The sequence below is a fragment of the Carya illinoinensis genome, chromosome 4, assembly GCF_018687715.1.
Source record: "Carya illinoinensis cultivar Pawnee chromosome 4, C.illinoinensisPawnee_v1, whole genome shotgun sequence".
NCBI classification, from domain to species: domain Eukaryota; kingdom Viridiplantae; phylum Streptophyta; class Magnoliopsida; order Fagales; family Juglandaceae; genus Carya; species Carya illinoinensis.
The window spans coordinates 9,907,269-10,051,447 of record NC_056755.1 but is presented as its reverse complement, the minus strand read 5'-3'; the positions used below and the strand labels follow the sequence as shown (position 1 = coordinate 10,051,447).

The window sequence follows — 144,179 nt, the reverse complement described above, 5'->3', positions numbered from 1 at the left end:
GAACATGCCTTGTTAATGGAAGACAAATGATCCATCATCAAAATTTGACATCATTGAGCCCCATTAGAAACGTCATAACATAAGTCTGATGATGATTTTGAGCAAAAATCTTTGAGGAATTGTAGTGCAACCATGATAATGACAAACATGTAATGGTTGATAATTCAAAAGCTCATCCCATAGTACCTTTAGATTTATGAAATATGTGCTAACATCATTCTTCTCTTGATGTAATGCAGAAATAACAGTATGCAATTCAAAGATCCGAGGTCCGTTACCTTGTGAAAAACGTTCCTTCAATTCGAACCACATTGCATGAGAGGAATCGATATAGATTACACTCTAAGCAATTTTCGAAGTCAAAGAATTAAGGAGACAAGACAACACAATGGTGTCGCACTTGCTCCAAGAAGGAAACAGAGCAGCAGCCTTGTTTGGAATAGGAAGGGATCCATCAATGAATCCAAGTTTATTTCGCGCCTTCAAGGATAAAAACATAGAATGAGACCACGGATGGTAATTACTGTTGCTCAATTTCTCACTCACCAAAAGCACTCCAGGATGATCGGCATTTGTGAGGAAATAGGGACTTCGTGGGTCAGACTTGACATTATCAGCGGAATTAGTGGAAGGTACATGATTAGTATCAGCCATGATTAAAAGAGGAAAGTTGATCGAAAAATGAAGGTTGATCGAAAGAGGAAAGTTGATCGAAAGAGGAAATTAGAAAGAAACCCTAATTTCTTCTTATACCATGTTAAGATATCTAATTTCTAGAGTAAAGAGGATATCCTGTGTTATTGATAAAATGTAATTACATGAGCTTTATATACAAAGGTGTTAAGCTATTCCCAAACCCACATTAGTCAATTAAATGCAATAATAGTAAGTTAACTCCTTCCTTTGTACACCTGTAAAAGTAGCAAACCAGAAAAACATGTGTATTGTAAAACTTATTAGCAGTACCACTTTTCAACTAATTCTACACACACACACACACACATAGCAGATTTTGTTTTCTGTCAAAGATAGAATTTATAAGGTCAACTAGGAACATGTACGTACGTCCAGATAGCTAGCTAGCTAGGTATATAATATATCTTGCATGCGTCCTTAATTTCGGGGAAAATGATAAAAGTCGACCTAGCTAGTTAGGTATCGAGTTATAATATATCTTGCATGCGTCCTGATCTTTATTAATTTCACAGGGTAAAAAATAATAATAATAATAATAATTTCACAGGAAAATTTCATTCTTCCTTAATTTGTTATAGTTATTATATTATAAGTAATTAATATTTAGGGGACTTCGGATTGCATGCGTCAGCTTCCACATTGCATGCGTCCTTATCAGCCATTCATGACTTCAACTGCAACAAGCACTCAATACCTGCTCGTCTCGCCCATAAATAAGCCTACATACATAGAACATCAAGGACTTGATGAAATTCCAGTGGATCATGCTCAGTTTCATCACTACCATTTCTTTGACACGAGTAGATAGAACCGCTCTTTCCTTATCCTCATTTTTCCCTGTACGTTCAGAATATATATGCATCTGTACTACTTTAAGACGTTGCGCGCATGTCCACTTTGCTCACTAAATTATGCAAATTAACACGACGTTATACCCTCAAACTAGTAAATACGAACACTTTACACCATTCAAACAGTTTGAATATAACGTATAATATTCTTCTTATATATATATATATATATATTAACAGTCCAAATTTGGCCTAAGAACATGTTAGTAAAGTGGATTTTTTTGTGTTTAAATTTGATTTGTGTTATATCAACACTTTGGGCCGTTAACGTGGATTACAAATTTGAAATTACATATAATATTATATATATATATGAGAAACTCTAACCACAAAAGTATTACATAAAAGTAAATCTATAAAATAACATAACTTGATAAAATATATCAAATTGTAAAGTTATATTTACCGTAAAGAAAATTTAACAAATCATATTAGCCGCCTCAGTTTATGAATTTATTTTTATAAAATATATTTATATCTATAGCACTTCTCTTTATATATTAAACATATATGTAATTAACTTACGGGGGTTAGTTGAAGATTTAATATGAACTTCTTGTTGAGAGATGCAATTAAATTGTGGAGTTAATTGAAGGTGTTTTGTGTTAAAAGAAGAATTACAGGAAGTCCCGATCATTTTCTAACTATCTACTCTACTAACAGCCATAAAGCCTTTCAGTCTATCTGGGCCATATCATCGGTATACTATGGCCCTCTCAGATAGTGGGCAATTAAGAAATTCACTCTGCCCAAATCAAAAGCCCAAAAGAACCACGGCCCGATATAAATGTACGTAACAAACAAACTAGGGAAACAGCAGTGCAACTTCATCCATGCGGGTTATTTTTTTTTTTCTTTTTAAAAACTTTTTAATTTCACATAACTTAAGCTAAAGTACCAGACGTCCAAAATTATAAGAGTTATTCTATTAATAAGTTGATATAGGTCACATTATTTACATCATTTAAATAGTAAGATTTGATTTATAATATTTAAATATTTACAGTATTCTATACACCGACTTGATAATAGAATTTTTAAACTGATCATATATTATCACTTTTTGAACAATTTAGATAATCAGTGACTCATATTATATCATGAAAATTAAAAAAAGAGTAATAATTTGGGGTGAAATTTGAAAAGAAAAACAAGAAGAAGTAGTAATTAAGGATACAAAATTTAATTTTTAATTTTTAATTTATTATTTTTTAAAAAGCTTTTTCTTTTTGGGGGGCTTAACCTTATCCGAATTCTCTATTCGAAACTCGTGTGAACAGTATGATCGAGTGACTTACTTGTACGAGAGTTTTGGATGAGGAACTCCAATAATTCAACATGGATGGCATGCATGTTGTAAATTAAGGTTTCCTATAAGCATGCAGCTGTATGTATGTTGACTTCTTCCGATATAAAAGCTTTGCCAGCTAGCAAAATACCCTCAATGTCGATGATGGAAGGAACAGCATATCAATTATATACATGCTCGACAACTACGTACCGTACGTAATCCATTTTGTTGATTATTCAAAATAAATAATAAATTTTAACTCCTGCCATCAACATTTTAGATCTGTACGTGGCTCATTCATCAAAACTTGGTCCTACCATAAATATTATACTAGAAAAATCATTATTTCAAATTTATGTTCAAACTTAAGGGATTTAAGTGGAATTATCTAGAGAGATAAATATTATATAAAATAAAAAATACTATAATATTATTTATTCAGGTGGATTTTTAATTTCGTGGTCAATATATATAAATGATGATTAAAAATTAACTTCACGTCTTCATGTCTTATAAGCTCTTAAGTTTCAATACAAATTCAAGAAAATCTTTTTTATCCAAATAATATATATATTAGAGAAATACTCTAATTAGAAAGTGATTATATAAAAATAATCTCATAAATTAATATAATTTGATGTAATTTGTCAGATTATAAAATTATTTTTATTATAAAATAAATTTAACAAATATCAAGTTAGTTCTTAAGATTAAACTTTTATAGAAACATGGCGGTCTGGCACAACCACACGATTTTTCAGATATAAACTTGGTATATGAGGTATATATGCAAGTGAGTCTTATTAAGTTCGGCCCACAATCAATGGGCCGTTGAAATATCTAATTGATCAATTTGCTTGTAAACTTTGTGCGTGTGTGTATATCTATATATATATATATATATATATATAAAGAGCATCTAATAACGTATAAATAAATAAATGTGTGGGCATGGATGTATGCATGCATGAACATCGTTTTCTTCCCCAATTTTTATCTGACCAAATGAAGACAACGGTGAAAGCATGCGTGTGATGAATATCTAGCAACGAGCATATATTTCACGTACGTACACACGTACTTGCATGAATTTGTTTATCAGCAAATTCGATAAATCCATGACACTAATGGGCAGGTCACAGGGGCACCTGATCTGCTTATAAATGGTTAAATATATATATATATATATGCATGTGTGTGTGTGCGCGCGCATTTCTTAATAAATTCCCTCACGTTTGGCCTCTTCTGTTCGATCTGTTTTCTTGAAATCAAACCTCGATGATCATTTCTATGCATGTTTGTAAGATTCTGAGGGATAATATATATTGATTATCTCCACTAGGGCTGAGCACCGACGAATCGGAGTCGGTATTGGAGCCATCCGACTCCGACTCCGATTTTATCGGAGGCCGAATCTGGCCTCCGACTCCGCCTCCGAAGGTGTTAGACTCCGCTCCGGCTCCGGCTCCAACTTGTCGGAGCGGAGTCGGGACGGAGTCGGTGAGAAATCCTCAAAAAACAAACCCAAACGACGGATTCGGCAATCGGCGCAGGGGGAGGGGAGGGAATCAAAACCAAAAAACGAAAATACAAATCAAAACCAAAACCAAATCCATAACAGAAAAGAGAAATCAAAGAGTGAGAGAGAGTGATTCGGCGCAGGGGGAGGGGAGGGAATCGGGGGGGGGGGGGAAGAGGGGGGGGCCGGGAAACCTAATAATAAGGTTTTGAGATGAGAGGTGAGAGAGATCGGGATGAGAGGTGAGAGGTGAGAGAGGCAGAGAATCGGGGAGGGGAGGGAATCGGGGGGGAGAGAGAATCTGAGATGAGAGGTGAGAGAGGCAGAGAGGGATTCGCTGCATTCGCATTCGGCGCAGGGGAACTCGAAGGGATCGGGGGGGAAGAAGAGAAAGGCCGGGGGGGGCAAAAAGACCTAATAGCAAACACTGAAACAGCGCCGTTTGGGGCTATTTTCACCCCAAACGGCGCCGTTTCAGTGACAAAAATCTGAAAAAAAATAAAGGGTTGCGTGAAACGGCGCCGTTTCACGCAACCCAGTTTCCAATAACGGCGCCGTTTAAGACTTTCTACTTCTAAATTCTACTTCTAAACAATAAAAATAAATTAATAAATAATAAGTGAGTAAAAATATATTTTAAGTTAGTAAAAATAAAATTAAGTAACAATTTAATGTGTATTATTTAATTAACTCACTAAAAAAATCACTAGTTAATTATTACTTTATTAATTATTACTAACTTAGAGAGTTATATATTAGAAATTTGACAAATTTTTTTTATTGTTGTTATATCCAAGGGAATATATTTAATAATTATGTAATTATATTGTGATATTAATTTAATATATATTAACTAATAGTATACTATTATATATTATATAAATATAGTTAATTAGTAAGTTAATATATAACTATATATATTATAGTATATAAGTATAACTATATATATTATATAAGTATAGTTAATTAGTAAGTTAATATATAACTATATATATTATAGTATATAAGTATAACTATATATATTATATAAATATAGTTAATTAGTAAGTTAATATATAACTATATATATTATATTATAGAAGTACTCCTCCAATATCTTATATAAATATAGTTAATTAGTAAGTTAATATATAACTATATATATTATAGTATATAAGTACTCCTCCAATATATTATATAAGTATAGTTAATTACTATACATAGTATAGTAACTATATACTATACAAGCCCTTAATATATATAGTATATATATAACTATATATTATATATTGACTTATAGTAAACTAGTAATGTAAAATATAAAATAAGCTATAGTAACTTATATAGTAACTTATAGTAAATTAGTAATGTAAATTAACTATATAAGGTATAGTAACTTATATAGTAACTTATAGTAAATTAGTAATGTAAATTAACTATATAAGGTATGGTAACTTATATAATAACTATATTAACTTATAGTAACTTATAGTAAATTAGTAATGTAAATTAACTATATAAGGTATAGTAATTAGTAACTTATAGTGTAACTAATAACTATATTAACTTATAGTAACTTACTAACTTATAGTAAATTAGTAATGTAAATTAATTTATAGTAACTATATTAACTTATATTATTCATTATAATGTTTATAGATTATTATTTATTAGATGTTAATATATTGATAACAAATATTTTTATAAAATATGCACAATATCGGAGTCGGAGTCGGAGTAGAAGTCGGAGTCGGAGTCGGATTGGAAGTCGGAGTCGGAGTCGGATTGTAAGTCGGAGTCGGAGTCGGAGTCGGTGTGTCGGAGTCGGTGTGTCGGAGTCGGAGTCGGATCGGATCGGAGTCGGGACACCTCTACCTCCGACTCCGACTCCGACTCCGACTTCCAGGGGGAAAAAAACTCCGACTCCGACTCCGACTTGTCGGAGTCGGAGCGGAGCCGGAGCGGAGTCGGAGTCGGAGTCGGATTTTCGGATTTCTGCTCAGCCCTAATCTCCACTGTACAGGTTTTCCTTGGACAAACTTGATCATCTGGTTCAGGAATCCTCGCAACATTGAAAGCGTGTGTGTATATATATATATATATATATATAGCCTGCAATATATGCCTTCGATTATAGCTACACATTCAGCTTCAACTTGGGTTAGGCCATCAAGGCAAATTGTCTAAGCCCCCAAGAGCAATATGTCCCAAAATATAGGATAAATCATGTTAATTATAAGTTTCTTATAATGTTCACGAAAGAAAGCTCGTTATTATCAAGTGATGTCATGTTAAAATCTAACACGCTCATTTTAAAGGGCTTTGCTACATACAGTCGACAAATACAGTCGGCGTGTAGTCGGCTGTACGGAATGAATAAAAAAAAATTATAAAAAAAAATTTTTATATTCAAAGGGACCTACATGAATAAAAAAAAGTTATAAAAATAATTTTTTTTTTCATATAGGTCCCGTATTAATTCACTTTTTTACAGCCGACTGCATCTGCCGACTGCAAAAAGTATTTCTCCATTTTAAATTATTATTTTAGCCTCAATTCACATACTTGAGCTGCCCTATACAATGCTGAGCTTGAGTTGAGTTTCATAACGTTTTACAGAATGAAAAATTTAATTATAAGTATATTTGTACACTAATTTATGTACTAATCTAATATGACTGATTAAAAAGTAGATTGTATTAAAAATAATATTAATTTAAATTTTAAATATAAATAAATTAATATTAATACGTAGATCAATACGCGACTTTACTTATATGTAACAAAACTCTTTATGAAAAGCAAACAAATAGAAGGAAAAAAAAGAGAATATGAGAATTTTAATCTCAAAATTAATTTTCAAAGTTTAAAACACGTTTTTAACATTATTTTGGACTTTATTATATATATAAAAATAGAATTATGTAATATATAGTCACTTTTATGTATTTAATTATTGTAATTAATAGAATAATTATTTTATATTAAAAAATATGAGTCAATTAATTATATTAATGAACTATGTAAAAATATATAAAAATATTAAACTTTTGATAAATATATAATCTTACCCAATGAACAATACCCTTATCCTTATATATCTCAATATTAGAGATCATTAGGATAGAAAAATGAAGGATCGTGACGTAAGGAAATTAAACACAAGCACGTGAGGTCTACTAATCTCTACGTTAATCTGACAAAACACACTTAACCATGCATAATATTAAAATCACATACTTCCAAAAATCCCAAGTTTCAATAAAAATATTAGAAGATATTAGGGAGAATACGTAAAAAGACGAGTCCATCGATCACGTAAAGCAGCAGCTATAAGAGCCCAAAAGTCAGGTCGACATGAGAGTTTCCTTCACCGCACGCCCCACGTTGTACCTTGTGACCCGCACGTTCAAACCCTCGTTTCAAGGTCTCATGACACTCATCTCCATCCATTTTGAAATAATATAAAATTATTTATATATGCATATTTATGTCGCGTAAGTTCCACGCTGGTTTTTTAAAAACTATTTCATATTTTTATTTTTTTTAAAAAATGCACGAAATTTATACGTTTTAAAGTTATATATATCTAAAATTATTCCTTAATTATCTTTAGCAATATTTTAGACGTCATAGCCGAATTCTGATTTTTTTTTTTTTTTGGGTTAAATGATGTTGTTTAGCTCACGAGTCTTTCGTTGATACTTGTCCATGAGCCTATTTTTTCTTCTGTTATGAGTTAGATTTACTTACAATGAAAACATTTAATTGTTATTATTAAATAAACAAATTTTATTTATTTATCATAATCAACTACCTTTTCCCTTTACTAGCATTAGTAATAGGTAACTAAAAATAAAGGAAAATTTTGACTAAAATCATATGTTTTGCTTTTGTCATTCTAGAGATATTTACTAGCATTAGAAATATTTCTTTAATAATAATAATTTTTTCTAATTTTTTATTATATTTTATAGTTATATTGACCATACGTTAATTAATAATTTAATCTTTAATTAAATTATTGTTTTGTCTTCTGTCAAGAGAGAGAGCAAGTGGGAGGAAAGAGAAATAAGTGATAAAATGATAACCTTATCCAAATATGTAGAGACACTGTAACTTGCGAGTAACAAATTTGTATTTAGCTCTTCTAATGGATTAGATTTAAGGGTTATTAACTAAATATTAGTTTATATTGGTGTTTGCCTACATTATTATTAGTGCTTTTAGGCGTGTTTGGATAATTGGAGTTTCAGAATTTTGTAAATAGTAATTAAATAGTTTGAGTAAAGGTATTTTATTAGATTTTGAAAAAAAATTAAATAAAAATTTTATAAAATTAAAATATTATTTTAATATAATTTTTATTTTACAATTTGTAAAAATTATATTTTATTTTAAAATTTGTAAAAATTATATTTTACTTTTAAGTTTGTAAACATTGTATTGATAATTATGTTTGAATAATGATTAGATAAAAAAATTAAAAATTTAATATTAAAAATTATTTTGTTTATGAGTGATATTCGAGAATGACATTTTGAGAAATTTTAAAAATTCTCATAGTATTTAGGTATTGTTTGGCCATTAGAAATTGTCATTTTAAATATAAAATTTTCATCTCATTATTATAATTTTTTCAAATTTTTATGTAAAATATAATAAATAATTCAACTTTTTTTTAACTTTTAAATTTAAATTTTAAAATAAAAATAATATTAAAATATAATATTTTAATATTTAATCTTAAAACTTAAAATTCTCCTTTCAAAATTCTAACTGGCCAAGCTAAACAGCATGCTCAACCTGACACATATGGCACATCTTTTTTCAATGGACATAAGTTACATTATTTTGTTTTAGGTTTAGATTTGGGAAAATGTTTGGTTTGCCCGTGACTTTGACCACTAGTACATTTTAATTTTTTATATTTTTTAAAAAAATTACTGCTAATAAATCTATATATTTTTTTAAAATATTTAAAAAATATTTTAATAAAATAAGATTACACTCGGGCACGATCAGCTGTAGTTGGGCACAGTAGAAAAGTCATTAGAACTATTATTTAATGAAGAAATTGCATAGTTATCCTAAGAAAAAATAGATGCGCAAGGTCCAGTTATTTAGGAAAAAATAAAATCATGTGTACAAGTTTAGACTACAAACATCTTTTTAAAAAAAATAAGATCCATGTTAAAAATATATATATATATTTAAATGAATTTCACATAAATTGCATCAGCACTGATATTATTTGTATATATGGACCTATGGCAATTATGGATCTTCACTGTGCTATCTCATGTCCAGTTGCCACCATACACTACCCGTTAGCTTGTCTGCTGCCCGAGCCTTATCCGGTCAAGTTTCCACGTGTGGTAGACTGTTAGTAGAGTTGGCATTGATGGCTGACTTCAAAAAGGATCGGTGTTTGTAAAACAGCAACCCGTTCCATTCAGAAATATCACTTTCTTAATTTTATTATTTATAGAAAAAATTTAATTTTATTTATATTTCTTTATAATATCATATACTATAATTTAACTTAAAAGATAATTTTAAAACTTGAATGTCATCAATCAAATTATATATAAAGAGATAAATGGTGTGTAGTGTAAAAATCTTTAAAAAATGACAGAAGTACCGAATTTTTGTATTCATATTTCGTATCGATTTCTTTTTAAATATTTTATTAAATGATCAATAAAATATTTTTTAATAAATTTATATATTTTATTTTATTTTTAAAAATATTTAAAGGAAAAAGAGAGATACAAAAAATATATATTAAAAGATTCGGTCTTTCACTAACACTTATTAATTAATATTAGTCATTAATTCTGTCCTTCATTAAGTTTAAAAGTCTTATAAAATAGAGTTTTACTACATACAAGCACAGTTGTGTACTAATATGTGTACCAATACTGTTTTATTCATACTTAAAATTTAAATTAACACTATTTTCAATTAAATCTATTTTTTGACCAATCACATCACATTGGTACACAGATTAGTGCATAACTATACTTGTAACTATATTTTTTCAATAAAATAATATGAGGTGAACAGTATTTGACAGATTTAAAAACAACTAGAGTTGAAGGTTGCCTGATTTGAGAGTTATCTCTAAAGGGGATCACACGGTGGGAAAGTCACTTTTGGAGGTCAATTTCATATAGGGGACCGGAAAGCGACGGCAGCGTAGTAGGAGAAGGCGACGCTGTAGGGTAACCCCTCCGACAGACCCACGTGGCCCGTAGCCCCACGTGTTACCCAGCCCACCCCTGCGTTCTTCTGTCTGCACGTGTTGGACTGAATGCTTCAGTACTAGGGGCTTACCCAGGCCAACCAACCCTGTTTCACGTGTACACACACCCAATTCTGCATATTTTCTGTTGCAAAAACAACTTTGCGTGACAGCAATGCATTAGTTACGGAAAAAATTACATGCCTGGACGTGGGTTGTTGCAGATATTGAAATCACTCTTAAATCAATTTATATTTTTTTTTTGAAAAATTAATTTATAAATTAATGTAATTTAATATTATATATATTAAATTTATTTATAATAAAATTAATTTATAATTTAAATATCCCGTCAAATCATATCGATTTTATCTCAATGAAATCTCTACAGCTTGCAAAAAATCTTAACTGATAGAAGAATGTAACTATAATTACTTTACATGGATTTGATCATTTTCAACCAATGTGGCTGGGCATAGATGGACAAGGTATATATTAATTGCTTGGTGTTAGATAAGTGTAAGTTATAATTGAGATACTTCAATACAGAGAGAGAGAGAGAGAATTAAATACGAATATAATATCTATATATTTTAAAGAAAAATTATATATAATATATTATCATTTCATTTTCATTAAATGATGACAAATGTAATACATTTTACATTTAGAGGAATACAGTCCGATCTAGTCAGTCCAAGAGAAGTTTTTGAGACCAGACCGAACCTTTCAATCCAAGATGTCCCACCTGGACCGGACGGAATAACTATATGGACCTAGTCAACTAGTCATCCCCCCATTACAACTAATCAATACGTTTGCATTCATACAATTTCAGCTTGGCAATTAATGAAAGGAAAATGATATTTGGCTTCATTAATATGCCCCTTCAAAGTTGCTGCTTAGATATTTTAATTTAAATAATGAAGAAAAAATGCAATTGCACTAATGGTATTTTGTGTGGACAAATTCATGTGGTTGAGTAGCAATACCCTTAATGAAAAGTGAAATACTCGCCACAGGCGAGGAAGGAATGATGGATGATTAATGATAGGGTTCAGTACACGCAATAGGCAAGGAAATGGTAACGGGTGTCAAAGGCACGATCACAAGAGATCCACGTGATATAAAGTGACGAAAAGTTAAACTAAATAAAACACACTTTAGGACCCTAAGATAAGGCTCTTAGGAGGCTATCGTAATGGATAAGAAACCTCGACTGGCGGAGACTTAACCATCGGAGGTATCTCCACTAGGTTTTCAAGGTTTGTTAGAAATAACATTAACGAGAAGAAAAGAAAAATGTATTTCTAACTCAAACTTCTTTATTATTAATATAAAAACTTTTTTGATTGTAAAAGAATTATAATTTATCATATACACAAATCTGTAAAGTAAATATTTTCTATATATAGACCAAACATTTCTCTAGTAAGAGACGAGTAATTAAGATTCATGGCGATGTTTTAACAATCTTATCACCTCCGAGACAGCATGTCGATTCCAAGACTCTTCCTAGAGACATAGTGACTTCAAAACAATGGCCTATGTCGAGTAATAAACATGAATTGCATTTATAGTGAACACCAAATTGGCCACATTGTGACAAGGGGGAGGAGTCAGCTACTGATGTCTATCAATGCCAAATTGTTCCTATCAATATAAATACCTTCAACATGATGTCTGTTCCTCCACTTTCTAAAACCATTTTTGTATCATAAAACCATTTCCTATTCCAGAAGAAATGGTGAGAGTAGCAGTAATTCAAGGGCCCAACCAATAAGGAAAAATGCCCTTTACTCACTAATTACAAAGTTCAGATTTTGGTACTTGATTTTGTTGTAGTAGGAGGAGTGATTAGATTCAATCTTATATGGCATTTTTAATTTTGTTTTTATTTAAAAAAAAAACAAAAAGAAAAACAAGTTGAGTAGTGACATCCAAGCAAGAACTCAGAATGTAAGAAATAAACAAATAAAATCTTAATGGTACAACCTGTACTTGTACCGTACATACACAGTAGCACTATTCTTTCTGTAATGGCGTCAGGTTAGTCAGCTGTAAAAACCTGGCCTCAAAATGAATCAAAAGGAGACAGGTTTTATTTTTAATTAAACCAATTTAATTATGAGAAAAAAAAATTTAATTGTAAATATAATTATGTATTAATATGTACATTAATTTATTATGATTGGTTAAAAAGTAAATTTTATTAAAAATAGTGTTAATTTAAATTTTAAGTATGAATGAATCAGTATTGGTACATAAATTAGTGGGCGACTTTGTTTGTATATAACAAAACTCTTATGAGAAATGTATTTGTAATTGTGAAGTACGTAAATATCGTATAATTTATTTAAAAAAATAAATAAATATGGGATTTATATATAAAAAAATGAATTTTTTTAATTGTGAAACTCACTATTTTTCAAAACGATTACACGATATTTGTGTACTTCACAATTATACATAACATTATTTAATTAATACGTGAGAACAGGTAATCCACCATCCTACACAAATAAAATAATTTTAAAGATACGAAGATCATTGGATACTTTGAAGTATAGAAGACGTACTACTTTCATGATATCATAAAATATCATGTAGTTAATATATTTATATAAGTATCAATTTTAATTACTTTCTCCTACAATGTCCACTAATTCAACCCTGGATTTCATGCATAACCGTGCTAACACCAACTTGACCCACCAATTTTAACTTTTCTCATCTAATCTTAAATCAAATCAATAATTTTAACCAATAATAAAGTTTATAAATTGGATTTTCTTTTCAGTAAAAAGAAATGATGTAACACAATGAGCTGCATTTGATTAAGTTAATCTCTAAACTATTTTTATGAACTAAATTATAATTTTGGTTTGGATAATGAGATAAGATGAAATATTTTTAGATCAAAGTTAAAAGTTGAATAAAATATTATTTTTTAATATTATTATTATTTTAAAATTTAAAAAAATTATAATGATGAGATGAGATGAGATATGAGACTCTCTGAATCCAAATCAACCATAATCTATACATTTGCTAGTTACTTTTTTTTTTTTTAAATATCTTTAGAATAATGACTATTTGGCATCATTTGCTACCTTCATTCAAAACTCCCAACATTTATATAATTTTCAATTTGATTATTTATATGCAAACGAGATAGTATTGGAGCAAGAGAATCCTTAATTAATATTTACACATTAATGTATAGGCTAAACCATGTGGGGGGGCTTGCCCTGCCCATGTGAGTCGTGATTTATAATTTGGAGCTCACTAAAAGTCAAGATCTGAAGCAACTGCACGTTGATAATGTTCATCGATGACAGCAAGTAAACAACTTTGTATACATTTGTTTTCGTGCTAAGTTAATGCATGCTTCTAAAAGAGGAAAAAATTATTACTTCCTAGGTCAAGCCCACGTGTGATCCACATTTTGTCGATCGAAAAGAGACAAGGTTTCTATTTTTAATTTGCTTTGTTTTTATAGAAAGGAGAGGAATATAAATATATATATATATATTTAAAAAAATTCCAAGATTGATTATTGACACTTGAGAGCATGCCAATTTTGTGCATAGGTTTTGGAGTTATTGAGATTTGGACTAAGGCTTTTTTTTTTTTTTATAGATGGTCCGGCCATAGATGCGAATGGCAGAAGAAATAGGGAAACCCCCAAGACTAGGGGTTTAAAGAGAAATGGTCCCTGCCTTGTCTTCTTAATTTGAATTAAAAATTAGACTTGGGCTGAATTCAGTTTTAGGGCATGTTTGGAGTTGCCTTAGAAGTTTTATAAGGTTCTTAAATAGTTTTAAAAATTCTTTGATGAAAAAATAGGTTGTCTAGATATTATTTATTAAAACATTTTTAATATCTAATAAATTAAAAAGTACATTTGAAGAATAACAAATTCTCAAATATGCTTTTTCTAATAATGAAAAACGTAATTCGAATTTTAAAAAAATTGTTGATGGACGAAAAAATCTGTACAATTTTAAAATAATTGCAACTTTCAAACTTTTAAGGATATGATTATAATTTTAAAAAAATTCAAATAATCTTCATTTTTACCTCAAAAATCACTTTGTTAATTTGTTTTTAAACAAATGTAATCTATTTGAAAGTATTTTAAACATATGGTTACCAAACGATAAATAAATTTTTAATAATGGAACTTATTACTTAAGTTATAAGTTATAAATCTTAAAATTATAAGTTATATTTCCCATCACAATCCTAAACATGCATTTAGAGTGCAAACGCAATGTATTCCATTTAAGAAAAAGTCAGATATATCATTAAAAAAATGATTCTTTCATATGAATCTTAAATTTATTTATACTTTTTTTTTCAAACCGAAAATTAGGGCTGTACATCGATGGGTTCAACGTCGGTTTTGTCATCAAACTGAGACACCACCGATCGAAATTGTGGGTTTGGGGAGAGAAAACTGGTCATATTGGTCTCGACATGCGTCGGTGTGGTCTTTGATTTACCGTCGGCGTCTTCTGTGAAGGAGGAGGAACTAAGGAAAAAGGCATCCATGTCGTGTCGTCATTTGCCATAGAAGAAGAAGAAAGTTGTAGAGAACAACTAAGAAAGAAGACGATGTGAGAAGAAGAAGAGGGGTTGTGGGGGGGTTATTAATTCATTTTTTAAACTTAAAAGCCAAACGGCATCGTTCTATTATATATATATATTTTTTAACTTCCAAGCCCTAAAATAACGTTGTTTCACTCATTTAATTAAAGCAGCGTCGTTTCTATATATGTATAAAAAGAAAAAATATATATATGAACCGATTGAAATTTTTCATACAGAAGAATTGAAACCGAATTGACCGACTTTGGTTCCTATATATTTCACTCGACCGTCGACCGATTCTTCGTCAGTGTCAGCCAATTCTAGCATCCTGCGATCAGTTTCCGTTGATGGAGGTTGATTTGGCGGCTTTATGTACATCCCTACCGAATATGTGGAACTCATATATTGTAAAATTATAGATATTGTTTCTCTAAAAAAACATGATTCATGAATGAATTTCAACAATAATCTTTTGTTAACGAATATTAATATAAATAATTAATAGATAAGCCACTTTAAATGCGAGATATATTAATATTAGAATTTATCTTTAAAATTAAATTATGGCTAATAATGGTGTGCCGTATAAGGGACTTATAATTATTCTTAACAAATTAAAAATAAAAAGATGGAAAACAGTACATGGGGGTTCCCACATTTATGCACTTGTCTTTGAACTTTTTGGATGTTCCTTGGAATGCAGAAAGCTTTCTACAGTTTCGAAGCTATTCATTTGACTACGAACATGGATAGAGAAAGATGAAGACGATATTAAATTCATAAATAAGATATCCGAATAGGAAAATTCTATATACAGTCATTTTTGTAGATTCTTTTGTGCACTCCAGTGATATGATTGATTGTGTATTAAAAAAAAATTAATCCAGCCAATCATATCAGTGAAGTGCGCAAAAATGACTATATGTAGCATTACTCATCCGAATATTGAATCAGTGAAGGTTTTGCAGACATGATCGAGTTATGAATCTCTGACTCCATTGGTGCGCCCTGATTGCAGAATATCTCAAGTTTTCAAAAATATTTAGCTACGACTAAAATCACTACAGATAAAGGACAATCGGTGAAGTATATTTTGCAGAACAAGGGGACATTTCTTGGCATTGATTTATATTATAAAAATCGAACAAAAGTTGGGTTATCACACAGAGAGAGAGAGAGAGAGAGAGAGAGAGAGAGAGAGAGAGAGAGAGAGTCAAGCAGCATGAGGAAAGGGCCAAAAGAACCCTCCACTTATAGTCACCATCACTGAGGTAAGTGTAACAGATGCAATGGCTACTTTTGAGGAGTACATGATCTGAATGACAAGTTCACTCGTGAAGAAAATCTAAGAACCAAAACAGAACAACTGAGACTGTTATATACAGGTTTTATAACAAGTTAAACAACCTTCTATGTATAAATAACAAGATTACATACATTAAATCACAGAGATACATGCAGATGCAGCAGCAGTTTTTATGCCACTGGAAGTACTAAAGAAGAGGGGGAAAATCTGGGGGACCTTAGAAATTCATCTCCACCTTTCATCTTTCTTGGTTCCAAAGAACGCTCTTGAAAATAGCTTGAAACTGTTGATCTACTGCTTGTTCAGTTCAGAGGCTTCTTTTATACTCATCTCTACCACTTCAGCTGAACTGAAAGCTCCATCTTCGGTGGCAATGGTAGATTGAGAGTCCATCCCAGACCCTGCTTGGATTTCCTTGAACATTGCCATCACTTGAATCATTGTGGGTCGTTTCATCGGCCGATCATTCAAGCAGGCACATGCAACCTCTAAGTGTCGTAAAAGCTCAATCTCAAGCCCGGGATCCTCTTTTATGAGCACCGGATCAAAAACATCACTTACTTTGACTTGCTGTTTCACCCACCCCACAAGATTGTTGTCACCAAAATCAGGCGAATCCGTAGATCGTTTCCCAGTTAGCAGTTCAAGCAAGACTACTCCATAACTGTAGACATCACCACTAGGAGTACATCTGAAGCTCTGATAGTATTCAGGAGGGACATAGCCAGGAGTTCCTGCTAGAGTGCTGACGCTTAAATGAGTATCCATTGAACTCAAAAGCCTGGCCATTCCAAAATCAGAGACTCTGGCTTCCAAGTTTTCATCAACCAGAACATTGCTCGATTTCATATCCCTGTGAAGGATGTGTGGTATGCAATTGTGATGCAGAAAAGCCAATCCCCTTGCAGCCCCAATGGCAATCTTTCTCCTTGCAGCCCAGTTCAGCTTTATCCCAACTTTCTTTTGGCCATGTAGAACGTCGTCTAAGCTTCCATACCTCATGTACTCATAGACCAAGAGCCTTTCTTCTCCTACCTTGCAGTAACCCAGAAGAGGGACAAGGTTCCTGTGCTTAATTTTTCCAATGGTTTTCATTTCAGCGGTGAATTCCCGATCACCCTGTCCGCTAATATATTTAAGTTTCTTAATGGCGACAATGCTCCCGCCTTTCAATCGCGCTTTGTACACGTCGCCAAAACCACCAGAACCAATAAGGCTGTCATTGTGAAAGTTGTTTGTTGCTTCCAGAAGATCCGCAAAAGTGAACTTCATAAGGGGTTTCTCAAATGCTGTAAGTTGAATGCTTACTGCTTCACGGGCACTGATTAACTTCCAATTGATATTGGCTATGCCCGAGTGGGAACGACTCTCATTATAATCATCGAGTGTCATTTCCTTCTTTTTCCTCCTTTTCTTGATTTCGATGGCAACTATGATCAAACCAAAGATACAGAAGAGGGAAAACAACAATCCCATTGCCACACTCCCAGCAAGGGATGCTTGCCTCTGATGGGACTTCTGGTGCCCGGAACTTGGACCCAACGCCGAATCACCCCCACATTTTGGAAGAGGATAACCACAGAGCCCAGAATTATTCTGAAACTTATACGCTGGAAAAGTGTCAAACTGCCCCATTTCGGGAATCACTCCAGTGAGATAGTTATTCGACACATCCATCTCCGTAAGCAAAGAAAGTCCAGTAATGGACTGTGGGATTGTCCCTTCAAGTCTATTCCTAGAAAGATCGAGAATGTTGAGATTCTTTAAGTACCCCAGCTCTTCTGGGATTGTTCCAGATATATTGTTATGGCCCAAATTCAATATATATAGATAGAACATTCTCCCCATTTCCTTTGGAATACTGCCGGACAACATGTTATACGAAATATCAAGAAAAATCATAGACCCATTGTGGTTAAATGTGGGCTGAATCTTACCTCCATATACTCTAGTGAAATTGCAAGGGTTCCTGGTTGAAATCCTATTCAGCAGGGTTTGGCTAATACCTGCAAACTCAAGCAAATTCCCAGCTCCATGGCATTCTTTACTCCCATCGTTCTTGATATACACATAAGTCTTCCCACTTATGAAATTTACCGCAATATTGCCAGATTGCCTGAAAAGAGCAGGCGGGATAGATCCAATCAAGTAATTGGTGTTAAGATCCAACCATATCAAGCTCTTACAGTCCCCGAGCTCCGGCGGAATCCTCCCATGGAATGAATTGTTACTCAGTTTGAGTATTGCAAGGTTCGACAACTGCCCAATCCACCCTGGAATCTCACCACTCAAACGATTGTTTGACAAGGAGATCCAATTCAGGTTGGTGCAGTTGCTCAACCCCGAAGGAATCGTCCCCGTCAATTCGTTGAAGTCCAGGATCAGATTCTCGAGCGTTTGGATGTACATGAGCTCTTGTGGGATTTCCCCGTGTAGCTGATTCAACCAGAGTATCATGTCCCGGAGTTTGGACAACGTTCCGAAACTCGAAGGGATCGTTCCCGAGAGAAAATTGAAGCTCAAATCCAGAGATACCAGCTGAGAACAGTTGCTCAAACTCGCAGGAATCCAACCGGAAAACTGATTGTTCTGTAAGAATAGCTCTTTCAAGCTATTATCAGGAGCTTCGCAGAGAGTGCTGGGAATAGAGCCAGACAGATTATTGGAACTAAGATCTAACGTCTCTAATCCCACTAGCTTCGACAAAGAATCCGGCAAAGCACCGAAGAAACTATTGAAAGACAGGTCCAACTTCTTTAAATTGCCCATTCTTGCGAATACTTCAATTGGTAATTTACCGGAGAGCTTGTTTGAACTTACATCAAATGACTCCAACGAAGAACAAACGCTCAAACCGGCCGGGACCGTACCGGAGAGGTTGTTGGTCGAAAGGTCGAGCTCCACGAGGACGCCGGAAGCACACGCGCCGGCAAGCCACGAGGGAATCACACCCTGGAAATGGTTACCGGAGAGAGAAAGGAGACTCAGCTTCTCTGCAGGGAGCGCCGGAATGAGACCCGAGAAATGGTTGTTAGAGAGGTTCAAGAACGCAAGATGACTGCACGAGGAGAGAGAGTGGCCGATGTCCCCTGAGAACTTGTTGACAGATAAGTCGAGGTGCTCCAGAGCCAAGCAATCGCCGAAAGAAGGAATATCCACAGAGAAATTGTTGGAGGAGAGGTCCAGATACTGCAGGGTGGCGCAGGTGGAGACGGCCGCTATGTCGCCCGTGAGCTTGTTTCCCTCTAAGGCCAAGCGTTGCATACCGTTGCAACCGGCTGAAAGCAGCCATGGGAAAACGGTTTCCCCGGAGAGCCTGTTGAAAGAGAGATCAAGAACCTCGAGACCGAGTTTCAGTGCATTTTTCGTGGAGGAAGGAGAGTCGAGGAGATTATTAGAGACATTGAGCGATTTCAAACCCGAGCACGAACCCAAGTTGGAGAGGTCGGAGAGAGAGCCGGAGAGGCTGTTGTGAGAGAGATCTACGGTGGATAAGACAGTGTTACATTTGGATCCGGGAGCGAAAGAAATGGTGCCGGAGAGATTGGTGGAATGTAGAGAAAGGGTTTCAAGGTGGTCAATGGACAGGAGGAAGGCAGAGACGAGGCTGAAGTTGGTACTTAGAAAGGTGGAGCTGAGGTCAATGGCGGAAACCCGGAAGGCTTTACAGGAAATGCCGGTGAAGGCACATGGGTCTCGGTTGGGGAGCCAGTCGGAGAGAAGGTTTGAGTTAGGGAGAGCGGCTTTGAAGTTGATGAGCTGCTGGGTATCTTTACCGGGTGAGGAAGAGAAAGAAGCTGGAGACGCTCGGAGGGAGGTGAGGAAAGCGAAGGAGATGAGAACAAGACAGAAGAGAGAGCTTGGGAGACAGAACGGTTTCATTTTGGATGCTGCAAGGTATTAGGTGCCTTAGGGTCTCAGGACTTCCATTAGAGAGAGAGAGAGCTTAGAGAAAACTCTGGTTTTTGAGAGAGAAATTACTACTGGGTTTATCAACCAAAGAAAGAGAGAGGAGTCAAAAGCGGGAGTGAGAAAGGGAAGAAGAAGTATTTATCAAGTGGAAGGAAGAGGGAAGAGTGGACAGAAGAAGGAACACAGCTGTGCCTCACATGACATGCCATGCCATGCCAGTGCCACGCCACCCTCTTTTCCTTCTGGTTTTTGCTGCCTTTTATTTGTTTATAATCTTTTTTTCTCTCTCATCTATTTTGCCTTTATATTTTAAAATTTCTTATAATTATAAAAAAATTAACATATTAAAATTTTTTTATATTAAATAACTTAGAAAACTTCCGTATCACAACAATAACTAATTGTGATAATAAATAAAATAATAAATAGATTTTTTTCTAATTCTTTTACCTAATTAATTTTTTCCAAATAAGCACAATAAATATTATATGAACTCAATATTAAAAATAATAATACATTTACAATGCTATTTAGATCATATTTATATATTATTAAAGGCATTAGGTTTGACCCCATGTCACTTAAATTGAACTCGTTACATATGAACACGGACGTTCACACGTCTATTTCGTCTAGTTTAAAAAAAAAAAAAAAAATTACCCAAACTTTCTTCTTAAATTATAATTATAAAATAAAAAATTGTTCGGTTTGGCCACTTAAAATTTTTACGTAAGAATTTTAAATTTTAAGATAGAATATTAAAATATTATATTTTAATATAATTATTATTTTAAAATCTAAAAAAATTAAAAAAATTTGAATTATTTATTATATTTTATATAGAAATTTGAAAAAATTATAATAATGAGATGAAAATTTTATATTTAAAATAAAAAATCTTAGTAGCCAAACCGAACCGTTAAGTCTCAAAAGTTTCGTATAAGTTTTTGTAAAGAAATAAACTTTATTTTTAAAAAAGTATAAAATTACTATTTTTTTATTAATGATATTTTTTTAATAACTAATTTGTATAGAGTTTATATACTTAAAATTTGTATATATCATTACTCAAATAGCTGATAAATATGAAGAGTATCCTTTGATAACTTAAGTTTAAAAAATAATATTTATGATAATAAAGTGTGTAAGTGTTATATAATTTTTTTTAAATAAATAAATATAAAATTTCTGTAAAAGAAATAAAATTTTAATAATAAGTTTTATATTTTTTTTAAATAATTACATAGCAATCACAAATTCGTAACATTATTAATTTTTTTCTCTCTGTTAGAACATTTGTATCTTTACTTTCGTGCTGTTCGACTCTCTCTCTCAAAAGGAAACTCTGTCTCTTGCTCTCTATTAGCTTTACGCGTACGTGCGATCAATGACGGGTCCCATTACTGTCAATGAGATTCGTTCCCTTGAGTTAATCCATCATTTTTAATTTACTCACGACCATTAATTTAAGGGCTTTGTTACATACAGTCGGGAAATGTAGTTGGTGTACAGTCGGCTGTACGAAATGAATAAAAAAAATTACAAAAAAATTATTTTATATTCAGGGGGACCTACATGAATTATAAAAAGTTATAAAAATAATTTTTTTTTTTTCATATAGGTCTCGTATTAATTTTTTTTTTACAGCCGACTGCACGCCGACTGCATTTTCCGACTGCACAAATCATTTCTGTTAATTTAAAGCCCTTCTTTTTTTGTCTTGGCTGTTTGTTGGAGTCCTGCTTTCTCAGTACTGGTCCACTGGAGCATCCTCTCTTATGAATCTTCAAGACTTTTATATGATTCCTAAGTGTTGGGCCTTTATGCACGGAAGTCTAGGATGTGTATGACTGATGAGATGATTTCAAAAGATACGAATTAATATGTAAATAATAGTATTTTATTAATTCTATTAAAATATATTTGGATATATAAAATAAGTTGATATGTATATAACGCTTAAATAGAAAGTCCAAATTATATGATCTATACTTCAAAAAGATTAGTCAATAATATAATTGGAGCCCTATTAGAACCTTATAAAGAGCAAGAACTTCTCTTTCGTAAGTAATGTGAGATCTCATACATCAACTACCATCATCTTATCATACGAGAGTATCACAATCTACCCCTCTTAAATCTCCAACGTCCTTGTCGAGCCTGTCTGTTGTAGGTGGCATGACTCAAGTCTCACATTTTTTATTGTGATAGACTCTAATACCATTTGTAATGTTCCAATAGAAAGTCCAAACCATATGGTCTATACTTCAAAAAGACTAATCAATGATATAATTGGAGTCCCATTAAAACCTTATAAAGAGTAAGAACTTCTCATTCTCAAGTAATGTGAGATCATATACACTACCTACCATCAATCTTATCATATAGGGATATCACATGTATGTTTAAATATATGAAATAAATTGAGATATGTTTAACTTTTTATAAAAAGTTGAATAAGTGGTAAATCCTATTAATTATTAATTTGAGATAAGTTCATATGGGTTTGACACTATTTATAGCTATCAGTCTGATGATTCGATCCCATAAATATATCTATTTGTGGTATTTTAGCAAGATTTCATAAAGATTGGGACGAATTTTTTGGTAAAACCTCTTGATCTACGTCCAAAAATACGATAGAAGTGATCGTCCTTTTATAATAAATGGAGATAAAAATGTTGAAATAGGAGGAAGTGGGCATCCTGTTTACACTGTACTATACCTAAATCCAAACTCTGAGATTCAGCCGTTCATTCATTTCCATCTCATCGGCCACGTTTTGTTTTTACTTGACAACATCATTACATTCGAGTACACGTGAGGTTTCAATATCCTAACTTTCATTCATGCTCATAATTAATAAAAGCTCAATCCACATTAATTCTCTTTCTTCCTAATGCTAACTCTTTTATATAATTGCATTAAATTATTTACCTACACTATACTAAATTTCATAAATATTATTTATAAATTATCTCTTTAAATTATTAAAAAAATTTATACGTACCCATGTAAATCTACTGTATTAGGATTCAGTTTGGCTATTAAAAATTCTCACCTCAAATTCAAAATTTTTATTTCATCATTATAATTTTTTTAAATTCTTATATAAAATATAATAAAATTTTCAAATTTTTTTAAATTTTTCAAATTTCAAAATAATAAAAATATTAAAATATTTAATATTTAATTTTAAAATTTAAAATTCTCACTTACCAAACCAAACCTATATCTAGCATTAGGGTTACCTAATTTTCCTAACCTAAACCCCTAATAAATAGTAAAAGTCATCCTAAATTGTTGGCAAGCTTTATGTAATGACACGTGCAATCTTTTTATGTAATAATATTTTTTAAAAAAGTATTTAAAAAAAGATATTATTTTTATAAACTATTTCGTAAAAATATTTTTTAATTTAAAATTTGTTATATAAAATATTATAAAAATAATTGTGTGTATCATTTTCCTTATCAAAAATTTTTAAAATAGCTTTGTTAACTTTTAGCACTATATTATTATTATTGGAACAACTGGATAAAAATTGTGAGTCTTATCATATTGTATTGTTATATGGGCGTGTATTTAAAATGATTAAATATTTAATAAATATCATATAATACGTTTATTTTTCTGAAAAATATACTAAGAATTTCTGAAAATAAAAACTTTGATATCATTGCAAAGGCTTTCTAAGTAGCAATGTATCTATTAACTAGCATTGGATGATGAAATACGTGGTGGTGCATGTTGTCATTTCTTGAGTGATTCTTTCCAAGCTGGTGTACCTTTGTTACTGCTCCAAAATTATTTCCTTTCTTCATTTGTTTCCTTTGTTGTTAGAATACACTAGAATCTTTGTAATTATTTAGATGGTTACTGCTTTCCTAGATTAGTCTATCACGATCCTTAACTTCAGGATCCTACCATGTACAGTGGCTATTTTATGCCAATGTTGAGAAGAGCAATACAAGTTTTTGAAGAAAACGTTATTTCTGATTTGGTATCAGAGCGATTTCGATCACCACTGAACTCTCTTTTTTCTTTTCTTTGCACCATGTCGAGTGACAAAACTGAACCCACACCAATTATTCATATTCAATTCAAAAACTCTAGTTTTACAACCAGCGTCATTCTTACTGAAGTTAACTACAATGTATGGTCCCAAATCATAGAGCTGCAAATTGCATGACGTGAGAAGCTTGAATACATTATGGGCAAAACAACACTTCCACAAGAGACTGATGCTTCCTATGTGAAGTGTTATGCTGAAAATCAAAAGGTCAAGGGGTGGTTGCTCACTTCTATGTTGCCGGATATTATGAAGCGCTATATTCGACTAAGTACCGCACATGAAATCTGGATTGCTTACCAAACCTTTCTATGATGGATCATATGAGTCACAACTTCTTGCACTGAATTAGAGAGCTTTCTCTATCAAACAAATTGGTTGCCCTCTATCAATCTATTATGGTGATCTTTTGGAAAATTTCCAAGAACTGGATCATCGTGATAAGGTTGTAATGAAAGATTCTAATGATGTTATTGCCTATAGAAAATCTATTGAAAGACTACGTGTACACATTTTCTTGAATGGATTAGATGCAAAATTTGAACAAGTCTGAGGTGAGATTCTCAGGATGGACCCAATACTGGATCTTGAAGAAGCCTATGCTTATGTATGTTGTGACTCTATTCGCAAAATCACACTAAATGGTGAAGCGGATCGTGTTGAGTCGTCTGCAATAGTGGCACGCCGAGCTAAGTTTAAACCAGATTGATCAACTGGTCCTACCATTGATCAAAATTGGTCATCGGGATCTCAGAATTGCAACTATGAGATTGGAACAACAAAATCAGACCACATTTGCACTCACTGTGGTGGAACTGGGCATACTAAGTCATGTTGTTATGAACTGATTAGGTATCCAGAATGGTGGGATCCTGCCAAGGCACCCCACAAACGGAACTCTAAACCAAATCATCATGCCTCAGTTGCAGTCGCAGAACCTTCCACCACCAACACGCCTGAGGATGCCTCAGCTTTAATTGCTACCTCTGGTAAGGTTCTTCATACTTCCGCTCCTAGTAGTAGTAGTGAATGGATAATTGATTCTGGTGCTATTGATCACATGACCTTTAACAATCATCATATTCAATCTATAAAACCATTTGAACAGCATATGGTATCTACAGCAAATGGTACTCCCTCTCCTGTTATTGGAGAAGGTTCTATCACACTCACTGAAAATATGAGTCTTGATTCAGTACTAGTTGTTCCAACCCTCAATCATAATTTATTGTCAGTTGCTCAAATAACCCTCACTCTACATTGTATTGTAATTTTTTGGCCTAACCTCTGTGTTTTTAAGGACATCTGAACTCAAGCTCTATTGCATTGATTTAATGCTGGCAAGTTCTCATCAGTTCGCTCGAGCATTCTCGGTGAATAAATCTGAAGATTCTGAAATTTGGTTGTGGCATAGACGTTTGGATCACGCATCCTTTGGATATTTAAAGAAATTGTTTCCAAAATTTTTTATTCAATTATGTGTTTCAGAATTTCAGTGTGATGTGTGTGAATTGGCTAAAAGCCATCGTGTTCCATTTCCACTAAGTAAGAATAAAAGTCCAACACCTTTCATGATTATTCACTCTGATGTTTGGGGTCCAGCAAATACTCCATCTCTTAGTGATAAACGGTGGTTTGTTTCCTTTATTGATGATTACACCTGTATGACTTTGATTTGCTTAATGAAATCAAAAAGTGAAGTTAGTTCATTGTTCAAACAATTTCATAAAATGATGGACACCTAGTATCAATCTAAAATACAAGTCCTCCGTAGTGACAATGGCGGAGAATTTGTTAATCAAGATTTGAAACAATATCTAGATGATCATGGCATTACTCATCAAACTACTTGCCCTTACACCCCTTAGCAAAATGGGGTTGCAGAGCGAAAGAACCGCCACCTTCTTGAAGTTGTTCGTGCATCCCTGTTTGAAGCTTATATGCCGACTAGTTACTGGGGTGAAGCCATCACAACTGCAGCTTATCTTATCAACCGAATACCCTTGAGTGCATTATAATTTTAGACCCCCTTGAGTGTTCTTCATGAAGCTGTGAGTTCCCCTACTGTGCCGAATCTGTCACCTAGAGTTTTTTGGTGTGTAACCTTTGTTCATCTTCATAAACCATTGAGAAATAAATTGAAACCTCGAGTTTTTAAGTGCGTCTTTGTTGGTTATGCTCAACATCATAAAGGCTATCGTTGCTATCATCCTCGCTCTCGCAAACTGTATGTCACTCTTGATGTTGTATTTCACGAGGACAACATGTATTATTCTACTCCCGAGTCTTCAATTTAGGGAGAGAACAGAGTTGAATTGCAGACCTTGGATATTATAAGTGGTGACAAATTGGATGAAAGAATTGAGTGTCCAAGTAAGGAACATCTAGATAACACAAATGAGCATCCTAATTTACAAGATGAAAGGAGTCAAGACTAGATGGAGATGGTGCAACTAGTTGATCAACCGACTATTTCCCCCCTTCATAATGTACCAGTTGATCAATTGCGTCCTGAGTCCAAGTCCATGTCTGAGCCTCAGGCAACCTCTGAAACTCACCTAGAGGTACTACCCCATCGAACCACAAGAGGAAAACCTAGAGTTAACTATGAACCCCTTCTTAATTCTAAGTCTCAATATCCCATGAATAATTTTGTATCTTACCATAAATTGTCAAAGGAAAGTGAAGCATTTGTGAATCAATTATCTGCTATATCTATTCCTAGTAGTGTGCAAGAGGCCTTGAAAGATTCTAAGTGGAGAGAAGCTATGAATGAAGAAATGAGATCTCTCCAAAAGAATTCAACATGGGAAGTGGTTGACTTGTAGGAAAGACACCAATCGGATGCAGGTGGGTATTCACCATTAAATACAAAGCCAATGGTACTATTGAAAGATACAAAGCAAGACTTGTCGCCAAAGGATATACTCAAACCTATGGGATTGATTACATGGAGACATTTGCACCCATGGCCAAGATCAATACAGTTTGTATTCTACTATCTCTGGCCGTGAATCTTGACTGACCCTTATATCAATTTGATGTAAAAAATGCATTGTTACACGGAGATCTCCAAGAAGAAGTATATATGGAATTACCTCCTGGATATATTATGGAAACCAAAAGAAGTACACAAGTGTGTAAACTGAGGAAGTCCCTATACGGTTTGAAGCAGTCCCCAAGGGCATGGTTCAGAAGGTTCACCAACTTTATGAAATCTATTGGATACAAGCAAAGCAACTAAGATCATACTCTCTTCTTGAAATCTGACAAAGAAACAATCACAGCTCTTATTGTGTACGTCGATGATATGATAGTAACTGGAAACGATCCTGAAAAGAATAAAGCATTCCTGAGTCATCTTGCTCGAGAGTTTGAAATGAAAGACCTCGGCTACTTAAAATACTTTCTTGGGATTGAAGTGTCAAGATCGAAGAAATGAATTTTTTTGTCTCAATGAAAATATGCTTTGGATTTGTTGAAAGAAATTGGTATGACAACATGTAGTCCAAGGGCTGTAATTGAGCCGAGCCGAGTCGAGTCGGTTTTTGGCTTGCCGAACTCGGCTAGACTCAAAATACTCGAGCTCGATATTTTTTTTTAAATCTTTGTTCGAGCTCGACTCGATAAGTTAAAATCTAAACTCGAGCTAGAACTCGAACTCGTCCCACAAACAAGTTCGAGTCGAGCCGAGCTAGAGCTCGAACTTGAATTGTTTTTTTTTAATAAGATTTAATAATTAATAAATTAAATAAATAAAGAAGAACTAATATTGAATTTATACAACTAACAAGTAGAACATCTATTAAATTATAAAATTTTAAAAAATTTACAAATAATTAATATCTAACTAGTTAATATTTATCCAAAATAACAATATATTATATGCCTACATATATTATTAATACATACACTTCATATGATAGCATATATCTATTTCATATATGGTTCCCACATATTAGTATATGAAATTATTAAATTTTATCGACTAATTATTATATAAATTATAAAATATACCTATGAAGTATATTCACTATATAGGCATAAGTAATTAGAATACATATTATATATTTAATTATAAAAGTGGTATGCTTATATTATTAGCCAATACATATATACATGCATAGGTGTATGTATATATTTATCAATATATGAATGAGTTTTAATCGAGTTGAGCTAACAAGTCGATTCGAACATAAACGAGCGAGCCTAAACGAGACTTAGCCGAGTCGAGTCGAGTTTTGTCGAGTATATGTCATTTACAAATCGTTCCCTTTCACGAACGAGCTTTTTTTTTTTTTTACAAGTAGAGTTCGATTCGAGTTTAACCGAGCGAATATCGAGCGGGCTATCGAACAGACTAGTTCATTTATAGCCCTAAGTCCAGTCAGTACCCCCATGGAAGAAAATATGAAACTAGGTACACATACAGATCAAGTTCATGCTAACAAGGAACGTTATCAAAGACTAGTTGAGAGGTTAATGTATCTTGCCCATACCAGACCTCATTTAGCTTATGTGCTAAGTGTGGTTAGTCAATTCATGCACTCTCTAAGTGAAGAACATATGAATGCTATCACCCGCATCTTGCGCTACTTGAAATCATCTCCAGGAAAGGGAATTTTGTTTAAAAAGGGAGGCAACTTGAATATTGAAGGTTATACCGATGTCGATTGGGTTGGGTCAATAAAGGATCGATGATCTACATATGGATACTTTACATTTGTAGGTGGAAATTTAGTTACTTGGAAAAGTAAGAAACAAGAAGTGGTGGCTAGATCGTCGGCTGAAGCTGAGTACAGGGGAATGAACAGGGCAGTACGTGAATTATTATGGATCAAGAATCTGATGCAAGAGCTACACATTGAGCAGACAAGTCCTATGAAATTATACTATGATAGCAAGGCAACATGTGATATTGCCCACAACCTAGTCCGACATGATTGAATGAAACACATGGAGGTTGATAGGCACTTTATCAAGGAAAAGCTGGAAGCAAAACTTATTGAAGTTCCCCACATTTGGTCTCAAGACCAGCTTGCTAATGTGCTGACCAAGGCAGTGTCCAACCAAGCTTTTAACAACAATCTCGACAAGTTAGGCATGAGTGATATCTATGCACCAACTTGAGGGGAAGTGTTGACATTTCTTGAGTGATTCTTTCCAAGCTAGTGTACCTCGATTAATGCTCCAAGATTATTTCCTTCCTTCATTTCTTTCCTTTGTTGTTAGAATAGACTAGAATCTCTGTAATTATTTAGATAGTTAATGCTTTCCTAGATTAGTCTATCACGATCCTTAACTTCAGGATCCTACCATGTACCGTGGCTATTTATGCCAATGTTGAGAAGAGCAATACAAGTTTTTGAAGAAAACCTTATTTCTGACTGTGCACTTGTGATACGTGGCAAGGAACAATTGAAGAAGGAAGAATTGACTTGTAGAGGCTTCTTGGGCTAAGCCCAAAGGCCCATATCTAGCACAAGTAACCCGGTGATCCAAGGGACCACAGTTAATAAAAAAGAAAAAATATAGTTGCAAGCACAACTGCATACTTATGTGCACTAATTTAATGTGATAGATCAAAAAGTAAATTTTATTAAAAATAATGTTAATTTAAATTTTAAATATGAATGAATCAGTATTGATATGCATATTAGTACACGACTTTGCTTGTACGTAACAAAACTCAATAAAGAAAAAAAGTTGTTCAAATGCTAACATGCGTTAACATTCTATAGCATGAACAAGGAAAGAAATCAAAACTCATAAGAAAGAGAAGTTAGAACAAAGAAAGCAACGAGAGAGGAAAGGAATGAAGGAATGAAACATTGCACGTGCACAAGCACGTGGATGGAATTATTGTAGGGTTTATGGGGTGCCCTTTTAATATTGTTGGGTTTTTATGCATAAGATGAAAAAGAAGTTCCATTTTTTGGTAAATATAAAATGACCGACATGGAATAATAAAGTGTTGCATGTCGATTCCTTATTGGTTCACACGTAAATGTTGCATCACATGATAAGTTTATTATAATTAGAAAAACAAATTAATTTGAAGATTAAAGGAATAATAGATATAAAATTAGTATTTTGTATGTAATGTTGATGGGATGGATTGAAAAAGATAAGATTTTTGGGTGACATAGAAAGTAGTAAAAAGAGGAAGATATTGGTAAGATTTGGAAGTTAATGAAGGGTTTATATGATTAAAGTTTGTGGGGGCACACTTGCATTTTGGTCCTTCTTTCTCTCTTTCTTTGTATGAAATGGGAAAAGTACCTTGGAAAATGAAAATGAAAATCAGTGCCACGAGAGAGATGGAGATGACATGAGACCAACCGACCCTACCAAATTATTTTGTGATTCTATGACATATGAATACGAGAGAGAGAACATAAATTTTTTTTTTAAAAAAATACAATAGTATTGTCTAAAAAACTTGTTTTTTGTTTTGTCCATTTCCGGTGAATACGTAATAATAAAATATTTATATGATATAATTTTATTTAAAAAATATTTTAAATTTTAAATTTTATAAATTAAATTTATTATTTAAATAAAAAAATAATATACGCTACACACTAACTTAAAAATAAAATAACTTTGATAAGTTATTAATATAAGCGACTCCCAATGGAATAACAATCAACAGGAAACTATTCTTCTTAAATTGAGATTATTTGTTATTATATAATATTATTTTAAACTTTGCTTTGCTAAAATAAAAAATATATATATTTTTTGGTATATTTTATAATTATAATATGTTCCACAATAAATTTTGTAATTACCAACTAATTTCTTTATGAGTTTATATTGATTCGAATTTATTTTTATTAAAAAGTAAACTAAAACTAATAGCTGGCAGTCGGATTGGTTACCGCTTAAGAACTTAAGAAGCAAAGGAACAAAAAAGCTGGGACCCAGAAAGCAGCTGTATTGAGCCAAACATTCGACAGGCCCAAACATTATTCTCAATTATTTTGCCACTCTCCGAAATTTCTGGTTTCAATATTAAAGTTCAACTCAATGGTCGTAATCAGTTTTTTCTTATCAAGCAGTAACATTAAATTGCCCATATCATTTATTGCTATTTATATAAATATTTTTATGATATTAAATAAATAATAAATATTATAAGACGCATTTTATATATTTTAAGACTTTTAAATTCGAATAAAAGCTTAAGAAAATCTATAACAAAAATAAAATCAATTGGGCAAAATAAATATACTAAACGTACGTTACAATAATTAATGTTGTTGGAAAAATCTATACAGTAAATATTGTAAAATTCTTAAGAATATCGACATGAATGCATTAATGTATACAGGATTCAATAAATACGGGTTGACATGAATGCATAGTTGTTCCCCATGGCTGAAACCTCCCCCATAGGTTTTTATTGTCTTTCAGTCTTTGGGGAACCGAAGAGGAGATTCAAAGTAGTTGAAACTTGAAGTTGTTAAATAGGCAGATCCTAGTTAGTACTTAGGAGTTAGGGCCACAATAAAGTGAACATAGAAGAAACTACTGTGTGTAATGCTGTAGATCTCAATTATTCAGGATCACAAATTTCAGACTTTTATCATGTATGGCGGCCTTTTCAGTTCGTTCTGGTGATGGCCCAGAAGAAAAAAAAAAATAACGAAGAGAAAATGCTGCCAGGCAGTGTGTTTCACTGCAGGTGTGTCTGTGTCAGTCTGTGTAGACGACTGTTGTTTAAAGCTGAATTACCTGTCGTTTATCCACAGAGCCATATAGGGCGTACTTCCATCAAAATAATTTTTGACACATGGCCTAGTTTTTCAGCCAATGAATCGGAAATGCACGTACATTCGAGGTCAAAGAAAATTATAATTTTATTAAATTTTTATATAAAATATAAAAAATAATTTATTTTTTTTAAATTTAAAATAATAATAATATTAAAAAATAATATTTTAAAAATATTTTATTCAATTTTTAAATTTCATTTTAATTCATCTCATCATCCAAACCTACCCTAAAGGATAAGTAGAATATCGTCTCCTATTAACCAAAAAAAAATACTCATCATAAATTTTATTCTCTGTGCTAGCTACTAAATTTTAAGAGACTTAAATAATGGACCAGTTTAAATTATAAGGACAAGTGATGGACCAGGAAAACAATGTAAACAACAACACAGAGAGAGAGAGAGAGAAGGTCGAAATCAAAGAAGGAATTGCAATGGACAATATTTGTACCAATAATTTTAATGGGGGAAATTGCAGCCCCTTCAACAGCATTCTTTTTACTTCAACAAGAATATGAACTGTGATGAGAATCTCTTATGGTAATCGAGGGATCTGCCTCCTATGTGTAAATAAACGCCTGCATGTACTTATAAAACGCTCAATTTAAATTCCTCCTCCCCCCAACCAACCTTTTTTTTCTCCCTTTCTTTTGAACTCTTTTCACTTGAGATTTAGACCTTGTCATCCAGGTCAGGGGACTCTGCTGTTACGCCATGTTTTTGTGATTTGTTGCTAGGAATGGAATGGGAACGCCGCTCCTTCCCCCCTGGCTTAGATGAGGCATTGCCATACCAGATCATTCCGGCAACGGCAATGATCATACCCAAAACTACTTGTTGATTGAGACCCTCTTTCCCAAAGAAAATGAATCCTAACACCAAGACAAGAATAGTCTTCATATGACCAAGCACTTGGAACGACACGGCTGTAAATCTTCCTATGCAGATGAATTGACTCAGATTGGTCCCTACCGCAATGGTGCAAGACAGTATTATGAATGACTGCAGACAAACAAAAACCAGTGGCCGAATCATTTACAGTACTCACAAAGAGCTGCAACCAAAGATGTATTGCACAGACATACAGACAAACACACGTTTGGCCTGTAACAAGTAGGACCATTCTACTACTGTCCCCCGTTTGAAAAACAGCAAGGGACTGAAAATGAAGTTAGTCTTGTTGATCTTTTTTTCTAAAGGTTCTCATGTCCAGCAATATTTGTGCATACATGTTATAAAAATAAGGAAACTCATGACCAATTATGTATGCCAAGCACGTCTACGTACATATATGCATAAAAGCATGCATGTGTGTGTTTGTGAGAACCAGCCGTACACACATCCAGTCCTTGACTCCTTTGGGCTAAGAGGCAGACATGTAAGGTTCATTCCTTCGTTGAGGACATTGCAAGGCTATTGGCCATGTCACTCAGGCTCTACAAGTAAAATGGTAAATGACCATTCGGAAGGACTCACTGGGGTGCTGTTGAATTGGATGCCAGGGCATTCGAAGATTGAAGTGCTGGCCTTATCTTGTTTTAGTTTTTATCTTTTAAATTCATGTCAGCGACATGACAAGATTAGGCCAAATATGGAAGAAAATCTATCGTTTTAAGAGATTGTAAGCCGTCACTAATGATGAAGAAGTAATATTACATATAATCATTTTTGCGTATTCTTTGTGCACTCTATTTATATAATTGGTTGGATTAATTTTTTTTAATATAAAATCAATCACATCACTTGAATACACAAAAAAATACTTAAAAATAATAATACATAAAATTTTTTATTTGAAAAATCTAATCTTGTTTTAGATTTTATCTTTTAAAAGTCATGTCAATGACATGACAAGGTTAGGCCAAATATGGAAGAAAACCTATCGTTTTAAGAGATTGTAAGCTGTCACCAATGACGAAAGAGGAGCAGAATTCACACAGATGCAATTTGGGAAACCCAAACTTGTTTTAGATTCTCTCCTTTAGAAGTCATGTCAGTGACATGACATTAGGCCAAATATGGAAGAAAGTCTATCGTTTTAAGAGATTGTAAGCTGTCACTAAAGATGAAAGAGGACGACAGAATTCACTCACAGGCAATTTGGTAAAAAAAAAACCTGTCATAATAAATGGTGATGAGAAGGAGAAGATCATGTTCATAAAAGATCAATCTTCAATGGGTTGGCGGAGGTGATATGAAAAATGATAAACGCAATATTTTTCACAATATATTTTACAATTATGTTTTAAAATGATGGATACAATTGTAAAATACCATATAAAATAACACCACTTTACAAAATATCCTCATTTTATATTATGTGTTGTAAAAAATATTGTGAAGAATATTATGTGTATGGAGAACTCCAAAAAGACAAATCAAGAAACAAACAAGTGATGGGATTACTTGGGAGAACTCCAAAAGACAAATCAAGAAACAAGTGATGGGATAACTATTATTACAGAAGCTCATAATTTTACTTTGAGCTATGCCTAGTTCATTCATATCAATATATTTTACTTCTTACGTATTAAAAAAAAAAAAATTGCTTTCTTTAGAAAATAATGATCATATTTTGCAATTTTAACAATGGTATAACTCTTAATTCCCAACCGAATTGATATTTGGCAAGTATGATGGATTGGGAGAAGAAATGTGTCTAACAATAAGCTTGTCAATATATTGATGTAATTGAAAGTTGCTACACAAAGATGAGCTTTCCCCCTCCCCTCCCCACCAACACCACCCCCCCCCCCCCCCCCCCCCCCCCCCCCAAAAAAAAAAAAAAAAAACCTCAACAAAAAAAAAAACTCTCTTAATCATGTCTTCCTCTTAAAGGCATGTTTAAGATACATATTATTTCTCAAAATTTTATGATAAAGAAAATCGAAGGGGGTTACTACATTCCCCCATAGTAGGTTAGCAGGCTAAGTCATTCCATGATCTTCTTGTATATGAATAAAACTACTCATATTTTACCTCAATATTCACTTATTAAAGTGACATTTTTGTGATGCTCAAGGAAGATTATAAATTACTTACGAGACATTTTTCTAGTGGCAAAATAGAGGCAACCTTTAGTTTTGTTTTTCTTTATATATTAAGGTAAGTATAACTCACACACCCATACAAGACTGATAGCTTCCATCCCTTATTTTTTGGACAAATTACAGTTCACTTTCAATTTGGATAATTGACCCCTAACTTGGGAAGAACTACCACCATGCCAAACCAAATGGCAAAAATAACTGGAATACCATGCAACCAATACGAGAATATGAGAGATTTTTGCCAACATAGTATTTAAATCCATGTGGTGTATACCACCACCTAGATTAACAGCTAACAAAAACTCAAATTTCTATTTCTCTTAGTTTTCTAATTAAATATCAGAATTTTTTTTCTCTTTCTCGCCTTCTGACTACTCATCTGTCCCATATAAATCCTAAACCTAACCCACAATTATTCCATCCTCACGATCTCCTTTCCCACCTTCACCACATATCAACATAGATGAAGAGACACGTTTACCCAAAAAAGTACATAACAGAGACCATAAAATAGTTTTAAGGAAGCATGATAACACTGCCTTTCTGTTCCTTGCAATTCGAGGTTAATGAAAAATTCATTGGTCCCAACTATATTTCAGATATGACATTCACATGACTTATGCTATATATGGATAAAAATAAGTGTATTGAGTATGGTACAAAGGGAGGCACCCATTCATGTAGCTGATAGGGATTCTCAAATAATTAAAAAGCACTTCATAGAGGAAGTAAAGAGAAGGCAAAATGGAAGAAGAAGAAGAAGAAGAAAGGCACTTCTACTTTGCAGATGACACCCTAATTTTCTGCGAGGCCAATCAACTCTAGGTTCGAGTATTGAAGGCACTTCTACTTTGCTTCGAGGTAGCTTCAGGTTTGAAAGTAAATCTGGACAAATCAGAGATGGTGCCTATTGGTGGTGTTCAGTGCTTAAGACAGTTAGCTAATACTCTGGGGTGTAAGATTGCTACTCTCTCCATGACATATCTAGGCCTTCCGTTGGGGGCCCCCTCGAAAGCAATTGCGCTCTGGGATACAATGATTGAGAAAGTAGAGCGACGCTTAGCATGTTGGAAGAAAATGTACCTATCAAAAGGGGGCCGGATTACGCTAACAAAGAGTACTCTTTCTAACCTCCCAACATATTTCCTATCCCAGCAAGGGTGGCACTTCGCATTGAGAAATTACAACGGGACTTCTTGTGGGGCAGAATAGGAGAGGAGTTCAAATTTCATCTAGTCAAGTGGGAACAGGTTTGTAGGCCTATCTCGAAGGGGGTTTGGGCATTAGAAAGCTGAAAATCTTTAATCAAGCGCTACTTGGAAAGTGGCTGTGGAGATATCATAGAGAACCAGAAGCTCTTTGGAAGTTGGAGATTGAAAGTAAGTATCGGGGATTATGGGGTGGTTGGTGTACTAAGGAATTGCGAGGGGCGTATGGTGTAGGATTGTGGAAATATATCAGACAAGGATGGGGGGTCTTCTCTCATTACACTAGGCTCCGTTTAGGAGAGGGAAACAGGATCAAATTTTGGTACGACACCTTGTGTGGTAATTGTGCGCTTAAAGATTTATTCCCAACATTATTCTCGGTTGTAAGTGACAAAGATAAATCAGTGGCGAAAGTCATGGTGGTAGTGAGGGAGCAAATCCAGTGGAACATCAATTTTAGCAGGGTAGCACAAGATTGGAAAATGGACACTTTTGAAGCCTTTTTCAGTCTTTTTTATTCAACCAAACCAAGTAACCAGTTTCTAGATTCGTTGTGGTGGGTACCATCGGGAAAAGGTTTGTTTTCGGTCCGTTTTATCTACAAGGCCCTAACACAAGAGCAACCCTCTCAGTTTCCTTGGAAAAATCTTTGGAAACACAAGGTGCCTCTCAAAGTGGCTTTTTTTGTGTGGACTGCTTCCCTGGACAAGATCCTCACAACGGACAATTTGAGAAAACGAAAGGTGATCATCGTAGATTGGTGTTATATGTGCAGGAAGGGGGTGAATGTGTGGGTTGGATTATGCCGGAAACAGTAGTGGCGGCTCTTGCTAGCTGGACATGTCTAAGAGGCAACAACCAGATTAAGTCTATTTAGAAAATGATTCCAATATGCATTATGTGGCGCGTGTGGCAGGAACGTAATGAACGGACATTTGAGGACAAAGAGAGATCAATGGAGGAGCTGAAAGTCTTATTTTTTAGAACACTTTGTACTTGAGCTATTGCTGTTAGTTTTAATGGCCAAAATCTACATGATTTTCTTATTTCTGTTGATCATACGTAGTTTAGGACATTCTTTGTATTGAACATGGCATTTTGCCTATTCTTTAATTAATAAACTTTCTTACTTTTCTCAAAAGAAGAAAGGCTCTATAACCTATTGCGTGTCACTTCAAAGAAAGAAACTGGTCTTGCCGGGGAGAGGTAACATGGCTTTGAGGCAATATGACATCATCCTGGTTAAACTTGTATAAATATTTTAAAGATAGTCAAATGTCTATCCTAAAAACACCCCAACTTGAGCCATGAACATGATTGAAGTGGGATAAAGAGTTATGAACATTTTACCTTTTGAGAAACCTTGTTTTGCAAGCACAAAATATAAGGTTATAGGATATGAGGCTAGCTCAGGAGAATCCCCGTTGAACCTATGTTCTATAACGAGAGATTTTATGAAGGCAACTAATCCTACTTTGCAATGAAAAAAAGGACAAATCCCAACCTTTCAGTGCAAAAAATATATAAAAGCAAGTCTTATCTTAATGTGCTACAGATGTTGGGAACTAATATGTTGCTATAGAGAACTGTATAAGTCACTCAGACCATAGTTAGCCCGTGATTCCAACTTCCGACAGTACCACACCTTGCAGAACTTACTATTAGACACTATTTGGGCTCTGCAGAAGATGTATGGTCTTTTTGGTTGGCCCTGCTAAGAGTCATTTTGGTACTATCTGAAAAGAAAAGGAAATTGGACATATATGTTAAAGATGATTCAATGGTCTGGTTTTGCTCCTAGATTGCTCTCTTAATTGGTCAAGCCTTGGCCACCTTTGACAAAGGGTCTATCCAGTTCGTTACTGTTCATCTATTGAGCATTTTCCAAGTAATTGCAGCCATTAGAATTTGGCTGCCGACAAGATATTTACACAATAGGCATTAAGGATATGATACGATTACAAGCAATTATATGTGAAAACCCTACCCATTGCATGCAACTAAGCATAAAAATATATAGATTTTCACATGTAAAGGTATACAAAGGTGCACAAGGTGACAGAGTGATGTGTGATGTTGGACAGTTACCCATCTATCATGTTTGTAGAGTAGAGAAATACACATCACTATGAGACTATTCCAACTGAGAATTATAGAATAATGATTAAATAAAGGGAAAGGAAACTTACCAGAGATGTGAGACTATAGCCATATGCATGAACTCTTTCACCAGTCAACCAATAGTCCAGAAAGGGTCCTACTACCAGCAAGGATGCTGCCTGTGCTGGAGCAGTATGTCCCAGTAAGTTGAAAGATCCAAGAGAATAATTCCGCTGGAGGAAGTGTACATACTGCAAAAGTATAATAATAAAGACAGCAATGTCATATTAGAAATCTGTGACCTTTAAAATGAACCAACTCTACTCAAACCATTCTTTAATTTGAAAATTACATTTTGAAACTGAAATCGTTCCTAAATAAAAATTTGAAAACCCCTACCCATACAGAGACCATATAATAAGATAGCTGGGGTTACACAATTACAAACTGGCAAATAATGTAAACTACACATATAGGCGGCAACGTGTGTATGTAGGCACATTTCTGTCTGCACTCACATATATGAAAGAAATAGTTGTAAAGAATGCAAACACCATAGACCTAATCCTATCACACAACTGACTGTACAACCTCTACACCTATCACACCTGATGCCATCTCTATAAAGGGTCATGGGTTGAGCAAAGAATACTTACATACTGCTGTAGCGAAGTGCTCCAAACTGCGACTAAAGCAGCTATAAAACCCTTAGCATTGACACTCACGTCGGTAACAGTACAGACTGCAACTCCGAGGAGTACTAATACTATGCTAAGTTTTGTGTCCCTCGAGTAACGCACCTTGTCCAAGACAACTTCCAGAAAACAAGATACTGGGATCATACTCAGCTTTGCAATCTGATGATAGATGTTGCAAAAGAAAGATATATTGTAATTTCTGAAAATTTCACCAAAAAGAAAGGAGCAAAAGAAAAGGTTAACCCAAACTGACCTGATAGAATCCCACAGAATTCCACATTAAACTCACATTCATCCCAACTATGGAAAAGTTTGCAAATAAAACAAATTTCAGAAGTTCAGAAAATGGTAGATGAGATGGCTGAATGTATCCCAGCCTCCTAAGAAGAACAGTCAACAATGTGGTTGTGGCAAAATGCAGACCAGTTAATGTTGTAGCTGCATGGAGTCATTATGTAAAATACAATGTCAGGCTCAATATATGGACTGAGGAGCAATTTGCTACAATTTTTTTTTATGAAAGAGGAGTTGATTGCTAAATAAGAACAAGTTATATTTTATTAAAACATAAGCAGTGAGAAACTGTTTGTTTGCTCAACATTGTCCTAATCTCTTGTATGATATATGAAAGTATCTATCGGATTCCACCTTCACAGAAACAAAAAGTCTCGATTGGTTATCCATTGTCAACTACAATGACATTTTCTGACATCTTCTTGACCAGAGGACCTTACTTCTAGCGTCATCTACCCCCCACCTAAAAAAAGGGTGCTGTATCCAACTCTTTCTTAGTGGTCATGGAAAGTATTGATCTATTGAACTGTATTTGTTTTAAGGATTCTCAACTATTTCATTCTTAGTTGTACTTTTACAAGGCGCTTCAGTTGTGTTTTAGTCGGATTGCAGAACTTGTTGGTAATGATCTAGCATATGACTTAGAAGGTCTCTATTAATTTGGACTTAATTTATAGGTGACCGATGTCAGGCTTTGAGCTGGTATAAAGTAATCTTTAATCCTAGTGGACTGTAATTGTGGTGGCTTAACTCCAATGGTTGACATAAGGCCTGATGGTGTTAACTGGAGATAAAGGACTCCCTGGAAAAGCTTCGGAAACCACTGCTAAGAGCATTCACATCCCATTCCCTATAAAATTCCCTATAATTTAACCAACAAGTACATTTCCTAAAATTTTTCCTAAATTTTACTCATCTTTCAAAAACCTCCTACATTCCATTCCCTATATTTTCTCTATTTTATTAAAATAATATTTCTTTATTACATTTGTCTCTCACCTCCTTTTATAAACTTAACTACAAATAATTTTATCAATATAAAAATGGTTTGGGGACAAACAGTAGATCCCCATATTTAGGGATTTACTGTAGCAACCCCATCCCTAAACCCCAAAATGGGGAATGGGATGGGGGGTGGTTTGGGATAAAATCCCTAAATATTTCCTCAAATTATAGGGAATTCGGTGTTTGGGGCACCGGATGGGGATGCTCTAAGGTGCCTAGATAGGTGAGACAATGGTCAATTATGTTTGAGCTTCCACATCTGACTTCACTGCCAGAGAAGGGAATAACTCATAAGGACTGGAATTTTTGCTGTGATAAATCACACTTCTGAGCAATACAAGAGTGCCTCAAGGAATAGCATGCAACATGGTGATCGCATCAAAACTAACTACTAATTAAGGCATGAAGCATGGAATTTATTAGTTAAGCAATGCAGAGGAGAAAATTTATTCAAATGTAGCGTACAAAAATAGTAATAAGCTACAACATACCAAAGGTAAAGCCATACTTAGCCATTAAGGCTTTGTTGACAAGGATTATTCCAACAGATGTGATGACATTAAACATCCATGAGGCAGTGTCAAGAGCTGCCTTCCTATCGGCCATCTTTGCTGAATTCATCTTTTTTATCATTGAATTTGTCCCCAGTATTTTTACTGCTCAGTCTTCATGAGAGCAAATACCACCCGTGAATGTCAAAAGCCAATAATTTTATCTGCATTAGGAGACAAGTTATCCCCAAAGTTAGAACAAGGCAAGGCCAAAGGATTCTCTTATCAGCTAACAAACAACTACCTTGTAGATTTTTTTTAAAGGGTCTTTTCTAGAACAATATCAACATATCCACATACACAAAATATTTAGTAAAAATCCTTAGAAATATTTTCTTTAACCTCTATTAAATTTAAAAGAGAGAGAGAGAGAGAGAGAAACTTAAACCACATGCACACAAATTTTAAAGAAGGAATAAAACAAAAAAAAATGATACAGCTATTGTTAACATGTTAGCTCAACAGTTGAACAAAAGCTTGAATATAATAGATGAGAAACAGCATGATAACATCCGCAACTAATTGATTATTATGTATATTCAAATGCATTCCGTGGGCAGACATTAGCAGTCCCACGACCACAGTACGGTCAATATGTTTTCAAAACCACATCTTTGTTTGTAAAAACTTCAAAATGGTTACAGGTTCCTCCTTTTTGCTACATTCAATTGTTCACAACAACTCCAAGAAATAGAGTTCGATTGGTATTCTCAAAATTTACATTTCAACTTAACAATGAAACGCGAACAAGCTCACATGAGCTCATATTATTCTGAAGCTGCGTTATAAATTTCCATAAAAATTTACTCCAGGTCAATTATTTGAAACCTGCAAGTGCTCAACATTTACTGACCAGCCGGCAAAACCGATCCAGTCTCCAAACGTATTTCCAGTCAGAATACCCTACTCTACCAAAATTCTTCAAATCCACGAACTTCACAACAGATAAAAATCGCAAAAAGGAAAATAAACATTTTCCACAGTTATAGAACACAAGAAATGCCAAAAACCCGAGCGGAATTTGTACAATTCCAAAACAGATCCACCAATCATAGAAAAAATTATTAAATAGATGAAAAGGAGAAAATCCATATGTCTCGACAGAGCACGATTCCCAGGACAAACAATTCTCATTTGAAAGCAGGAGACAAACAAAAGCTTAGAAAGAACTCTGAGAACCAAGAAGTTTTAAGATTCAATACCTTCGAGACGAGGAGAGAATCCGCCTCGAAAATGGCGCCGCAAATAGGAAGTGCAGAAATTGTTGAGAAAACTGAATTTTTAGCTGTTATGGAATTTTAGAGTTCCGTCCTCTCCATTAAAAAGAAAGAAAGGGAGGTCGACTGATACACACAACTCTACTACGTTTTATTTTCCTATTTTCTTTTACTTATTTATTTGTTGGTTGACTCTCTTTTTAATTCCTTCATGTGCCTTTAGTGACATGCTTTGATTTGTCCACTCCGGCATCTTCGGAGTTGAGTTCCGGGGAGAAATCAATCCCTATTCCGATATTCTAAAATTACAAAGATTAAAATAAGTCACGATTCTTGTAATAAAAATTTTACATACAGTTATTTTTAAATATTTTTTATATATTTAAATAATATAATTGACTGTATTATTTTTTTAATATAAATTATTATTATAACCAATCATATCGATAGAGTGTACAAGAAATAAATAAAAATAACTATACATAATTCATTTATGATTAAAATATTTCTATATCATTATTTCTCTAATTAGAATTTGGAAAAGTTATTAATATGTACCTATCGGGAATGGAAATAATTTTTATTAAAAAAGGGAATAACATGTTGTTACTGCAAGAATGTCATTTTCCTATTATTTCTCATTCTTCTTGAAATGATAATTTTGGTTACTGGAATTTCATGAGTCATGACACATGCATGATTTAGATTGCAAGATGGAGTAAATGTGGAGAGAGGGGATGAAGGTGTGTTTTCTGATCATAGCTACGAGTTCTTCCCTTTAAAGGAAAAAGAGATGTCATTTTTGTGAACTTGTGCGCATTAACATTAGAAAGATCAAACAATGGAAATAACTTTGATTGCTAAATAGACCATTAGAAGAATAGTCATATGGTTTAAAAAATGGAGATTAATATCTTGAATGTTTATCATCCCCTATACCATATACTAGCACTTGATTTGTCAATTTTACTATTTTATTTAAACACAAATATTAGTTTGTGGTGTGAGAACGATAAGTAACAATTTTTCTTATTTTTTTATTGCATGAAGAATTGGCACTTGTTTGCCAATTTCTTTGCTAGTCTTTCTCATGCGTCAACCAAGGCATGAACCTCGCCCACGCCGTAGCCTCACCAACCCATCTCTGTTAACATTGCCAAGCCCTCGTCTCCTCTACCACTCTCTCTTTCTTTTACCATTCCCCATCATTTTCGCCGAGTGAAACATGACTTATCTACCGTGGCGGGCCTGGCGGCTCCTTTCATTGCGCATTGTCGGCCGCCTAATTGGACTGCCCACCCTTCAATCCATCAAAACCGGGCTACCATGGATTTAACTGAAAAAAAAAATAACTCAACTTCTCCTTGCATCACCGGACTTTGACTTTTCTTTGCTAATTGAATGTGAAAAATGCTCATTTTTATTTTAAAAATAAATGTACAAAAAATTTATTTTTTTATTATCAGTTATTGTTATATTAAAAATTATTGAATTTAAATTTTTAAATAAAATTGACAAAATAAGAATTATACATAAAATTATAAGTACATGTAATGCTACTCATTAAATATTATTTAAGAGTATTTTATTTCTTGAGAGCAGTTATAATTTTAACATCTCGCCAATTGTAGAGATTGGTCGAAGGTTACATGGGTGGTAGAAATCTGCGGTCGTAATTTCTTTTCTAATTATCGTAATTTCTTCGACATAAGAATCACACATGACACACCACCTTAAAAATGTGTGGACGGCTTTTGCATCGTAAGTATTTGTTATTCAATTGTTTCTTCTCAAATTCTATAATTCATTTAGATCTAACTCAGCTTGTTCTATTGTGGCCCTTTTATCTTAGGATGGCTACTGTTGGGTACGAACATATATGTTGTTCACTATAACAAATACCTATTTTCCTGAGAGGGGCTGTGGTGGCAATAGACATGACCTCTATAAAAAAAACTCTTTACTCACCAATTTCAGTCGCGGCATTCTCGTGGAATAAAATTGGTGAAATAAAGTATCTTTTTCCACCAAAAGCAAAGTTCGGGGAAAAAAACTACTTTTTTACAGTGAAATAAATGGCGGAGAATGGCTTATGAGCTCCTGGCAATTTTGGTTTTGCTCATGAGAAATAATACATTTTGCCATGAATAGTGCCAGTGGTTTATAGTTTAACCAATGAAAATTTATTGTGGAAATAACTAGTTTCCCAACCAAACTTAGCCGTCAATAGAGGTGAGGGTTGTACCTTTTTCCCCCATAGGCTACTTTTTCCCATAAACAATACCAGCAGGAACTAGACTATTTTTTTCCCTGCAATTGTTGCTACAACTATCATAAATAATTAGAAGTTTTTCTTGTTAGGCCATTCTTGTATCCAAAATAATGAAGAGAACATGCAAGTGAAAATTACCATGGGAAAAAACATGTATACATATTTTTGGCTCTAGATGCACACAGCTTAAAAGAATTCCATGCTGCTGAGACAAGCTCCAATTCATCTCTCCAAAAATTCACCACATAGCCTCTTCATCCACACAGATTAGGGGCTAATAAGTTCCTGAAAAAATATTATAAACAAATCAATCATGGCTGATAACAAAGAGAATCTGGGACATTATCATGGCTTTATAAATCTGCCCCAAATCAAACTAACGATTTCATACACTTAGTCAAGTTTATCATAACATCCTTATGCAAAGACCCCCCCAAAAATCACATTTAGCTATAACATCCCACAAATTTGTTGTGATCATTGCCATGTGTTTATAAAATATGCTTAGGAGCCATTGAACAAGACTTGGAGTCCTTTAAATGATCACTCCAGTATCCTTATTCACATAAAGCATACAAGTCCACAATGATAAGCCATATAAAATCCACCATGTTTTATTTGAATAGACCCTTATGAAACACTACAAGCTTTCTGGCTTTATACATTTTTTATCCGACTATCTAAGCTGCAACATCAGTTTTTGAATCCAAACATACTCCAACCACTACTTGCATATCAACATATTTATATTATAACCAAACTATTTCGAAAATGATGACTTCCATATGCAAACATGATGAACTAGGTAAAGAAACCTAAATACATTTCAGAAATGACTAACATGAGAGTTTTCCTTGTTGGTAACTTACTCATGTCCAATGAAATTGGTATGAAATGGTTGGTGATTGTCAATTCTCTCCACCTCAGACATCTAGAATTTTATTTCTTTCTCATACTCATAAAAATATTTCCTCATAACTGCACAATCAACATACGAAAGCAAAGCACATCATGTTGCTTTCTTTCTAAGTGATGTATAGGGCTAATTCAGTCCAACCACATAAAGTTATAATTTAGAGTTTATGGATTTATATATTAAATATATAGCTATCACTAGCCCTTCTACATAGTTGTAGATCTCATGGGACATCTTGAAAAAGAGCTCTAGTTGCAGCACTTAGCATAAACTATTTTCCTAGACCAATAGATTTATATATTAAATCTATAGCATTTACATACTCAAACATTAAGTACACCTAAAGTCAAAGATTAAACATTAAATCTGTCCACATGCATACCATCCACTCCATCACAATCCAAACCAACACATCCAATACATGAAATCTGGCCATAAAATTTATACACATACACCACACATTCACAAAGCTTTATAAGTTACAATTCATGGCTCCACAAAACCACAACCATATATCACCTCAATAATATTGTACTAACTCACATCATCTCACTCCAATCTTTCATATAGACGAATTCATAAAGGGCTTTGCTAGATACAGTCGGCAAATGTAGTCGGCGTGCAGTCGGCTGTACGGAATGAATAAAAAAAATTATAAAAAAATTATTTTATATTCAGGGAGACCTACATGAATAAAAAAAGTTATAAAAATAATTTTTTTTTCATGTAAGTCCCGTATTAATTCACTTTTTTCTCCATAACTGCACGCCGACTGCATTTCCCAACTGCAAAAGTATTTCTCATTAATAAAACATACTAACGTACTTGTTGCCAATGTACATCAATCCAACAAAAACAACCTACCAATTTCTTGCATACTATCAATTTCTTGCACATATAAACTCAATATCCAACAACCCACCAATTTACAAAATTTTGCTAGCTCAACTACAAACTTCCTTAGTTTATGGAATCAACACCATATCATGAAACTACACACACATATAATTAAACTCATTATCCGTTTAAACTCAATATACAACAAAACAACACCAAAGAAACGTACTAAACCCATGACCCGTTCAAACTCCACACACAACAAACCAACAGAACCCCCTACTTCACAATCTCCAAACTTCTCCTATAACTCCAATTCAATCTCAACCCCACTTCACTTTTTCTAAGTCTACCACAATTGACACAATCAATATACATAGAAAATCTATCCAATTCAACACAACACCATTTTAGTTTCACAACGTAACATTTTCTAAATGTAAGGGATAGAAATATACCATATATCAAAGGGATGTCATGTGGGGGTTCTTGGTGGACTTGCACAGTTGAGATAGAGGATAGGTTTGGTGCATGACAATGTCGGGACTTGGTGGCCTATGATGGTGTTTAAAATAGAGGATGTGGTGGTGGAGGTCTTGGACTTCCATGACTAGAGCTGCTAATAGAGGGGCTGGGTGGTTTTTTATGGACATTCACGGCTGAGTAAGGGCTGTTTGGAGGAGGGTTACGGGGTTCACCACTATGTGCAATGATTATGGTCATGGGTGAAGGAGATGGTGGGGGGGGGGGGGGGAGCTGGAGGCATTAGTGTCGGTTACAGGCAATGGCAACGTCGGGTGTGAAGGAGTGGCCGGCACAAGGATGGCGACTGAGGGAGAAAACAAAGACGGAAACAAAAATAGAGAGAGATAAGGGTTGGGTGGTGTTCGATGGTGACTACGTGGAGGGTGGTTGGTCGTGCATGAGCCTTGTAGTGGTTGCTAGGGCTGAGCACCGACAAAGTCGGAGTTGGATTTGGCCTCCTCCGACTCCGACTCCGACTTTGTCGGAGGCCGAATCCGACCTCCGACTCCGACTCCGCTTAGACCCCACTTCGCTCCGACTCCGACTCCGACTTGTCGGAGCGGAGTCGAAGTTGGGCTTTTTGTTGAGCTTTTTTATTGGGTTTTTTTTTTAGACTTTTTTCTTTGACCCAATTAACATTTCAATTTTACAATTTGCAACTCTAATCGGATTTGAGCTTCCATATCAATTTTTTTTTAAATATAATTTGAGATTTCTAATTTATCTAACCAAAATTAATACATTAGAAAATAAAATTAAGTAACAATTTAATGTGTATTATTTAATTAACTCACTAAAAAAATCACTAGTTAATTATTACTTTATTAATTATTACTAACTTAGAGAGTTAGTTATATTTTAGAAATTTGACAAATTTTTTTTATTGTTTTTATATCCAAGGGAATATATTTAATAATTATGTAATTATATTGTGATATTAATTTAATATATATTAACTAATAGTATACTATTATATATATATTATATATTATTAATATACTAATACTAATACTAATACTATTAGTCTATTAATATATAGTAATATTTATTAACTTATTTACTATAGTCTATAACTAATAATAACTAGATGTAATAACTAGTAACTAATAATATGTAATAACACTAGTTACACTAGTTCTAATAGATAATAACTTAAAGATATTAATTTAATATATATTAACTAATACTATACTATTATAATTTTTATATATATTATATATTAGTAATACACTAATGCTAATACTATTAAATTAGTAAATTAGTAATATTTATTAACTTATTTACTATAGTCTAATAACTAGATAGCCTAGATGTAATAACTACTAACTAGTAACTAATAATATGTAATAACACTAGTTACACTAGTACTAATAGATAATAACTTTTTTTTTTTTGAAAAGAACCTCACTTCCTCGTTTCATTCACTATCACCATTCGTTACATGCTTATCAAAGAGAACATGAGAAAACACTTCTTCTGGACAATCCTCCATCCAAACTATTTCCTCATCTAAACCAATTGCTTTCTTGGCTAGGCTATGTGCTACCTTATTTCCTTCTCTATATATGTGTTTCAACTTCCAACTACTTACACCAAAAAATATACTCCTCAAATCATCTACTATTTGTCCATACCAAGCCTAGTTTTCATCTCTATTGTTTACATCATTAACTATGGTCAGGGCATCACCCTCAAACTCAACATTTAAAAACCTCAGTTCTGTACATACTTCGACAGCTCGCCATAATGCTTGTAGCTCAGCAACTATTGGACTGCAGATATTAGTTCTAGGCATACACAAACATGTAAGGACTTCACCTTCCTCATCCCTTATCACCACACCAGCTCCCATCTTTAGTGATTTCTGATCATAAGCTGCATCCCAGTTGATTTTCACTATATTTTCTCCAGGCCTCTTCCATTTCACTTCTTTGCCACCTGCTGTAACTGACTGCCTATTCACCTCTCCCACCCTTTGAGCTTCTCTGTATTCCTCCATGTCTTCAATAGCCTGACTAATCAAACCCTTTGGCCCTGTAAATTGTTCTTCAAAAATCAATTTGTTCCTTCTCAGCCAGATTTTTTGCATAGACACAGCTACCATTTCCACTTCCATTTTAGGCAACTTCTGAATTATTCTTTCCCATACTTCACTTAAGCTCTCATCACTGCAGGAACACTTCCTTAGAGGACTAGCATTTTCTGCCCATACATCCCTTGCAGCTTCACAACTCCATATAGCATGGCCCACAGTTTCAACTTCTCTATTGCAAATGGGACATGAGTCATCTTCCACCATCTTTCGTTTGACTAAATTCTGTTTAGTAGGAAGACAATCATCCAAAGCTCTCCACATGAAGTTTTTAACCATTGCTGGAACTTCCATTTTCCATAAAGCCTTCCATCTACCACTTCCATGATTCCTACTAGAGGATTCCCCTTTGTTTCTGTTTTTCAGTTCCATATCTAAATGATATGCACTTCTTACTGAGAAGATCCCATTTCTTGTGTAGCCCCAAATTTGCTTGTCATTGGCACCCTTTCTGCTTACAGGAATCATTTTCACAATATTAGCTTCTTCACTTCCCAACACAGCTTCCACTGCCTCCATCTTCCATTTACCTTCCTCCATCAACTCAGCAACCTTTGCATCCCTACTAAGAACCTGTACAGGAACTTGAGATGGTCTCCAAGAGGTCCATGAGGGTATCCATTTGTCTTTCCAAATGCCTATCTGTTTACCATTCCCCACCCTCCAAACTACTCCCTCTTTGAGTAATCTCAAAGCACCCCATAAGCTTCTCCATATAACTGAAGGGCTCCAACCAAGCTTCGATGACATCAAGTCCCTTCTTCTAAAGTATTTTTCTTTAAGAATTGTGGCTGACAAGGAAACTCTCCAGCATTGCTTGGCCAGCATTACTGAGTTGAAGCTGTCCATATCCCTAAAGCCTAAACCACCTGAGTGTTTTGCAACCCCCATTCTTTCCCAACTTCTCCAATGTGTTTTCCTGTCATTTTGTTTGTGGCCCCACCAAAATCTTGCCATTAGTGAAGATACTTCAGAACACAACCTCTTAGGAAAACGAAAAACACTCATGTGGTATGTCGGGATAGCTTGAATTACAGCTTTTAGAAGCACCTCTTTTCCAGCCTAAGATAGAAACTAATTTTTCCAGTTGTTTAGTCTCTGCCAAATCCTCTCCTTAATACCTCTAAAAGCATTTTATTTCGACCTTCCAACCATTGTAGGTAGGCCTAGATACTTTTCACTGTCACTATATAGCCTTGCCCCAATTACTGCCCTTAATTGCCTCCTCTCCTCCCTTCTTGTATTACCACTGAAAATAATTGAGGTTTTCTGATCATTGAGGCATTGACCTGAGGCTGCCTCATATATTTTCAGCAACTCCTTCAGTCTTCTCCATTCTCCCAAGTTGGCTTTACAAAATAAATGCATTCATCTGCAAACATTAGATGGGTTACAGCTGTTCCCCCTCTAGTTATAGTAGCCTCTTTCACCTCCCCCTTCTTCTCAGCTTTATTGATCAGACTACTCAGCCCCTCAGCACAAAGTATAAATAAAAAAGGAGACAATGGATCTCCTTGCCTGATCCCCCTTGAAGGCTCAAAATACTCACCAACTCTACCATTAACTAGTGTAGAATATGATACTGTTGAGACAGTTCTCATGATTAATTGCACCCACTGATCATAGAAGCCTAGCTTGTGCATCACTTCTTCCAAGTACCTCCACTCTACACGGTCATAGGCTTTGGACATGTCCAATTTGACCGCCATGCTCCCCTCCTTCGCCCTTTGCCTATTTCTCATGGAGTGCAACAACTCATAAGCTGTTAAAATATTATCTGAGATCAATCTTCCCCTAATAAATGCACTTTGTTGGTAAGAAATCACATTAGGCAATACCACTTTCAACCTATTTGCTAGTGTCTTAGCCATTATCTTATATAAGACATTACACAAGCTTATAGGTCTGAATTCTCCAACTGTAACAGGCTCTTTAACCTTAGGAATCAATGCTATAAGAGTCTAATTTATACTTTTCAGATCCCCTTTTCCTTTCATGAACTCCATCACAGCCATGCACACATCCTCCCCTACTACGTGCCAAATTTCTGGTAGAAGCAAGCACTAAGACCATCACTTCCCGGGGACTTATAAGGGCTCATCTGAAACACTGCATTTTTAATCTCCTCTCTAGTAACTTCTTTAGTTAGGAAATCATTCATACCCTTACTCACCTTAGCTTTAATAAATTTTGTACCAGCTTGGATCATCTCCAAAGTTGGTTCTCCTGATGATAAGACTTCTGCAAAATGCTTCTTAAAAGCCCATTCAATCCCTTCCTGGTCCTTCATCACTCTGCCATATGAATCAGACACTTGAAGGATTCTGTTTTTTTTCTTTCTTTGACTTGCACATTCATGAAAATACCTTGTGTTTCTATCCCCATGCTGAAACCAGTTTCTTTTGGCCCTTTGTTTCCACTTCACATCCTCTTTTTCCAACAACAAGCCAACTTCCCCCTTTAACCTTTTTATTTCCCCACTTATACTTCCATCCCCTACCTCCTGTAACTCCATTAATTTCTCAGTTTTTTCTCTCAACTCCTCTCCCTCTTTTTTATTTTTTACTCTGCCCCAATTCTGCAGGACAGCACCACATTTTTTTAAAGCTTTCTTCATTTTTTCAACATAAGAATCTCCCCCTTCATTCATCCTCCACTCCCCTTTTATTACCTCCTCACACTCCACATCCTTAGTCCAGCAGGCTTCAAACCGAAATATTTTTTTCCTTGGTCCATTTATCCTATTCATAGATAAATGCAACACAATTGGCTTGTGGTCTAAGCATCTAGCAGGTAACACCTCTACCATCACCTCCTTATACAGCTCATTCCACTTGCCATTTGCCAAGCATCTGTCCAACCTTTCTTTTACAAAAGTATCATCCATATGACCATTGCTCCAAGTGTATCTACCTTCACTATAGCTCAAATCAAACAGCTCATTCTCCTCCATAGCCTCCCTGAACATCCTCATCTGACTCTCTTCCCTTTGTCCACCTCCCCATTTCTCGGATTGGCATATGATCTCATTGAAATCACCTGTCACACACCAAGGAACTTCTGCTTCTGGTTTCAACATGTTCAGCAAATCCCAAGATAACTTCCTCTTAGCTGATTCAGGATGGCCATAGAAGCCAGTGAATAACCACCTCTTTCTCAAAACCACATCAAGAATCCATGCACTTATATGCCATCTAGAATAGCTAATAATCTCTACTTCCATCTCATCAAACCATAGTAGAGCCAACCCTCCTGCCTTTCCTATAGGATCCACAACAAAACTCTGCTCATACCCCACTCTTCTTCTAATTCCTTCAATCTTTTTTGTAACAATCGTTGTTTCAATTAGAAACATAATCTTGGGCCTCTTATCCTTTGCTAGGGAGCAAAGGTCCTGAACTGTCCGAGGGTTCCCAAGCCCTCGGCAGTTCCAACATAGGATATTCATTGTAATAGGTGGGGCTGCTTCACAGCCACCACCTCTACATTATAAGAGTCAATCTCCCCTAGCTCTTCTCCCTTCTTTACTCTTTTAGCTTTTGTTTCCTTTACCTCCCTCCCTTCTCTTTTTTTCTTGACAGTTTGGTCCCCCTCAATCCCTCCCTCTTTCTGTTTACCCCTTGCCCTTCTTTTCCACCTCCTCTCCCTTTCTAGCATATTTCCTCTTCCCTCACCCTCACTGATCACTTGTGCATCCCCCACAGTGTTCCTCTCCCCTCGGTCCCTTTCATCCCTCCCTTCATTCCCCTCCACAATAACTCCAACTTCCTTCATAATAATCTTCCCACTCTCCTATCTGATTACAACATCTTTTTTCACCTCCACTCCCTCTTCCTCACTCCTCTCCTTCTCCACTTCTTTCTCATTTTTTCCCTCTCTACACCCTTCACCTTCTGTATTCCCCTTCCACCCCTTAAAGTTCCCCCGAGAGCCTCCATTAGCTCTAAGCCAAGGGCCAAATTGAGTTTTCCTCTCCCCCTCTATAGCCTGTGACAGTTTACCCCCTGTACATCCCTCTTCTCCATGGACAATACAACCACACTGGAAACACAACTTAGGAAGTTTTTCATAAGTAAAAGGAACCCATAGCTTCTTCCCTTCCACCTCTATAGTTCTCCCTCTCGCCACAGCCTTTCTTAAATCCATCTCCACCTTTACTCTCAGGTAACTCCCCCACCCTTTGGTGCATCCACCTCTTCCACTTTCCCTATGATTCGCCAATTTCTTTCCCAACACTATACTCCATACACGACAGAGGCAAGTTGTGCATATGCACCCAAAGAGATGCCAGATCAAAGTTAATCTGAGATGGCTGGGTCAATCCATCAAACGGCTTCAGTGCAAACATTAGATTATCAAATAACCAAAGGCGACCTTCCAACACACGTCTCTTATCACCCTCAGTTGCAAAGGTAACTATAAAAATATTCGTACGAATCTCAATAAACACAGGAGATCGGCTTACCTTCCAAATCTTGGACATCGTAGCACTCACCACCTCCTTCCCCTTGGTGCGATTTGAACACACCTTCCCTATCAAGCTGCACTCTCCTCTGTTCTTCAATTTCATCGAGCCTCCAATCCGCACATTGATAGCCTCATTTTCCTCTTCATTCAGACTCAGCCTCTTCCAAATGCTTTCCAAATCCTCCATCAAAACCCGTTGTACCACGATCGTGAACAGCACTCGGAACCTCACCTTCTACGGTGAAGACTTTGAACTTCTCCTCCTTTCACGCCCTCAGGCCGTTATAGAGAGAGAAGACTGATTTATATGCTTAATTTAATAGATAATAACTTAATTATATTAATTTAATATATATTAACTAATGGTATACTATTATAATTTATATATATTAACTAATACTATACTATTATATATATAATATATATTAGTAATACACTAATACTAATACTAATACTATTAGTCTATTAATATATAGTAAATTAGTAATAATTATTAACTTATTTACTATAGTCTAGTAACTAGTAACTAATAATATGTGATAACACTAGTTACACTAGTAGTCTAGTACTAATAGATAATAACTTAAAGATATTAATTTAATATATATATAACTAATAGTATACTATTATATATATTAGTAATTTACTATATACTAATAGTCTAATACTATTAGTCTATTAGTATATAGTAAATTATTAATATTTATTAACTTATTTACTATAAGTTTATAACTAATAACTAGTGTGAATTACTAGTATATTATTGAATTTAACTAATGATGTTAATATATAAGATATAGTTATATAAAATCTATATAATCAATTTTAATTTTTATACATTAGTATTAAATGCTATTATAAATTTATTGCTTATATATTAGTGTTATATGTTATATTATACATTAGTATTATAATGTTACATGTTATTAAGCATTTTAGTATTTATACATTAATATTACTTGTTATTATATTTATATTTATATGATTAATATATAGAAAAACACATATATTATTTATAAAATATATACATTAGCGGAGTCGGAGTCGGTGGGAAGTCGGAGTCGGAATCGGAGGCGGAGTCGGAGTCGGAGTCGGAGTCGGAGTCGGAGTATTGGAGTTGGATCGGAGCGGAGTCGGAGTCAGATCCGCCTGGACTCCAACTCCGACTCTGAGTTCCCACCGGAAAAATCCTCCGACTCCGACTCCGACTCCGACTTGTCGGGGTTGAGGTTGGGTGGCTCTAAAAGATCACAGGTTGGGGAAAACATAGATCAGTGGATCACCTCGTTGTTGATGACACCTTAATTTTTTGTGAGCTGGAGTTTGACCATATTCATTTGTTGCAGGCCCTTTTGCTTTGTTTTGTTTCAGGCCTAAAGGTGAATTTTTTGAAGTCTAAAATGGTACCTGTTGGTTTGGTACATAATATACGGGGCTTGGTTGATATTTTGGGTTGTAAGGTGTCGTCTTTGCCAATGAAGTACTTTGGTTCTCCTTTGGGGGGCTCCTCACAGGTTTAAGGCAATGTGGGATGATGTTGTTGAAAAGATAGAGAGGAGATTGGCTGTGTGACGCCCCCAAATTCCGTTTGGGATCGGACGGACATAGAAGCGTCGAGACATGCAACACAAGGTTACCTGCCCCCGTTCATGACATATAAGATGCAATGTTCCTAACATGCATTTAACATTATGCAATATTCGCAGCGGATAATTTTTTTCTTTAGCAATACTATGCACCAAATTGAAAATATCACAAATGCTTAAAACATACTTCATACATAAAGACCAATTGAATAGATCACAACACTAGTCCAAAATGGTTATGATCCAAAAAGTACTAAAGATGCAACTCCATTGTACAAGTAGTAATTTACGTTAACTACTATATTAACATTGACGTCGCACCGTTGCTTAGTCAACTGTGTCTAGTTGATCAGCTCCTGATTCTCCTTCAGGTCCTGTAACAAGATCTACCATTCGGGGGGAACGGTAGTTGGGACTATCAAAGTGAGATTTGATTACAAATCTCAGTAAGTTAACAAAAAACTTCCACACAAGCTAATGATGTATGCATGACAGTAAAAGTATAAATACATAATCAAATTCATAAGTAATTAAAGCATAACTTGGCTTACAACATAGCATAATTAACATAACTTAAATTGAAATATGAACTGAACTTGACTTGACATGAACTTGATCTGAAACTTGACTTATCATGAACTTGTTCTGAAACTTGACTTAACATGAAAAATATATACTCCACAGTTGTTGTGGCCCCATGTATTTTACACAAACTTGACTTAACATGAAAAATACATACTCCACAGTTGTTGTGGCCCCATGTATTCTACGTGTAAATACATACTTCACAGTTGTTGTGGCCCCATGTATTATATGGAAACTTATTCTTTAACTGCTTAAATACATACTCCACAGTTGTTATGGCCCCATGTATTCTACGTGTCACAATTGCTGTGTCTCACGTAGTGTATGCGTCACAATTGTTGTGACCCCATACATAAGTAATCAAGATGAAACGTGACTGGAATACGAAAGGACTAAAGCCCTGACGTAACATAACTTGACTTGAACATAACTTGAAATACATGACCAACTTGAGATAGAAACATTTCGTAACATGGCATAACATATAATAGACAACATATTTAACATGACATACTTGCAATAGTGAATATTACATGACTTGACATACATGTAATAGATGGCATACTTAGCATAACGTACTTGTAATGTACAGTAATACATAACAGAATATATTATGTAACAGATAAAAATTGATGACAGAATACATTCTGTATAATAGACAATTATATGATAATTTGGCATGGCATGACATATATGATAACACACATACATACATTGTAGTTCCTTTACTTAGCACACATACACAGTAGACTGCTAGTAAGTTAAAATCTAACTTTCCTCGATTTCCGCGTTTCTTATAAAACTTCTAGTGCGACCACGAGGAACTGTAATTAGTGATTCTAAAAATTAGAACTAAATCACTAATAATTTGAAATATCGAAAATACTAACTTAAAGAGTAAAATTTTCATTTTACTCTCTACATGTGGGAAAATGACCGTTTTACCCATAACTTAAGGATTTTGCATACTAACTCCAAAAGTTTCCAAAATTTACATTCCTCATGTAAATTTTGTCCTAAACTTAAATATCAACTCAGAAAAATTTAAAACAAAACACAATTATGAAGAACACACTATGGCCGAAACATCCATAGGTCATTTCCCTTGATTTTTTGTTGCAATTCCTTCTAACTTCAAAACTCATGCTTAAACCAAAATTTTGCAACAAACATCTTCCCATCCTAAGTTCAAAACCATACTTAAAACATTCATTTAAAAAAAACTAATAATTAACACCAAACTTTTTTATAAAAAGATCCAAGCACTTAAATCACAAGTTTTGACCTTAAATCAAAACATTTCTAAGAATTTCAAAAATCAAATCTTACTTCTAACATATTCATAATATCATCCTAATATCAACCATGCATTAAATCATCAAACTAAAGTCACCAAAATCACAACATAACATTTGGAGTTTTTGGTTTTACACTTAGTTCAAAAACAGAAACTTTTTCCTCAACTAGTTTTGATAAATCTCTTGATCTATGACCTATAAATATATGATCTTCAAACCAAACCATCACATGGTTTAAAAAGATGTCCTAAAATATATATAAGCTTCTAATTCAAGATCACATGGTTAGAAATTAATCAAAACATAAATTTAGCCAAGAATATCCACACTTTGGCTTATCTGAATATCTCTTTGCATAAAATTTCATATCTTTGCAACTAACATCAAATATCTTCAAAATAATAATATAACATGTATATAAGATGCTTAAGATCCTCCAATAAAATTATTAAAGTCATTGGAATAGGTTTAGACCACCAAAGAGTTAAACTTTCTCAAAACAGAAAATGTTTTTCCTCTTCCAGTTTCTAAGTTTCTAAATCTAAGAAAATCTTTCATCAAAACCTTTAATCATGCAAAAATCCTCAACCAATAATCATATACACATGTTAACAATACTCCATAAAAATTTCGGACCAATATCTATCTATTAGCTTGGTCAAAAACTCCAAACTATAACATATTCTCCAGTTTATCTCCCAGAATGACCTTTCTATAGTTTATATAATATTTTACTGACCAAATAATCTTCAAATTGGGCAAATAATATATCCATGTAAACTAGACTAAAAAAAGAACAACTTATATGAAGGAGACTTTATGATAAAACACTTACAACAGCTTCGAAATGGGTGTGCAAAAGACCTCCTAAAAGCTGTCCGAGAGAGAGTGTTTGATATTCTTTCAATGGAAAGTGTAAATGAAGATGATTTCGTGGGGAGAGGTGGCTGGAGATACTTATGGATGAGATATGGAAGAGATGAGGCTGGAGTTGAGAGTTGAGTGTAGTTTTCTCCTACTCAAAATATCTATAAAAGATTATCTCATAATATTTTATCCAATAATATCTACAAAAAATCAACTTAAGATATTTTTATCTAATAATATCTATAAAAATCAACTCAAAATATTTTTACCCAATAATATTCCCGAAAATTATCTCAAGATATTTCTTTTTATCCAATAATATCTACAGTTTTGAACAGACGTTTTGTCCGAAAATATGAAAAAATGTTATTGCGCCATAAGACTTTAAATAACCCTCCAAGTCTAATGGCACAAACCATAATACATTTTGACACTTCTAACTATCTCCAATAATCAAAGACACACTTCTGATACCATAGTAAATAATAACACTAACTATGTAATTAGACAAAAACCTATACGATTAATGGATTCGTGAAAACTTATGAGGTTTTCACGAGGTTCCTAAAGTTAATAGAAATTTCACAATTGAATTTCTAGCGGGCTGTTACAGGCTGGATGGAAAAGGATTTATTTGTCTAAAGGGGGAAGACTCACCTTAATTAAGAGTACTTATCTAACCTCCCTATGTGTTTTCTATCTTTATTTCCTTTGCATGCAAAGGTGGCAAAATGGAAAAGATCTTTAGTGCTTGTTCTTGGGGTGGCTTGGCGGATGAAAAAAATTTCCATTTACTCAAGTGGGACAAGATTTGCACCCAATCTCTTATGGAGGTTTAGGGGTACGGAATCAGAGAATTTTTAATATGACACTTTTAGGAAAGAAAAATTCTATTCATCATCCCACACATGATTTTTTTAATTTTTAATTTTTTTCCCTTGCCAAATGCATGGTATATGGATGATGAGTAGAAAAACTCTACTAGTTTAGGATGAATAAAACCAAAAAAAATTAAAAAAATTAAAAATAAAAATAAAAATAAGTGTGATGTGTGGGATGATGAGTAGCAAAAATCTTAAGGAAAATGGTTATCGCGGTTTTGCTAGTGGCAAAGGTTCTGTGGGACAAGATTTTTAGTAGGTTTGGTATTGTCTGGGTGATGCCTAGAAGGGTGGTGGATCTACTGGCTTGTTGGAGAGGAGTACAGGGTAATTGTCAAATTGCAGCTGTGTGGAATATGGTGCCATTATGTCTTATAATGTATATGAAATGAGAGGAACGAACAGTGTTTCGAAGATAGCGAACGTTCATTGGGAGGGATTAGAGATTTTTCTTCCATACGATGTTATTTTGGGCATCGGCTATTGTATTAGATGGGACTTGTTTTCATTTCTATGTTGCTTTTTCCAGCTCTTAGCTTGTAATGAACTATTTTCTCTTGTACACTCCTCGTGTACTTAGGCCATTTCTAATTATGTGGATTAAAAAAAAATATTAACTTATAAAAAAAACATGTGATCAATGCATGGAGGCTGGCACAGCGAATGGGTCATATTTGTGGTTCAAAGTTTAGGAAATAAAAAGCGAGAAAAAAAACATGGAAATGAGAAAATAGGGCCAGTATGCCAACCAGTGGACATCTAGGAGAGGTTGGCTCAAAAAAGACTTGGAATAGGGGGCATATGGTTCAGGGCTGGGCACCGGTGGAAGACCCTACTTTTTGTTGCCAATGGTCAAGAAAGGGACAAAGGCTACATTGGTTGCATCCTTGTGATTTTAGGGTGAACCATATGCCCCTATGGCTTGGAACGGAACAAAAAAAAAAAAAAAATGAAGCAAAGAATGTGGGGAAAAAAAAGCAAGAATGGGGAGGTAAAAGGAAGAAGATGGAGAGGGAGGACCTTATTTTTGGAAGAGGGGGTGGAGCTTCTCCCTTCATCTGGTGATTATCAGATTATGGCAGAATTTGGTGGCATGTCTTTTTTTCCTTTGCATTGCATGGCTTGATATGTTGCTTTTATTTGTGTATTATTGCTGACGGTTGTTGACGATTTCTTTTGGGTGTGCATTCTTGTGAAAATAGCCAACCATGGATAAGATCCGAATGTTGCTTGATGTCAGCAATTTTCCCCTTGGTTGTAATTGTTAATGGATATTCCCTCTTTCTGTAGATGTCAATTTTGGTCTTTTCTTGTAGCCGTTATGTTATATAACACCTTTTCTCTCTCCTTAATACATTGCAGGACAAACTATATCAATGGGTTTTGAGACAACAAGAAGAGGGATCAAGAGTGACAACTATGGATATAGTTTCTTATTTGCAGGTTTCTTAGCTTGCCAATATTTAATGTTGCTTATTCTGCTGTGTCATAATTTCCTTAATAGTTATCATGTCTATGCTAATTTTATATCCAACCTTTGTGGTGGATTGTTGCAACTTGCAACTCTAGTGTTCTGTTGGTTGAGTTTTGCATATTAGAAACCTCTTTCTGTTGCTCTATTATTGTTGGCGTTCTGGTGCATGTTGACATATGCTTCTAAATTTCATAGGCCATGTGTTTAGAAGTAAACAATTAGCAGCACTTATGAGCAAACTCCTTGTCTTTCATTATGCAAATCCATAGCATATGGACTTACATATTGAAAGACGGCTAGTTTGATGATGAGAGGATGGCAATCGGCTATTAGTTCCCACTTTTTTTTATCACTTAAATCAATGTAGGAGGGGTTCATAGGATCATGACAACGAAATGTTACAATTTATTATATGTTTTTATGGTACAGCGTTGTTTTGTTTTCCTTTTATTACGTTTGTTGATGAGGCTTCAATTTCATTCAATGGAAATAAATAGTTTTCTCGAAAGATTTATAGGTTATTAAGCTGCTAAAGAAAAAAGAAGTCGTTGGGGTTAGCCATAAAAGGCCTATGATGTGAGGAAATGCGTAAAAAAATGCACCAGGGAAACAGAATTTCTTATAGCTTAAAGTGTCCATATGCTTGCATATGTCCAGTACAATCCTTATGATCTGCTGATGTGAGGCCACATCATTTTAATCCTCGTTAAAAATGAGTTTGAGGTGCATTTTAGTCCCCCCACTAGACTTTCTCCTTTTGGTTGTCAAAGCAGATTTTAAACAGAAGTTTGAATTTCTGAAGAGTTGAATTCCTTTGTTCTTGCCATCTTTTTAGTCCCCCCACTAGAATTCCTTCGTTAAACAACTTTAAACAACCTCGTTTGGTTATACAGTTCAGATGAAATGAAATGAAATGTTTTGTTGAAAATTAAATAAAATATTGTTATAATATAATTTTTTAATATTAGTTTTGTTTTGGGATTTGAAAAAGTTGAATTGTTTATTATATTTTGTTTGAAAATTTGGGAAAGTTATAATAATTATATGAGATGAGATGGGATGAGATGGTTTGATTTTGTGTAACCAAACCAGCTTTATATAAAACATGTTGGGTTCACTACTTTAGCTGGACATGTGGCATTGCTATAACCAGAACAACAAATAGCTCTTCTTAAAAAACTACTACATGCTGATCACTACAAAGTTATGAACTGCTGATGTCATAGGCACTAAAAAAAAGGAAAAAGAACATATCTACCAACGCAACTTCCCCCACAAACAAGGGAGGGTGGGGGAATCATACTTCTAATCTCTTGCAGGTATTGGAATTATATATGCTCATAAAAAAATGAGGATACCTGGCTACCTGCTCTTAGATGCACAACCCACACCTGGGAGTATTGAAAGAAAGAGTCAAAGATCTTCAAGAGCTCCAAATAATAATTGATTCTTGTTCTCATATGTTAAAATTATGTATACCTCTTCATGCGAAAAATGCTTTAGGGTAGGACCGTATCAAGCCACCCCTCCCTTGGTTTTAGAAGAAAATAGTCTCTCTAGTAGACATCTTCTTTCACCCCTGGTGGTTGGTTGCCAGACGGATATACACAATTTCTATGATTAAAACAGCAGGTGGCTCTGAATCATCCACTTGTACTGTCCTCTCTTCTGTGGATTTTACCATGACAGAATCTATGAGGCGGTCCTTTTTTTTTTTTTTTTAAATAGATATAAAGAGGTGGTCTTCTATTATTTTTTTGCTGACATTATATGGCTATAAAAATCTGCAGGAATTGGACTGAATAACACAAATCCATTGATATACTGTTTTAAAATATATGATTGCGATGAATGTATCTATATGTTTTCTATAATTTTCAGTTGCTCAGTTTACAATACTTGTTGAGAAAGATGAAGATGTACTCCAACGAAATTGTACACACTGCTCGCTAATCATGACTTATTTATTTATCCCCTTCAGTTCCCCTTCTCTACATTAAGCGAGGAGTATCTAACTATCAACAACAACAAGTGTTAAGGAGGTAAAAACAAGTGTATGCTGTAAATCGCTTGTTCCTTGTTTTGCCTTGGGAGGCCCAATGGTGTTAACTACCTTGTATCTATCTGACCAGGTGGTGTCAGACAATGTGCCGAATCAGAATCTTGCCTTTTCTTACACAAAGTTGCCTTATATGCATAAATGATTTGATTATTTCCGTCATATCAAAGTTCAACTTTCTGTCGCACTACACATTTAGATGAAATGATTATCTAGCAAATTTGTGAAATGATTGGAACTAGATATTTATACACATAATATTAGGTTATGAGTATCATATGAGATGGGTCTATATTGAATGGATGTGCTGCATATTACAATGGATAATTTTTTACAGCTTCAGTAGGTGTATCCCTTGCATTTCTAGTTATTTTCTTCGAGGTAGGTTTAACTACTTCTATGGCCCCTACTTTTCGGTGATACCAAATGCAGGGAAGGCAAGCTAAAGGAAGTGACTTTTTGTGTTTTTAATTGTTTTTGCAGAATGAGCTTGAACATGGAGCAGATGAACCCCCAATGTCACCCAGGCTTCCATTTCAAAACCAGCACGCCCAGAATGCAATGCACCCGACTATTTTGGGTTCCCCTGTCTCTTCTGGTCCATTTAGGATAGCAAAGGTAGGCCATGGAGTTCGTTCTGGGCAATCTGATAATCAGCCTAAGAACTCAGTATTCTCAAATGCTCTCTCCAGCCCGGTTCGTCAGAGCATCTAGCCCTATCACCAATCGATATCACAAGAGGGTTACCAAGGACCTCGGAATGGTGAGACAAACTATTGTCATCTCCAAAACAGGGATACCAATTCAGCAAACTTCAATGATAACATGGACATGAATGCAGATAGTCCAGGTCATGATTTTCGATACTGAAATTACTTTAGGGAAAGTAGGTCGTGCTGAAAGTTGTGTATGGTCAGAAAGTCTTATGTGGTCAGAGATGTTGAAACTGCTTCAAATTTAGATTATTTGACTTTTATTCATTTACTATTCTCTTAAAACTTAGTGGTTGAATCTGAATATACGGCTAACAGTAAAGTAATGGATGAAATAGAACAATAATGGCAATTTATAATTTCCCACAATAGGGGACCATTTGGTTGTGAAACTCCTAACATAATCCAAATCATTGGTAATGTTCTTTAGGTTTCCTTGTCAGTATCATACACATGAATTAGAAGAGGGAAGGAATGTTGCAGATAAGGACGTCACTCTGGATGCAAATGAATAGAGGAGCTCATGAACAAAGCTCTCTTTGAATGCACTTGGTTCTAATTCGGTTCACTTAATAAATAAGATATTCGTAAACATTAATATTGATTCAAATATTAAATGAGTAAAATTCATATAAACTCAGTTCGACTTTATTGAGACTTGTGAATAAAGCTTGTATAAGGTCGACTTGACTCATGTGAGCTCGTTTTGAAACTTGTATTGTGTTATAGATCTATATATTATATTTACTATATGTTAGGTGTATTTTATATACTTAATTATATATTATTAATTTATTTGTGGTTTATCTTATTAAGTATATTTATTCTGTTCCCAAATTGTGTTAAGATACTTTGTATAATTATTTTTATAATTAGTTATCTATATTTAGTTGTGTATTTTATTACAAATGGTGTGACAAGGAAATTAGTCAGTGTCGATAACTCACCTAATAAAATGCTTATATAGCATAATTTGATTTTGAAAATAAATTTTAAAATTTGAATCTTACAAATCAAATTTTACCATTTAAGTGATGTGGATGGTATGCTCTATGTACCAGCTTGGAAATATAATAACTATGTATGATATACCAAGCTATTTTATATTTGTAATACAAGTTATTTTATAAGTTTAATTAATTATGTATTAAGTTATTTTATAATTTTAATTAATTATGTCTTGTGTAATATAACATTAATGTTATATATCAATTAACTAGTTGTCATATAGATTATAGCCTATTGATAAAGTTATTTATGAATGAGTGAATGCACATTTACTTTAAACAATTATCAAATTAATTTTAATTGATTAGTTATAATTTATATAAATAATACATATCATAACTTAAGTCTATAGTATTTTTTTTTAATTGAGGAATCATATTATTAACCCTAAACACAATATGATTTTCATCACACTAGATAAATAATAACACATATTTATAACTATTACTTCTTACTTATAGTTATAGTTGCATATTATTATATTTTTATCTTGTAATATATGCACTCTAACTTATATATTATAACTATATATTTATATCATAACTTAAGTCTATAGTATTTTTTTTTAATTGAGGAATCATATTATTAACCCTAAACACAATATGATTTTCATCACACTAGATAAATAATAACACATATTTATAACTATTACTTCTTACTTATAGTTATAGTTGCATATTATTATATTTTTATCTTGTAATATATGCACTCTAACTTATATATTATAACTATATATTTATATCATATGCTTGTAATATACTTATAAATATTATATCTAATGATGTATTCTATGATAATATATTATACGACTAGAACTTTTGACTTAGTATGCTATATATATATATATATTATGATTTAATTTATTGCATTTATCTTTATATGTGTTAAATGACAATATTGGAGAGAGTGCCACTTTTCATTCCGTCACATTTTTCCGAAATCAGGGAAGTTCTCTTCAGCTCTCAAGACAAGGATGTGAACGAATGGAATTCGAGTGAGCAATGAGTTGTCAGTCTTTGTTCATTTAACTTTTATTTGAACATTTGTCAAGCCTAAACTTCTTCTTAAGTTGGGTTTTACGGTTAGAACAATTCATTTAACATTATAGCTTGTTTATGAATTGATCAAATAAGTTATAATTTTTAAGAAAATGATAATTACAGTTGCGAGTATCCAAACATTATGTAATTATTTAGAAATAAATAAATAAATACGAGATATGTATGAAAAGAAATTAATTTTTTTAATAATAAACTCAACTATTTTTCAAACAAATCGACTGTATAACGGGCATGTTATAGACTTTGTGCCTTGCAATTTTGTTGAGATGAATAATCTTTGGGTACGACTAAAGCATTAGGTTTGTTGGACATCTACAAACCATTATCTACTTTTGTGCATGACATGCATGGCATCACAATACTTGCATGCCATAGAGTATAACATGAGTCATGAAGGCATGGTAAGAACGTTTGGTAATTTTTTTTTTTAATAAGTAAATTAAATATTTCTTCAAGTGAATTAAACCTTTTAAAAGCTTATACCATGGATATTAGTGGAATGGTACTACTATTATTTGTTGCATAATTACAAATATGTTATTTTTCCAAGTCTGTGAACATGCTTCTCCTAATACCTTCATATCATAATCATGAACTTAGGAAGCTGTAACATATTCACATGCAAGTATATTCACCCTAATTTCAGATTATGTTACCACTGATCTATCTCACTCTCTGCTTTTACTTGTCAAGGCTACTTCAATTTTGTTGCCTTTTCTGTTGTACAAACCTCTATCTTTGTAGGTCAAACTATTAATTGAATTGTATTTTTTTATTCTCATATGTAATACTATTTTCAACGACATAAATTAGTCGTAAATAACATTTTTGTTGTTGTTGCAAATAGTTATTTGTAATGAAAATATTTTGTTGCAAATATATCATTATCAATGATTGCAATTCGTTGGTATGGTACATTTGCAATGAATGTAATTCATTGCTTTAGTACGTTTGCAATGAATGAAATTTGTTGCTTTTGTACATCTGCAATGAATGGAAATTTATACAATTTTATATTTGCAACAACGACATTGGTTACAAAAATAAAATATTTTGTTGGTAAAAGACCAATTGTAACAGTTGCCCATATCCCCTATATAGACAATAGTAACAAGAATATATACATTTGCAAGGGAAGAATCTTGTTGGTGTAGACATTCACCAATGTGACAATTCTGAAAGTATGACAATGAGTAATGTTCGTTGCAAATAGTTAGCAGCAATGAAAATACCACTTTTTGCTATGATATATGTTTCTTGCAAAAATCTTTACCCCCACCCACGACTATAGCTAGTCAATAAAGTGCGCAAACCATGCACCACCCAACCATTTGAATGTCTCCTAGAGATATCTTGTTTATCCATCCATTAGTGTGGGTTTTTACTCATCTTGAAAGTTTGATTTCCATAGGCTAAATTTTTATTTTAAGAAATATGCTATATGGATTACAATTTTAGCATATTCCCTCTAAAGGAAAAAAAAATTTGAGACTACACGAAAAAAATTATATATTTTAATAGTGGATTTCTATATTTTAACAAGAGTATGTAATACTTGCGTACCCTAAAATTATATCTAGTATTACTCTTATCTATTCGATAATTAATTGCATTCTTTTTTGGACCTTTGACTCATGATAAAAAAGTAAAATTTGAAAAATTTGATGTATTTTATTGTTTGTTTGTATACAAGATTCATCCCTACCTCTTATAATGGTATTTTTCTTATTAATAAATTAAGATTTCCGATAAAAAAAAAATAATGAAATTATTTGGGTTTGGTAATAGGAGAAGGTCTTAGTTCCTTTGAATGGGTAAAGGCCCAGGCCCGCAGGCCTTCCCAAAGGGCCCAAACATGCAAAACTACGGAAACCGAGACTCTCTCCCCCGTAAAGGGAAGACTGAAGACCGCTAATTATATATTTTTAAAAAAATTGAAGGTGTTCAGGCTCCCGCTCCCGCCCAACATTTTTTCACAAACTCAAATTTCCCCGAAACCAGGTCTCACCCAAACACAGGACTGAAATGAATGAAGATCCCTTATATATACTTCACGTTCCCGTTCCCGCCTGCACCGAGCATTTTTTCCAAAGCTCACACAATCTCTCTCTCTCTCTCTCTCTCTCTCTCTCTCTCTCTCTCAAGTGGAGATAGGCTTGGATTCAGGTATGGGAGCAGCATTAATCCATTTTTATTTTATTTGTAGTTGTTCATGTTTCAATTCTTAAGTTTCGATCAACCTGTTCATTTTCATTTGTCTACTCATTACGAATGGTATCTACATTTTTTTAGTTTTTCCGCTTTCGAAACAAGTTAGATTTTATGTCAATTTAATTTTACGAACGATTCTGATGTTGGAGTTGTTGGCTATACTTTGATGCGAGATTCGGTGAAAATGTCTATTCGAATCGTTTTAACTCCGTTTCTGTATGTATGTGTTGTCCGAAACCCTCTCGTGGGCTTTTTGTTTATCTGTAACGTCCGGAACTATAGATCGTGATTTGATTTGGATGAAGGAATTCTTTTAGTTAGAGCATACACTGACCGTACCACTGAATTTAGGGTTTTGGCCCATATGCCAAAATCTAGCACGTAAAGCACCCCGTTTTTGCCTTTTGATCTTTCTATGTATGCTCCTTTGATTGATATAAGTTCATTTTTTTATTTTTTTTGAAAACTGAAATGTGCTATATTGATACTGCTCCGTAGAGCGTGTTTAATGAAAACATATATGATGAAGCCAATTGCTTTACAACGTTTGATCTACGCTAAACTGGTACCTTAAATTATGGTGTGTTTGAAGATCACCTTAAATGTGTGGAAAATTTTGAATATTTACGTTTGGGGCATGTCTTCTAATGGGTTCAAGAATTGGGAATTTGGGGTGTATTAGTCTTTATATTATGGTAGGGCCTTTGCGATTACCTAGCTTTAGCATATTACTCTTTAAGTTAAACCTTGAAGGTATAGAAAGAGTAAACCTTCATACTGGACTGGTGTTACAATTTCAGAGCTCAAGGAGTTAAGGATGATAGATTTAATGCTTAACAAATGGGGATTTTGTTGCTTTTGACTTCATTTGGTTAATGTGACATTATTGTGGAATGTGAAAATTTTGTGTTCCTAGGAAGTCAAAACTTTCTCTTAATCGTAGGAAACAATTATAAGGGTTCTGTTTTTTTTTTTTTTTTTTTTTTTTCCTTTTAATTTGTTTTTGATTGGGTTTGCAAGTCAATGAAGGCCTTAACATGGTTGGATCATGAATGTGAAATTCATGGAAATTATTGTGCTCTATAGATGCAATCCAATATAACTCCCATGCAAGAAGATTTCTGATAATTGATCTCTGTAGTCTGGAAACTTGTATTTCAATTTTTGCTCATCTACAAAAAGGATACTGATTAGTTTAGTGCTTGGATCAATTAACAGGGAAGCCAAACCACCATGAAAACTACTAGACAGCAAAACAGGAAGGCAAAGGTTCCCTCAAAGCGCAAGGCAGACATAGGTTGCAGTGGAGCCAAGAAGTCCACGAAGAGAACTGGCGGGCGGAGTTTCAACCCTGCAGGTGAGGCATATCCTAACTCTATTTTAAAAATTGAATTGCATATGCAGAGGGTTAAGATTAACTGATGGTCTGACTTGTCAGCTCTACCAGTTCTGGGATTCATTTATATGCATGAATTAGAAAAGTAAAGCAATAGAAAGATGGGACATCAGTTTCATGGATACTTATTTTATATGTTCTGTTTTAAGTTCTTGAACCTTCTCGTCAGGCAAGCTGACGTGTTTTGTCGTAAAAAATAAACAATGTCCACCTTCTTGCACAGCTGAGGGAAGGTGTCCAGAACTTCGAGTGGAAAGGAAATGCGTTTCACAAACACTTATTCCCTACGCGAAGATCAAGTTGCAGCTTTTTCCAATAGATGAAAGCACTCGCATGGGATTGGAAAAGGTTAAATACCGACTGTTGAATCACCGGACTTTAACTAGTTGGGATTTATTTAATTTGAATTTTATTTTCTTCCAGGATGGACATAATCCGTACTTGGAACTTACTTTAAGTGCTCGAAAGAAGATTTCTTCGGTGCTTAAGCGGCTAAATTGCAAGTGGGGAGGTTCAAGTATTGCTCTAGGGGAGCCTATGCTTTTCCCATACAACGCCCTAAAAAACTCGTCTAATTACAGAAGGTGGACGTTAAATGACAATGATATTAGTGCGGGATATGTCTATGAAGCTATTGGAAGCCCCGCAATTTTCCGCCTAAGGTATAAGGACTGGTCATTTTCTCTTCTCATAGGCATTATATCGTATATTTGAAGTTCTAACTTGATTTCTCTTTCAAGGTATGGCTGGTTCTCTTATACTGAGCCTGAAACTTTTGGTAAGCTTTCTACGTTAACTCCCATTCAGGGTTTTTCGCAATACGAGGAGAAAGGTTGCAGAACTAATATGGACGGTCCAGATGCCGAAGGGAATAAAACTGAGGTAGAAAGTGAAGCGTTCAAAGAAATGAATCTACGTGAAGTAGCTGTTGATGCTGACAACGTCGTGAACGGACCTGCCGATTCTGTGGTAATTTTTCTGCTCCTTTTTTTATTTTTAATTGTTTTTTTCTCTTAGCTAAAATCATGGAATTTTCTGAACATGTTGATTATCTTTTCCATGGACATTTTATTCTCATACCCGTCGTTACAAGTGTTAGTGGATTAAGCATTCGTTGATTGTGCAGAGATGAATACATGATTAGATGTTAGAATGATCACGTATTTGTTGATAAACTCATATTTAGTCTATTCTACAGGCGCTTTCCATTGTTCTATTTAGAGATTCAGTTGCAATTAATGTCATAGAAGAGAGTACCATTCTCAAAACTTGCTCATTTTGTTCTAACTAGGATAATGAGCCGAAGATGGATGATGGCCTTGGACAATCATCAGCCCTGTGGACTGATGGTTTGACTAATATAAGCATTGGGGCCCTCCTCTCTGAAGTATCCATACAGGGCAAGTTCAGCAATTCTGATCCCATCTTTGATGGTCTAACTTGTATAAGCATTGGAGGTCTCCTGTCTGAAGCATCACTACAGGGCAAACCCAATAACTGTGATCCAAAATCATCTGGGAATGATGCAGGCTTGCAGATGCCTCAACCAACATCTGATTCCTTTGACGCTTATATTGCTGCGCAAGCAAATTGTCCTCAGGGTCCAAGGTCATCCACTCAAGACCCACACTCATCTATATTGGATGCTGAAGAAACGTGCCATGCGTTTCCTTTTCAAAGATTCTCGCCCTCAGAAAAGGATGTTCTGCCTTTGGTTGGAAGTGCTTATCCAGAGAGCCGTGGCCAGGATGCTGGTTCCGAGTCATTCAACTTTCCTAATGCAGCTGAGGTTTGATTAAAAAAAAAAAAAACCTTCATGTGCTTTTTTTATCGCTTTATTACAATAGAAATTTTATGAGGTTTCAAGATGAGGTTTGGAAGCTCACAGGTTTAATAGTTAGATAGCTTTCAATCCCATTCAACCATCATATGATACTAGTTCCAAGTCCTTCAAATTTCTCAATGCACCTAAGGTTTTCTCTCAAGTTTATGTGGTTTAAATATGGATTTGAAAGGTTAACGGGTGTAATAGTCAGCTAGCTTTCAATCCATTTATTCACTTAGCGTATGACCCTTACATGTAAGCAATATGTATGATGGTTTTTTTAATACAAATCACACACTTGATTAATCACCGATTGATTTCTGGAGTTTCTTGCGAGCAAGAGATTTGTTATGATGGATCACGATCTCTGTACACTCCACTAGAAGTTTGGTTTCTTCATCAATCATGGCTTTGTTCAAAACTTGAAATTCAGGAACTTTGTTGAAAGGCATGATATTTGGTCCAGGAGTTTCTTGCTAATGATACAGGCTGATGTTTTGCATTGTGTTTGGTGGGATATCACTCGGTCCTTAGGAATTTGAAAGTAATATATGCAAGAGCTTGATTCCTAAACATCCGTTGGTTTGGGCTTTCTGAATGCGACTTGTTTGGGAATAGACTAGGTTTTCCCTTTTTGTTGAAGATCATGTCGTGAGGATATTTCACTAGTAGTTTGACCAGAGGTCTTTTGAAACTTAAAACAGCATGAGACGCGGGCTTTGATGATAAATTCTGACAAGTGTTCTAATGTATGCTAGTGCGTTATGCAGGGCAAATGTCAACCTGTGTTTCCAGAAGATTATGATTGTCAAGAATCTGAAATAGACCTGTTATTTTCTTCGCACACATATCACGATGAGAGCAGTCTTGGACTGTCAGGCATTAAATGGGTACTTGAATTTCTCACTTAGAACTTTATTGAGTCCAATGTATGTTTTCATGCATGGTAAATTTGATTATTTTCTTATTGCTTAATACAGACGGACTCTCTCGGACCCTTTGATATTGGCCTCCCCCACCTCTCAGAAGCTTATCTGTGGAACGGTATTATCTGAAGTAGATTTGTTAGATGGCAGTCTTGACGCAGTCCAGAACCGCTTTTAAGTTGGAGGCTGGAAAGGTTGCTGTTGAAGATAAGAAATTACAGGGAAACAAAGAAGCTAAGAAATGAGTAAGCTAACCACTTGGATGGAGTAATTATTGTAGAGCATACATGCAACTTAAAGTTTTGGGACAAGTCTACCAAGATCTAAGAATATGGTACTTTGACATCATCAATAGGTAACTATCACGCAAAAAATGCCATGGTGTGAAGACTCTGACTTGGATTGTTTTCCCATGCTAACATGAAAGATGTAAAGACATGCTAATGATTTCTATTTTGGGAACCCTCCATATTCATGAAAAGAGAACTTTTATGTAAATTTATCAAGAACCAAATTCCTCAGTGGCTCCGTAATGTGATCCATTATTAGTCATAGATTCAAAGAAATCAGTTCAAAGCATATTCTGATTGAATTCATCTGCAGAATTCCCAATTTTTTTTCCGTTTTGATGCATGATTTTCTCTTAGACCAATCTAGGGTCGCGTTAGAGTCTATATTTTGTCCTGAGATGAATGACTACTTGTACCATACGGAAGCTAATACAGACTGAAATTCTTTCTTTGTTTTTTTGTTTTTCCTTTCTTTTTTTAACGTTCCGAATATCCTTGCATTGAATTGTTAGCAGCAATGCTACGTCCATTTTCTAAACAACATTAGAACACCAGTAAATGAAGACAGCCGTGTCTATCGGTTTTGTCTCGCTAAGCTTGGTGGGGGGTTGAGCCGTTGATGTTTGTGTTTGTTGCCTGTGTTCGTATTGGAGACCCACATGAATTTTCCATTACTCGCCAAAAAGGTGGTGTAATTTCAGTGTAAAAGTACACAACTGCCTGGAAAACACAGTCCAAAGACGTTGATATTGAAGAAGAAACCTCAGGCAAGTCTGTTTCCTCTCCATCTTTCTTCTCATTTACCATAATTCCAAAACCATGCCGGCCTCGTTTATCATCAGCTCTCAATCTCCACTTCTCGCTCTCTCCTTGTTATAATCAAAATGCTCCATATACAAGACGCGTCCCTACTGTGCCACCTAGATATTCACGAAAAAAGAAAAAGAAAGCATAGACTTCGACTCAACTGCTGAGACGCGATGGGTTGTACTCTAGGAAAGCCTCCCACGCCGTCTCCCCCTCGACACATTGAGAGGTTGAAATCGGAGAATGGGTATGTTAGGGGACGGAGACCCATTGATCGCAACCAGCTTCCGAAGGACTCTGCAGCTGCGGTGCCCATAAACTGCCAAGTCGAAGATAAGCATATTGTGGGTGCGGTGAATACTGAAAGGGACGGTGGGGGAGACAGGGTGGTTGTGAGAGAGCGAGAGAAGAGTGGAAATGCTTCGAAGAGGTTTCGGTCTAAGAAGATTGGAGGGGATGAGCTTGTGGGTGGGTGGCCTAAGTGGCTTGTTGATAATGTACCTGGAGATTTGCTGTCGGGTTTGGTTTCCAAGAGCGCCGATTCCTATGATAAACTCGCTAAGGTTTGATGATATTGATTCTATCCTTCTGTTATTAGAATACATAAGCGAAGTTTTGTACTGTATTCATTATGTCCAATTGACTCTGCTTCCATTCTATGATGACTGGCATTCTTGGGAGGGTTTCAAATGGCGGGATTTAGATTGTAGTTTCTCATATAAACCGCATGAATAGGGAGAGGAAGCAACTGATCAGAGAGAGAGAGAGAGAGAGAGGTTCTAGCTGCAAGGAGTAGAGCGGGAGAGGATTCATATGTTGATTTTCTTTATTTCAAATTATCTTCCTCCCTTGTTCTTTGCGACACCCAAATTTAAGAGAGGATAGGGAGATTAGAAAGAAGACTTGATAGTGGGGAGGTGTTCGAGTTTCTTGGATAGTTGCCTGTTGGAGATAGAAAGATCTTAATCATTCATATAGTTTTGTTTCTTTGAATTCTTTTGGACTGTTTTAATAGCAAAATTGTATTTTTCTTGAATTTGGACAAAGTTTTTGTAAATTTCAAATCCACATAAGATTCATATAATTTTAAAATCTAAAAGTCATATATAAAATCTTAATTTTTTTGTAACTTTAAATATGTCCCATTATTTTTTTTAAAAATTTCATTATTTTTAATAATTCCTTGATCCTTTATTTTTTTGTATTTATTTATATTTTTGTGTGTTTCAACTTAGGTTTATAATTTTTTTATGAATAAATATTGGGAGCAGCCCCTATTTAGGATCAACCGGAGACACACCCTACGTGACAGATGTGTAATGACCAAATTGACCCCACTTTCTTTTCCCTCCCTCAGTAGTATTGTGCTCGATTTGAGTTCGAAAAGAACCTCTCGAGCTCCCCTCTCCCCGGCTTTCCCCCTTCCTGTCGTCGGCATCCCCCCACCAGTAGCACTCTCCCCCTCGTCTTGCTCAACCTCTCCCATTCCCGAATCTCCTCATTCTTTCGTTTCGTCTTCTTCGATCTCCCTCCCGAGTTCCGTCATCAACATCCCCCCACCAGCACTCTCAGCCCCCTCTCCCCATCGTCTCTCTCATCTTGTCCCACAAACTCCCCCTCCCGAATCTCCTCATCCTTTCGTCTTCTTCGATCTCCCTCCTCGAAGCGAAGCAACCACCGACCTCAACCCTCCCCACTAGAACCTCAGCCCTCCCAAGGAGATCAGTCTCTAAATCCACCAAAGGAAGCCCTCATTCAGCAAACGCGAAGCCACCCTCAGCCCTAATACGCGAATCTGTGGGAAGGTAGGAAGGTAAATAATCTGTGATTCTAGGGTTTGGGCAATTTTGTTTTTCCTCTATTTACTTCATTATTTTTTGCTCCCTGTATTTGCTAGAAACTAATGGTGCGGGGGTGTAGATGTTGCCGATGTTGCCTCTCATGGCATACATTTTTCTGTGTAATTATTTATCTAGCATGAAAGAAACTAACAGAGCTTCTTCTGTCATTTTCTTTGCAGGTCTGTGTATTCCAAAAACTCCAAACAAAATAAACAGGGGCTATTTTACCCTCGCTATCCAGGTTATTTCATCACATACGATTTTAGTTATAATAAAAAAAACTCCTTCATCATAGAATGTAATTCTTAGGTTAGGCTTGATATTTGAACTTTCTTAGATTCATATGTAATTCATGATTAACTATTACTTCATAAAATACAAGCACATATGGCAGTTGATATGTGTAATTCTCATATATCATAATGTTTAATTTAATTTTTTCTAATTTCTAACTGTTCTTTCAGAATACGTCTTGGACCTCTGTTATGGTAGTTCTATGTTTTAATTTTTTGAAGGTTATTAGTTTGCTCATTCTCATGGACAAAAACAGGAAAAAAATTAAATGTTTTTCCCATTGATTACTTCTTTGTTGTACTTGATTTGATTTGAAAAGTAAAACAAATGCATATTTGGCTAATAGAAAACTCAATTGCGATACTTTGTTTTAGCTTAACCCAATGGTCTAAATGTAAAATCCCACCACGCACACTACACTTGCTGCTTGTCGTTTGGCAGTATGCTAGCCCTTTAACCATAAGTTTTAAGCATTGAATTTTGATTAGCAATTGCAATTCTACCATCTGTTGGGTCTGACTAGTTTTGGTTTGCATATGTTTCTGAGAGAAATATGGAGCACAATTCTTGCTAAAGTCAGATGCATTTTTATATTTAATACTGCACATACTATTAAGCCATTAATAAAAATATGAGATAAAAATGTTTAGTTTCTAATTTTGGTGAGATCAAATTTTAAAATAAGCTATTAGTTTTTGTTTTTTGTTTTACTTTTGTCAAGGTGAAGTCCTTTGGGGGTTTTGAGAAAGATTTGAAGTTTTTGAGTCTCCCTATTTTTGTTTCTTCAAAAGAGAACTAAGCTTTCTACCCAATGGAGTTTTAAACCTTCATGCAGGTCCCCCTGCTGTAACGTAATGATGTTTTTATGATTTACCTTACTTTTATGTAAGTTTCCAGTGTCTACACATTCTGGAGAGAACCTCAATAAAACCAGTAGATTTTATTGGTAATTATAAGTCTCCTTGAACTATTTCATAAATTTTATGAATTACAGACTCCTGACTTCGACTTCTCAGAAGCACAAATTTATCTTTGGTTTTTTAGAATCAGTCATGTCAGCATCTCGATCATCATCTTTACTTAATGATTTGTCATGGAATCTCTAACTTGTTGGTGTGGTTTGAGGACATCACTAAAGACATTTCATAGGTCAAAGAATCCTGGAAGGAGATTTTTTGCTTGCCCAAACTATAAAACGGTAAGTCAGTAACTTGATGCTTTGGTTTGCTGCTTGGGGTGTATTTTATCATATTAATTGAAAATATTTTCTTTGTGTAGGGAGAAGCAAGATGTGAATTTTTTTGTATGGGCCGATATACTTTATTTGCTAGATCTAAATTTTCGTGCCCGTGAGAATAAGGCGACAAATATTACGTGGAATGATGTATTACAGCACGAGTATGCCGTTCGGAAAAGGGAAGATAAAGTGAGAGAGATAGCAAAGAATCTGAAAAAGCAAAAGTGAAAACTTTGTGTTTGTACTGGGTTCTAACTTTTATAATAGTGTTTATTTGGTTTGTCTAAATTCTATGTAAAGTACAGTGTATGAACTCTTTTTGGTTTTGCATGGTTCTTTTAAAGTGCACATGGTTTGAACCAAGACCATGTATGTAAATTGTACCCATCCGTGTAATACAGAACTTTTTTCAATGAAATTGACTTTGTAATGCCTCTAACAAAGTGTTATTTAGTGACATTGCTCAAAACATGGATGTTATTAATTTACAATCAGTTTTTATGCACTTGAAGTATTGTTTTTTGGCTGCTTATGGTAAGTCATTCAACCTACTGGAACTATTGAGTACTGTAGAGTCTGGTCCACACCGCTCGAGCGGAGGCATTAGCCTCTAGAGCGAAGCCAGACAGATTCGAACGCTCGATATTAGTTTGACAGTGAGCTCGAGCAGAGGCGGAAGGAAGTTTCGCTCGAGCGGAGGCATTGGCTGCTCGAGCGAAGTCAGGCAGAGTTGAACGCTCGATGTCAGCTCGACAGTGAGCTCGAGCAAACATGCATTTTTACACACCTCTAGGGTTTTTTCCGCCGTTTGACTATATATATAATTATTATATCATATGATCGTACTGTAGAAATACTGTGGACTTACAGTAATTGATCCGTCATTGTAGTGTGATATTCCTCAATAATAAAATCCTCTGCAACTCCCGTGGACGTAGGCAATTTGCTGAACCACGTAAATCTTGTGTCATGTGTGATTACTTTTCTCATTCCATATTTCTTTTTCAATTTTTTGCCATCGTTTTTCACAACAGGAACGACCACAGAACAGGCATGAGAGTGGACTGGAAACGAAGTGCTATATATATTCTTGACTTAATACATAATGTCAAAGCTGGATATTGGACTGGAACAATTCCCTGCCATCAAACTTGTCCGTGTATTCCATATATACAACTTCCAACATTTTGGCTACATAACAGTAATGGATATTGGAATGGATATTTTGCTGTACAATAAAACTCTACATTTAGCTCTGAGTTATAGTATGAAATATATACAAATATTTACAAAAGCCATCATTCTAAAATCAACAAATCTTCAGTTCAGTGCAGCCTCTTCAAACCGAGATGAACATAGTGACAACACATTAAATCAGCCCGGCTCCAAGGCAACATATAATGCATTCCGAGTGAATCGTCAACCCAACAATGAACTCTTCCCATCAAATTATCAATGCGTTTATCAGTGGTAAAAAATGGAGACAAAACCCAAAAATACAGTCAATAAATAGTGAATAGCAGAACATCAACCCAACAAAAAATCTACATCAACCCAAGAATATTTTTTGTCCTAAGAATACTACCTCAACATGATAAAAACTTCCGAGTAGATATATGGAGATGAAGGCATTCACTCAATCGACTCAAAACTGATGCTACCAACTCGGATCAATAAGCAACATTAAATTAATGTTGGAACTCAACCTATGAACTAGAATTGAGATATGCTCCATTTTTTAAGGTCTTTTAACAATCATCATAACTACTTCCATGAGATACATGGAGGTGCAGGATTTTCCATGGATGCATGACTGATGACAGGATTCCACAAGGTGATGACAGTTTCAGATCTACCTAGCCAGGACAGAACCATCACAAGAAAATGCAGCAGCTGTGATTGACTTTTTTCTGCATTGGGAACAAAAATCAGAAATGCATGATTGAAATTAACAGTTCCTATCATCAAAGAAACAGAGTTGCCAATTATAAGTCATTTTTACCTGCCATTCAACACAATCAAGATCTAGGATCTCACTGTATCAACTACAAAGAAAAGCAGAAAAGCCATGCAATTAGCTACCTTACATCCTTATCAACTACAAAGAAATTGCTTTATATGCCAACAATTCTTAATACTTATGAGGGGCATGACTGATGACAGCTTTCATTATCAATCTATCAGAGAAGCTAAATGGACATAAAAATCCTTCCAACAACCCATCTCAAAAAACTCTCCACCCAACTCAACTAATACCAATAAGTTAATGTCAATATGGATGCATTTACCAATTTATTGGTTGATTTCAACAAGACCACCGGAACATTTCCAAAACTATTTTAAAAATTATATCCAAGCCTCCATCTTTGGGAGTCATAATAAGGTCCGATCCTCATCTACACCAACACTGATTTCACAAAAACTTCCAACAGCTTACAAAATCAATATTTACAACCTGCAGGAGATTGAAAAGCCATCGGGTATTATATAAAAATTCAGTTAAATATAACAAAGATCTAAATGTAATACATAATAGAAAGAGTTGTTACTTGAGCCCTTCTCAAAAATTCCTACAATGTTAAGGTTGAGATCCTGGGCTCTCACCCACTTCACTTTCATCTACCAAGAATTTCCTGCAAGTCTAAGTTCCATCGACAAAAAAAAAAAAAAAAATTTAGAATTTGAACTACTAAATATCAAGTAACAAAATAAGCATCAACAATTAATACCTGTTTTTTTCGCTTTGTTGCCAGTTTCTCCACAGGTGGAGCATTCCTCTTATTTTGAGGTCTCCCTTTTCCTCGAACGATGTTAGGGTTTAAAATCTTTTTACCCTTATCCAAGGCCACCGTTGGGTTGGCCATCGTTGATTGGATAGTCGACTGACATGTGGAACCTTCACATGTTTTATCAAACTCATCAACATAGTGCAGGAATGCATGGACTTTGTCATTGTTTGAGGATATTTTGGATGCTAGTTTCGAACATCTTTGGATCATAAGCTCGTAATTAAGCGTGTCTGATCTACCCCGCACATCATCATAACTACTTCTGATTAATGTGTAATGCCTCTTTAAGTCCTTTCTCCATCAATCTAGGAAATATTCCTTCGGCAGCATATTAATATTTTTCAACTGACAGACTCTAAGTGCATGCCTATAAATAATCCCCCTCATCTCAAACAAACCACAAGTGCATTTTACCTCACACTCATCTTCGTTATAGTAAACTGAGTAATGAACTCTTTTGGTTTGCTCATCAAATGATATTTCATCCAACACATCAAAAATTAAAATGCACCCCTGTGTGCTTACTAACCAATAATTACAATACATTAGGCCCATAAACTCTCTTTGGATCTCCTTAAACTTTGCATTTGTATAGACTTTTTGAAACTGCTTCTCAATTTTGAAAGGGGAGACACAGGGGATAGTTTGATTGCTACAATTGAAATCAGTCGTTGTCTCGACCTCCACTTTCTTTCTAAGAGCATTATCGAATTGGTCAACAAATTCCTTCAATGTCGTCCCAGCATGGACATACCTGTCAAAAAATAAGAGTTATAGTATAAATTATAATATACGTATAAATTTATAATAGTATTAATATAGTTAACTTAATATGTTAAATCACTATAATTACATAGATTATTAGTAATAAGATTATTATTATTATTTAATATAATATTACCAATTTATCACTAACATATAGTATTTTAGAAATACTACTAGTATAGTTGTTAGTTAATATAGTTATAGTATTAGTACTGGTGTAATAGTGTATTATTAATTTATTAATTATAGTAAATAAGTCACTAACTATTACTCTATATTAATAGACTAATAGTATTATATTTATACTAATATATATATCATAGTATGGAATATCTTTTAAAGAGCTTCTTGGTGCAAGTTGCAATTAAGTGGCTAGTTTGTTAATGATAAATATTAAATATTATGATTGATAACCTTGTTTAAATTGTTTTGATGGATATAGAATTTTTTTTAAAGTAAAATCTTTTATTCAAATTTATTGTATATAGACAAATTTTCTTTTATGATTATTTTTATTTTCTTTCAAGTTATTTTTTGGTATTTTTGGCTTAAAATTGGATAAATTGTTAGTGAGCTTTTACTGTTAGGCTAAAAAATATTGGATATAAAGATTGAGCCAATGGCCTATTTGGAATAGAGTATCGACCGGACCTAACCATCCCGGTTCTTATGGCTATTCGGTCTGGTATAGGGTGGGAAAATCTTGAACTACATAGGTCTGGTTTGGTCTACAAAACCTCATGGAAAGGGACCCAACCTCCCCCACCCCCCGCCCCCCAAAAAAAAAGTACAGAAACACTGCAAAAGCATCAATGATCAATGATGAGTTGTCAGATATTGTGAGAAAATTTTAACAACAATAATTAGATTACTCTTACCACCACCATATCTAAAAGTTCTAATTAAGAAAATATAAAAAGTAATTTGATTTAGAGCAATTTTGTATATAAACTTCTTGCTATCACAGATCAGGCAAGGAACTTACAGCAATGTGTATAAAGCTCGAGATACGGACACCAAAAAGATTGTTGCTTTGAAGAAAGTGCGGTTTGACACTACGGAGCCTGAAAGTGTGAAGTTCATGGCAAGAGAGATTAAGATACTGAAGATGCTAGATCATCCCAACGTGATCAAGCTTGAAGGATTAGCCACTTCAAGGATGGATTATAGTCTCTATCCGATTTTCAATTTCATGGAGTCTGACTTGACCGGGATTATCCCACGTCCTGGTGAGACGCTCAACAAAGCACAGGTTGGCATATAATTCGAAGAATTAAATTTATCTCTTTCCATAAGTTTTGATGAACTTGACGACCTTCTTGTCAACGAGGAATAATATTAGGCACCGTATTAAGAAAATTATGGAGGAATGTTAGGCACCGTTTGTTGTATATAATTGACTTTCCATGTATAGTATTCGGTGGCATAGTTTATATAATAAAGAGAAATCTCAAGGCCAATTCATTCAGCCATTCACATAGAGTTTCATCTTATCTTTGACATGGTATCAGAGCTTTCTTGAAATTTTTTTCTTGTGTTTCGGTCTATCTTAGTATTGTTGGCTTCATGGTTCATGGCACACTGATCTGCAGGTTCTGCAAGTTCTCAGCAAACCACACGAGAGCCACTTGAATTTTTTTTTTCTCTCGATTTTTTGGTTGTCACCTGTGAGCTCCTTTTTCTCTCGGCAGTTTCTCTCAGCAGTTTCTCGCCTATAGACTTCTTCCCTCTCCAATTCTCTCAACTCTCATGTAGGTAGTGCACTCTCTTCCCTTTCTATAAAATTCCAAGTACATCAATCCCAGCCTACTCCTTTTAATCAATTCTCACTCCCTACACGTCTCTCTCTCCCTCTCTTCAACCGACCTCACATAGTACCAACGTGAACTGTTTCAGTCTGGGTCTCAGCAACCCAACGTGAACTGGGTCTCGGTGTTTTATTTTTTTGGCAGTTTTTCATTTGCAGTGGGTCGATTGAGAGCGAGTTTTGAGAATTTTCTGGAGTTCCTATGAACAGACCGTGAGGCGGCGTCTTTGTTTTTTTGTTCTTTCTTAACTTTTTAGTTGATTCGGACGAAGTTGCTTGTTGTTTTATTTATTTTTTGTTTGCTTTTCATTCTTTGATTTTTTTTTTCCTTTTTCCAGATTTGAGTTGGTTAAATTTTTTTTTTTCCTTCTTCACGTGGGTCTCTTTCTTCACGGGTTGGCTCTAATTTTTTTTTCTATGGATTCTGCACATGTGTGTATCAAGTTTACGGGCAACAATTATTCTACATGGGCATTTCAGTTTGAACTTTTTCTTAAGGAAAAAGATATTTGGGGTCATATTGATGGCACTGATTGTGCACCCAATCCTGATAAATCCAAGGATTGGGCTATGCTTGATGCTCGAATTATGTCTTGGTTTCTTGGCTCAGTTGAGTCACATGTTGTCACCCACTTACGGCCTCATTGCACCGCTCAATTCATGTGGACTTACTTAAAGAAAGTATATCATCAAGATAATGCTGCTCGTCGTTTTCAGTTAGAGCATACGATTGCCATGTTTTCACATGACAATCGTTCCATCCAAGATTATTATTCGGCATTCCTGACTCTTTGGAACGAATATTCTGATTTGGTTACTACAGATGTTCCTGTTGCCTCTCTTTCCACTATTCAAAGTCTTCACGAGACTCGTCGTCGTGATCAGTTTCTTATGAAACTTCACCCCGAGTATGAATCTGTTCGCTCTTCTCTGCTAAATCGCTCTCCTGTTCCTTCTCTTGATGTTTGTTTTGGTGAGTTACTTCATGAAGAACAAAGGCTTAGTACTCAAGCCTCTCTGGAACAATCTCATGGTAGTTTAGGGTTCCCTCCGATGGCTTATGCTGCTCAACGACGAGGACCGCCTGTACATTCTAGCTCCTTACAGTGTTTCTGCTGCAAGGAATATGGGCATATTGCTGCTAATTGTCCTAAGAAATACTGTTCTTATTGTAAGAAGAAGGATCACATTATCAAAGAATGTCATATACACCCCCAAAATCGTTAGGTTCAAGCATTTCAGACTTCTATAGCACATGGCTCTTCCTCCGGTGCTTCCTCTAATCTTGCACCTCCTCCAACAAATTATTGCACACCAGAAATGGTGCAATAGATGCTAATTTTAGTATTATCTGCAATAGGGTTTCAAGGACCAGGTAACGGGGGAGCCGATCGTGAAGGGACCTAAAGTGGGGCGTTTGTTTCCACTATGTTTACCTGTTCCAGTACCTTCTTCAGTTTCGTCTATTAAGTCTTTTACTTGTCATAATGTTCCTGATCTAAGTATGATGTGGCATCGTCGTTTAAGTCATCCCAATGCTCAGATCTTATCTCATGTATTGCACTCAGTTTTTCTTGATAATGAAGAACGTTCTTCTTTATCTCTTCAATGTGATTCTTGTAAACTTGGTAAAAGTAAAATTCTTCCATTTCCTTTACATGCTAGTAGAGCTTCTCACTGCTTTGATCTTATCCATAGTGATGTTTGGGGACCTTTCCCAGTTAGTTCACATGAAAAATTTAAATATTATGTGACTTTCATTGATGATTATAGCAGATTCACTTGGGTTTATTTTCTTCGCTCTAAATCTGAAGTTACTTTCACTCAGTTTTTTGTGTATATTAACAATCAATTTTCTACGACTATTAAGACATTACGCACAGATTCTGGTGGTGAATATTTGTCTATTGAGTTTCAGGCATTCTTGGCTTCTAAAGGTATTATTCATCAACGTTCATGTCCTGCTACTCCTCAACAGAATGGAGTAGCCGAACGCAAAAATCGCAATCTTCTTGATGTGGTACGTACTCTCTTATTAGAATCCTCTGTTCCATCCATGTTCTGGGTCGAGGCTCTGAAAACTGCTACTCACTTGATTAATCGTTTACCGTCCCAACTCTTACACATGGAGTCTCCCTATTTCCACTTGTTTGCTAAACAACCTAGTTATGATAATCTCCGAATCTTTGGTTATGTATGTTTTGTCCATTTACCTCCTCATGAGCGACATAAATTATCTGCTTAATCAGTTAGATGTGCGTTCTTGGGATATAATGTGTGTCAAAAAGGATTTGTTTGCTATGATCCTACTTCACATCGTACACGCATTTCTAGGAATGTTATTTTCTTTGAAAATCAACATTTCTTTCCTGTGTCCTCTATACCCTCTTCTTCTACTGTGGTCCTTCCTCCTTTTGAACAGCAATTCTCAGATCTTCATCCAGTCAACTCTCCTTTTAAACCAAGTATTGTGTATACGAGACGCTCCCGCCCACAGTCTCTTCCGGTGGCTCAACCGATATCTGATCCTACCACGCTCCAGGACCAGTCAGTTGCAGCACCTTCAGAGCACTTGGTACGTCGCTCTTCTCGAGTGTCAGTACCTCCGGATAGGTATGGGTGGTTTGCTTCTGCTCTTACTACTGCATTATCCAATTTTGATATTCTCACATGCTACTCACATGCTGTCAAGCATGATTATTGGCTACAAGCTATACAGGAAGAAGTTGCCGCTTTAGAGGCCAATCACACCTGGGACATTGAGCCATGTCCTCCCACCATTGTTCCTTTAGGTTGCAAGTGGGTTTATTTAGTCAAAGTCCAATCTGATGGAAGTTTGGATTGTTACAAAACTCGACTTGTTGCACTTGGGAATAATCAAGAATATGGTGTCAATTGTGAAGAGACCTTTGCTCCTGTGGCTAAGATGACTACTGTCCGTACGATTCTAGCTCTTGCTGCTTCTAGTGATTGGCCACTACATCAGATGGATATTAAGAATGCTTTCCTTCAAGAGGATCTTAAAGAGTGTATTTATATGAAGCCACCCCTGTGATTGTTCACTTCTCCAACTTCACATGTGTGTAAGCTTCGTCGCTCTCTTTATGGTCTCAAACAAGTTCCGAGGGCCTGGTTTGATAAATTCCGCACAACTTTATTACAATTTTCATTCAAGCAGAGCAAGTATGATACTTCATTATTTTTTCAAAAATCAGACAAGGGTATTGTTGTTCTTTTAGTTTATGTTGATGATATTGTGATCACTGGTTCCGATTCTGTTTTACTTGACCAGCTCAAGATCCATCTCTTAGAGTCCTTTCATATGAAAGATCTTGGATCTCTCACATATTTTCTTGGTCTTGAGGTGCATCGTAGTCCCTCTGGTATTTCACTCAATCAACATAAGTATGCTAGTGACTTGGTGGCTACAGCTGGCCTACAGGAGGCTACTTCTATTGATACATCTATGGAATTAAATGTTAAGCTTCGCAAAGAGGAGGGTGACTTACTTGTTGATCCCAGTTTATATCGAAAGTTGGTGGGTAGCCTAGTTTATTTCACCATTACTAGACCAGACATTTCTTTTGCTGTACAGCAAGTCAGTCAATTTCTTCAAACTCCTCGTCATCTTCATTTGGCTGTTGTTCGCAGGATCATACACTATGTTCAGGCACTTCTGCCCGTGGTTTATTTTTCCCGGCTAGCAACTCTACTCGTCTTGCTGCTTATAATGATGCTGATTGGGCTGATTGTGCGGATACACGTCGCTTCATTACTGGTTGGTGTGTGTTCTTAGGTAATGCATTGATCTCTTGGAAGAGTAAGAAGCAAGACAGAGTTTCTAAGTCATCTATAGAATCTGAATACCGTGCGATGTCTTTAGATTGTTCTAAAATTATTTGGCTTCAAGGTATGCTTGCTGAACTAGATTTTTCAGAGACCGATCCCACACCTCTACATGCCGATAATACGAGTGCTATTCAGATCACAGTCAATCCTGTCTATCATGAGCGCACGAAGCATATTGAAGTCGATTGTCACTCTATCCGTGAAGCATTTGACGCTCGTGTTATCACTCTTCCACATATTTCTACTAAACTTCAAATCGCTGATATCTTCACCAAGGCTCTTACTCGTCATCGACATTGCTTCTTAAGTAACAAATTGATGCTTGTTGATTTACGGGCATCAATTTGAGGGGGGCTGTCAACGAGGAATAATATTAGGCACCGTATTAAGAAACTTATGGAGGAATGTTAGGCACCGTTTGTTGTATATAATTGACTTTCCATGTATAGTATTCGGTGGCATAGTTTATATAATAAAGAGAAATCTCAAGGCCAATTCATTCGGTCATTCACATAGAGTTTCATCTTATCTTTGACACTTTTGTGTATGGTTGTAATACGCCAGATTGTGTATAAGAAATGTGGAATGGGATTACTTGAAAAAGAGTAGTCCAAATCCTTTATAATAATTTCAAAGGACTAGACTTTTTGGAGTATGGTTCCGGATGTGGCTTACAATTATCTGGGGTTTTCTTTTTTCTCCTTTTGATACAGGTCAAGTGCTATATGCAGCAGCTACTTTCCGGTCTCCAACACTGTCATGAAAGAGGAGTTTTACACCGAGACATTAAACCCAACAACTAGTTGATAGACCGTAGGGGAGTGTTGAAAATTGCTGATTTTGGTCATGCAAACTTGTATAATCCTGAACAAAAACGTTCCCTTACAAGCTGAGTGGTGACACTCTAGTATAGGGCTCCAGAACTACTGTTGGGCTCCACGGATTATGGAGCTGGTATTGATCTTTGGAGTGCAGGATGTGTGGCGCTCCCAAATTCCGTTTGGGATCAAACGGACATTTGAAGCGTCGAGACATGCAACACAAGGTTACCTACCCTCGTTTATGACATATAAGATGCAATGTTCCTAACATGCATCTAACATTATGCAATATTCGCAACGGATAATTTTTTTCTTTAGCAATACTATGCACCAAATTGAAAATATCCCAAATGTTTAAAACATACTTCATACATAAAGACCCATTGAATAGATCACAACACTAGTCTAAAATGGTTATGATCCAAAAAGTACTAAAGATACAACTCTATTGTACAAGTAGTAATTTACGTTAACTACTATATTAACATTGACGTCGCACCGTCGCTTAGTCAACTGTGTCTAGTTGATCAGCTCCTGATTCTCCTTCAGGTCCTGTAACAAGATCTACCATTCGGGGGGAATGGTAGTTGGGACTACCAAAGTGAGATTTGATTACAAATCTGAGTAAGTTAACAAAAAGCTTCCACACAAGCTAATGATGCATGCATGACAGTAAAAACACAAATGCATAATCAAATTCATAAGTAATTAAAGCATAACTTAGCGTACAACATAGCATAATTGACATAACTTAAATTGAAACATGAACTGAACTTGACTTGACATGAACTTGATCTGAAACTTGAATTAACATGAAAAATACATACTCCACAGTTGTTGTGGCCCCATGTATTCTACGTGTAAATACATACTCCACAGTTGTTGTGGCCCCATGTATTCTACGTGTAAATACATACTCCACCGTTGTTGTGGTCCCATGTATTCTACACAAACTTGACTTAACATGAAAAATACATACTCCACAGTTGTTGTGGCCCCATGTATTCTACGTGTAAATACATACTCCACAGTTGTTGTGGCCCATGTATTCTACACAAACTTGACTTAACATGAAAAATACATACTCCACAGTTGTTGTGGTCCCATGTATTCTACATGTAAATACATACTCCACAGTTGTTGTGGCCCCATGTATTCTACGGAAACTTATTCTTTAACTGCTTAAATACATACTCCACAGTTGTTGTGGCCCCATGTATTCTACGTGTCATAATTGTTGTGTCTCACGTAGTGTATGCATCACAATTGCTGTGACTCCATACATAAGTAATCAAGATGAAACGTGACTGGAATACGAAATGATTGAAGCCCTGACGTAACATAACGTGACTTGAATATAACTTGAAATACATGACCAACTTGAGATAGAAATATTTCGTAACATTGCATAATATATAATAGACAACATATTTAACATGACATATTTGCAACAGTGAATATTACATGACTTGACATATATGTAATAGATGGCATACTTACTTAGCATGACGTACTAAGTATGGCATACTTAGCATGACGTACTAAGTATGCATGACGTACTAAGTATAGCATGGCATACTTGAATATAATATTACTTGACAGAATATATTATGTAAGAGATAAAAATTGACGACAGAATAAATTCTGTATAATAGACAATTACGTGATAACTTGGCATGGCATGACATATATGATAACACACATACATACACTGTAGTTCCTTTACTTAGCACACATACACAGTAGACTGCTAGTAAATTAAAAACTAACTTACCTCGATCTCCGCGTTTCTAATAAAACTTCAAGTGCGACCACGAGTAACTGTAATTAGTGATTCTAAAAGTTAGAACTAAATCACTAATAATTTGAAATATGGAAAATACTAACTTAAAGAGTAAAATTTTCTATATGTGGAAAAATGACCGTTTTACCCATAACTTAAGGATTTTGCATACTAATTCCAAAAGTTTCCAAAATTTACATTCCTCATGTAAATTTTGTCCTAAACTTAAATATCAACTCAGAAAAATTTAAAACAAAACACAACTATGAAGAACACACTATGGCTGAAACATCCATAGGCCATTTCCCTTGATTTTTGTTGCAATTCCTTCCAACTTCAAAACTCATGCTTAAACCAAAATTTTGCAACAAACATCTTCCAATCCTAAGTTTAAAACCATACTTAAAACATCCATTTAGAAAAAACTAATAATTAACACTAAACTTTTTTTCTAAAAAGATCCAAGCACTTGAATCACAAGTTTTGACCTTAAATCAAAACATCTCCAAGAATTTCAAAAATCAAATCTTACTTCTAACATATTCATAATATCATCCTAACATCAACCATGCTTTAAATCATCAAACTAAAGTCACCAAAATCATAAAATAACATTTGGAGTTTTTGGTTTTACACTTAGTCCAAAAACAGAAACTTTTTCCTCAACTAGTTTTGATAAATCTCTTGATCTATGACTTATAAATATATGATTTTCAAACCAAACCATCACATGGTTTAAAAATATGTCCTAAAATATATATAAGCTTCTAATTCAAGATCACATGGTTAGAAATTAATCAAAACATAAATTTAGCCAAGAATATCCACACTTTGGCTTATCTGAATATCTCTTTGCATAAAATTTCATATCTTTGAAACTAACATCAAATATCTTCAAAATAATAATATAACATGTATATAAGATGCTTAGGATCCTCCAATAAAATTATCAAAGTCATTGGAATAAGTTTAGACCACCAAAGAGTTAAACTTTCTCAAAACAGAAACTGTTTTTCCTCTTCCAGTTTCTAAGTTTCTAAATCTAAGAAAATCTTTCATCAAAACCTTTAATCATGCAAAATCCTCAACCAATAATCATATACACATGTTAACAATACTCCATAAAAATTTTGGACCAATATCTATCCATTAGCTCGGTCAAAAACTCCAAACTATAACATATTTTCCAGTTTATCTTCCAGAATGACCTTTCTATAGTTTATACAATATTTTACTGACCAAATGATTTTCAAATGGGACAAATAATATATCCACGTAAACTAGACTAAAAAAGGAACAACTTATATGAAGGAGACTTTATGATAAAATACTCACAAAAGCTTCGAAATGGGTGTGCAAAAGACCTCCTAAAAGCTGTCCGAGAGAGAGTGTTTGATATTCTTTCAATGGAAAGTGTAAATGAAGATAATTTTGTGGGGAGAGGTGGCTGGAGATACTTATAGATGAGATATGGAAGAGATGAGGCTGGAGTTGAGAGTTGAGTGTAGTTTTCTCCTACCCAAAATATCTATAAAAGATTATCTCATAATATTCTATCTAATAGTATCTACAAAAAATCAACTTAAGATATTTTTATCTAATAATATCTATAAAAATCAACTCAAAATATTTTTACCCAATAATATTCATGAAAATTACCTCAAGATATTTCTTTTTATCCAATAATATCTACAGTTTTGAACAGACGTTTTGTCCGAAAATATGAAAAAATGTTATTACGCCATAAGACTTTAAATAACCCTCCGAGTCTAATGGCACAAACCATAATACATTTTGACACTTCTAACTATCTCCAATAATAAAAAACACACTTATGATACCATATACACTAACTATGTAGTTAGACAAAAACCTATACGATTAATGGATTCGTGAAAACTTATGGGGTTTTCACGAGGTTCCTAAAGTTAATAGAAATTTCACAATTGAATTTCTAGCAGGCTGTTACAGGATGTGTGACGCCCCTAAATTCCGTTTGGGATCGGACAGACATTTGAAACGTCGAGACATGCAACACAAGGTTACCTGCCCCCGTTCATGACATATAAGATGCAATAATCCTAACATGCATCTAACATTATGCAATATTCGCAGCGGATAATTTTTTTCTTTAGCAATACTATGCACCAAATTGAAAATATCTCAATTGCTTAAAACATACTTCATACATAAAGACCCATTGAACAACTAAGATCACAACACTTGTCCAAAATGCTTATGATCCAAAAAGTACTGGAGATGCAACTACATCGTACAAGTAGTAATTTAACTACTATATTAACATTAACGACGCACCGTCGTTCAGTCGACTGTGTCTAGTTGGTCAGCTCCTGATCCTCCTTCAGGTCCTGTAACAAGATCTACCATTCGGGAGGAATGGTAGTTGAGACTACCACAGTGAGATTTGATTACAAATCTCAGCAAGTTAACAAAAAACTTCCACACAGACTAATGATGCATGGATGACAGTAAAAACATAAATGCATAATCAAATTCATAAGTAATTAAAGAATAACCTAGCGTACAACATAGCATAATTGACATAACTTAAATTGAAACATGAACTGAACTTGACTTGACATGAATTTGATCTGAAACTTGACTTAGCATGAACTTGCTCTGAAACTTGAATTAACATGAAAAATACATACTCCACAGTTGTTGTGGCCCCATGTATTCTACGTGTAAATACATACTCTACAGTTGTTGTGGCCCCATGTATTCTACACAAACTTGACTTAACATTAAAAATACATACTCCACAGTTGTTGTGGCCCCATGTATTCTATACAAACTTGACTTAACATGAAAAATACATACTCCACAGTTGTTGTGGCCCCATGTATTCTATGTGTAAATACATACTCCACAGTTGTTGTGGCCCCATGTATTCTACACAAACTTGACTTAACATTAAAAATACATACTCCACAGTTGTTGTGGCCCCATGTATTTTACGCATCACAATTGTAGTTAAATACATACTCCACAGTTGTTGTGGCCTCATGTATTCTACACATCATAATGTACTCAAGATGAAATGTGACTGGAATACGAAAGGACTGAAGTCCTGACGTAACATAACGTGACTTGAACATACTTAGAATACATGACCAACTTGAGATAGAAACATTTCGTAACATGGCATAACATATAATAGACAACATATTTAACATGACATACTTGTAACAGTGAATATTACATGACTTGACTTACATGTAATAGATGACATACTTAGCATGACGTACTTGTAATGTACAGTAATACATAACAGAATATATTATGTAACAGATAAAAATTGATGACAGAATAAATTCTGTATAATAGACAATTACGTGATAACTTGGCATGGCATGAAATATATGATAACATACATACATACACTATAGTTCCTTTACTTAGCACACATACACAGTAGACTGCTAGTAAGTTAAAAGCTAACTTACCTTGATCTTCGCGTTTCTTATAAAACTTTAAGCGCGATTACGAGGAACTGTAGTTAGCGATTCTAAAAGTTAGCACTAAATCACTAATAATTTGAAATATGGAAAAATATTAACTTAAAGAGTAAAATTTCTATTTTACTCTCTGCGTGTAGGAAAATGACCGTTTTACCCATAACTTAAGGATTTTGCATACTAACTCTAAAAATCACCAAAATTTACATGCCTCATATAAATTTTATCCTCAATTCAAATATCAATTTAGAAAAATTTAAAACTAATCACAACTATTAAAACTCCATAGGGCCGAAATTCTCATATGCTATTTCTATTGATTTTTGTTTCCAACTTGTTTTGATCAACCTTTTGATCTATGACTTATAAATATGTGATCTTCAAACCAAACCATCACATGGTTTAAAAAGATGTCCTAAAACATATATAAGCTTCTAATTCAAGATCACATGGTTAAAAATTAACCAAAACATAAATTTAGCCAATAACATCCACACTTTGGCTTATCTGAATATCTCTTTACATAAAATTTCATATCTTTGAAACTAACATCAAATATCTTCAAAATAATAATATAACATGTATATAAGATGCTTAGGATCCTCCAATAAAATTATCAAAGTCATTAGAATAGGTTTAGACCACCAAAGAGTTAAACTTTCTCAAAACAGAAACTGTTTTTCCTCTTCCAGTTTCTAAATCTAAGAAAATCGTTCATCAAAACCTTTAATCATGCAAAAATCCTCAATCAATAGTCATATATACATGTTAACAATACTTCATAAAAATTTCGGACCAATATCTATCCGTTAGCTTGGTCAAAAACTCCAAACTATAACATACTCTCCAGATTCACGCCCAGAATGACCTTTCTATGGTTAAAAATACTTTTGACTGACCAAATGACCATGGAATGATACGAAAAATATATCTACGGAAACTAGACTCAAAGAGGAACAACTTATATGAAGGAGACTTTATGATAAAACACTTACAAAAGCTTCGAAATGGGTGTGCAAAAGAACTCCTAAAAGCTGTCCGAGAGAGAGTGTTTGGTATTCTTTCAATGGAAAGCGTAAATGAAGATAATTTCGTGGGGAGGGGTGGCTGGAGATACTTGTGGATGAGATATGGAAGAGATGAGGCTGGAGTGAGAGTTAAGTGTAGGACTCTCTTACCGGAGTGAGAGTGGAGTGTAGGACTCTCTTACCTAATAATATCTACAAAAATCAACTCAAGATATTTTTACCCAATAATATCCACGAAATTAGCTTAAAATATTTTTATCCAATAATATCTACAAAATTAGCTTAAGATATTTTTATCCATTAATATCTACAGTTTTGAACAGACGTTTCGCCCGAAATTATGAAAAAATGTTATTGCGCCATAAGACCTTAAATAACCCTCCGAGTCTAATGGCACAAACCATTATACATTTTGACACTTCTAACTATCTCCAATAATAAAAAACACACTTCTAATACCATAGTAAATAATAACACTAACTATGTAGTTAGACAAAAACCTATACGATTAATGGATTCGTGAAAACTTATAGGGTCTTCACGAGGTTCCTAAAATTAATAGAAATTTCACAATTGAATTTCTAGCGGGCTGTTACAGGATGCCTATTGGCAAAGATGTTTGTTGGAAGACCATTTATGCCTGGGAGAACAGAGGTAGAACCGCCTTTAATAATACAAATCCAGAAGAAAAATTGGATAGATTCTGTTCCATGCATGCATTGCATATTTACTACTTTTCTTTAAGGATATGCGTGCAATGATTCTACACTGGCTGTTTTTAAGTTCTACCTCTATTGTACACAGGTTGAGCAGCTTCATAGGATCTTCAAACTTTGTGGTTCACCCTCAGTGGATTACTGGAACAAAATGAAGCTACCAGCAAGCTTCCGTCCACCGCGGCATTATAGGCCCAGTTTTGAAGAAGCCTTCAGCCCCTTACCACCTTTCATTTGGCCTTTTGACTACACTTCTTGCTCTAGACCCAACCTGTCGTGGCAGTGCTGCTTCTGCTCTCCATAGTGAAGTGAGTATAAATATAATAGCTGGCAAGCTCTTTCTCTGTGCTCATTGCCAGCGGTATAATGACATTTCAGCACTTTTCTTTGGTATAACCAAAACTTTGTACTAAGAGTTTAAAATTGGAAGGTTCTGGTGCTGGACTTACTAGTATTAGGGAAGATTTTAGGATATGAAGGGTACTTTGCTCCATGTAATTGATTAAAGTTTAATAGAAGCACAAGGGAGAAATAATGTAAGGCCATCTTAAACTTGAAGCATATGCTGTTTAGGCTTATTCCAGAAGCAAAATGAACAAAGAAATAGCTAAAGAGGAATACAAGTGTTCCTAATGACTACTTTCTATTATCTTCCTCCTGCTTTTATAAAATTACATCACAAAAGAAAATTTATGCTTTATTCTGAGGCTTTTTTTTTTCTTCTGCTTTCTGTTCTTTACTTCAAGCCCATTGGCCTGCAATCTTTCAGCTCTACCAATTCCCAGGAAAAAGAAGAATCAATCTAAAACCCGTGATCAGAAGATGTATGATTTTAGTTTATAATGTGAAATTATTTTCCTCAATGATGTGATGAATAAATCTATGTAACTATCATGATGTCTCCTACCAAAACCTTAAGCAACTTAGTATGTTCTGTGGGCTGTAACTCCATGAATTTACTTCTTGTGATTTTCCATCTTATAGGCGCAGGACTTCTAAAACAAAACAATCAACTCGAACAAAAGATGATGGTCATCAGGGAAAGAAACTGATCATTGAGCAACCCACTGAAGATTTTGACTCTAATAAAGAGGTAAGATGTATCACCTTGAGATCAGCACCCTAGAGCAACATCTTCAGTTGAAATTATACTTCCATTAAGAGTGACGTTTTTTTTTTTTTTTTAGGACGATGGAATTTCGTTGCGTATGCAAGGAGAATATATATTCAAATCTAAGCAATACCGGATAAAAAATAACATATGGAGATGGTAATAGGGCAGGGCCACGGATGTGAAGTCAGACTTGCTTGGTATATCTAGTTCATTTGATGGCTGTGCATCACAGAAACTTTTACAGTGCTTTTATAGAAGATGTTTGGTTTAATCTATATGAGCAATTCAAGAGAAACATTACTTCTCATCGCGAATTTGAATTACCATATGAAATGAATCTTTACCTACTTGTTGAGCTTGGTATTAAGAAAATAGGGGGATATAGTAGAGCTGAAAATCTTAATTCATATCTGTATTCTGTGGTCATATGAGAAATATTCATCATTAATTGTTTATCTCTAATCATACCAATAATTCTGTCGCATATTAAATGATTTCATAGGTTAACCATTTACATGAAAAACTACTAAGGCATTACATCAATCAAAATGAAAAATCTAAGATAAACAACATGAAGAATAGTTTGAATCCACTTGAACTACCTCTTCTTCTTTCAATGGCGTACCGAGCACATGCCGCTGCATATAAATGAGTTTCTTCTTTCTTCTTTATGTTTTCCTTAAAACTCATTGCAGGGGAAGAAAGCAGAGGCACACATGCAGAGCCAAGAAATGGGTTACAGTGGAAGCAGCGCCTCCTCTAGCGTCACAACAACTCGGAATGACATAAGCTCGGATGCATCCTTATCCCCAGCTGGTCGTTCTGATCAAAAGAGGGGCACCAACAACTGAGTTTCATCCCAATGCTCTCAAGAACATCAAGAACCCTACACTCTTGCAGGCCTACATAAGGGATATCATCAACCCGAATGAAGGCAAAATACTGCCTCATTATCGGAGGTCTCTTTCTTCAATCGATTTCCGAAGTCTAGATCTGGAAAAGATAGCAAAACTCTATGAATTCGACAAAGATAAGGCCATCAAGGATAATCCTCCCTAATATGTTCAGTGCCCATCACAATCAGCACATCAACGGCACCCGAGATGCCACATAAGTAACCTCTGTTGCGTGGGATGCCATAGACGGTCCAGGTTTTCAGTGAAGAAGAGGAACAGCAGTCTATTAAACCCAGAATAACTGTATTGTATGTGAAGAATAAACTGTATTTTTTGTATTGAATAAGTTTAAACTTTACAAATATATAATATTTCTCTAACTCTTGTCATGAACTGAATCACATGCATATAATTCTCTGAAAAATAATAGGGTAAGTCATTCTTCTGTTAGAACATCACCGTGGCAGAAAATCACTGACTCGAATATGTTGAAGATATGTATTATAAATTCATTCCCAAAGCAACTATATCGCATTCGATCGCCACGCAAATGCATTTGCCAGCAATAGACCGGGCGAATTACACCAGAGGAGCAGTTTTGTTCGAACAGGAGCTTAAATATGTGCCGATTAGGACAACCAAAGCAAGATTAGCGCACGAGGATAATCGAGTTCGATTGACCGGAGAGCCCACCCTTGTTGAGCCTTATAAGCCTGTGATCCTTGCAAGAGGGATGGAAGCGATCAACAATATTAGTAGCACAGGGTACGAAACTGGGTCTCATTTTAAGATTAACGATGGCCAAAACCGATCCGACGGCAACTCTGTTGAATGCAGTCAGCAGTATTTAGAGCGGATATTTGGGATTCATTACTGAAAAGAATCTTGCTTTGGATGCCGTACGGATTCGGTTAGGCTCTTGCGGCGCTTTCGTAGGTTACGAGAAATATCTTCCAATGGTGAGTGCCTAAGTATCGGATAATAATAAATAAATAAATATGAAATTCATATAAAAAAATTAATTATTTAATAATAAATTTTATTTTTTTTAAAACGATTAAATATCACTTATACATTTTATAACTATACGTAACATTACTCAGCGTCACGTGGATTACAGACAAATGGTAGGTTCCTTACTAACATGAGAAATGTTTGATTTACAAGCAGATTTCTATCGGTTTATAAGTTTACGTATGTAAAATGTGATACGTATAGAGCTAATACTCCTCTTTCGTCTTTATTTTGAATGAATTAAGCTGGAACAATTCTCACGCCTATGATAACCCATAAACTTTATAAATACTACTTCGGGTAAGTAGACCACACTGGATCCATTTTAATGGATATTGAAGAGACACAAGTCCATTCTAAATTTAAGAACTTTCAAAGATCTAACAGACGTGTGATATCCAGAAAACCTGCGTACGTACTTACACCCATGATACACGAAAAGAAACATCGTGAATTGAAAATTAGGCACACAGGTACGCTAGCTGTATACGTCGTTCAACCGGGCTAGCTAGACAAAACCTACGTTTAAAAGAGAACAACATGCAAATGAGATCTGATATATGATTTTAATCTTCACTCGTCGTCGAAACTGTAGGTAAACTTGCTCTTGATCCACTTAAAGCTGTTTCGCAAAGAAGATTTGAGCTTACCTTCCACGGCATACATGTTGTAAGCTGCAACCCTTTTCCTCCTCTCGAGCTCTGGATTGCTGGAGCTGCCTAAGCCGTCTATGTTGCCGCTGCCGTCAGGACTGTTGAAGCTGTATGACTTGGACCTGTTCTCGAAATCAGATCGGATGTCCGAGTAAGGTGTCGAGTAGTAGTGCCCTGCAAATGATTTGCTCCTTTCCATGACCTAAATATATTGCCTGATGAAGAAGGATAATGTGCCCCTGCTCCACAATACCATTTACATTTAAAGGAAGAGAAACTTTTGGGACTGTGTTTTGGGATAGTGTTTTCCCACACTTGCATACATTTTGTCTCCTGTGGACATCTTTCAAAATAAGAAAACTTTTTAGCCTAAATATATATTTGTACATATATAAATATAATTATGCTATCATGTATATATATGTATATTATATATGTATATTGTGCGTAACTCGCATTGTTAATAGTTAATAGACGTTGGATTGTGATATCATGTAGAATATGGGGCATGCTTGTGCGGTCTGCATTGGATTGAAGATATGCGTATGGGATTTAGTGGCAGACAGTAATTCCCAAGTCTCGAGTGCTTGAATAATGTCATAAATAATATCAAAGAATAATGCTATTCAAATAGTGAAGTATTATAACTACAAAAAGATTTCATAAAAGTAAACTTATAAATTGATATAGTTTTATATAATACATTAGTTTTACTTTACAATAAAAATAATTTTACAATTTGATGTACTACATCAAGCAATATCAGTTTATGGATTTACTTTTATGAAATTCTTTTGTAGCCAAAGCATTTCTTATTCAAATATATTCAACTAGGTAAAAAGTTCAATTTATAGATGGCAGTCATTACAAATTACATTGCTGTAAAAATTTAGAAAGAAAGTCACATTCCACGTATACAAACCTATGATTTGATTTCACGTAAAAAGAAAAGAAAAAAGAAGAAGAGAGAAACCAATTACAAAATTTCTCTTTAACTTCTTGTTTTGTTCTTTCGACCGCTTCCTCTTTGAAAACAATAGCCACATGATGCAATATTATTACCAGCGAAGGAAGGAGAGAAAAAGGACCTAAACTTGATGGTGTTTATTTCTTGATGTGGAAGTTCATTGGCACAGTATTTGCAGTCCACATGAGGCTATGCACAATGCACATTGCACATTTTTTTATGGGCTATGCACAGTGCTCACAATGATGAAATAATAAAGAGATCGAACTGGCAGGCAGAGATGGTGACTGAACCTGTTGATGAGGAATATGCCACCACCGAATGTTAATGTTTCATTTGGGTGGTTTCAGATAATGGAGGGGTCATATCATTTATCGAGCTTGATTATTGCGGTGGAGCCATATACGTGGTATGGTTCGAGGAGGTTTGCCAATTCCGAAATGCTCATATACCATAACAACATTATATAATGGTGTTATAGTGGCGAGGCCCACAAGGCCCAATTCGTATTCTAAAACTAACATTCTACTGCATTCAAGTGCATTGTTCAATCATCAACGTTATGAAAAGTCTCAAGAAGAAAATGTCTTCATAATGATATCCATTTCGTACACAATAATGGTTATTGTATCCATCTTATTTCTAAAATTGATTAGATTCAATATTTCATGTTTTTCACTAAATAGAGAGAATCCTTTTATGTTTGATCATTCGCAAAGCATTGTTATATTTATTATAGATTGTGATATTAAATATGTGAATTTATTGAATGTGAGTTATTATATATTTCAACGAACCATTATCTTAAATAAATGCATTGGTTCAGTAGTAGTAATGTGTTGTTTCAAATGAAAGGGTAAGAGTTCAAAACTCCATAGGTGCACTTTCACTTATTTTGTGGAATAAGTGAAGTGTTGGACTTAGATAGGCACAATACTTGGGCTGAAGAGTCATAATGCTTGAGTTAAAGAAACACCACGCATGGGCCGAACAGACACAATGTTTGGGGTGGGCCGAAGAGGCACCACGCATGGATTGAACTTGCTCGTGTGAGGACACACTTGATGTACTTCAAAATAATTTCAACAGAAATATTGAATAGGTGTGATTCGAACCATGTTGGACTTGGATAGGCACAATGCTTAGGCTGAACAGGTTGGGCCAAAGAGTCATAATGCTTGGGTTAAAAAAACACCACGCATGGGCTAACCAGTTGGGCCGAAGAGGTATCACGCATGGGCTGAATAGACACAATGTCTAAGGTGGGCCGAAGAGGCACCACGCATGGATCGAACCGGCCCGTGTGAGGACACACTTGGTGTGCTTCAAAATAAAATAATTTCAACAGAAATGTTGAATAAGTGTGATTCGAACCAGTGACCCCCCCTTTAGGAAAAGAAGTGTCCAACCACTTGACCAGACATGTTCTTTGGTCTTTAAGTGAAACAACATGACTTTTAAACTATAACTACCAGTTGAAAAGTCACGATTTAAGAGTTGTGATTTTTCACATGGTGTCACTTCACCCTCTATAAAAAGAGGATGAGACCCACGAATTTATTCATTCCATTCTCTCATTTTTTTAGTCACTTACACAATTTTGTAGAGAAACTCTTAAAGAAAGACTTCAGAATTGCTATTTGCAGTTGGTGATTTTGTTGTATCCTGGAGGTGACTTACTTGTAACCTGGTAGCAAACTCTTTCTAGTGGGGGGGCAATTATCACCTTAAAGATAGTGTTCTACATGTCTCAAAGTTGCATTTATTTTTTCAGATTACTGTATCCACACAACTTTCTTCAATACAGCGGTCTATCCTTTAAGCTACAGTCAGTCCTCAAATGAAACTGTTCTAAGGGGCCATGCACCTATAAGGGGAAATGCTCCCCCTCAACGACGGTTCTGCTCTGTCGTGTTCACTCAAAGGAAAGTCCTGCTGTCATTAAACTCATTGTAATTTTGTAATCTGATTCTTGTGATAATACAAACAGTTCTCTTTCTACCATTTCTTTCACTATCTAACGAGGCTTACAACACAGATCGATCATAATGCCACTGTGATGGTAAACACTAACTGCAAATTCTAGCTGCTCAGATGGATCAAAATATCAAGGAATTTGACAAAGAAAGGAAACATACTATGGCAGAGAAATTGCAGAAGAAGAAAATGAAGGGGCATATATCAACGCCTGTATGATATGATCTCTTTGAACAAACCTCACCTAGCCTTCTATCCTCACCAAGCAGCCCTTCCGTCATCAAAGTCCTTGAGAAAGAATTTTCTTGTCATGCACCGTTAATTTCGGGTCATCTTCTGGGCAGCCAATAGAACACAAAGTTGAACTATGAAATAGGAAGAGTACATTGTGCTAACTGAAACATAAGAGAACTCATTTCTAAATGACATTATGCTCCAATACAAGGGAAACATAAAAATTTCTCGAGTTGCAAGATGTATTGCCCCAAACTAATATGAGGAGATATTTTTTTGATTAGTAACTAATATGAGAAGACATCTCCATATGCCGACCAACTTGCGTTGCTAAATCCTTTCTATTTTATAGATTATTGTTAAGAACGTGGAACTTTTCTCTAGAGTAAATATAGAAATAGACAGGTCCTATCTTCATTTTAATTTTTTCTATTTTCGATAGAAAAATGTTTTTTTTCTTGCTAAATTTTGTTAGTCCTAATCACACCTGCTATGTGGCACACTTATCATTTAAGTGGTTGACATAAAACCACTTAAAATGTATTATATCAGCGACTATGACCGGTGATGACAATATTAGGAAGAGTTCAAATATCAGACTACACAATCTAGGAGTATAATGCCCCAAGGGAAAGCCAAAGCCATATTTAGGCAATACTTCAAAATAACTATTCAATTATATAATTGAACTTCAATTGAAATTATTATAAAAAGCAAGAATTTTTTCCTCCTAAATAATATGAGATCTTATACATCACTTACATTCATCTATCAGACTATCAGTAAGGGGTATCACAATCATGCGTTTGATATTTTTCTCCAGATGGGCTGGGCTTGGGCCTTACAAGAGTTGATATTTGGCTTGACTTAAAAAATTAAAAAAAAAAAATTGGGTTGGACTTCTAAAGGTCTGGGTCGTGACAAGAGAGCTCTGTCTCCCCACAGGGAAAGGTAGCACTTAACTCAAGAGATGACTGTCTTTAACTCCCTCACCATCCTAGTGGACAGTCATATTTAACACTGAGGTTTTTTCCTTCAAAATGGGCGACCCAACTATTTTTCAAGGCGAATGCCACTCGCAAAACAAGCCATCCTATATCTTAATCCGTAAACATTCTGACGTAATAATTTTGGAAAAATTTCAGAAAAGCACAAAAAGGGCTCATTTAGATATATATGACAGGGAAACTAAAATGTTCTAGAGCATAGACCTAATACATGGAATGTAATATAACTGCTCTTCATGGGATCAAAGTTCTGCCATCAGCCTTTAGAAAACTGATCCGATTTCCGGGGCACGACAAAAGGGAAAGCAAATTGAACAGTGGAACATAGGCCTTAAGTACTGTTACATCAGAGATTCAGAGGGCTCAGCTTTATCTGTCAAAAGCTCAATTGAAGGTAACATATGTTTCCAATGCTAAACCTATCACTAGCTCCATGCCACTAGAAGATACGGATAGGCGCATAAACTTCAACCGAATTCGAAGAAAAAAAATGGGAATTCTGAAAGAATCATCTAACTAAAACTTGAGATTCACGCAACGACGATATGAAGAATAATAAGTCAAATAACCCGAGAAATTGTTCTAATAATCTGAAACCCTAACCTGGCTATCGGATGAGATTGTTGTTGTGCATTTGACGATTACGACATCGGAATTCGGGGCGGACATGGAAGAATCGGGAACGAAGTGGAGTTGGAAGCTGGGTTTTTGAAGGGTGGGAACTGCGAAAAGGAACATAACCGGATGGTCTGGGTCTGGATCCGATTCGGTTCGGCTTTGCTTCTCAGAAGGGGAAATGCACTATGCAGTGGTGGTGCTGAGTCTGCTAACCGCTTGTTGCCGTTTCTTTCTTCGAATATGAGCGGGATGGCTCGAGGAAAGGGTTTTGTTTGGTTACGAGGGTTTCTACGAGGATATGGGGGATTAAGAATTTCCAGGTTCAGTTCAAGAAGGTCCCTGTCCGGAAATATGGTTTCGACAAAGTGAAGTCGTAATGACGCCTATGGGCCTGCAGACGCGCTTTGTGGGCTTGTGATCCGTCTGTAACTGAAACTGCTTTCGAAAAAATGTAAAATAAAAAATAATCAAAACTCATAGTTTTTTTTTTTTTTTTTTGAAATTTCCGTAATGTTACATCATATTAATGCTTATAAATTATGGAACATGAACTAAAATATTAAGAGACTTCTACCGACTTTAAATTTATATGATGTTGAAAAATTCAAATTATATAATCTTATAATTAGGACGATATTTGTAATGATAATAACAATATTAGTGATAGATCATAATATTATAAATAATTTAATATCATGATACAAAATTATTGCTCCATAGCACAAGAATACACAATCCTAATTAATGGAGATATTATTTTTATATTTTTGATTTCTTCATTTTTCCTAACTCATATCTATTCATTAAGTGTGAGACTTACGAAGTCACTCAGTATGCATCTCATCATACGTAAGTATGACTTAAAAATGATAAAATTTAAGATGAATAATAATATTATTTGAGATAGATAACTCAAGCAATATGTGGATATAAAGGTGGCCCTGATCACACATACCTTAGCTTGTGTGTTGTGTGGGAGAGCAACGAGATGATGAGTGCTTGGTGATGGGCAGCTGCAATGGGGCAACCCAACTTAGTACATATCAAGTAGTGTGGACGACCAACACATACACGTGAGCTTGTGCCCTCACACCCTATTCTCTTGTCCATTGCACACAATGTGATTAGTGACCTGATGACTGATCCAAACTTGGTCACGATTAAGCAAAAAAATTAAGAGAGATTGATGACATGAAAAGGAAAACCAAGGAGTAGACAGCACCACATTATTGTGATTTGAACCCTAACAAGGTCCAAAAACACCCTTAAAATTAGTCCATACACAAACCCCTACGTAAATGACACATCCTGCATAAACATTAATATATATTACGAACCAACAAAGAGTCATGTGGGGCGCAGAGACATAATCCGACCATATACTAGTCTTCCAGTACTTCCAGATGGCCCTCTGATCTCAACTCTACTCTAAAGTATAAGCCATTTCGTGTCTATTCGTGTCGACATACTTAGTCATGTTGTCGATCTTAGAAACGATTGCCCCTCGGCTTCATGCATGCCATGATAATTAAAAGTCTTCCTGTATAGTAAATGCATTGGAGGTTGCCATTTCTTTTCCTTTTCTTTCATATAGTACTATATATGGGCATTGTTTCGTTACTCTAATATTCATCATGTGTCATTAACTTAAAATGCAAAAATGATTAATGTTATAAACGAAATACATTGTAATCATTATAAATAAAAATTCATAAGAACTTCTCCAAGATATCATTTATCACTCAGTATACTTCAATGATCTAGAACTTTTATGTACTCAAATTGATGATCTCTGACATCTATATCATAATTATTGTTCTTGACTTTTTGACTCTATTAATATATATCATTTCTAAAAGGAGGTCATAGAATTAAGCTAGAGTTCCCATGATTTATACATTAGCCTTACATTTCGGTATCACGTAAAATGGGGAAAAAAAACTTCACAAAATGCATCATTAATTAAGAGCTAGTGAATATGGAAAACTGTATATCAGAAGCCTCGGGTCAGATGAAGTGACATGAAATGTGATCTCTATTAAGCTCCATAGACAGTGAGCATCCGAATGGGGCCAAAACCACCCCAAAAGAGTGGGTGATTGATTCAAATTGGTAGGTCACTTGCAGCAGTCAAGGGCCCCTGAATTAATTCTAGCGCATGCATGCTGGGTGGCTGTGAACATGGCTAGCTAGCTAAGAAAACGCTCATGTACGTACGTGATATATATCATGAAGAATTAATAAATTTTCACTAACACAAACAGTACTAATTAGGGAGGAGGGTTCTGTGACTACACAAATTTAAACTTTTATAATTAGCTAGCTGTGTGTGTGCAGTTTGAGAATCATGTGAATCATTTGCTATGAACTTGTTTAACTGCGGCCTTTCTATGAGGAAAATCTAAGAAAGGCCTATTTGAGGTTGCATTAGGTCATGATCTTAAAATATGTTTAAATAGTTTTAAAATTTCTTTAATGATAAAATTATGCTTTTTATGTGTTACATATTAAAGTCTTTTTTAATTTCAAATAAACTAAAAATTACGTTTGAGAAAAATATAAGTGTGTTATATAGTGGGCTTAATTATGCCCAAAACTCATGGCATGTTTGGCAATTTTCAAAAATTTCAGCATGTTTCCATAACTTCATTGTCAAATATCACTCAAATATATATAAAAAAAGATTTATATTTCAAATTTTAAACTTTTAACGCTCATTTGGTGAATGAGATGAGATGATAATTTTGTAAATAGTAATAAAATAGTTTGTGAATAGTAGTGAGATAGTTTAAATTAAGTATTTTTTAGGTTTTGAGAAAGGAAAGAGAAACAATTAAATAAAAAAATATTATAAAGTTAAAATATTGTTAAAATATAGTTTTATACTATTATTATTTTTGGAGATTTGAAAATGTTGAATTATTTTTTATTTTTTATTTGAAAGTTTAAAAAAATTGTAATGATTAATTTAAAAATTAAATTTTGAATTTAAATTACGTTTAGGAATGAGCTAGGTGTGATGATATGAGATCTATTTTCAAACAAACTCTTTAGTTATATTACTCAAATACAAAAATTAATACAACTTTTACAAACTTCAAAATAAAAATAATATTAAAAAATAATATTGAACCAACTTTTTAACTTTATCCATTCTTTTTAATAAACTCCAATACAATACTTATTTTAAAGAAATTTTTATTCAACTTTTTCTCTCTTTTATCAAAATATAATAATCTTTTACAAATTCTCCTAATTCTCAAATATTTCTAAATATGCCCAATTCTTTAGTTTATTTACTTGATCGATCTAAATGAATCATGTGAATTATAACAAGCATATACATTAATCTTACGAAACTCCCTTTTCCCTCTCATATGATTAAAATAAATAAGATTTAGCATTGTGTCAAAAAATCTTCTGGGACGTAATTTAGATAACTATGGGTAACATTTAATTCAGAACTATTGAAATAAATGGAAGAATGAGATACGATTTAAAAAAAAAAAAAAAAAAAAAAAAAAAAGGTCGAGAAGAACTTCGTTAGACATAATCCACCTTTTCCCTTCACTTCAGAAAGTCACTCCGTACGAAAGGTTCACGAATCGAAGACATTAGTTGGACAAGGTGGCCCTCCAAAACGAAGAGTATGCATGGTACTATAATGTCTTTACGTTCGAATCATTATAAAAGTTAAAAGCTCCAAACTTCTTTGATGGCTTTAAAGAGACTAGATCCACATCATGATTAACTTCTTCATCCCAAACAGTAAACAGTACTAAAAGGTGATGAGTGGAGTATAATTAATTGGATTTATTATATTTTTAAGTTTGTGTGCAAATTATATTATTTACCTAATTTAAATAGTAAGATTTTATTTATAAAATTTATTTTTTAAATCAAATAATATTATGTAAGTATTTTATTAGGTGTACTAATCTACATGACACCGGTTTGAAAATATAAATTTTCAATTAATTAAGATAATTACCCTTTATAAGTTGAGATAGGCTTTAGTCAGAAAGATATTTTGCAAGAATAAATTTATAAATTGACGTAATTTGATATAATACGTTAAAATGCTAATAATGAACTGACTAAGAATAAGTATAGTCAAATTTTAGCTAAAATTTAGTTAATTTGCTTTATAAAAAAAGACTTCTACATCAAAATAGCCAGATGTACAGTAATTTTATCCATGATGATTTTGGTTGGCTACATCTAGCCAAGCCCAAATTGCTGGTAAAATTATTTTTTGACCTTAAAATATTCTTCCAAGCCTCCGTCTCCAAACCCAATTGTTCTCTTATGCAACTACTTTTGGAAGACATGGTCGAAATCTTCCCACCTGGGTATTGTCTTATTCTTCACAATTTTCCTATGCTTGAAAGATATAAAATTCATCATGACTCACGCTATCGCCAACCTGGTTCTTAGATGAAAATTTCATATAATTTTTCTTTTTTTGCCTTTTTCTCTTTGGTAAATATATCCATTGGAAGTAGTAAAAAAATACCTTTAAAAAATTATATCTATTGAAATAATATGAACGTTAGAAAATTATTGTGTACTTTTTTAATAACAAATAAATATTCTAATTATAATTAGAATTAAAATAAATAAAAATAAGAAAATCAATATTTTAATAGAATATTGATAGATATATAGACAGTTTGTTATTTGGTAGTGTTGAAAATTGACTAATTAGATTTTAAAAAGTGAATTTTATTGTCAAAATTTGACCAAAGAATGGCTAGGTTACTACTAATTCTTTTAGATTATAAAATTATTTTTATTGTAAAGTAGATCCAACATATTATATGGAGTTATATCAGTTTGTGGGTTTACTTTTATAATATCTCTTTGTAAATGTACTTCTCTAATTAGTTAGCTCAAAATCTAACGTGTGATCAAAAGGTTATTTGCTCTGAAAGACATCTTTGTCTTTTCTATACAATTTGGCCGGAGGGTTAGTCACCGTAAGCATCAAGTGAAATTTATGAGATACCGTCCTCTCGATCTTTAAAAAATGGAATTTTATATATGAGTAGAAGCTAGCTTTGCCATAGACTGATGTACAGTTTTTCTTGATTGCATTATATATATATATATATAATGATCATTAATTATATATACCCAGCAAAATGAAATTTGATAGTTCAAAACTTTTAGAGGATAATTAAGAAGTATGTTTTTAATTAAGTGGAATAAAAACTTATGAGGTTGCTAGCTGCATGTTCTTCCTAGCGAGATAGCCAGCAAATTAATCAAACCCTCTTTAATTGGTTAATTTGTTTTTACTTTTTCCTTCTCATCAGCATCAATGTCGACTTTATACTAAGCCTAAACTTGGCAAGATCAGTCATTTTTAATGTCTATGCAACTAGGGACAAGACAGGCCCACCGAGTAGAAAATCACCAGTGCCGTCCCATGTGATTTTTGTACATATCATCGTGATAACCCAATCTGAAGAGATTGTAGCCCCACCAGTCTAGATAATCACCATACATTCATTAATGCATTGCTTCTTCCTTGACTGTTCAAGCAATAATGGTATATATAAATACATGATATGTCTGGATGAAATATATATATAAAATGTACTCATGTAATAATTACAGCAGAACGTCCCTGGAGTATAGCACTCTTCTTAGAGGGAAATCTCTGGTACTGTCTCAATGTTTTGATGAGGGAATGTAAGGCATGCATATTTGATGCTAGAATGGGGGGAATTTCACGTGCTTGGCGGTGGAAGATGGTCATGGATGCTCCACTAATTTGGCTGCAGATCGAGTGTGAAGTAGGCCCCGTGAGTTTTCTTGCAGATTTTTCTTGTTCCCTATCTTTTGCACAAATTCTTAATACTGAACAAAGATCCTAACCTAAACAGATCGAAAAACCCAAGAGTCAATATTAGCCTATTTGAGATATTGGGGTTTTAATCACTGTTTGCAGAAAAAGTTCTTGGCTTGATTCTAAAAATTCACTACCCTTGATCTCCTCCCCCAACAACGCTAGCTAGCTCCAAAGATAAAGTGATCTTGCATGTGCTTCAGTAACTTAATTAGCCAGGCTAATTACCCCAAAAATGTTGAAAACAAAGAAAAATTCGAGCTTCGTTAGATGTTAGAAGCAGACAATTTGAGATACCCCCAAATGGAAGAACATTGTCAAGCAAAACCTACAGGAGAAAACATATTGATGTTGACCCTCCTGTACAGGAGTCCATTCTTTTCATGAAAGTTTGTGCCAACAAATTTTTAGGTCTCTGTCATGACCTAGCTATAATATCGCATTTCTTAGTATCTAGCTAGCAACTACTATTCTTTCTGCCTATATAAGAGATCAACTTAGGTGAAAGATGCTATGCAGAAAAGGGGATTTGATAAATTATATAACAAAAGACTAGACATTATCTAAGAATATGGCTACATGCAAGCGCCTTCTTCTGGTTGCTTTTGTGTTTCTTTGCTTCATTTCTATCACAGCTAGAGGTAAGTTTCTGCCATATCAGCACAGTCCTTCCATTTTTTTTTTTTTTTAAACTCACAGTCCTTCCATTAATACCAATGATTCAAAGTGCAAATTTGAATTATTTCTCAGCTAACTTTGCGTTTTTTCTGCAGCACGGAGTCTGCGGGCGGCTAGTAATACTAATGAAGCAGGTCCAAAGGGAGACGTTGATGATCTATTTACACCAAAAGAAGATGGGATGGAGGCCAGTAGTGATGAATTAGCGTCTATGGATTACACTCCAACAACGAAGAAGCCTCCGATTCATAACTAAGATTTTCCAGCTTTTGTACGAGCAAGTACCAGTTCAACTCGATCCTATTTCGTTAATACTCTTTACTTAAGCTTTTGGGTCATGTATACAGTTTCTTGAGGCGGAGGTGGTGGGGGTATACAAAAATTTTGGAAATTATGTTTTTAGTAAAATTGTAAGCCAGAAATAGATAGCCGGCCAGCTACAGCTAGCTAGGAAAGGTTCTTGACCTTATTTATGCATGCTTGGAGATCGATCTGTATAGTTGGTGTTGGTTTTGTGCCTCAAATACATCTATATATCATGTTTAGTTTCTCAAATTCGTGTAATGATCTTCTAGTGATCTTAACTCATGAATTTAAGTTTTCTGCTATAGGAATGTGAACGCGTACGTTATTCATTTGACTGAGGATCGAAAACATAGATCGGCTGCTTTCAAAATGTTGAAGTTGTTTGACGGATTTGTGTACATGCAAGCTGATCATGAATGCAATTAATTATGCTTGTTAATCAGTTTTGTGTCGCATGCATCTACCTCATTTAATACGCATTCAGAAACTAAAATGGGTGCGCAATTAGTGCAGTTGATTTCTTGGACAACTACGAACAGATCAGTAGTACTACTGCTAGTGTGTTCACATGATGACGACAGTACTGTTAGCTGGGTTTGAACCATATATATACAAAATTCAATATTAACTTGAACTGCATGTGTTCCTACATGCTCTCAGATCATGTATAGGCAACTGCAGACTGCTAATCATCAAGCAGCAAAAGGAATTAGGTCAAGATCCTCCATCGTTTCAAAGCAAACAAAACCATATGAGTTAGGTTTGATATAATCTTAAAGTATACAAAGTTCTGCAAATATATATTTTTTTAAAATATTAAAATTCAATAAAATAAATAAATTTTTTATGTTAATCTCAAATTTATCATAACTTTTTTAAAAAAGGATGCGCGAGGTACATACCCTTAAGTCTAAAGATACAAATCATTTATCAAATCAATTGGTCATGCAAAGGCACACAAACACAAAACGCAACTATAAGTATATATAGCTCGTCTGCACGGTGCATGACCTGCAAGCCATTTTGCTAACCAACAGTACTAGTGCCCTTATGATCATTCATAAGCTAGGTAGGTAAATCATGTATCGACATTTATTTAGTTATCCAAAATAAACATAAATATATATATATATATATGTATATATATATTTATATATATTAACAATCAACATAAGCGCTCGTTTCATGTTGAGGACCCTCGGTATAATGCAATATTATTGCACAGCATAACGACCTTTTTCTTAGAAGGAAGACACGAGGTAATTAACTTACTCCCCTTATCAAAGCTGGGTAGACGCATACAGGTAATTAGAACCTTAAACAAGCATATATATATATATATATATATAGAGAGAGAGAGAGAGAGAGAGAGAGAGAGAGAGAGAGAGAGAGAGAGAGAGAGAGAGAGAGCTATTGACCCCAAATGCACAATATAGCTAACTCCCCCAACCCCGATTTGGGAAGCCAAACATAACATGTTGTAATTCGCAAAAGGAGATGAAAATAATTCTTTTATTCGAGTACGAGACCCCTTTAGAGGATGAATTAATTAGAATATAATATGAAACTCATGAGGGATAAGAAATTGGCGCTCAAAAAGCTACAATAATGAGCGCATCTGCTCCATAAACATCCAACCTCGATCTGTCATGCACACACGTATACAAGATTAGATCTCATTAATGCTCAAAATATTAATTAGCCAATACTGGAAATTAGATTAGGTATTAGTATATATATTAATTAACCAACCTGCAACATATGTTAGTGTGCAATGATCAACGGTTTTTGGGGTCTTTGCACGGTGGTTGTTCTGAATATACTATTGACGTTGACAGTTGATCAGGGGCTTGTGGTGGGTACGTGTTGATCAAAATCTTTGCCAATATTTATCGAGACACTCGTAATTATTACAAACCTGCCTCGCGCTGCATGTCACTCCAAAACCCTACATCGATCTTAATTTCCACCCATGAAGCATGGCCTAGAATATCAATGCTAGCTAGCGCTCCTGATTTATGCAATCAGTCTAGGGGCGCTCCATCATGATCTTCGTTATTAATTCCATTTTGTTGTATGGTTTGAGATCTTTTGGCTAACGTTATAATATTCAACCATTTGAACTGCACATTAATTAGTATGGGCACTCCCATATATATATAGGCTAAATTACCAGCTTAACGAGAATAATACACCCGCGGGGACGTCGTCCGGCCATGGCTGATTGAAGAAATTAAGCGGCCTGATATCGATCGTGAACCCTTACTAGAGGATGCTTCTTAGTTCTTAGCTGTTGAGGCAAAACTCAATTAAGCAGGAGTGCCCTGATCCAAGACATCTTTAATTGATCTGCTCGTACGACTACAGCTCAGACAAACTGCAATGAAAGAATAAATTTCGAAAAGAACGCATGCTAGCTTTTGAAACTACAAATAAACCTTGCATGTGATGCGTAAAACTTTTGAGTGGCATGCATGCATGGGCCTGAGGAAGGAAAATAAATAAAAATTATGATCATACGTTAATTAGTTTTAAGAAATTACGCGCATTGTAACCTTTAATTCCACTCATATTTGGTTGTATTTTTGTCTAGTTTATATATATATGGAATTTTGAACAAGTACAGTTGTCAATCATACACTCATGAACCAATAAAATACTAACATGTACTTTGCGCTTTATTTGCCATGTCAACCCTCCATTAACAAAGAGTCATCAATTCTCGTTAAAACAAAAACAATTCCATGCAATTATATTATAAGAAATTAGCACCACTCCATGCATGAGTGGTGGCTGGATTGGAGATAGACATGGCGCCCAAAGGGGTCTCGATGATCCCCCGACTTACCTGCAAGCTTGTTGGAGTGGGCACTAAAACATAATTCACTTTTTGTTACAGTTTTGAATTTGTGACAATCCTGAAACATTGACAAAATATTATTTTTTGTGACGGAAACCATCATAGAAGGTGGACGAGAAATGGTTATACATTCGAACGATAAAATGTTTTGTTCAAACGTAAATCAGACGATGCCGTTTTGGAATGAATACATACACACGTATAAAATGTTATGTTTGAACGGTTCATGTTTCGAACATTAAGCCCACTTACGTGTGAACAAGTTATTCGTTCAAAACATGGCATTAAGTTCTACATGCAAAACTTGAAACATATATATATATATATATCTATATATAAGTAATTAATTAATTGGTTGGCCAGGAATTGGATCATGAGCTCTGATCTCTTAAAGTTTTTATTAGAAGTTTTAATTCATAAAGTGGAAGAAAGATAGACAGCACATGATGCATGTGTACCCATGAACATTTATTGAGCATTTGGCTTGCATTTAGATCTGAGATGAGTTGAGTTGTGAATAGTAATATTGGGTCCCATTGAGATGAGTTTAACTTATTAATATTGAGATGTGTTTAACTTTTTATGTTGAAATGTATGAAGTAGCTAGGTTGAGATGGATTTAACTTTTATGAAAAATTAAAAAAGTAGTAGGTCACATTAATGATTGGCTTTAGATGAGTTGAGTTGTTAAAAAATTTCACTTGGACAGTTATAGTTGATAGCCTAGAATTGATCATTTATGATCTCCACTTTGTACCTAGCTCAAACCAAGGCATAAAACTTTTCATCTCATCTCATTTCATCTAATTTAATCATTACAATTTTTCTAAATTCTTACACAAAATAAATTAAATAATTCAATTTTTTCAAATCTCAATATAAAAGTAAGTTTAAAATAATATATTTTAATAATATTTTATTTAACTTTTAACTTTAATCTCAACCCATCTCATCTCTGAAAATAAACGAGGCTTTAGGAAGTCTAAGTGGAAAAATAAGGTTGTACCTAGCTAGGGATAACATGATAATTAGAGGCTTTTCTTCCTCGAAACATATTCGATCCCTTACAAATCCATCATACCATACATCTTTACTAATTTCCATCGATCCTTTCTCCAGTTGCTTCGATCTCTAAATCTTTGTCTCTAGCTCTAAGCCTTATTTGGCAAGATGCTTAATCTATGTGCAATTCAGGGACAACGCAGGCCCACACAGCAGATGATCTAGCTAGTTCGGCCGGCCATCCCACGTGATTTTTGTACATTATACATAACATTGCGGATCCCCTAATTATCTGAAAAGGATTGTAGCCCCACCTGTTGTCGGCATTTCTCCCTCTATTCATTAAAGGGGGAGTTTGTTGAGTGATTAGTCGAGCCAGCATGATTAAATCTCTCGTAATAAATCATCAATACTAAGTAGATTGTGGCCGCACAACATTGCAAATCTCTTCTCTTTAGGTCATTTTTCAGTGCCGAGGGGAAGTACTGCCATGTGCTTGGCAGTACTGCCGGTTATGAATGCTGCATGCTTTTTTTTTTTTTTCTGGCTAGAGATCGGGCATGAAGTAAGGCCCACAGACCTGGTACGCCGGAAGCAAGCTGTTCCCCAGGTCTTGGCCTACTTCTCAATAAAAAACACATCTATTATATAAGAAGAGACAACGACAAAGTTACAGCTCTCTTTAAACAGCCAAACGGCCAAATAGCTACTAGCACTTTATATTCTTTACTTCAAGATAAGTTTCATGTCATTCTTGTGTTCAAAGTTGCGGGAATGAATTGATGAATCTAAAGAAATAGGATATGGATGAAGTTTATTAAAATATTTATAGAAAAAAGGTAAAGCCTTTAGTCAAATATTGTTTCAAAACAGGTTGATCGTAGTACTAATAAAAAAGCTGCTGCCAGTTGATGGAACAAACTTCACCACCAAACCCAGAACTCCTCTCCCACCCTAGCTGGCTAAAAGAGTACGTTGGAATTAATTTTAGAGTAATGTGATATACAATCATGAAATATGTAAATATCGTATAATCACTTTGAAAAGAATAGAATTTACGATTAAAAAATTAGTTTCTTTTTCATGTGGGTCCGTCTTAATTCATTTTTTAAAAAGAAACTGTGTGGTATTTACACAACCACAACTATAAATATCATTTCTTTTAATTCTAAGTAGCACTTTTTAGCTGCAATTGTCTACTGATACAAAGAAAAATTAAATAAAAACAAATTATGCACCTTTCAAGGGGAGACAAAGTCGGATCGATCCCGGCCTCTAAAATGGTTGATATAAAAACAGCCAGCTCTTGCATTTCTTGTCTTTGATGCAACCTGTTCTAGCTCTAAGCGCCATGCTATCGTTTTCATGCTATTTCATGCTAGACAGAAGGAGACATTGAAGTGAACTCTGTTGGACCATATGTCACGTATACAAACCCCAATACGCAACTCGCGCGTTCAAGATTCTAGGTAATTGATCAGTACTTTGAGTCTATATAAGGAGGGAAAATGAAGAGGATTATGCAAAATATTAAGAGATTGAGTTATTGAAACGAGTCTGCTTATTAATTAGTAAGATCATGGTAGGATCAGTACAGCTTCCATGCAATCGCCTCGTTCTTGTGGCTTTTATCATGCTTTGCTTGTTCTCGGTATCAGCCACAGGTAATTTCGATCTTCTTCCAGCTTATAACGACCTAAGTCTTCGATCATCAACTTTAAAACCAAATATATGATTCTTAAATGCGGAACGTTTGTTCTTATATATTGATCTGGTAATTAATTGCAGCACGCAGTTTACGAGTGGCTAGTACTAATGAATCGCTGACGAGTCATGATAATCATCAGTCCTCACCAAAAGAAGATAGGGTGGCCGTGGCAGACGCTGAAGATTTAGTGTCTGTGGATTACACTCCGGCAACAAGGAAGCCTCCGATACATAACTAATAATTTTAAAATATTTAAATAGTTAAAAAGCTTTGATCGGTACTTCAGTTACTTATTAATCCTCATTTAGTTTAAGCGCATATATATATATATATATATATATATATATCTAGTTGAGTCTGGAGAAATAGCTAGGGAAACTGCAGTGATTTAAAAACATGGCATGCAACATATATGATGCTTTGGTCTATCATGGACCTTCTGTAAACTAGGGTTTCGGAAAGGTTTATAGCTAGAGAAAAGCTGACTGTTACATGCCACACAGATCCCACACAGATCATGTGTTACTTTTGTATAAGCATAATCAATATATGGATATTGTATGTGATTCTAAAGCTTGCTTTGCAACGCATATATATTTAATATTTAAACAACCGACCACACAATAAAAACAACTTAGAACTTACAGACCATTATATGGGTGAAAGTGGCCGGTGATCATATCACAGAATCTTTTGAGTACTTTATATGAATTATCACTCCCCTCAACAATCAGCTAGCTAAGCATATATGCATGCAAGTAGGGACTTTAGCATGTGTATTAATCAGGGACTTGAAATGACAAACCATCGTCATTGATTCACTGAAAGAGACGATCCCTTGCATGTAATGAATATGGCCTGTCTTACCCATACAACGCGCTATATATCATCCAATAATTAATACATACTTCAAAATATCCACCCCTCTTAGCTAGAATGGAAAATGATCAAGTTACATCGAAGCATTAATCATTGCGAGAACAATTTAGAGCAAGATGGGCCGCCTTCAACTTCAGGAAAGGATGTATTCCTGGCAATTTTTTATTTGCCACCATCAGTTTTGTGTATATATGAAATAATAACAATAATTAATATCCAAACCCACTTCATGTGGATCAGTTAATGATTAGCTAGCTTTATTTTGTACGTTTAGTTAAGTAGTGCTGCATTTGGCGTCATGTCAACTGATTTAATTCAAACCTCATACTCCAGAAAATTTGATTGACGGAGATGCTTAAGCAAGTTAATTATCAACTATGAGATGGTGCAGATTGGAGAATGACAGATCATGGGGTACCATAAAACCTAAGAAATCTTCGAAAGCTTATTGTAGATAATTGGCCCATGATGTAGTAACTTAAAAAGTGGTAAGCTCAATGTCTTGTTTTAGGATGAATTAATGGAAAATAATTCATTACCAGAACAACTAGCAACTCGAATCCATTAGAAATTCTCATGCCATATAGCCCAACAAGACTATATGACAAGCAAATCTAAGACAAATACATTTATGATTCGTTGAAATGCATCAAAATGGACAACAAACAACTGCCAAAACCAAACATATAATGTATATATATATGACCCTTGAATGAAAGATTCAAAAGATGTACCATCAGTATGATCGGCATGATCCCTAAAACACGCAGAAGCAGTACTACCGCTAGAGGGTCAGGCGTAAAAGTCCCCAAAACAATCATATATAGAAATTCTCTAGATACCCAAAAGTCTTCAACCAAAATGGGCATCTCCGAAAACTAGCAAGAAAAAAGTGTCAAAGAGTCTCAGACATCCAAGGAAGAATAGAAGCATATCACTGCGAATGTTCGTGAAAAACAAACCTCTGGATTTCTGATCATCACCGACCACAATCAAAATCTGTGTGTAAATAATACAAGTACATGATACATCACTATGCATACAAAAGCAGAACATTGAAAAAACAAAACAAAACCCGTCCGATTAAACGGGTCCGATCAAAGCAACAAGACAGTACTGATTCACAGGAAAAGAGCTGAGATTCATCGAAAGATATATAAGAACAAAGAGACGCATATTGAGAGGGAGAAGATGGAGGACTACTGATCTATAGTGGGAAGGGTTTGGTAATTTAGGGTTTTTCATGAAATGGACTTCCGAGATACTTACGTTCTCTGCTGCTTCCGGAGATGGAGAGGTAATTATTTCTTAATCTCTCCTCCACGCAATTTAATTAATTAATTCCGAACCCCATTCTACTGTAGCGTTAAAACTTTATTTATTTATTCTTTTAAAAATATAATTTTATTCACAATAACAAAATAACTTTTATAATAAAATATTAAGAATAATGATTTTCTTACACTTCCTTTGCTATTGTTTTGCTATATATATATATATATATCCAGCTATTGTTTTTTCTTTTGTTCTTTAAATTTAGATTAAAAATCTCTAAACATGATCTTCTTGCATAATTTAAAAGAAAATAAATTCAATCAACTAATATAATTCAATTTTATAAAATTGAATTTATTTTTAATTAAATTCCACTACAAGAAAAACAGGTAATTGCGATCAATTTATAGCAACGAAAAGACTGTTAATAATCTTTTCGTTGCTATAAATTGATCGTAATTACCTGTTTTTCTTGTAGTAAATTACATGGTCAATTGATTGATTAAATTTATTTTCTTCTAAATTATGCAAGAATGTCAACTTCTGAAATTTTTAATCTAAATTCAAATAACAAAAAGGAAAAAAAATAATTTAATAATAAAGTAGTAGTAAATCAAGTATAAAGATATCATTACGTAAATATTAAAGAGGACATTATCAATCGAGGGATCCACCACCTCATACCCTGTCCTAATCAGTACAAAGACTTGACACATGAGATCATTATTCCAGAAAAAATAACAAATGGAGTGAATCTCTTTTTTTTTTTAAAGGAAAGTTACTTGTATATTCAACTTAATAACAAAGAAGAGTACATATTACAATTAGGCTGGCCGACCCTTGTAGATGACTCCTCAGAACTATCTAAGGCTTCCTTAGCTAAACAATGTGCTTTTTGATTGCCACATCTCTTAACAAATGAAACACTGAAATTTACAAGTCTAGTGAGAAGGTTGATAGTGTCTTACATAACCAAACCTACACTATCCCACCTCTCCTTGTGAAGACCAAGACCTTGGACTATCTGCAGAGAATCACCCTCCAAGATTACTGAAGACAGGTTCAACTCAGATGCAAACATAGCAGCTTGAAGTCCTCCAATAGCCTCTGCCAGCAAAGGAGCAACACAGCCATCCTTAGCTACGTACCCAGCAACCACACTACCTCTATGATCTCGAGCTATCAGACCAAACCCCATCCTGTCACGAGCTTCACTCAAAGCTGCATCCCAGTTTATTTTAACAACTCCCTCAGGTGGCGGGATCCAACTTGATGCCTGGCTGGTATGCATTCGGGAAGCTGACATTTGAACCATTTGAGAAATGGAGTGCATCTCTAGTAGGTCAGGAAAATGCTATTTATACTTATAATTTTATTTATATAACTAAATTGGCATGCTAATGTGTCAGTTCTTAAAAGTGGTGAAGATTTTAAAATTTAAATTAAAAAAACACTAATAAATTAGGATTGTTACTTAATACACATAATATTATATATAAAAATATGTATACGTATATCATTACTTGTAATAATAACCCAAGCCTAGCCCAACTCACCCCTAAAAGGCCCAACCCTCCCCTTCCCCTTTTCTATTTTTTCCCAACTTGTTTCTCCTTCCTTTGCCCCCTTTCTCCCAGGGTAATTTTCTCCCTTATGACAAACCCCTTGTTCTCTGCTCCCTCTCCCACACCCCCTCCCTCATCTTCTCTCTCTCTCTCAATTGCCCCATATCGCTCTCTCTCTCTCAACACCCCCACACATATACATATATATATATATATATGTATGTATGTATTCTCTCTATAACGCCTTGATTCCAAAGGGGTCAAAGAGTTATTTTTTATCACTTAAATTCACGTTCAAACAATATAATTATTGACTCCAAATTCTTAAGTTATATAAAAATTACTATTTTCAAACCAACTACCTCAATATAATCAACCTTTCAAAATACCAAATCATCATAACACAACAAAATTACTTAATAATATTCATCAAGACTTATAGAAACCTTCTATGCTTAATCCATTATACTTAAATCATTTCACACATGCTTCTTAATCTTGATCCTCAGTTGAAATATTCAAAATCATCTGAAAAATATTATGTAGATAAGGGGTCAGTTATCAACAACTTAGTAGACAGAGAATATATACTAGTATATAAACATGAACTTTTATAAAATTTAGAAGGCGGAACAAAAACATTAACTTTCAAAATGCAAAAATCAAAATATCTGCTTTAAGAATGCAGAATCAAAACATTTATCAAAATATATGAGCAAAACTTTCAAAAATATTCTTATTCAAAAATCTTTTGGTATATCAAAATTTAAAACATCATATTCATATCATATTAGAGCATCATATCGGGACAGATACCATGTTTAACCCCTGTGGTAAGGTTATAAACCATCATTATACCTGTAGCAGGGTCGTATGCTACTATTATACTCATAGTGAGGCCGTATGCCACTATTATATCCATTGTGGGGCCATATGCCACTATTATACCCATGGCAGGGTTGTATACCAATATTATATCCGTGGTAGGGCCTTAACGGAAATAGAACAGAAACATCATCGAAACCAAATCATATTTAGATACAGAATCAAAAATTCAAGCCAAGGTTTTCAAATGCCGCATCATGTCAAAACAAATTATTGAACAGATTCATATCATTTCACATATTAAAAAAAATATAGATTCAGAACATTTTCGCATTACATGCACAATTTTTCATTGATTTCATCTTCGCTCTTTTTGCATAGTTCATAAACATAATGCCAAAAATTTGCTCATGTCTACACCAGTCATGATAAAAATATTTTCTATTTTATACAGATTTCATGAGTAATGCAGAACAAATAACTGTGGTAACAGTCAGATTTTCTTTCATAACAAAACATGCATATTTTCTAAAATTAACCTTATTTCATTTTCTTTTTATGCAAAATCTAGCATAGAAACCTCACTTATCTGGACTTTTTATTTCTCTAAATTTTTTCACAACAATGCCTAACGAAGTCAATCGTCACCTATAAGACAGTCACATAACCTCTATAAATTCCTATTTGAACATGTATTTTGTAATTAAAACACAAAGAGGTGTGAGATCAAATGTACTAAATTTTGGTTTTGCATTTTTGTATTTCTCGGAGCTCTCAGTTTGGAACGTGTTTAGGTTTTTTCCCTAGGGCTTTGCCTATGGCAGCTCCCCTAGGCCCTCTGGTGTTGTCGACGCCAAAAGGGTCTCGATCAGATGGTGTTATTGGTAGTTTTGGGGGCAAGATTGGTGGAAAGGATGGTGGGGCTATTCCAAGGACCTACATACAGGCGTTGTCTCAAACAACCAATCCTTTGGGCTTCAAGATACCTATGAGGTATCCAGTTGATGCGGATGGTGTCGAGTTGGCATTTGTTTTTACAAAGGTGAAGATGTCTAAAATGGAGGAGGAATTTTGGTTTGCGTTGGTTTTGAAAATTTTAAGTGTGAGGCCAGCCATTGATGCGATTCGTTTGGCAATTGTCAAGACATGGGGGCTTTCAGAGATTCCTACTGTAAGCCTCATGGATGATTATCACGTTCTAGGGCAGATGGCAAGTGAGAGGAATTTTGTTCATGGGTGGGAGCGAGGCGTGTGATTGTGAGGTGCAATTTTAGGATTTTTCGTTGGACAAAAGATTTTTCCTTGGTTGATGAACCTTCCATGGCGGCTCAATGGATTTTCTTGGTGGGGTTGCCGATGCATTTGTATTGTCGGGATTGTTTTCAAATACTGGCTACCAGGTTTGGTAGATATTTGGGCACTGATAATGCAACGTTGAACAAGACTCGTACGACTAGTGCTAGGTAGAGGTTGATTTAGCTGCAAAGTTGGTTCAAGGATTCCCGATTGTGGTAGCAAACAAGAAACGTTGGCAGCCTGTCCGGTTTGATAAGTTGGGCTTCTATTTTCTAAATGTCGGCGTCAAGGGCATACCGAAGTGGTGTGTAGAAGAGGGCGACTAGGGGTTCAACGTGTTATGGAAAAAAAAATAAAGGGGGTAAGCAGGCTACAAGAAAGGAAGTGTGGCATGAAAAAATTGGTGCGAAGTCTGGTACGGCTCATGATACTTAGGTTGTTGAGGGGTTGGCAATGGTGGTTGTCCAACTTGATGGTGACGTTCAAGCAGGGGATACTCAAGTTGGTGACATTTAAGCAGGGGATATTCAGATGAAGTCAAGTGTGGTGGTGGGATAGTCTGAGGGTGATGTGCAAGCAAGAGAGTCACATGGGGAACCAAATGAGGTGGTGGCCCAGCCTGAGGGTGATGATCGAGTGGAGGCATGGGAAGTGATGGAGCTGGTCTCGGTGGTCCCATAAACCCTACTGTTGGAGTCGCGAGGGGGTGAGGAGGAAGGTTTAGATGGAAGTGTGGTGAAAAATATATAGTTGTTTGGTTAGTACGATGGGGAACAGTAAAAACAAAGCGGTAGTGGAGGAGACACAAAGGCTATGAAGGCTTAGTGGGCAGGCTTCTCTTGTGGTAGATTTTCTTTTGGTCGATGAGGAAAACCCCATAGCCTGGGATGGTGGAGGTTCCTAGCGATTTATTGCGGATGTGCTGGAAATCGAAGGTAGGGGTGTGGTGCATGAGGTTGGTGTTCGAGATGGTCACCTTTCAGATTGCGAGGAAGATGAGTCTCTAGCACAAATTGATGTTGAAAGGGGGTACGAGTCCAATATCAATGTTGGTACGGGAAGGTTTTCTTATAGTGGAGTGGGAAATAAAAATCCTATGAGGTTGAGACAGTCTCAACGGGTTTTATCCCATTCCTCCAAATTTAATAAATGATTGGTTTGGTACTAGTGTGGAATGTACATGGTTTATGCACGTCACAAAAGAGACTGAAGGGATTAGTGAACAAATGGAATGTTTTTATTGTTGCTATTATGAAACCATTCGCAGGGGAGGATAAATTGTCAAGTCTTGCAAGTTATCTTGGTTTTCAGTTTTATTGTTCAAATGAGGTGGTAAGGGGTAAGGCGCGGCTTCTATGGCAGGATGAGTTTGATGTTAATATTATTGATATGTTTGACCAATTTTTTACTGGATGCTTTCAAGCTATGAATTAGAAGCTGTTTTTAACATTTATCTATGCAAAATGTAATTATCAAGAGAGGACAGACCTTTGGCAGGCATTGGAGGGTCATGACGAAAATATTCCCTGGCTGGTGGTAGGTGATTTTAATATTATACGCAAAGATAGAAAAAGGGTAGGGGTAACCCACGACCTCTAGTGGCCATAGAGGATTTTAATAGATGCTTGAATTCGTGTGGGCTTCTTGAGCTACCGATAAAGGGGCTTAGTCTATCTTGGTGCAATGGCCAATCGGGTTGTGCATGTAGCTGGGCTCGTTTGGACCGTGCGGTGATGAATGCAAATTTATGCATTGTTGTCCTTTAGTGTCCATGGAATACTTTAGTATGAAGACTTTGGATCATAGTCTTATGCTTATCAGGGGCTTGATGACAGATGATAAATATGGTTAAGCACCCTTCAGATTTCAAAACATGTGGATTAACCATTCTTCCTTTTAGGCTTGTGTTGCTGCAATTTGGAGGGAGCCTGTGGTAGGAAGTGGTTTATTGAGGATTGCGGCAAAGCTTAAAAATTAAAGGTGGTGTTACGAACATGGAAAAAGAGTGTTTTTGGTCATGTTGGTAGCACATCTCAGAACTGGAGGAAAGAATTGAGAAAATAGAAGTTCAACTTCAAGATGGTTATCAACCAGAAGTGGAGATGGAGTTGCTGGTCTCAAAGGCTGAATTGTCTTATTGGGAGCAAAATGAGGAGGTTCAGTTGGCGCAACTGGCAAAGAAAAAGTGGCTAGATGAAGGTGATCAAAATTCAAAGTTTTTTCATGGGGTCACAAACACAAGAAAACGCAAGGTGGTGATATCTTCGATGAAGCTAATGGATGGGATGGTATTGTGCTTGCTAGAGGAGGTTCACTTGGGAGTTGTTTGGCATTATTAGAATTTTCTAGGTGAGGTGCATGAGTCAGAGCAGATTGATCTGTCAACACTAATTAATAAGGAGGTCTCAGTGGAAGAGATTGAGTCTCTTTGTTGGATGCCTTCAGAATAGGAGGTTAGGGAGACTCTTGTTTCTATACCGAGGTTGAATAGTCGAAGTCCAGATGGGTTTGGGTCGACTTTTTATCTATCTTGTTAGGAGATTGTAAATGAGGATGTGGTAGCAGCTGCGGGGGAATTCTTTTTTGGAAAGGAGTTATATCCAGATTTTATTCTCCATCTTTTATTGTGCTAATCCCTAAAGTGCAAGAGCCGATGAACTGTGATAAATTTCGACCTATAAGTTTATGTTTCGTGGCTTATAAGATTTTTTCTAAAATTTTAGTCAGGCGGATGATGTCACTTGTCCATCGGCTTATCTCTCATGAACAAGGTGCTTTAGTTTCGGGAAGGAATATCTTCGAAAATATTACTCTAGCTTAGAAGATGGTTAAATTGATCAATAAGAAGGCTATGGGTGGAAATGTTTTGTTTAAGATTGATATGGCTAAAACCTATGATCTGGTGAATAGAATTTTTTATTAGCTGTTTTGATGAGCTTTGGATTCTTAGAAAAATTTTGTGGTTTGATTAAGGTTTACATTCAATCTCTGTGGTTTTCTATTATAATCAATAGGATGTATAAGGGTTTATTTCAGCCCATATGAGTTTTGAGGCAAGGGGACTCCTTATCGCTGTATTTGTTTATTATTATGGACGTGCTTTCTCGTTTATTGAAGAAAGAGTTTGAGCAGGGCAGAATTGGGAACTTCTCCCATCCTCGAGGGGCTCCATTAATTTCACATTTGTTATATGTTGATGATTTATTGATTTTCACTAATGGTGAGAAAAAGTCTTTGAAGGTGCTCCTAGAAACATTAAACAAATATGAGTCATGGTCAGGGCAAAAAATAAGTAAAGAGAAGTTGGCATCATATTTTTCAGAAAAAAATTTTAGTATCTAGAAGGCTATCCCTTCAACTCACGGGTTTTGTTGAAGGAAAATTTCTAGTTTGTTATCTTGGTGCACCTCTGGTTGTTGGGAGATTGACTGTGAGATGGTTAAGCCATTAGTCATGAAGTTTCAGCACAAAGTTGCCAGTTGGAAATTCAAGTTGCTCTCTCAGGGTGGGAGGTTGGTCCTTACTAAACATATTTTACCAAAGCTTACCTACTCATTTGCTTGTGGTGGTACATATGCCGAAGCTTGTCTTGAAGAAATTGAATTCAATTTTAGCTTCCTTTTTTTAGGAGGAGATTATGACAAGAATAGGAGGAAATGGAGGTCCTGGTTGAAATTGTGCAAGCCAACAGTTGAAGGGGGATTGGTGTAAGAGATTTTGTGAGGTTCAAAGGGCGTTGCATATAAAGTTTGCTTGGTAGTTACTATCATTAGATAATTTGTGGACTTGATTTTTTAAAGCTAAGTATTTAAAGGGAAAGCATTTTCTGGAAACAGACGTGAGGAATTCGGATTCGATGTTTTGAAAATCCATTTGTAGGGTGATGCCAGAGTTGATAGAAAATATGTCAATCAAAGTAAGATAAGGAGATGTTTCCTTTTGGTTTGATCGTTGGTTAGTAAGGGGTTCTTGCAGCCTATGTGCCTAATATTACTCAACCAAGGTTGGAGGTGAAAGAGTGATGGGTGGATGGTCATGGGATCGAGAGCTGGTGAATTCACTGGTGGCCTCCAGTGTGGTAGACGATATTATGAGAGAAATTCTAGGGAGAAGATTGAGGAATGATATTCTAGTTTGGCACCCTTGTGTGGATGGGAGTTTTTTTACAAAAATGGCTTGGGAGGTTATGAGGATTAAGCAGTCATAGGTGGGAGGCTTGGAGTGGATATGGTGTAATCTTATTCCACAGAAGATGTCAGTGTGTATGTGGAAGGCAAGATTTAATTGTCTACCTGTTGAGGAGAGGGTACAATCAGTGGGTGTTTCGTTGGCCTTAAGGTGTGTTTGTTATTCCAATGGATGGGTGGAGGATTGAGAACACGTTTTATGTAAAGGGACTGTGGCGTCATAAAGTGTGGCGTCGTGCGGCTTGCTTACTGGGCGTTCCGTACATGGCTTTCGAAAACTAGTGGTCGAGATGCAGATGTTGGTTCTGGTGTGCAAAGAAGTTGACACAACGTGGTGTTCTAATTGGGATCATGTTGATGCTGATTTCTTAGCGACTCTGGAAGTGGAGGTGTGACGCACGTATTCAGGGATGACATGATTCTTTGGAAACGATTTAGTGTTCAATCAAATTTTGGTTGTAGGTCTTTTCGTCCAAGCTGCTGAAGGTAAGAGCTTTATCTAATATAAATCGTAGTGTTCTTTTTGAGTTGAGAATTCAGGTGAGGGAGGTGGTAGTAAAGAGGCCGAAAATAGTTTCGTGGTGTAAACCACGGGAAAGGTGGGTGAAATTAAATGTGGATGGATCGTGTAGGGGAAATCTAGGTATTTATAGAGGAGGTGGGTTATAAGCGATGATAGAGGAAGATTTTAGGCGGCCTTCTCTACTAAATTTGGCTTTGGAACAAATAACGAAGCGGAGTTAAGGCCGCTCAATTGTGGTTTAGTCCTTTGTAAGGAGTTGGGATTCTAGAATATTGTGATTAAGAGTGATTCAGCATTGGTGGTTAATTGGCTTAGGAAAAAGGAATGGACAGTGTGGTATCTATGGGATTTTTGGGATGAAGTTATGCAAGGGCTGAATTGCATTCAGTACTTGGTGACGCACCATTTTAGGGAGGGGAATAAAGTTGCTGATTTCCTCGCTAGGCAAGGTGAGGAAGGGATGAATTGTATTTATATGAATTCTGTTGAATTGCCTCGTCGTGCTCGAGGTTTGCTTCAGTTGGATTTTCTGGGTTTGCCTAGTCTTAGGTTGTGAGTTGTTTATAGTCATTTATGGGTTATTGTTAGTGTCATGGTGTATTGGTTTATTTGTTGGTTTGTTATCCCTTGGTCATAAGGTTGAGTTTGGTTAGACTTGTAACCTTAGTTTCCCTCCACCATAAAAGAGGATTTATTAATAAATGCGGAGAGGGGTCACTCTTGGACACGTGATCCTAACTCTTTAAAAAAAAAAGTAATTAAAACATGATATTAAAAAATTTATATTTCTCTAATGTCTAAAATCCTCAAAACCCTAAAATATCACCACTTCCCAAAATACTTTGATTTCCCTTAATTTCTCCAAATGATCATGTGATTAAACTCTAAAATATTCTTAAATTCTAAACATTTAATTTCTCTTAATTTAATCACAAGAATATGCTACCAAATGATACAACCATTTATTGTGTAGGGGCATACATGTAATTTACTAACTAATGGGCTTAACTATACATGTGCTTTAACAAATGAAGTGGAAAAGATCAAAGGCTTACGAGAGAGTAGTTATACAACGTGGGTCATGGGCGGCCATAAGATGTGGCTTGTCGTTGTGGTTTTCCAAGGAGAAGTGTAGGTTGCTTTCCAAGGAGGCAGGACATGAAATGTGTGTGCGTGTGAGAGAGAGAGAGAGAGAGAGAGAGAGAGAGAGAGAGAGAGAGAGAGATCATGGAGAGAGCAAGATACGAGATAGAGAGCTTAATAGTTTCAGTCGTTTGAGGCACTGGCTCGACTCCGATCTATGACACCCCAACATTCGCTTAGGATGGAATAGAGACTTGGAGCATCGGGACATGTAACGCAAAGTTACATATCCATGTTCATTACAGTTAATATGCAATGTATAGTATAGGTGCAACTAATAGAATATAATATTCGCAATAGATTAAGGGTGGCAGAATAAAATTTATGCCAGAATAACTAAAAACATCTCAATTCATTAATAATCATAATAAGTTCAAGCTAAATAGTAGTATAATCTTAATACATCTAATTATCATAAAAAGTCTTTGAAGCTAGATCAACTGCTTCATGTGTTCTAGAGCAGTGCAATGAACATCAAGATAAGGTCTAGTTTGTCCTCCTCAAGTCCTGACACAACTTCTATCATTCCAAATGTAATGATCGTGAGCCCACAAGGGATGGGATTTATTTAAAATTTCAGTAAGTTAAACAACCAACGTACACAAAGATAAATTATGTATGATTAATGATAAATATGAAATGCATGCAAATGCAGAAAATCAATGTATGTTTCCCATCCAGATTCATCAACATTTTCAGAAAAATTGAGACACATTTTCTTACAGAGAATATTTTTCCACTTAGCTGGAAAAAAATATCATAACATTTTATTAATATTAGCAATTTATATTTAAGTATAACATCATAACATATGGTATCGTGACAGTACCCTATATGCACTATGAGTACCTACTGATGACCGTAGTACAACTCATGTTTAAACTATCTTGTTGACAGACTCATTCTCAATGCATTGATAACATAACATAACATCATTACATCATAATATGTACACCCATCAATCTTAGGTATCATATCATTTGACTTTGCTTCAGCGTTCTTTAAAAAGAATCCATTCGAAGCCCGTTGACTGTTTTTCATCAACCCAGGGTTTATCACTCCATAGTGGACAGAGGAGATCTACTAAAATAATTCTTCATCCTAACCTTTGGGGTAGTGACAAAAATGATTTTTCATTCCATGATGAAAAATATAGTTCATGACATGTGCATATGTAGCAAGTTTTCATGAAAAAATGGCAGTTATATGCAATATGCTAAAACTATAGTTCATGTCATGTAAGTATGCACTCAATGTATGATATAACATGATATTTTATACTCAAAATAACAATTATAACATGAATGTGGCATTTATCAATAAATCATAAATAATTCATCAAGTGTAAGTTAGAGGCCAACTTACAAACTTCCTAAATTTGAAAGGTCGTAATAGCTGAAATAAAATTCGTATTAAATTAGAATTTATACTACTATGAGAAGATTTTCATAATCAAAAGGCTTAAAATGATTATTTACAAAAATAGCCTTAAACTCTCAAAAATTATCACTAAGACCCTAAATTTTTTACTATTTGCAAACCAACATCAAATTTAACCAAATTTCATGGATTTCATATTTTTCATATCCTAAAACCATCTATACCCTTATAATTTTAAAATTCAAAGTGGAACTAGCTCACACACAACCCATGGCATGCAGTCTAGTTGATGCCTAAATGTGTTTTCAACTATTGATCCCTATGAATGCATGCTTATGCAATTTTCTTTAATCATAATAATCACTATATTCCTTAATGACATGGTAGAAGTAAATTTTTGGGTGAAAAAGTTCATCCCAACACTTAATCATGGCTAAAAACCTTGATCTTCATTTATCCTTCATTAATCACTCATGACGCTCTTAGTCTATAACACAAAGGCCTGCTTTCTAAATTCACTCAAAACCTGCATTTTCATTCTTATCTCAATTTCAAGACTTTCTAAATGCTTAATGATCAACCCTAGGTGAATAAATCAAAACTCCATACCTTAATCATAACTTAATTAAAAACCATGCATGCTTGATGATTAACACAAGGTAGAATTAAAACTTATCATGGTATGCTTCTATTCTCAAAATAAAGCCTTCAATGATCATTCTAATACATTAATAAATCATATCATAAAATGCTAAGTAACCAAAATTTCCACTTAAAACAATTTAAACCCTTAAACCATTCTTAATGAACCCAATTTCGAACTAAGCATTGTAACCTTATCTAAACTAACCAAAATTCATTCTAACACTCAAAAACAAAGTTTTACATGAAAACTAAGATCTAGGACAAGAAAACTTACAAATTTCATGGCCCACTCAAGCTTTCAATACAAGAACACCGAAAACTTCAAGCGCACTCAAGCTCACACATACCTTTCAATTTCTCTCAAGAACTAAGAGGAAAGATGGCTCTCAATGCTCAATAGGAGCTAGAGTTAAGATGTGGAGGAAATGAGGGGGTGGAGGGACTTTTTTATAGGCAGCAAATGGGGAGGAGACGGTGGCCTAAGTCCATGGGGATTGGGTAGTGGTGGAAGGAGCTGAAATTTCAAGTTGCCTTCATCATCTTGTGTCACTTTGTACAGGGTAAATAGTGCCCTAAAATCACCATGACTTCATCAAGTCAAGTGTTACATTGATCCTAAGGGAGATGGTCTAGTCGTGGTGCAGAAGAAGGAAAAGAAAAACAAGCAAAAATCATACATGAAGCTTATAGGTTCAATAGTGGTTTTCTTAGGCAGTTTTGATCATGGCTTTGACTCACCCTCTTGTCCTTTCTCCATGGCTCCTTTGAGCAAGTCATAAGCCATCTTTGGAAGGCTTTTCAGGTAGGGTAAGGGTTCATGGTTGGCTGCCAAGTGATCATGAAGTGGCAGCTCAAATGCAAGGGGTGAAGGGAAATGGGTTGCCTTAATGGAGGTGGCTTGATGCCTTCTGTTTTATGTTTTCTTTGGGTGGAAAAAATAGGTCAAAAGCTCATGAGGACCTCTTGGTTATTGGGTGGCGATAAAGGTAGCATGGGGTGGTAGCTTAGTCATGGCAGAAGGGAGGTTGAAATCCAACCACCCTGGTTCTCATCTAACTAGTGCCCAAGGTGAATCGATGTTGGTGTTTTGGTTTGATTCTTGGGACCAAATTCGTCCAAGGCTTGGTCTGGGTTCAAAGGGCATGAGGTGTTTAAGAACATAGTGCCCTTGAGAAAAAGGCACACAAAGATTAGGCTTAAGGGAAAAACAACCCATTGCACACAAATGGATTACATGTGTGCCGATTGGTATAGTTTGAGGTTTGCTATATATGTCATTTCTCTTAATGAAATGTGTGAAGGATTATCTAAGGTCCTAATATAATATAAGAATGATGTATTTGAATAAGAGCAGTGCTACTCTGCCACATGAGTAGTACCACTCAACCTTACCGCTAGTTCACTTTTGAACCTTTTTTTTTTCATTTTATTTTCACATTTTTTAATATATTTAAATATTTTTAAGAAAATAAAAAAATACACCAATACACTTAAAATCACTATCTTAATCATTAAGTAAAAAAAATTACGAAGCAGTCAATGTTGGGTGGCATAGTAGCTTTTTTCTTTGAATAATTAAACAAGAAGATTTCAGATCAAAAAAGCTAAAAAGATTAAGAAAGAAGATTAAGCTCAAAATAAGACTTATAAATCACTAATCATGGGTAAGTTGATTCATGGTCTTAACCAAATTTCAAAACTTAATTTGGGTTCAACGGTCACTTAGAGAATGCTATGAGCGAAACCCATGATATGGTGTATTGGGCTTCATTTGAAGATTGAAGAGAATCAAAATAAGGTTTTGGGCCTTATTGGGCTTAAAAGGCCATGAGTGTCAATGGAGGTGTTATGGGCTTTGGGTAGGGGTTGATGGGAGGCATTTGTTTCTAGATTTTGAGAGATTATGAGAGGCCTTATCAAAATCCACAAAGATGGAGCTTAAAAGGCTTACTTTGACCTAATTGGGCTATGGGTCAAGTTTACACCAAGTTGGGCCCAAAAGGCCTTATGTCTTTTTAAACTTGGGCCAACATTTATCCTACCAAGACTTGCATTCCTTAAGAGGCTTGGTTCAAGGCTTTTAAGTCTTAGCACATTCACATTCTAAAGTTCTAAGGGTCTTACTAAGATTACTAATGGACTTGCTCCACTAATTCTTCAAGCCTAATAATCAATGACACTAAGTGTCATGGTCTTAATAAATCTAATTATTCTAAATAAATAAACAAAATAATATAATAACAATAAAAATATTTAATGCCTAAAATCATAAACTTAATCTAAGGACGTTTAAGGACTAATCCTAATGGTTAATTAGGAGGGATGTTGCACAATTCATACAGGATTTCTTCACTATGGATTTGAGGTGGAGTAATGGTGGTTTTCCATTATGGGCACAGTGGCGTGAGTGAGTAAACAGTCCCAATGATCCATAAGCACCATGTATGTGCTCTTTTTTCTTTTTCTTTTTTTCTTTTTTTTTTCTTTTTTTTTTCATAAAAATAGAGGTGGTTTCATGGATTTACAACAGTGCAATTGGCTAGTGGTGGTTTATCTTGGTTTGCCATCAGTTACTCATGGTGGTTCATGGTGGAAAAACAAATACCTATTTTGGTTTAGGGAAACAGGGGATGTTGGAGCCCTACTGTGCTTGGTGGTACCGGTTGGCACTGTGGAGGAGTTTAGCATTGCACGGTGGCTGAGCAGAGGGAGGAGGTTGCGACATGGTGGCTGAAACTGTTGGATGTGGGTTGCTAGACTTCATGTAGAGACGGCGTTCTTAGCTGCAACAGCTTGATGAGATAGCTGAGATCATGAAGGGGTGTGGTTTCTATTCGGGCTACTGTTGCAAGGTGGAGGCTGGGTGGCAGTGGTTGTTGGTGCATCGAGGTTTGGGTAGCTCGGGTGGAGGAGCCTGGTAGTAGCATGAAGTTTAGCAACACTAGAGGTTTGACAACAACCCTAGCAGTTGCTTAGTTTACTCTTTCTTTTTGTTTTCCTACATAAATGGGGCACCGTAAGTGGTTATACTTGCTAGTACATATATGTAGAAAGTTGGAACCTAGAGGGAGGGAGAGAGAGAGAGAGAGAGAGAGAGAGAGAGAGAGAGAGAGAGAGAGAGAAAGAACGTGCGTAGAATTTATATACAAATCTAGATGTCAAGTAATTGGGCTTGGGCCTAATGACTTTGGATCTAATTTATGGGTTTGACCTACAATATTCTTTATGGGCCTATTATCAAATAAATTCTTATGGACCCCGTCTCAAATTTTAAAATAATCTATCTCGTTTCATAAATTTCTCTGGCCAAGTTATAAGCAAACAGATTCCACTTGGCCCATAAAAATATTAAAAGGTTTTAACCTAATTATCAAGTCTAATGAAAATTTGTATTTCATCATAATAAAGTTATTAAAATTATTCACTAGATATCAAATGGGCTTCCCATAAATATTAACCTAAAAAAAATTTATAGAACTCATGCTTGGCTTGGGCTTGGTGCTGGCCTGGGTGTTACACTCTCTCAATTCCCCCTTCCACCTCTCTCTCAATCTCCCACCATGTGTATATATATATATATATTCTCTCTCTATGTAACCTCCACCCACAACCACTACTTCTTGTTGTTTCATCACCACCAACAACAACATTGAATAAATTCTCGCTGCTCATAAGTAATATATTTAATGAATGTTGAATATGAAAGTTATTAAGATTTGGTGTTGTGAATTGTTGAGAATATACTTAGCTGTTTATGCTGTTAGGGTGTGTTGAAGATGAAATTAATATTCAAGTGTTAATAGTGAGTATTAGCTAGAATTAATCCATGTTGATATCATTGTTATATGGTTGAATGTAGAACTTATTTACGTTGAAATAATAAGGGAATATAGGCCAATATAGGTGTTGTCCAATAATATGTTTGTAATCTCGAAATTTGAGATTTATCAATTTTGGAAGATAATCTTTTAGGAAAAATCTAAATTTGTGTTATTAAGAATTGTGTGAAATTTTAGAGTTAAGTGAAATCATTTTTAGGATAGAAGTTGACTGATTATAATGGCCTTGAAATAGGTTGCAAGTGACCGTTGGCAAAGGAATATCATGTGACAGTTTTGATTAGAAATCAAGATGAGTAGCTATTTAATGAAAGAATTGTAGGTTTTATTTGGAATTGTGCACCTGAGTATTATATTTCCAACTTGTGTAACTTTAAATTTGTGCACATTCTTATGCTACTTTGGTTCTGCTTGTGAGATTTATGCAAATTTTATAATAGTTGAAATGTTTGAAAAATGCTATGTGACTTATTAAATTTGAAAGTTAAATGTGAGCATACTATTTATTCTTTAGCCCATGATATGAATGTTTTTGTGACATGTTTAACGTCTCTCACAGCATGATGTCTTCGTGGCATGATATATTTGTGGTATATTGATGGTTTCCCTATTATCATATAGCATTGAATATGATATATGGCTGAACATGTTGGTTGAGATAAAATTGTATTGCTCACATTATTTTATTGAAGATTTATTCACTTTTTTATAGTCAAGAAAATTTTCAACTTTCACACCCCCATTAAAATTACTACTTGTTGAGCACATGGTAGCTCACCACTTCATTTCACATATTTTTTAGGGCTGTAGAAAGTTTATTCCTTTAAAGTGATAGCTTTTGAGTCAAAGATTCCAAAGTGGATTTGGTTTAGTCACTTGAGGTTAATGGAAGTGTTGGGGATTGATGGTTTTGTTACCTGAAGATAGTTTTGGTTGTACAAAGAGTTTTCTTTATGGTCATATATTATTAGTTATTTTCTAAGTATTGTAATTATTTAAAATTTAACGGCAAACTTGTGAATGGATCTTTGAGAATTATTATATCATAGTTGTGAATGGTTTCGAGATTGTGTATTTAATATATATTTTTAAACATAAATAAAGTTTTAAAAATTTAGGTAGAACTCTTTCCATTTATAGTTTTGGGTCCGAGGCGTTACATTACTCTTCCTTAAAACTAAGTCTTGCAATAAAATGAATAGAAATTTCATATTTTACATTTACAATTTAAGTACTAGTAATTACTTCATTTGCAATAAAAACCGACAAACTATTAAAGATCATGTCGCTTTACTTCTCAAACTACCATTGTTTTTGCAATTTGTCCATTGTTTAAGAGTATTTAACTAAAGATCGAGATCTAAAGATGTGTTAAATATTTATAACGTACAAGATCGATAGAGTTATATATAAAGATGAAAGGGTTAAGTTGTTCGTAACTCATGTTTCAAGTTAGGAGAAATTAATGACAACTTCAATATATAATATGTTGGTCACATTGCAAAATGAGTTGTAATTTTGGGGATCGATAGAGTGTCATTTTCGGGGCAGCCTGAAGTATAACATCGATTCCAACTAAAGATTGAGTAACTGATCGCAGCCATTGATTTTAATGGAATTAGAAGATAACATTGAAATAAATAAAATAAAATAAAAAATGATATTGAACATAACAATCATATATATTACGATCATACTCAAATTTTCAAGCCAATAAGTTTTAATAAAGAGCACAAAAAATAATTTAAAAAAATGTGAGAACAAAATATTTAAAGGTCTATTGAAAATAACATATTAACAAATCTCGAATACAAAACGATAAATAATTTTGCATATTGAAAATAGAGTTTTTTTTAAATACATTTTATGTATTTTTTTCATTAATATAATAATGGTGATGCTACCGTATCACTCAACTTTTATTGCTAGACGTGTCTGTTAGTTAAATTAGTATTTGCTTTCAAACATTTTTTTTTAACATTTTTTAAATATTTAAAAAAGTAAATAAATTAACAGTGGTAATTTTTTTAAATAATAAAATACATAAAGAGTCAAACTCAAAGAACAATATACAAAAGATAAACTAATATTTTCTATCGAGTAATGTTACGTACAACTACTTTTACATATTTTTTATGCACTCCACTGATGTGATTGACTATATCAAATTTTTTTAATATACAACCAATACATCAATGGAGTATACAAAAATGATTGCACATAAATTTTTTGTTTTCCTATATAATAAATCAAAGTAGGGTGATACCGTCCTGTATGGGCGGATTTAACCCCATCTATTCTCATACAATAATTTTTTTTTCCCCTAAGCAAGCTTACATATATATAAAAAATGAATATTACACACATTTAAGAAGGGTATTTTCTATTTTCAATATACAAAATACTAGTAGAAATAGAAGCATTAGAATCTTGAAGCATTATGCAATAGTTTTTAGTGGATTGAATATTTGAACAGCATAGCCGGCTTTGAGGATTAATCGTGATGTGCTATTGAAAAAACTAGTGATGCTAATACTAGCTTATGAGAGTAAAAGTAGGTGGGCAAGTTATCAAGAAGGTTTCAGTAATATTTTGGTGAATTCAATGTTGGTTCATATTGAGTTTAGTCATCGACGGATTAGATGATATTCAGAATATAGGTGATAAGTTTCTAAGTATAGGTTGTTGGGTAGAAATTTATAAGTGCTCTTATTTGCTGGTCGGGATGGGTTCGAGCCTTTTAGGATATGTTCTTTATCTTAGATGGGGCGTGTGTATTTTGAGATGATGTTACTTGTTTTCAATTTGGATTGCTGAGATTGTTTGGTATTGGTTTTTTGTCAATGATCATGGATGTATTTTACGGAATATTAATTTTTGATTAAGGAAGCAAGAGCTAACTGAGGAATATGTATGATAATTCATGATTTTGGGAGACATGGTATTTTCTACCAAAATTTGGTAAAGGTTTTCTTGTTAATAGGTATTGATCGAGCTTGTACTTGATGGAGTTAATTTATGAGGATATAATCTTATTGCATTTTGGCGAACTATAAGAGTACACGGTAAGAGCGTGATAGTTTGTGTTATAATTAGGGTTTCAAATTTTGTGCTGATTTTGAGAAATTTGTGGTGACTTGGAATTTTGAAAAGATACGTATAATTAGAGATTAATCATTTGATTATGAAAATTTTATTTATTGATGGTTAACTTTGGAAGTGGCTATTAGGTTACTAAAGGTAGAAGAATGAAAGTTTGGAAGATAAAGCATAGGAGTTGATTGAAGTTAGCATAGATTATTGTATGAAGCTATTAATCATTGGGATTCTTTGGGGTCGTATTGAAGTTTTTGTGGAAATGAAGATTTTGGAATACATAGCCGCCATAGGATTGCTAGACGTGATGTGCTATTGGGAGACTAATGCCAGTATGATGGAGTTGCCTATAGGAGTAGACAAGAGAAAGCAGTACCCATATTGTTTAGGTGTTAGTTATGGTATATTCGTCTCAAATGTATTCTGAGTTGTATCTTTTATCCTACTTTAGTTTTGATGTTTGACCTTACAAATCTTAAGGACAAAATTTTATTTTAAGGGGGGAGGATGTAATATCTTGTATTTACGTGTGTTTTTATTAAAAGATTATTTAAATTATTATAAATAGTGGATCTCTTGTTTTAAATTTAACGTGTTTCTCGTTGAATTATTTTATGATTTCTAAGTTGTAAAATTTATTTTAATGTGCTTTCTTAATCTTAATAATTATTTTGGATTTAAATTACTCTCTAGCTTAAATTATTTTATTGTTAGGTTTTAATTATTTTATTTTATTAATGTTTAGTTATAGTGTTTTTACTTTACTTTTATTTATTTTTATTGTGCATTTTTACCTTGTTGGATTTAATTTTCAGACTGGGCTTTTTTAGTGAGTTTTCCTTTTGTTTTTGAGCCAAGCCCCTTCGGCCCAGCCCATTGCCTCAAGGCCAAGCCCTCTCTCCCTTTGCATGCGGCATTGTTTAGTCTCCAACCCTTAAGGCTTTCTTCACTTTCTTTCCTTCTCTTTTCATTCTTCAGCGTCACCACCTCCGTATTTCTCTTCTCCATTTGTTTTCTTCTTCTCTTCCAGCAATCCAGTGGTACCTTTTCTTCTTCCTCTATAAATCGATTGTCACATCTCTCTTCCTTTGTTCTTTCATTTTTGTTTTCTTCCTCTATTTTGTGCATGTTGCCGCTACTCTTCTTCCCCTGCTTCTTCTTCTTTTCTTCTTCTTCTTTTCTTCTTCTTATTTTCTTGTGTATCCCTTGTTAATGTGATGTAAAAACCCTTACTTTTTCCTTTGTTTTTCCACAAATTGTGTCTTATTTTGGACCTGAAATTGTACTCTATTTTGTTCTCCATCCGTGAGCCTTGTGCTTAGTTTTCGGGTTCTAGATTGTGGGTTAAACCTTGAAATTTTTGGGTGATTTGGCCTTCAATCGTGCCGTGTTTCCTTCCAAATCGTGAGCTTCATTTTGGGATTTTCTTGTTAGTTTTGTTCTTGCCCTGAGCCTCGATTTGAGCCATCTTTTCCTAGATTTTATTTTAGTAAATCAACCATTTTATTTCCCTTCAAATTTCTTTGTTTTCAAAACCTATTTTCAATCCAAAAAATTGTGATCTTTGGTGATTTATTTTCGAACTCATTTTTAGCGTTAAACTAGGTGCTTGATCATTTAGAAATTTGCCTTTAGCATTGTAAGTAATTTTTCAAAGAATTTTATGAGATTTAAATATATTTTGCACTAACAAATCTTTTATGATCTGGTTGGTTGTGTCAAAAGTTGAATCTGAGGAGTTTGGGGGTCGATTGGATTGGAGGATGGAGTTATTGTGAAACTGGATTATGTTGGATTATTGTCTGTTGAGCATTGTGTCATGTTATATATTACATAATTTCATGCATGTTCATGTGTTGGAAATGAAAACTGAGTTTTCATATGTAAAATAATTTTTGGGTGCTTGTGTGTCACGACTTCAAGCCAAAATGTGGTATTATCTTAGTGGAACTTTTTTGGCAACTCGAGAATATAATATACTAAGTAATGTCCTTTGAGTTGTCGCTAGGCGACAACAGGATCGGACGAAATGGTAACGCTCTCGTACCGACTCCGTGGCTCATCTATTGATAGGGGCTAGAGATGCTTGGCCATGAACGTGCTGGGCGTTGAACTGTGCATCGCTCGTTACAAAGTCACGCATGGTCGTTACCTGTGGTATGACGAATGGGAGCCATAGTTTGTTGATGATCCCTAGAAGAGATCATGGTGCATATGGTTTAAAATTGGATTTTATACAAGGCAATTTTTGGGAAAAATGGCGGATGATATTTTTAATGGATTTGGTTTTTGAACTAAAATGAGATTTTGACATGTGTTGGAAATAATTATTTTTTAGAAAAAATAATTTTTGAGTCTCATGTATATTTTATCATATGCACACATATTTATTGTTGCATGAATGTATTTTCATCTCTTGAGCTATTTGGTTTATTAGTTGCTGAGACTCACAATGGTATTTGTGTGACACCCTGTTTTTATGTGTATTTTCACTGAAGGAATATTTTAATTTAATTAATATAATAGTTCTTTTATTTTAAATTATCAGATTTTAATTGGATTTTAATTGATGTTTAATTTAAATTGCTGTTTAATTTATTTTAGCTTGTCTTTGGATTTAAAATTAAATAGTTTGTTTTTACTAGTTAATTATTATATTTTAGCTTTACATTGTGATTAAAATATTTTCTTAGTTTTATTACTTTTAAACTTTTTTTCGTTGGATCAGTTGTTGGACTCCAGAGGTGAGGATTGGACCTCATTTCTTTTCTTTTCTTTTTCTTTTTCCCTTTTTCCTTTTCTTTTCTTCTTTTCTTTCTTTTCTTCTTTTTTTCTTCTTCTCTTTCTTCCCGTTTTCCCCCTCTCCCCGTGCGCAGCTCCTCTCTTTTCTCATTCCCGTCGCCGCCACTTTGACCGGCCAGTTCTCCGTCGTCCAGCTACCGTTTAGTGCACCGCCACCACCATTCTCTTCCCCTTCCACCAGAGATCATGCCCACCAATTTTCAGAGCCATTGGACCAGCCGTTAGCCTTCAAGAGCCGCCGGAAGTCGCTGCACCTGCTCTGTTTTTGCCCCTGTCGCCGGTTACTTTTGCAGCCCAGAACCGCCGCTCGCCGACGGTGTGGCCTACATCACCCACCCAGTTTTCTTCTCCTCTCACCGGTGAACACCCCCACCAAGTTTCACCTTCATCCGAGCCACCGTTAGCCGCCACGAGCTCCTCCAAGCCATACGGTTTTTCACCGTTTCCGGCGCCGTCGCACCACCTCCGGCCACCATCTCTTCACAGCTTCTTCCCCTACCTCTTGCCGACCTAAACCACCCATTTCCGGCCTCGATCCGTTGCCGGAGCAGCTCCCATGAGCTCAATTCCGTTCAGCCCCTTTTTGGCATTCGACCGCCATTTCCACCACCACCCACGGCCAAAACTCATTTTCCTTAGCTTCATAAATATCTCAAGGTCATTCCCTATCAATCCCGAGCCTTGGTTTGTCCCCGTTCAAAAGTGGGTATTTTACAACCCACGGCCACAGTGTAAATTACACTGTTACGTTGCTTTTCCTCCGCCGTTTGCAACGCCGCAAGCTTTCAAAAAATACCATATAGCGCTGTAAGTATTTTCCAAAGTCTACTTTTAGATTTAAATATATTTTACTCTTACAATAAATTATTGCTGCTGGTTGGTTGATTCCGGACTGAATCCGAGGAGTTCGGGGGTCGGATGGATTGATGACGGAGTGCTTGGTTTGGGTTGTTTGTGATTGCTTGATTTATTTGAGCCATGAGGCGTGAGTTGCATTTTGTGTATATGTGCATTTTATTTATTTGAGAAAATCCCGTTTTATTGGCGTAAATGGTTTTTTGGTGCGTGTGTTACACGAGCCCAAGCCGGGATGGGTTATTATCTCGGTGGAGCTCCTTTCGGGAGTAGATAATACTGAGTGACATCCCCTGGGTTGTCGCAGGGCGACGACTAGATCGCACGATACGGTAACGCTGTCGTGTCGACTCCGTGGTCCCTAGAGTGGCGGGCACTAGAGGATGGCCTGGCCAGGTATGCGCTAGGCGCGAGTCTGGGCATCGCTCGTTTAGGTGTCACATGAGTAGTCGTTACCTGCGGTGTGGCACAGAGCCAGGATATGCGGGTGATCCCTAGGAGAGATCATGGTGCATGCTTAACCGGATGGTTTTTATGGTTTTCGGATGTGGGTCATTTTCTGGAAAAATGGCGATGCTTGGTTTCCGAGGTTTTTGATCCATTTTCTAGGAAAATGGTGGTTTGAGCCATTATCTGGGATAATGGCGAGGCTTGGTTTTAAGGATATGTTTTTGGGCCAAATGGGTTTTTGGCGTGCGTGGTAAAATTATGGTTTTACGGGACATGTGCATTGGCTTTTCTTGCATACATGTTGTTTGAGTTCTATATGTTTTTATCTAGTAGTATTTGGATTTTACTTACCTGCGGTACCATTTTTGGTTACGTAGATTTTGGTGCAGAGTACGAGGAGGAGGAGGAGGCTGAGCCCGAGGATGCGGCTCCGCCGGAGTTCTAAGTTGGTTTATGTTTTGTATTTGGCTTTTGAACTGTATTTGTGTTATGTAATATTTTATTTATGTATGTTTTAAACAGCTTGTATTATATTAAGAAAAATTCTGGTACTTAGTTATATGACTTTCGTTATCCGCTGCGTTTCCTTTTGCACATTTGTTGCTCTTACACACACTTGGCACTCGTCTTAGAGTGGTGACCCGGGTTGTCATCATCCGGACGTCTCGATTTTTCCATGTCCGTGCGTGGGGATTTGGGGGCGTCACAGGTGGTATCAGAGCGGTTCGGCTCTGGGTAAAACCATATGTCCCATAGATGGAGTACCAGAAAGTTTTAAAAGCTGGTGTTAAAATTATTTTAATTTATTTAAGTTGAATTGTTTTTCTTTAACTTGATTCGATTTGATTTGATTTGAATTTATTTTATTTAATTCCATTTGATTTGATTTGGTTTGATTTTATTTTATTTGAATTGCAAGTATGTTGTTTATTTGTTTTATTTATTTTGTTTTAAGTTGTTTTGTTTTGTTTTGTCCGGAGTTAAAGTGTGGTTGAGGATTGTGCTATGGCAGGAGGACGGTACTATTGAGAATGTCGTTGATAGGAAAAAAAATACTTAGAGAAGTAGGGTTGAATTTTATAGAGGTGGGTTACTTTTATAATATTGTGGGTAGAAGGGAACGACATGGATTAGGCAATTTCTTGAGAGTAGGAATGTAAGTTGCAACTAAGGAGGGGAGTTAGCTTTAAGTCGCTTAAGATGGTTGAGGTCTTAGGTTTTGTAGAATTTATATAATGAAGCTATAGAATAGGAGAGTGTAGGTTCAATGAACTTTAAGGATTGGTTTAAGATAATTTTATCTAAGGTTTGAGGCCTTATAGATTTTAGGAAATAAGATTTTGGTAATTAAGGTTTTAGGTTCGACAAGCTTTAGGGGAAATAATTAAATTTCAAGTTTTAAATTTCGCTAATTCGGATGAACAATTTGGTGGCAATTGGGGTTTTAAAATTTACAAGTTTTAAGGTGAATGTTTTGGATTAAAGCCATCAATCTCGAGGATTTCAGAAAATGATTTATTATCCGTTAATGTATTAGATTTTAAAAGCTTTGTGAGCCGATTGTTCTATTATGGGGTGTAAGCTCATTGATCTTAGAAATTTTAGAAATTATTCTTATTTGATTTAAGGTTTTAGAATTGCAGAGTTGAAGGACCAATTTATAATAAGAGTTGAGTTCTTAATTTTACAGACTTGGGGTGCTAGTTTGATCCACTCTGGAGAGTATTTAGTTTGCAACCATTAAAATGAGATTGATCAAAGTTTAGTTAATAATATGAAATTTTTCTGGGGTACATTTCTTTGAGAATGGAAGGTAATGATTTAGCTCATATACTTTTTTGAGGATTGTAGATATTGACTTAGTTTAGAAAATGACTATTGTTAACTCGAGGTTGTAGTAATCGATTTTAGGAAATGATTTTTGTCGATTCGGAAGAAATAGATCCATTGAGGTTTTGGAAGCAATAGTTTAATTGTTGATATTGAATTCGATTGAAGTTGAGACCTTATGTTCTAGAGACTTTTGGGAACGGATTATTAGCAGGTTTAAGGTCATTTTCAGTACAAAGCTTTAAGCGATAACTATTTGCTGATGTTAAGGGTATAAGTTAAGCAGATATAGGAATGATTCATGTTGATTTGCGGATATAAGTCCAGATGATGGAAATAGTAGTAATGGATTACTTGTACGTTGGAATGACTATTGGTTTCGGCTAAGGACGTATGAGATTGACACGTGATAGTGGTGAATCGATTGGAGCGTTCAGTCGAAGCGTGTTAGTCAATGGAATGTGGGTTGGCAATAATTGTTATAGCTCGAGGTTATAGTGACAAGTTTTAGGATTGATTCATACCGAGTTGAGGATAATAGATGATGCAGGTTTTGGGAAATGAAATTTTGTTTATTTTGAGGATAAGGTACGGATGTTGGAAATGGAAGTGATGGATCACTTATACGTTAGAATGATTATTGATCTTAGCTAAGGGTACATGAGATCCATTTATAGTGGTGGTGAGGGTGTATGGATTTCGGAGAGTACAAATCCTAGTCTCTTTTTGGCTTGAGAGAAGTGGCTTTGGTGAGTACTGAAGTGGATTACATGTGATAGTATTAAATTCAATAGATTTTAACTTCGAGTTCTTAGTGAGTTGATCGGAGTGTACAGTTGAAGTGGGTTACCAATTGGAGTGATGGTTGGCATTTATTGTGGAGACTATCTTCAAGAATTAATTGTGACTTGAGGTCACACAAGAATTTAAATTTTGAGGCTATACTTTCCTTTGGAGTTTGAGTGTCCAGTTGGGAGAATTATATACATTTTATTTAACTTGAAGAGAGATTGTTGAGTCACCATGTGTAGTGGATAATAAAATCTTGAAAGTGGAAGTTTGGGAATCAACAGTGATTAGCCTAAATAGGTACGTAAGGTAATAAGCAGTAGAAGTCAGGAGGGTAGTGCCATAGTTTTGATGGATTGGAGGTTTGAATAGCATGGCCTATCTTGAGATTTAATTTTGTATGCAATTGAAGGAAATAGTCGTGCTAATATTAGGGTTATGAGAATAGAAGTAGGTAAGTGAGTTTATAAGAAGGGTTTATTAAGGTTATCGTGAATTTAATCGTGGTTTGTAGTGAATTTAGTTATCTCTAAATTAGACGATATTCAGAATTTAGGTGATGATCTTGAAAGTGCAAGTTGTTAGGTAGGAGTTATAGGTGCTTTATTAGTTGGTCGGGACGGATTCGAGCCCTATGTTCTTTATCTTAGATGAGATTGGCGTATTTTGAGATAATGATACTTGTTTTTAATTTGGAAGGTTGCAATTGATTGATATCGTCTTCTTTTTGATGATCATGGGTGTCGTTGTGGAATTTTGATTTAGTTAAGGTAGCTAGAGATAATTGAGGAAATAGGAGTGATAGTTCATGATTAGGTGTGCTGATTTTGAGTAATTAGTGATGACTTAAAATTTCGAGAAGGTGCTTGTAATTGGAGAGTAATATTTTGTTTGGGCAAATTATGTTTATTAATGGTTTATTTTGGAAGTGACTATTCGGTTACCAAGATATAGTATACAATGAAAGTTTCGATGATATAGCATGAAGGTTGATTGAGGTTAATACAATTCATTCTAAGAAGTAATAATTTTTAGAATTTTATTGGGTGTGGTTTTGAAGTTCTTGACGATATGGTTATTCCGGTTTACGTGGCTGCTTTAGGAGTTCTAGACGTGATGCCTCACTGGGAGACTAGTATGAATATGATGAAATTGCTTTAGGAGTATAATTGGAGAGATCTTTACTCATACTTGTGTGGAAATGGCTGATGGTATGATTTTTTCAAGTATACTCTGAGTTGCGTAGTGTATCCTACTTGGCGCTGATATTGATCTCACAAATTTCGAGGACGAAATTTATTTTAAGGGGGCAGGATGTGACACCCCGTTTTTACGTGTATTTTCACTGAAGGAATATTTTAATTTAATTAATATAATAGTTCTTTTATTTTAAATTATCGAATTTTAATTGGATTTTAATTGCTGTTTAATTTAAATTGCTGTTTAATTTATTTTAGCTTGTCTTTGGATTTAAAATTAAATAGTTTGTTTTTACTAGTTAATTATTATATTTTAGCTTTACGTTGTGTTTAAAATATTTTCTTAGTTTTATTGCTTTTAAACTTTTTTTCGTTGGATCAGTTGTTGGACTCCAGAGGTGAGGATTGGACCTCATTTCTTTTCTTTTCTTTTTCTTTTTCCCTTTTTCCTTTTCTTTTCTTCTTTTCTTTCTTTTCTTCTTTTTTTCTTCTTCTTTTTCTTCCCGTTTTCCCCCTCTCCCCGTGCGCAGCTCCTCTCTTTTCTCATTCTCGTCGCCGCCACTTTGACCGGCCAGTTCTCCACCGTCCGGCCACCGTTTAGTGCACCGCCACCACCATTCTCTTCCCCTTCCACCAGAGATCATGCCCACCAATTTTCAGAGCCATCAGACCAGCCGTTAGCCTTCGAGAGCCGCCGGAAGTCGCTGCACCTGCTCTATTTTTGCCCCTGTCGCCGATTACTTTTGCAGCCCAGAACCGCCGCTCGCCGGCGGTGTGGCCTACACCACCCACCCAGTTTTCTTCTCCTCTCACCGGTGAACACCCCCACCAAGTTTCACCTCCATCCAAGCCACCGTTAGCCAACACGAGCTCCTCCAAGCCATACGGTTTTTCACCGTTTCCGGCGCCGTCGCACCACCTCCGGCCACCATCTCTTCACAGCTTCTTCCCCTACCTCTTGCCGACCTAAACCACCCATTTCCGGCCTCGATCCGTTGCCGAAGCAGCTCCCATGAGCTCAACTCCGTTCAGCCCCTTTTTGGCCTTCAACCGCCATTTCCACCACCACCCACGACCAAAACTCATTTTCCTTAGTTTCATAAATATCTCAAGGCCATTCTCTATCAATCCCGAGCCTTGGTTTGTCCCCGTTCAAAAGTGGGTATTTTACAACCCACGGCCACAGTGTAAATTACACTGTTACGTTGCTTTTCCTCCGCCGTTTGCAACGTCGCGAGCTTTCAAAAAATTTCATATAGCGCTGTAAGTATTTTTCAAACTCTACTTTTAGATTTAAATATATTTTGCTCTTACAATAAATTATTGCTGCTGGTTGGTTGATTCCGGACTGAGTCCGAGGAGTTCGGGGGTCGGATGGATTGAGGACGGAGTGCTTGGTTTGGGTTGTTTGTGATTGCTTGATTTATTTGAGCCATGAGGCGTGAGTTGCATTTTGTGTATATGTGCATTTTATTCATTTGAGAAAATCCCGTTTTATTGGCGTAAATAGTTTTTTGGTGCGTGTGTTACACGAGCCCAAGCTGGGATGGATTATTATCTCGGTGGAGCTCTTCTGGTCACTTGGGAGTGGATAATACTGAGTGACATCCCCTGGGTTGTTGCAGGACGACGACCGGATCGCACGATACGGTAACGCTGTTGTGTCGACTCCGTGATCCCTAGAGTGGCGGGGACTAGAGGATGGCCTGGCCAGGTACGCGCAAGACACGAGTCTTGGCATCGCTCGTTTAGGTGTCACATGAGTAGTCGTTACCTGCGGTGTGGCACAGAGCCAGGGTATGTGGGTGATCCCTAGGGGAGATCATGATGCATGCA

At 35.1% G+C, this 144,179-nt stretch overlaps 5 protein-coding genes, 3 long non-coding RNA genes and 1 pseudogene across 11 annotated transcripts; 4 read left to right on the top strand and 5 right to left on the bottom strand.

Annotated features, from left to right (window-relative positions):
• Positions 1–16,525: 16,525 nt before the first annotated feature.
• On the bottom strand, positions 16,526–20,561 carry LOC122307205 (brassinosteroid LRR receptor kinase-like). Its single transcript, XM_043119920.1, has one exon. It carries the CDS (start codon positions 20,365–20,367, stop codon positions 16,777–16,779), a length of 3,591 nt encoding a protein of 1,196 aa, XP_042975854.1. The 5' UTR covers positions 20,368–20,561; the 3' UTR covers positions 16,526–16,776.
• A 12,117-nt stretch (positions 20,562–32,678) lies between these two features.
• LOC122308060 (UDP-rhamnose/UDP-galactose transporter 6-like) lies at positions 32,679–42,542 on the bottom strand. The gene is made up of 6 exons (XM_043121218.1): positions 42,358–42,542; positions 41,096–41,319; positions 39,559–39,743; positions 39,264–39,464; positions 38,697–38,858; positions 32,679–33,251 (listed from the first exon to the last, which is right to left on the bottom strand). Exons 2-6 carry the CDS (start codon positions 41,235–41,237, stop codon positions 32,922–32,924), a joined length of 1,020 nt encoding a protein of 339 aa, XP_042977152.1. The 5' UTR covers positions 41,238–41,319; positions 42,358–42,542; the 3' UTR covers positions 32,679–32,921.
• A 17,111-nt stretch (positions 42,543–59,653) lies between these two features.
• Positions 59,654–63,336, top strand: LOC122308059. The gene is made up of 2 exons (XM_043121217.1): positions 59,654–60,141; positions 62,715–63,336. Exons 1-2 carry the CDS (start codon positions 60,118–60,120, stop codon positions 62,943–62,945), a joined length of 255 nt encoding a protein of 84 aa, XP_042977151.1. The 5' UTR covers positions 59,654–60,117; the 3' UTR covers positions 62,946–63,336.
• A 3,612-nt stretch (positions 63,337–66,948) lies between these two features.
• LOC122308243 (TSL-kinase interacting protein 1) lies at positions 66,949–71,950 on the top strand. Of its 3 annotated transcripts, none has more exons than XM_043121454.1 (8): positions 66,949–67,179; positions 68,443–68,581; positions 68,790–68,968; positions 69,044–69,282; positions 69,361–69,589; positions 69,912–70,409; positions 71,204–71,335; positions 71,426–71,950. In XM_043121454.1, exons 2-8 carry the CDS (start codon positions 68,458–68,460, stop codon positions 71,498–71,500), a joined length of 1,476 nt encoding a protein of 491 aa, XP_042977388.1. In that variant the 5' UTR covers positions 66,949–67,179; positions 68,443–68,457; the 3' UTR covers positions 71,501–71,950. The 3 variants fall into 3 exon arrangements, with proteins under 3 accessions (XP_042977388.1, XP_042977390.1, XP_042977389.1); XM_043121456.1 differs by having other exon boundaries at positions 66,951–67,179; positions 68,844–68,968; XM_043121455.1 differs by having other exon boundaries at positions 66,951–67,179; positions 71,216–71,335.
• A 144-nt stretch (positions 71,951–72,094) lies between these two features.
• LOC122308242 lies at positions 72,095–95,050 on the top strand (annotated as a pseudogene).
• LOC122308245 lies at positions 94,418–96,685 on the bottom strand. 2 transcript variants are annotated; one of them, XR_006241965.1, is made up of 2 exons: positions 96,552–96,685; positions 94,418–95,854 (listed from the first exon to the last, which is right to left on the bottom strand). It is a non-coding gene; the product is annotated as an uncharacterized LOC122308245 (long non-coding RNA). The 2 variants fall into 2 exon arrangements; XR_006241966.1 differs by lacking the exon at positions 94,418–95,854 and adding an exon at positions 96,168–96,420.
• Positions 96,686–99,435: 2,750 nt separating this feature from the next.
• LOC122308051 lies at positions 99,436–101,681 on the bottom strand. Its single transcript, XR_006241899.1, has 2 exons — positions 101,343–101,681; positions 99,436–99,834 (listed from the first exon to the last, which is right to left on the bottom strand). It is a non-coding gene; the product is annotated as an uncharacterized LOC122308051 (long non-coding RNA).
• An 11,885-nt stretch (positions 101,682–113,566) lies between these two features.
• On the top strand, positions 113,567–114,338 carry LOC122307901. Its single transcript, XR_006241853.1, has 2 exons — positions 113,567–113,721; positions 113,846–114,338. It is a non-coding gene; the product is annotated as an uncharacterized LOC122307901 (long non-coding RNA).
• A 2,545-nt stretch (positions 114,339–116,883) lies between these two features.
• On the bottom strand, positions 116,884–117,252 carry LOC122306230. Its single transcript, XM_043118665.1, has one exon. The coding sequence runs from the start codon at positions 117,250–117,252 to the stop codon at positions 116,884–116,886; it is 369 nt and encodes a 122-aa protein (XP_042974599.1).
• Positions 117,253–144,179: the final 26,927 nt, after the last annotated feature.

What these genes read in the sequence shown, in the direction of transcription:
- LOC122307205 (XM_043119920.1), bottom strand. Translation starts at nt 20,367, where the DNA reads ATGAAACCGTTCTGTCTCCCAAGCTCTCTCTTCTGTCTTGTTCTCATC.
- LOC122308060 (XM_043121218.1), bottom strand. Translation starts at nt 41,237, where the DNA reads ATGATAAAAAAGATGAATTCAGCAAAGATGGCCGATAGGAAGGCAGCT. An exon ending in TAAGTATGGCTTTACCTTTG is followed by an intron (nt 39,744 to 41,095) that starts GTATGTTGTAGC and finishes GACTCCATGCAG; the next exon opens with CTACAACATTAACTGGTCTG. An exon ending in GCACTTCGCTACAGCAGTAT is followed by an intron (nt 38,859 to 39,263) that starts GTAAGTATTCTT and finishes ATACTTTTGCAG; the next exon opens with TATGTACACTTCCTCCAGCG.
- LOC122308059 (XM_043121217.1), top strand. Translation starts at nt 60,118, where the DNA reads ATGGATATAGTTTCTTATTTGCAG. An exon ending in ATATAGTTTCTTATTTGCAG is followed by an intron (nt 60,142 to 62,714) that starts GTTTCTTAGCTT and finishes TTGTTTTTGCAG; the next exon opens with AATGAGCTTGAACATGGAGC.
- LOC122308243 (XM_043121454.1), top strand. Translation starts at nt 68,458, where the DNA reads ATGAAAACTACTAGACAGCAAAACAGGAAGGCAAAGGTTCCCTCAAAG. An exon ending in CTCGCATGGGATTGGAAAAG is followed by an intron (nt 68,969 to 69,043) that starts GTTAAATACCGA and finishes ATTTTCTTCCAG; the next exon opens with GATGGACATAATCCGTACTT. An exon ending in ACTTTCCTAATGCAGCTGAG is followed by an intron (nt 70,410 to 71,203) that starts GTTTGATTAAAA and finishes AATGTATGCTAG; the next exon opens with TGCGTTATGCAGGGCAAATG.
- LOC122306230 (XM_043118665.1), bottom strand. Translation starts at nt 117,252, where the DNA reads ATGCACTCCATTTCTCAAATGGTTCAAATGTCAGCTTCCCGAATGCAT.